At 47.0% G+C, this 143,115-nt stretch overlaps 4 protein-coding genes across 6 annotated transcripts; all 4 read right to left on the bottom strand.

The window, feature by feature from the left end:
• Positions 1-25,205: 25,205 nt before the first annotated feature.
• On the bottom strand, positions 25,206-45,187 carry LOC119820893 (WT1 interacting protein). The gene is made up of 8 exons (XM_038339599.1): positions 44,620-45,187; positions 40,260-40,361; positions 34,511-34,578; positions 34,308-34,370; positions 34,045-34,175; positions 33,196-33,247; positions 32,481-32,549; positions 25,206-26,535 (listed from the first exon to the last, which is right to left on the bottom strand). The coding sequence occupies exons 1-8, from the start codon at positions 45,185-45,187 to the stop codon at positions 26,395-26,397; spliced, it is 1,194 nt and encodes a 397-aa protein (XP_038195527.1). The 3' UTR covers positions 25,206-26,394.
• Positions 45,188-54,077: 8,890 nt separating this feature from the next.
• Uba2 (ubiquitin like modifier activating enzyme 2) lies at positions 54,078-82,400 on the bottom strand. 2 transcript variants are annotated; one of them, XM_038339813.1, is made up of 17 exons: positions 82,204-82,400; positions 79,233-79,316; positions 77,960-78,030; positions 77,016-77,080; positions 75,747-75,847; positions 72,526-72,647; positions 68,957-69,024; positions 67,803-67,924; positions 66,740-66,839; positions 65,457-65,620; positions 62,053-62,146; positions 61,841-61,953; positions 60,305-60,460; positions 59,207-59,303; positions 57,363-57,468; positions 56,101-56,237; positions 54,078-54,882 (listed from the first exon to the last, which is right to left on the bottom strand). In XM_038339813.1, the coding sequence occupies exons 1-17, from the start codon at positions 82,339-82,341 to the stop codon at positions 54,701-54,703; spliced, it is 1,920 nt and encodes a 639-aa protein (XP_038195741.1). In that variant the 5' UTR covers positions 82,342-82,400; the 3' UTR covers positions 54,078-54,700. The 2 variants fall into 2 exon arrangements, with proteins under 2 accessions (XP_038195741.1, XP_038195742.1); XM_038339814.1 differs by lacking the exon at positions 54,078-54,882 and adding an exon at positions 54,890-55,256.
• A 5,788-nt stretch (positions 82,401-88,188) lies between these two features.
• On the bottom strand, positions 88,189-104,873 carry Pdcd2l (programmed cell death 2 like). Of its 2 annotated transcripts, XM_038340613.1 has the most exons (7): positions 104,741-104,873; positions 104,474-104,640; positions 104,306-104,366; positions 101,238-101,614; positions 99,848-99,958; positions 92,257-92,405; positions 88,189-88,365 (listed from the first exon to the last, which is right to left on the bottom strand). In XM_038340613.1, the coding sequence occupies exons 1-7, from the start codon at positions 104,846-104,848 to the stop codon at positions 88,235-88,237; spliced, it is 1,104 nt and encodes a 367-aa protein (XP_038196541.1). In that variant the 5' UTR covers positions 104,849-104,873; the 3' UTR covers positions 88,189-88,234. The 2 variants fall into 2 exon arrangements, with proteins under 2 accessions (XP_038196541.1, XP_038196542.1); XM_038340614.1 differs by lacking the exon at positions 99,848-99,958.
• A 4,118-nt stretch (positions 104,874-108,991) lies between these two features.
• On the bottom strand, positions 108,992-138,039 carry Gpi (glucose-6-phosphate isomerase). Its single transcript, XM_038338580.2, has 18 exons — positions 137,823-138,039; positions 136,913-137,003; positions 136,614-136,682; positions 135,024-135,143; positions 127,951-128,034; positions 127,723-127,869; positions 126,287-126,358; positions 125,238-125,282; positions 122,818-122,871; positions 114,741-114,801; positions 114,353-114,396; positions 114,088-114,240; positions 112,991-113,120; positions 112,759-112,835; positions 110,464-110,592; positions 109,662-109,737; positions 109,472-109,538; positions 108,992-109,386 (listed from the first exon to the last, which is right to left on the bottom strand). Exons 1-18 carry the CDS (start codon positions 137,942-137,944, stop codon positions 109,251-109,253), a joined length of 1,677 nt encoding a protein of 558 aa, XP_038194508.1. The 5' UTR covers positions 137,945-138,039; the 3' UTR covers positions 108,992-109,250.
• Positions 138,040-143,115: the final 5,076 nt, after the last annotated feature.

The following is a 143,115-nucleotide window of genomic DNA, read 5'->3' as shown; positions in this document are numbered from 1 at the left end:
CCTCTGTGAGCTTGTTATCAGCACATATCTTCAGATTTTCAGTAACTTCCAATGTGGCAGAGTCATTCCTGTACTGGCTCACGAAATCCACATAGTCAGGCACAGATGGGCCAATGAAAAGAGCAACTTCCTCAGTTATAGCTGGGCACATGCCACAATCTGGAACACAAAATACAGGTGATCCTCCCTTGAAAGCCTTGCATCAGAACACAGATGTCCTTCCTGGGGAGTGAGGGTGTGAGAGCCCTGGAGACCCTGCATCCCGGACACTCACACCCTGGCACCCACTTCCCCCCGAAGTCACCCACATCCTAGTACCCACTTCCCCCTGAGGTCAGGAGCAAGGCAGCCCCAAGCAACAGGAGTGCAGCACTGAGCTTCATGGTAATGGCAGCAAGTGCTCCTACCCAGCTTGGGCCCCTTTTGTAACTGCCCTGGGCTGCTCAGGGGGCAGGGAGGGGCTGGGTCTGAGCTCTCCAGGTCCCTCCCAGAACCCTGCTTGAACCTCCCTGGGGCTGTGTCAGGGGAGATGTGTGTTTTGGCAAGAGAGTAAGATCCTGGTCAACAAATGACCCAGGTTCAGCCCGGTACCCTTCTTAGTGCTCTGCTTAAGGTCACATGTCGTGTGAAGACCCAGGAAGTGATGAGCAGGGAGAAGACAAGGTCCCTCCATCCGGCCTCCAGAGTGAGCCTCTGTTACCCTGTCACACCAGGGAACTCAGCGTTTATTAAAAGCCTCCCTAGTAGTCAAGCCTCCCTAATAGTCAATGTCTAGGGTACGCCAGACTACCGACCACTTGGGGACCCTGCTCTGACTGTTTCCATCCCTGCTCCCATCTTTCACCTGTTGCACGGCTCCACTGAAACCGACTCTAACCCGAAGTCCTCCTGCTGTAGGAGTCATCTTCAACTGCATCTTTTCGTTGTTTGTTGTTTTGTTTTGATATAGGCTGTTTCTACAGAAGCCCAGTTGTCCTGGAATTCACTATGTAGACGAGGCTGGCCTCAAACTCACAGAGACTCACCTGCGTCTTGATGCCAGCACTGGCCATTCCGAATACTCCATAGATTTCTTAGGAAAACTAGGGGGGCAATCTCAGCTCGTTACCCAGCTTCTGGAGACGCAGCCTCGGTGCAGCTGTTCCAGAGTTGTCTAGCAGAGTTTTGCTGTCAAAGATTTCTAGATGGCCCTTCAGCCATTTCTACCTGAGCCAGAGGGGCAGCACCTTCCCTTCCCCCACCAAGTGGCCCAGCAGAAGGAGCTCCTAAGAGGCAGGCTGTGTTAGGCTCCAGTGCCCCTCTGTTCTACGGAGAGGGGTGCTCAGACCCATGCACTGGGCTGGGAGACATGCTCGCACTCTCTCCCCTGGGACTGACATCCTAGGCCTCATGAAACACTTCTGTCTTTTTCCTGCGGTACTTTCAGGAGTGTGGGCTGAACAGACAGTCACAGAGATGGAGAAAGAGGCAGTGGGCAGTGGAGCAAAGACTGAGGCAGGGGAATGTCAGTTGAGGAGTCAGCAGACAAGCAGCTTGATGTGTGCTAGCTGAAGCATTTGACAGGGACAGGCAGGAAAAGGAAGGGTCACAGCAAGAGAGGGTAGAGAGCAGAGTCTGAGGAAGAATCAAAGGGGACAGATCCAGAGGACAGAAACTTCAGGCCTTGTTTGACAAAGAGGTTCAGGGAACTGTGGCTTCTGTAGGCACAAGAGCCTCACCAGGGCCAAGAGCCACAGCACTGGTGAGTGCCAAGGGGATCTGACTTCCTGTCCATGCTGGAGTGAGGCCTGTTCACTAGAGGGTTCTTCCTGCTGCTGCTGCTGCTCCCACCTGCCAGCTGCTTCTGCTTCCTGTTGGGACACATGGAGGGCAATGAAATTAGCCCAAGCCAGCACCTGGAGAGTGTCTCCTCCCTCATCCCATATGTCTATCTTGTGAGCAAAGGGATCCCAGACAGCTAACTGTCTGGAAAGCACCATGTCTTCCCCTCATTTGTCTGGACTCTGCCAGTCCCCTGACCGCTCTGTGTGCCCTGAAACTGGCACTCATCGTTACCCTGGCCTGTTTGTCATCCGGAGCATCTCTGTACCAGGTACGGCACCACTTCCCCATAAGCATGACCCCAGGGAGAGCCCAGGCTCCAAATGCTCTGCCCTCATGTCTGATGTGCTCGCCCTTCCCCTGGCTAGGAGATTCAATGCTTTATTCCCCAGGCTGCATCCAAAACCACCAAATCAGAGGGACAGCCTGCTATGGTGTGCACCAAACCCCACCTTGCACCCTGGTCCCCAGTGTGGCAGGTGAGAGGCAGTGCATGGTGTGTGGCTGTAAAGCATGTGCAGCCTCTGCTCTCCTACTGTCTCCCGCCAGCCCCACCTGCCCACCCCTCATGCTGCCCTTCTGCTCTGCACCAGGAGCTCAGACAGGGCAAGGCACTGGGTGGATGTGGCTGCTCTGTCTTGACTTTCCAGACTCCAGACCATGAACCAAGTTGACTTCTTTCCCATATACGTATCCTGGGTGTTTTGTCGCAGCAATAGAACATGGCTCATACACCTCAGTGCACCTGGACTGTTCCTATCTAAAAGCTCACCAAGCCTCCACCAGAGCACTGGGCTCTAAACCCTGTTGTCATTTCCCTAAGTCCCCTTGCATTGTCTGATTCTGGTGTCCCTTAGCTGTCTAAGGGCTCAGGAGAGCAAGTCATGTGCTACTCTGTCCCAGGAACACCACATAGGAGGTCTCCACAGATGCTGGGTAGAAGGGCTGAAGGGCTAGTTCATGTCCCTAAAGTGTGTAAACAAGACCTTTCTTAAAAGTTTAAACAAACAGTATCTTCCCACATAGCCCAGGCTGACCTCCAACTGAGAATCCCCTGGCCCCACTTCCCTGTTCACATTATTAAGTGCCTATGAAATTTGGCTGGTATTAATTTTTGAAAGAGTCTAAGAGTCTCTTAAGTCAGAACTAAGTACTTTGTTGTCAAAGGCTCTTGGCTGTCACTTTGTCTCCATCAGAGGTGATAGATGAAGTTTACCAAAGACTCAGAAAGCCATGAGCCTTCTGACTTACTGGTTAGCTGAGCCAAACAGCATTTGCATCTGGTAACCATTTTGGAAAAGAGGTTGCTAGCACGAAGACCCACCCATGAGCTGTCCACTCTGTCCTGTGGTCCTTGCAGGTCCCGAGCACTGCTCAGGCCTGCACAATATGTCTCCCCAGCTGAGGCTTTCTCTTTCTTGGAAGTATTAGGAATGGAGACAAGGGCGTACTGTGGCTAAGATGTGTCTGCTGCTGGGTGACACCTGTAGCCCTCTGCTACCTGTCAGAGCTGGCATCAGGCTTTTTGTAGATCTCACAGAGGTTAAGACCCTTGACCCCACATGTCAGAGGACACATGACTTCTACACATTTCCCCACTGACTTGAACTGTTCACCACAACCATTAATATTCTCTTACCAGATATCTCTATTTTTTTCTCATCCCTTCATATTTTCCTATTTGTGTGCATGTGTTTTTGTGTGTGTGTGTGCACATGCACATATGTTCACTTGTGCGTGTGGTTACATGGTATGCTGCTAGTTTTATGTCAACTTGACACAACTTAAAGTTATCAGAAATGAGGTAACCTCAATTAAGAAGAGCTCCAAGGCCGGCCAAGGCCACATAGAGAAATCCTGTCTTGAAAAAATAAAAACAAAACAAAACAAAACAAAACGCTTTCATAAGTTTGGACTGCAGGCAAGCCTGTAAAGCATTTTCTCTTGTAACATGAAGGAAGCCAGGCCTGCTTGTTGGGGTTTCTGTCCCGTCCGGTACCCCACAACTGTTTAGCCCCAAAGAAAATCACACAAAGATCTTTGTAAGTTATAAAGCTGACTGGCCCATTAGCTCTAACCTCTCACTGGCTAACTCTCACATCTTGATTAACCCATTTTTTGATCTATGTTAGCCATGTAGCTCAGTACCTTTTTTCAGTGGGGCAGATCACATCCTGCTGCTTTGGTGATCTGGGCAGTAGTGGGAGAAATCAACTTCCTCCTTCCCAGAATTCTCCTGTTCTCATTACATCAATTCTACTTCCTGTCTGGTTTTCCCACCTATACTTTCTGCCTGGCCAATCAGCGTTTTATTTAAAACATGATTGACAGATTACAGACAATTCTCCTGTACCATTCTCTCCCTGCCCCCTACCCAGACAGGGTTTCCCTGTGTAGTCCAGCTTGTCCTGAAACTCAGTCTGTATACCACACTGGCCTCAAGCTCAAAGATAGACCTTCCAAGGGCTGGGATTAAAGGTGGGCACCACTACCACCTGGCCAGGCATTTTCTTGATTACTGATTAATGGGGGATGGACAGGACACTGTGAGTGGAGCCATCAATGAGCTGGTGGCACTGGGTTCTATAAGAAAGCAGGCTGAGCAAACCATGGGAAACAAACCAGTAAGCAGCTCCCCTCCAGGGCCTCTGTACCAGCTTCTCCCTCCAGGCTCTTGCCTTGCTTGAGCTTCTGTGCTGATTTCCTCCAATGATGAAGAGCAATATAGAAGTATGAGCCAAAGAAATTGAGACACTTTCCTTCTTATTTTTCTTTTGGTCCTCATGTATTATAACATAATGTTAATTAATTATTAATTAAATTGCTATCATTAATTACATTATTATTAATTAATAGGAACTGTTTTGGTCATTGTGTTTTAGTACATAAATGGCATTTATTTATTTGTTTGTTTGTTTATTTAAATGTTTGTTTATTTTCAAGACAGGGTTTCTGGATATAGCCCTGATGGTCCTGGAACTTGATTTGTAGACCAGGCTGGCCAAAACTTGTGGGTGCTGGGATTTGAACCCACATCAGCAGGCTTAGCAGCAAGCACCTTTAATCACTGAGCTATCTCAACTGCCTCCCACCCTACTGTTCGAGACGAGGTCTGTTATTGAACCTGGAACTCCCATGGGATTGGTGAAGCCACCACACTCGGCTCTTTACAGCATCCTGGGGATCTGAACTCACATCCTTAGGCTTGCATAATGAGCACTCATCCACTGAGCCATCTCCTTAGTCACTCCATTATTGTGTGGAGCAGTGGATTAACCTCAGGGCTTTGCACATGCTAAGAAACACTGTACTACTCTGTTAGTGAGCTAGCGACAAACCCAGATAAGAAGCAGCTTACAGCTTACAGTTTGCAGGGATACAGTCCATGATGGCAGGGCAGGCATGGTGAGGCAGACATGGTACAGTAACTGGCCATGGTTGATCACATCTACAGTCAGGAAGTAAAGAAGCCTGAATGCCCAGCTTGCTTTTTCATTTCCACTCCGTCTATGACCCTAGACCATGCTGCCCACATAATGTCAGACATCAATTATCCCAGCCTCAATACTCCCACAGAGACAGCTTTGTTTCCATGGTAATTCTAAATCCAGTCATGATGACCATCAGGATTAGTCATCACACACAGTAAGCCTCCTACCTCCAGGAATGATTAACACGATGCCCAACTGACAATGTCATTTGTGCAGCAAACATCATTCTGAAGGTAGTAGATTGAATTGAACTTGAGAGAGACCACACACACAGCACTGCCTGGGGACAGTGGAGCACTCCAGTTTATACGCAGCCAGTCCACAGTGACCTGTGGGGATGTGGACAACGGAGACTTCATGGTATAGGGATGACTTCCTCCCTCTACTGCGAGCTACTGTAACCGCATTGACTCTACTGTTCAGACTTCTTTGAGGCCTGCTTACTGGTGGACAAGAGACATACATGAGCAGGAAGACAGGGATGAACTCCCATGGCGGGGAGGGGAATTTGCAGCATGATGCAGTTGGTAGAACAAAATCATCACTGGCCCCTGTGGATCCACACATGACCAAACACACTGGGACAACGCAGGCTGGGAATAACTAGAAGACCCAGATGGTGCCCCCACGTCCTCAGAAGTCTAGACCAAAGTTTGTAGCAGCTAAGATGTCAAAGTGTGACCAGTGTGTCCCCTCAGATACACACACTTCTGCTCAGATCTTGAACTCAGGCAGATGCAGTATTCTGGGTTGTTGGCTGCCTACAGCGACAGAAACCATCCGTGACCCCTGTGGTTTCCACCTCCAAGCTTGAGCAGGACATGCTTGGAGCCAGGAGAGGAAGCCCAGGTGACAGCTGAGCCAGGACAACAGAGCATTTGGCTCAGCACGTGGCTGCTTGGAAAGGTCAGCTCTAACCATCTTCTGGCAAAGGTACAGACACTTCTGTACAGAAAGCAAGCACACAGGTTCTTCAGAGTGGGAGGGGCTCCTAAGCTCACTCCCCCATGCAAGTGGGAAGGGGATCCATAGGTGCCAGGTTCTTGCCCAAAGGCATTTGGAACTCCTCAGAGGCATGTTAGTGGTAGGGGTGGGATGGGGTAAAGCAGGACTGGGCTCAGGGAGACAGCAGTTTATAAGGCAGCAGGATCTGCTCTAGGAAGAGCATTTAGCACTCACTCTACACCATGAAGGGGATGCTGCTTCTGCTGGCCTTGCTGGTGACCGGGGAGCTGGGCTTCCAGACAAGTGAGAAGGGGAACAGATGGCCTTTCTGACCCTTGCTCACTCCTTCTCCCTTACTTATGGATTTGTTTGGAGATCTAGGGGTCCTCGGGAGTTCACTAGCCAGGAGTCCTACAGAAGACCCTTGAAGCTTTCTCTTCAGGATTGTGACAGTTGGGATGGGCAGGATGGGGATATGAGGGTGTGGTGGTGATGATCGGCCCTTAGTGGCATGTACAGCTGACACTGGGTCATGTGTGGGATTTATGTGAATGTCTGATGTGCAGGCAGGTACGCTCATACATCCCCCTTCTGCTGGGAGTGTGTCCATGGAAACTGTGTGCTGTATCTGGGAGACAGCAGCCATTGGGAGGGCAGGACTGTGTAGAAGATCAGTTAAGACATTTGTAGAAACGGCAAGAACCCCTGAGCCTCCACTTCTGCCAGCTTGGGTCTCCTTTAATGATGTTCTTCTCTCTGTGTCTGCAGCGGAAGCATGCATTCCATTCTTTAAATTCTATGCTGCGGTCGCCATTGGAAACAAGAAAAAACTGAATGCGGTCCTTAACAAGTTTGACCCTACTGACGGGGAAAGGAAGGCTATTGAAAAAATCGTGGATTGCTTCAATGATGCAGGAGTGGAAGGCAAAATCCTGAAAAACAAATTTATGGTAACTTCCTCCCCACCATGATTCCCCCTGCACCATATGGTAGAATGCTGTGTACAATGATGCAGTCCGCTAGTCACGTGTGTCAGGGGATGGACACCAGAGCACAGACACCTTGCCCACCCTAGCACGTGTCCATGCAGCATGCTGGTCCACATCCAGTCTGTCTATGCGAGTTCCTGCAGAGCGCTCCCCAACCATGGGTGACCACTGGGTTCTCACCACAGCAAGGCAGGCAGGGACACAGGAGAGTCCTTGGTGTGGATCTGCACAAGGAAAACACCCTCAGCTCTCCTCTAAGGTGCCTGAAGCTTCTGTCTACTGGCCAGGGTCACCTTCTCTGGAGCCTCCCTTAACTCCGCTCTCCTGTCTCAGATGGAGCCCTCCTTCCACTGGCTTCCTCAGAGCCACAACCAGAACCTCCCTCCATGGCTTAGATGCCACCACTACCACCAGAGATTGCCTGTGGCTACTCACCCAAGATGCTCCTGGTCTCCCTTAGTCTCTTATTTAAGCACAGCTGGATTACAGAGACGCATATTTTCAATATTGCATCTCTCAGTCTGTTTCCAAAGTACTTTTAGTTTGGGTGTCAGGTCCTGCAAAACCACAGCACTCTCCAAGAAGGAATTTCTTCCAGCACATCCATGCAGGGACGTATTTCTAACATGGCCATACAGACAGCCAATGTGCTGACAGATTTCCTCAGTTATGAGACATCATCAAAGCTAGAACTCAGCCATCTTGTCCCCTCTCCAGACCTAGCCCCCATCATGCTTTAGGGAACTTCTCCCTTCATCCCTGCCCAGCTAGGGCAGTTTTTCATACTCCTCCTGACAGCTGTGGAGGAGCTGCAGCTCCCTGGGCAGAGTCTGTTGCTGGAGCCCTGAATCACTGCAGGGGATTTTCTTTCCTGTGCTGAAGGAGCAGCCTCATCATCTGCTGGGGTTTTGCACCTTGCCTGTAACCACTTCTGCCCCTTTCTTTCTTTAGGTTTCCCAGGAAGCCATGGTCTTCAGTCCAGAATGTAGAGAATATTATTCCGAAGACACCATAGACAAATTGAAGGGAATCCTTTCCAAAGTTTACTTGCTTGGAAAATCATGACTCATCTGAGAGACACCTTGCTGCCTAGTCCACTTTGCATCCTGAAGCTGACATCCAGACACCTGTCCCCTCCTTGCTCAGGCTGTTAAGCTGGTTCAATAAACACCTGCAGCTCTGCTCTGGGTCCCATGTCTGTTTGTTGTACATGCGTCATGTGCTGTCCTCAGATCTAGGAGACAGAGAAGTTTTGGGTAGACACTCAGAGCAGGGTGACTGCCACTGCGTGATTAGGTATCAGGGAGAGCCACTGCCGCCTTTTTTGTTGCTATGTAGACCAGGCTGGCCTCAAACTCACAGAGGTCCACCCATCTCTGCCTCCTAAGTGCTGGGATTAAAAGCATTGGCTCTCACCAAGCAAAGCTCAGTGCAGCTTTGTGAGCCTGTAAGACAGAAGTTGTCTGAGGGCAAAGAGCAAGGAAGCAGCCACAGACTTCCCCAGGCTGTCAGGCTAGAAATGAGGTGCACAGCTTATTTATTTATTTATTTATTCATTCATTCATTCATTCATTCATTCATTCATTTATTATCATTTCTTTTTTAACAATTAAAATTTTTAAATAATTTTTTAATTAATTTATTTATTAAAAATTTCCACCTCTTCCCATTTCCCTCCCAGTCCTCCCTTCTCCCTCCCTCTCCAGTCCTAAGAGAAGTAAGGGTGCCCTGCCCTGTGGGAAGTCCTAGGCCCTCCCCCCTCCATTCGGGCCTAGGAAGGTGTGCATCGGAACTGACTAGGATCCCAAAAAGCCAGCACATGCAGTAGAATCAAATCCCAGTGCCATTATCATTGGCTTCTCAGTCAGCCCCATTGTCAGCCACATTAGATAGTCCAGTTTGATCACATGCTCATTCAGTCCCAGTCCAGCTGGCCTTGGTGAGCTCCCATTAGATGAGTCCCACAGTCTCCGTGGGTGGATGAACCCCTCACGGTCCTGACTTCCTTGCTCATCTTCTCCCTCTTTCTGCTCTTCAACCTGGACCTTGGGAGCGTAGTCCAGTGCTCCGATAAGGGTCTCTGTCTCTATCTCCATCCATCGCCAGACGAAGGTTCTATGGTGATATTCAAGATATTCTTCAGTATGGCTATGGGACAAGGCCAGTTCAGGCACCCTTTCCTCTACTGCCCAAGGACCTAACTGGAACATCCCGTTGGACACCTGGGAACCCCTCTAGAGCCAAGTCTCTTGCCAACCCTAAAATGGCTCCCTTAATTAAGATATCTTCTTCCCTGCTCCAATATCTGCCTTTCCTCCATCTCAACCATCCCACTCCCCAAGATCTCCTGAATCCTCCCCTTCTCTCTTCTCTCTCTCCCTCTCCCCCTCCCCCAACCTCACCTCCACCCTCATGCTCCCAACTTTTGCCTGGCAATCTTGTCTGCTTCCAATATCCAGGAGGATCTATATATGTTTTTTGGGGGGTTCACCTTATTACTTAGCTTCTCTAGGATCACGAACTATAGGCTCAACGTTCTTTGTTTGTGGTTAGAATCCACTAATGAATGAGTACATACCATTTTCATCTTTTTGGGTCTGGGTTATCTCACTCAGTAAAGTGTTTTCTATTTCCATCCATTTGCATGCAAAATTCAAAATGTCATTGTTTTTTACCACTGAGTAGAACTCTAATGTGTATATGTGCCACACCTTCTTTATCCATTCTTCCATTGAGGGGCATCTAGGTTGTTTCCAGGTTCTGGCTATTACAAATAGTGCTGCTATGAACATAATTAAACAAAAGAGATGATTAAGCATCTCTTGGGTATATTCCCAAGGGTGGAATTGCTGGATCCTGAGGTAGGTTGACTCCAGTTTCCTGAGAAACCGCCACACTGATTTCCAAAGTGGTTGCACAAGTTTGCATTCCCACCAGCAATGGATAAGTGTTCCCCTTACTCCACATCCTCTCCAGCATAGGTTATCATTGGTGTTTTTGATTTTAACCATTCTGACAGGTGTAAGATGGTATCTCAAAGTTGTTTTGATTTGCATTTCCCTGATTACTAAGGAAGTTGAACAAGCCCTTAAGTATCTTTTGGCCATTTGAAATTCTTCTGTTAAGAATTCTCTGTTCAGTTCAGTACCCCATTTTTTAATTGGGTTATTCAGAATTTTAATCTCTAGTTTCTTGAGCTCTTTATATATTTTGGAGATCAGACCTTTGTCTGATGCAAGGTTGGTGAATATCTTCTCCCATTCAGTAGGTTGCTTTTTTGTCTTAATGACAGTGTCCTTTGCTTTACAGAAGCTTCTCAGTTTTAGGAGGTCCCATTTATTCATTGTTGCTCTTATTGTCTGTGCTACTGGGGTTATACGTAGGAAGTGGTCTTCTGTGCCCATGTGTTGCAGGCTACTTCCCACTTTCTCTTCTATCAGGTTCAGTGTGGACAGATTTATATTGAGGTCCTAATCCATTTGGATTTGAGTTTTATGCATGGTAATAGATATGGATCTATTTTCATTCTTCTACAGGTTGACATCCAGTTATGCCAGCAGCATTTGTTAAAGATGATTTCTTTCTCCCATTGTATAATTTTAGCTCCTTTGTCAAAAATCAGATGTTCGTAGGTTTGTGGATTAATATCCGGGTCTTCAATTCGATTCCATTGGCCATTGTGTCTGTTTTTTATGCCAATACCAAGCTGTTTTCATTACTGTAGCTCTGTAATAGAGTTTGAAGTCAGGGATGGCAATGCCTCCGGAAGTACTTTTATTGTATAGGATTGGTTTTTTTTCCATATAAAATTGATTATTGTTCTCTCAAGGTCTGTGAAGAATTTTGTTGGGATTTGATGGGGATTGCATTGAATCTATAGATTGCCTTTGGTAGAATTGCCATTTTTACTATGTTGATCCTCCCAATCCAAGAGCAAGGGAGATCCTTCCATTTTCTGGTATCCTCTTCAATTTCTTTCTTCAAAGACTTAAAGTTCTTGTCAAATAGATCTTTTACTTCCTTGGTTAGTGTTACCCCCAAGATACTTTATGCTATTTGTGGCTATCATGAAAGGTAATGTTTCTCAGATTTCCCTCTCTTCTTCTTTATTATTTGTGTATAGGAGGGCTACTGATTTTTTTGAGTTGATCTTGCATCCTGCCACATTAATGAAGGTGTTTACCAGCTGTAGGAGTTCTTTGGTGGAGTTATTGGGGTCACTTATGTACACTATAATATAATCTGCAAACAACAAAAGTTTGACTTCTTCCTTTCCAATTTGAATCCCCTTGATCTCCTTATGTTGTCTTATTGCTATTGCTAGAACTTCAAGCACTATATTGAAGAAGTGTGGAGAGAGTGGACAGCCTTGTCTTGTTCCTGATTTTAGTGGAATGGCTTTAAGTTTCTCTCCATTTAATTTGATTTTAGCTTTCAGCTTGCTATATATTGCTTTTAATATATTTAGGTATGAACCTTGTATCCCTAATCTCTCCAAGACCTTTATCATAGACGGGTGTTGAATTTTGTCAAATGCTTTTTCAGCATCTAATGAAATGATCATATGATTTTTTTTCTTTCAGTTTATTTATATGATGGATTACATTGATAGATTTTCATATGTTGAACCAGCCCTGCATCTCTGGGATGAAGCTTACTTGATCATAATGAATAATTTTTGATGTGTTTTTGGATTTGGTTTGCCAGTATTTTATTAAGAATTTTGTGTAATGTTCATGAGTGAGATTGGCCTGTAATTCTCTTTCTTGGTTGAGTCTTTGTGTGGTTTTGGTATCAGGATAACTGCAGCTTCATAAAAAGAGTTTGGCAATGACTCTTCTGTTTCTATTATGCGAAACACACTAAGGAGTATAGCTATCATCTCTCCTTGGAAGTTCTGGTAGAATTCTGCATTAAAACCATCTGGACCTGGGCTCTTTTTGGTAGGGAGGTTTTTGATGACAGCTTCTAATTCCTTGCAACTTATAGGTCTATTCAATTTGTTCACCTGTTCGTGATTTAATATTGGTATATGGTACTTATCTCAAAAAAATGTCCATTTTTTTTACATTTTCCAATTTTGTGGCATGCAGGCTTTTGTAGTAAGACCTAATGATTCTCTGAATTTCCTCTGTGTCTGTGGTTATGTCCCCCTTTTCATTTCTGATCTTATTAATTTGCGTGTTCTCTCTCTGCTGTTTGATCAGTTTGGATAGGGGTTTGTCAATCTTGTTGATTTTTTCAAAGAACCAGCTCTTTGTTTCATTGATTCTTTGGATTGTTTTCTGTGTTTCTATTTTGTTGATTTCAGCCCTCAGTTTGATTATTTCCAGCCTCTACTCCTCCTGGGTGAGTCTGCTTCTTTTTTTTTTCCTAGAGCTTACAGGTATGCTGTTAAGTCTCTAATGTGAGCTTTCTCCATTTTCTTTATGTGTGCTCTTAGTGCTATGAACTTTCCTCTTAGCACCACTGTCATGGTGTCCCATAGGTTTGGGCATGTTGTGCCTTTATTTTCATTGAATTCAAGGAAGACTTTAATTTCTTTATTTTTTCCTTGACCCAGGGGTGGTTCAGTGGTTGACTGTTCAGTTTCCATGAGTTTGTAGGCTTTCTGGGGGTAGAATTGTTGTTGAATTCTAACTTTATTCCATGGTGATCCAATAGTACACAGGTGGTTACTACAATTTTTTTGTATCTGTGGATGTTTGCTTTGTGACTGAGTATGTGATCAATTTTCGAGAAGGTTCCATGAGATGCTGAGAAGAAGCTATATTCTTTTCTGTTTGGGTGGAATGTTCTATAGATGTCTGTTAAGTCCATTTGATTCATTACATCTGTTAGTTCTCTTGTTTCTTGTTAAGTTTCTGTCTGGTTGACCTGTCCATTGGTGAGAGAAGAGTGTGGGATTTGATGTGTGCTTTGAGTTCTAGTAATGTTTCTTTTATATATGTGGGTGCTTTTATATTATGGGCATAGATATTCAGGATTGAGACTTCAACCTCATGAATTGTTCCTGTTAGGAGTATAAAGTGTCCTTCTCCATCTCTTCTGATTGATTTTAGTTTGAAATCAATTTTGTTAGATATTAGTATAGCCACACCCGCTTGTTTCTTAGGTCCATTTGATTGAAAAACCTTTTCCCAACCCTAGTGTCTGTCTTTGAGGTTGAGGTGTGTTTCTTGTAAACAGTGGAATGTTGGATTCTGTTTTCGTATCCATTCTCTTAACCTGTGCCTTTTTATTGGGAATTGAGTCCATTGATATTAAGTGATATTAATGACCAGTGGTTGTTAACTCTGGTCATTTTTTTGGTGGTAGTGTTTGTGTGTTTCCCTTCTTTAAGTTGTGCTGGTGGACGGTTGTCAGATGTCTGTGTTATTATTATGGGTGTTGTTGGCTTCCTTGGGTTTTGGTTTTCCTTCTAGTATTTTCTGTAAGACTGGGTTTGTGACTACGTATTATTTAAATCTGTTTTTGTCCTGGAATATCTTGTTTTCTCCATCGATGGTGAATGCAAGTTTTGTTGGGTATAGTAGTCTGGGCTTGCATCCATGGTCTCTTAGTGTCTGCAGCACATCTATCCAAGACCTTCTGGCTTTCATGGTTTCCATGGAGAAGCAGGTGTAATTCTGATGGGTTTACCTTTATATGTTACTTGACCTTTTTCCTTTGCAGCTCTTAATATCTGTTCTTTATTCTGTATGTTTTGTGTTTTGATTATTATATGGCAAGAGGATTTTTTTATCTAGTCTATTTGGTGTTCTGTAAGTTTCTTGTACCTTCATAGGAATATCCTTCTTTAGGTTGGGAAAGTTTTCTTCTATAATTTTGTTGAATATATTTTCTGGGCCTTTGAGCTGGAATTCTTCACCTTCTTCTACCCCTATTATTCTTAGGTTTGCTGCTTTCATGGTGTCCCAGATTTCCTGAATGTTTTGTGTTAAGAATTTGTTGGATTTGCTGTTTTCTTTGATCAATGAGTCTATTTCCTCTATTGTATCCTCAGCGCCTGAGATTCTTTCTTCTATCTCTTGTATTCTGTTGGATATACTTGTCTCTGTAGTTCCTGTTCATTTATCCAGATTTTCCATATCCAGCCGGCCCTCGGTTTGTGTTTTCTTTATTACCTCCATTTTGGTCTTAAAGTCTTGAACTGTTTCCTTTACCTGTTTGATTGCTTTTTCTTGGTTTTCTTGGATATCTTTGAGGGATTTATTAATTTCTTCTAACTTTGTGTTTGTCTTCTCTTCCATTTCTTTCAGGGAGTTTTTCACTTCCTCTTTAAGGGTCTCCATCATTTTCATAAGGTTACATTTAAAGTAGATTTCTTCTACTCTGGGTTAGAATGTTCAAGTCTTCTCATTGCGTGTTCACTGGATTCTGTGTTACCATGCTGCTATTCAGGATGTTGGAGGAATTCTTGCATTGGCACCTGCCCATCTCTTCCTTCAAATGAGGCCAGCAGAGTCTTGGCATCTTGGTCCAATCTTTGCTGTGGCTGACTGTGCACTTGGGAGTTTTTCTTGGTCTGCCCTCTCTTAGGTCCCCTCAGCACTGGAGCAGGCTCTCAGATCCCCTCCGCCCTGAAGCAGGCTGTGCTGGGGGATCAAAGGACCCTGCAGATGTAAAGGTATGCTTGGGGGCTGTGTGGAATGGGGTAAAAAAAATGTCAGCAGTTGGCAACACACACCATTGGACAGCCAGGGAATTGGAGAGGGCCTGGACTCAGTTCCCCGGGACTGTCTAGCCACAGGGCCACTCAATCACCTCTCTCTATCCCCTCAGCATGGGAGCAGGGCCTCTTGCAGGGCTCCAAGGACCTTCCAGACAAAAAGGAGGGCTTGGGAGGCAGGGTTGGATGGTACAAAGAAGCCCTAGGGGCAGGAACACTCCCCACTGGCTCCCCAGACCACTCAGCCTCGAAGCAGGCTGGGTTGAGGGATCCAAGAGTCTTGCAGATTAAAAGGAGTGATTGAGGCAGGGTGGAGTGTGGTAAAGAAAGCCAGCAGCTGGGAAGATACCCTGCTAGATGGCCAGAAAAGCTTAGGGAATTGGAGGGGGCCTGGAGTCAGGTCGCCAGGGCCATCCGGCTGAAGTTAGAAGGTACTGTAAAATTTTGGGGTCTAAACTGTCATTAGTCAGCCACTTTGAGTTGTTAACTGTGGGATATTTTGGTCATTTTTTAGTACAAACACGAATGAGTCTAGAAGTCTTTAAATAGGTCATTAAACATGGCGGTTTTAGGTTTCCTAACAGACATCAGGAGTGGATGGGCTTATATTTTTGGTCAGCTTATTTCCCATGAATGAGGCAGAAAAAAATCATGAGATCCAATGGCTTTTTATCAAGGGAGGATCAAGCGATGACAGCTCAAGTTGCCCAGTGACTGGTTAGTCAAAAGAACAGAAGAAGAGGAGCCATGTCCAAAGGAAGTTTGGATCTAAGAGACAAGAAAGCACAAGGCACCCAGTGAAGGTTGGTGCTGAGGGGCTATGCCCGAAGGACGCTTGAGTCCAAGAGATAATAAAGACCCCACTCGTGGGGAATGGCTGAAAGTGATTGTTGGCCAAAGGGGCAGCCATAGACCTGAAGGTGGTGGCTGAGGGTACCCTTGCTTCAAAGGACACCAGAGTATGCCAGATGATCCACAGTCACTTCCAGGGATCCAGGGAAGCGTTTATGCTGACCAGAGGAAGGGAAACTCACTGACTGAAGCTGTTGTTGTACCCAGCAGACAAGTAGTTGGAAAGTGAGCTATTGTTCAGGGTCCCGCATGCCTCACACAGCCAGCCCATAGGTGGGAGGGACCGCTAGGAGCACCTGCCAAGTAAGCTTGCAACATACAAAAATCCGCCAGTGTAATCCTTCACATAAACAAACTGAAAAAAAAACCCACATGATAATCTCATTAGATGCTGAAAAAGCCTTTGACAAAATCCATCACCCCTTCATGATAAAGGTCTTGGAGAGATTAGGGAATGCAAGGGACATTCCTAAACATAATAAAGGCAATGTACAGCAAGTCAACAGTCAACATCAGACTAAATGGAGAGAAACTCAAAGCAATTTCACTAAAATCAGGAAGAAGACAAGGATAACCACTCTCTCCATATCTGTTCAATATAGTACTCAAAGTCCTAGCTAGAGCAATAAGACAACAAAAGGAGATCAAGGGGATAAAAATTGGAAAGGAAGAAGCTAAACTTTCACTGTTTGCTGACGATATGATAGTATATATGATTGATCCCAAAAATTCTATCAGTAAACTCCTACGGCTGATAAATACTTTCAGTAATGTGACAGGATTCAAGATTAACTCAAAAAATCAATAGCCTTTCTAAATACAAATGATAAAGGGGCTGAGAACAAAATCAGAGAAACATCACAATTCACAATAGCCAAAAAAAAACATAAAATACCTTGGAGTAACTCTAACCAAACAAGTGGAAGACCTGTGTGACAAGAACTTTAAGTCTTTTAAGAAAGAAATTAAAGAAGACACCAGGAAATGGAAAGTTCTCCCATGCTCAAGGATAGGTAGAATTAACATAGTAAAAAAAAAAATAAATGTCAATATTACCAAAAGCAATCTACAGATCCAGTGCAATACTCATCAAAATCCCAGCACAATTCTTCATAGACCTTGAAAGAACAATACTAAATTTCATGTGGAGAAACAAAAAACCCAATATAGCCAAAAACAACCCTGGACAATAGAGAAAAATCTATCTGGGGGCATCACCTTCTGTGACTTCAAATTCTATTATAGAGCTACAGTAGTGAAAACAGCCTAGCATTGGCAGAAAAACAGACAAGAGAACCAATGGAACCAAATTGAAGACCTGGGTATTAATCCACACCCAACTTTGAGCACCTGATTTTTGACAAAGAAGCTAAAAGTATAAAATAGAAAAAAGAAAACATCTTCAACAAATGATGCTGGCATACCTGGATATCGACACGTAGAAGAATGCAAAGAGATCCATGCACAAAACTCAAGTACAAATGGATTAAAGACCTCAATATAAATCCAACCACACTGAACCTGAAGGAAGAGAAAGTGGGAAGTATACTTGAAAGCATTAGCACAGGAGACCACTTCCTAAATATAAACCCAGTAGCACAGACACTGAGAGCAACAATTAATAAATGGGACCTCCTGAAATTGAGAAGTTTCTGTAAGGCAAAAGATATGGTAAATAAGACAAAATGGCTGCCTACAGAATACAAAAAGATCTTCACCAGCCCTACATCTGACAGAGGGTTGACCTCCAAATTATACAAAGAACTCAAGAAACTAGACATCAAACTACCAAAAAGATCCAATTAAAAAGTGGGGTACAGATCTAAACAGAGAATTCTCAACAGAAGAATCTCAAATGGCTGAAAGACACTTAAGGAAATGCTCAACATCTGTACTCATTAGGAAAATGTAAATCAAAACAGCTCTGAGATATATACTGATCAGAATGGCTAAAATTAAAAACTGATGACAGCTTATGCTGGAGAGGATGGAGTAAGGGGAACACTCCTCCATTGCTGGTGGGAGTGCAAACTTGTACAACCATGGGATAATAGATTGGTATGAGCTCACTCACACTAATAATAATAGTGAGTGATAGAGTGAATACTTGTGAGTTATTATTTATAGACAATTACATTGGTATAGATTCTTGTATATTGATACAAAGTTAAATTATATTGAATACTGTATGCATGCATGCTTCCACCTCTGTATAAAACATTTTATATAGATATATATTTACCATGTTGCAATGTACATTTCTACCTCTGATCAAAATACTTACACATTGTTTACATTTGGAGGTCATTATCCTTATTTATTGCAGTTTTTATTGTCTTAGTCTTTAAGTTATATAGGTATTAAGAATTATAGATCAATAGTCATCTGTGTTTGTCATGCTTATAGTTAGACTAATCAGGTTCTTTAGAAACAAAGAGATTATATTCTGCATAGATAGATAATCTTCAACCACTTCAAAGAGCTGTAGAAAATGGAATTTAAATAACTTAGAGTTCTGTTGAAGTGAGACACGATTGCTCCTGGCAGCAACGATCTATTCCTGAGAAAATGTTGAACACTGAAGACACTCCAATTGGAGCTTGTTTTCTTCTTGGCAAAAACTAGCCTTTGGGCAAAGAAATGTTCATACCTCAACCACTGACAAGATATATAGTATCCGGAAATGGATAAAAAGGACTGTCAAATCTTGCCAAGACAGAGTATTACAGTTTTGAAAATGGTCTGTCAAATACTCTAGGCCTTAGCCAAAGTTGGTTGCTTCAATGTTACAAATGATTCTTGAGGTGATTGCCCAGGTAGCAGTTGTCTTTGTCATTTGTTGCACATTTTGGAAGTTGCTTGACTGCACTTTCTATTTACTCAAGTAATATTATTTCCCTTCTCCGATCTTCGATGGTGTTGAAGACTAGATAATTGTAGTTACTTTACTCTTATGACTTGGCCAAGTTATTTATCTTACAAGACTTAAATTAATTAGGATAGGATAACTATTGAATATATTTGTTTTTATTGTATATAGTTTTGGATTAGGCTTAGAACTCTCATTTAAAGAAAAGGAGGAGGTGCTGTTTTGTTTTGTTTTGTTTGTTTTTTGTTTTTTGAGACAGGGTTTCTCTGTAGCTTTGGAGCCTGTTCTAGAACTAGCTCTTGTAGACCAGGCTGGTCTCTGAAGGGGCGTGGTCGATCGGCAGTTAGAATTAACCAGACTACCTTTAATATAAAATATTCAGCTTTAATAAAGGGAAGAAGGGGAACTTACAAAACCAGGGTTCCAGTGATTCAGGAGCGCAGGAAACCAAAGAGCAAGGGGCAAGCACACCTGGATGTTTTATGTTTCCTTTGGCCCCAGGGGAACACACCCAAAACAGAATGTGATTGGCTGAAGTTCCCCATCTTCTAACTCACAGAGATTTGCCTACCTCTGCCTGCTGAGTGCTGGGATTAAAAGCTTCGGCCACCACTGCCCGGCTAATGGCCAGAATCTGGAAATAGCTAGATGCCTCTCAATCCGAAGAATGGAAAGAAAATGTGGTACATTTACATAGTGGAGTACTACACAGTGGTAAATAATAATAATAATAACAATAACAATAATAATAATAATAATAATGGCATTTTGAAATTTGCAGGCAAATGGATGGAACTAGAAAAAAACCATCCTGAGTGAGGTAACTCAGACCCAGAAAGGCAAATATAGTATGTACTCCCTCCTAAGTGGATATCAGACATGAAGCAAAGCACAGCCAGCCTACAGACTACAACCCCAGAGAAGCTACAGCCCTCATGAGAAACAGATGGAAGCAGGTGCAGAGATCAACTAGCCACTAGGTGGAGCTCCCGCAGTACAACCGAAGAGGGGGGAGCTGAGCGATAAGATGAACAAAAGGGTCAAGACTGTGATGGGGAAACCCACAGAAACAGATGACCAAAACAAGTGGGAGCTCACTGACTCTGGACTGACAGCTGGGGAACCTGCATAGGACCAAACTAGGCACCCTGAATGCAGGTGACAATGGTGTGACTTGGGCCGCACACGGGGCCACTGGCAGTGGGAGAAGCATCTAACCCTACTGCATGAACTATGGAGAGATACCTTGCTCAGCCTACACACAGGGGAGTGGAATTTAGTCCTACCTCAATGAGGTGGTGGAACAGACTCCGTTGACTTCCTAGGGGAGTCCTTACCTTTTCTGAAGAGCAGATGGGACGGGGAAAGGTGGGGCAGCAGGAGAAGAGGGAGGGGGAACTAGGATTGGTATGTAAAATTAAAAAAATCACTATAAGATCTCTATACAACTATTGTTTCCATTTTAATTTTGATTTTTTTATATTTATTTATTTATTATATACATAATGTTCTGTCTGTGTGTATGCCCACAGGCCAGAAGAGGGCACTAGACCCCATTACAGATGGTTGTGAGCCACCATGTGGTTGCTGGGAATTGAACTCAGGACCTTTGGAGGAGCAGGCAATGCTCTTAACCTCTGAGCCATCTCTCCAGCCCTTAATTTTGATTTTTAAATATATTTTATGTGTTTTGTCTGCATGTATGTCTTTGTGAAGGTGTCAGATCCTTTGGAACTGGAGATACAGACAGCTGTGAGTTGCCATGTGAGTGCTGGAAATTGAACCCAGGTCCTCTGGAAGAACAGTCAATATTTCTTTTACGTTTTTATTTTTTGGGGGGTTTTATTGTTTGTTTGGTTTTGGGGGGGTTCTTAGAGACAGGGTTTCACTGTGTAGCCCTAACTGTCCTCGAACTCACTGAGATCTACCTGCCTCTGCCTCCCCAGTGCTGGGATTAAAGGTGGGTGCCATCACTTCCTAGTACAACCTTCTTTTTTTTATTCTGATTTTTATTGAGCTCTACTTTTTTTTCTCTGCTCCCCTCCCTATCTCTCCCCTCCCCCAACAACCAATATTCTTAACTACTGAATCATGGCTTGACTTTTCGAGACAGGGTTCCTCTGTGTAGTCCTGGCTGCCCTGGAGCTCACATTCACATACCAATTAGAAATACAGCAGAGGCAGGTGAATTTTTGCATTCAGAGCCAACCTGGTCTACATATTGAGTTCCAGAACAGCCAGGTGAAGCACGATTAATAGAAACTCAAGAGAGAGAAATTGGGGTTCAACCTGAAGGTCGCTTCTACCTCAGTCTGAAATGGCGATCCTGCCTCCAGGAATCTCGGAATGAGACTGAGACTGAGAGCTGTCTCCTCCTGTCTTATATTCCTCTCTAGGGCTGGGATTAAAGGCATGCACTGCCTGGTTTCTATGGCAACTAGTGTGGTTAACTGGGATTAAAGGTGTGTGTTACCACTACCTGGTCTGTAAGGCTGGCCAGTGGAGCTATTTTACTTTTCTGATTCCCAGGCAAGCTTTATTTATTAAAATACTAATGAAATGCCCCTACAGCCAGGGCTCTATAGAGAAACCCTGTCTGAAGAAACAAAACAAAAAAGCAAATAAGAAAGAAGGAAGGAGAGAGAGGAAGGTCCACGCCCACGCTCGTCTCACTTCCTCCCAGAGTGCCTCCTGTTAAGAGACAAGATGGCTGGGTGGTCCTTTCCCTGAGTTCCATCCCAGGACCCCATCTAGTACAACTGACATCTGCGAGCTGTCCTCTGACCTCCACAGCCAGGCCATGGCTCATGCACTGTGGCAGGTGACTCAACACACATAAATAAATACGTTTTAAAAAGTTTATTTCATTTTTATTATGAGTATGTGTGCCCATAATATAATGGGTGTGTACACAAGAGTGCAGATGCCCGCTGAGGCCACAAGAGGGCATTTGATCCCTGAAGCTGAGGACGCTATGGGGCTCTGAGCTGGCAGGATCCACACTCACATCTCAGCTTCAATGCCAACAAGCTCTGACTGAGACCCACATGACTTGGGATATGTGGCCGTTCTTCAGGCCCATGTCCAAACTCTGGTAGAAAGACCAGTTAGGTCAGGTGAGAGGAAGCATGGCTGGGGATGCCTAGGAATCCAGGACCCTTTCCCTCAGCACAGCTCAGCAATCAAGCTTTAAGTTCCATAAACTTATAAACTGAAGTAAAATAGAAGTGGGTAACTGTCCCAAGTGTGTCCTCAGTCACCACCACCATAATCAGCACCCCCACGCCTGAAGGAACTCTCTATCATAAGAGAGTATCTGCTCCAGTGGGGTCATGCAGGGGTCATTGCCTGTGTGGCAGGCAGCGTCAGTTGGGGGCGGGAGACTGTGTGGCAGCCCTATGGGCAGCAGTTAGTGTAAGGGGAATGTGACAGGTGTCTGTGATGCCAGTGCGTACACAGCAGACAGGTGAGGGGACACTGGGTGTGGCTGAGGATAGTGGCAGTTGGACACAGACGGGCATTTGACATTTGAACAGCTATCACTGCCGTCATTACCCTTCAGCTAGGGGAGATACCCCCCGTGGTTTGGGGACCAGAGAAGGAAGACCGGACAGAGGAATGGCCACCTGCTCCCAGGGGGTTGTTTGTGCACCCGAATCGACTTCATAGCCCATACCTCAGATTGTTTTTCAGATGTATTTATTTTGGGTTCACGTGTATGTCTGTGAACCATGTGTTTCCACTTCCAGCAGAGGCCAGAAGAGGGCATCAGATCCCCTGGGACAGGTGTTAAAGCCAGCAGGATGTGGGCACTGGGAATTGAACCTGGATCCTCATAGAGGAGCAGCTGGCGCTTTTAACTACTGAGCTGCGTCTCCAGACCCAGGTCCTACATCTCTGAGCTGCAGTTCCCAGCCCTGCCCAGGTCTCTGAGCCCAGAGTAAACCCCACCCAGTGGGTCTCCTCCGACTTAGGTCTGTCTCTGCTTTAGGTGACTTCTCTGAAGCACTGCCAGATCACTGAAGGTCAGGACGAGTCCCTGCCCTAGTGTCTCCTCCCTACACTTAGGCCCATGTCATCTAGGGCTCCCCTGAACCTCACTTTCTCAGGAAGAAACCTTCGTGTGGCAAGCTTTACCCACTAAGCCCTCTCCCCAGCCCCTTGTTTATATTTTTGATAGAGGCTCTCGCTACACAGCCCAAGCTAGACTCGGTCTGCCAGCAATCAATCCCCATCTGGGTCTCTTGAGTGCCAGGATTCAAAGTGTATGCCACAGTGACAGCTTGTCTCTCTCTCTTCGTGTCATTCTCAGACCCTCAACCTCGCCAGCCTCCCTGCCCCCTTTCTGCACAAATACACACACACACACACAGCACACACATCAGCAATAAGCCAAGCACTCATGGGTCTGTGTCCCTGGGCATGAACCCGGCTCCACTACACACATGTAATTTGGCATACATGAACAAGTTTGATGTTTGTACATATGAAACCATTTCTAGGCCTTTGCACCCCACCTGTGGCTCCTCTGTTTGACTCAGTCTGAACTTGGATGTGTTAACCAATGGGAGACCAAGTGTTTGCTCTGAACCCTTTAGACACTGCAAAGGAAAGAATGGTCAGCCACGACTAACCCTGGCCTGGCGACCTCACTACCTATGGGGTAGACAGTGTCAAAGGGTAAGTGATTCAGATACATGGAAGTCCAACACTGACCAAAGGCACAGCTGGAGTTGCCAGGTGCCCACGTCAGAGGAGGGCAGCTGCGTTTGGCAGAGCGGGATGCTCCTGCCAACTTCCAGGCTGGGAGTATGGCTCTCACACTGCCTCCTCAGCCCTAATCGCCACCAGGTCATGGCAGCTCAGGAGGCATTAGAGACGCGGCGGCTGGAAAGGGAGCCTGGAGAGCATGACGGAAACGGGGGTATTCAGGGAGCTCTGACAGGCCAAGCTCTGAAGGCTTTGATGAGGAATGAAAACACAGGACTAGAAGCAGCTGCAGGCATTGAGAAACGCGTGTGAAAGGAGCCTGCGGTAAGACAGCGGCTGCAGAGAAAGGACAGCACCGCTAAATTAAAGCCACGGTTCCACACGCTTTGACAAGGCATGGCGGTTCCATGGTCTGAGGACTCGGTCCAGGCAGTATAGGGAAGCCTGGTGACCAAGATGAGGCAGATGTGGACCGCTCCTGTGGCTGAAACCGTAGGGCCCATCTCCGTTTTGGACTCAGAGAAACAAGTGGGAGGCGGGCCACATGGAGGAACCACGCTCCAAATGAGAGGTAGAGGGGATGCAAACTTAACAGTCAGATATCTTCGCAACTAGCTAGAGAAGGCTAAGCTGGGGCCGGGGACCTGACCCAGTGAGGGCTGGGAGTGTGACTCTGGTAGAGTGCTTAGCTCAAATTCAACAGGTCTAGAGACTCGGAGTGTGGCTTAGTGAAGCCTTTGCGCAACAAAAATTTACCACAAAGTAGAAGTGTAGCTCAGTGGTAGAGCCCTGCCCGGGATCCCCCAGTGAGGGGCTGGGGCGTGCCTCCGGGGTAGAGCATTTGTCTAGCAGCATGTGGAAATCCAGGGGCTCCATATTCAGCACTTGGGTGAAAAAGTGAACAAAAATAAGTAAACGAGTTAGTTCAGCCAGAAGGTGAGCATCCTATCCCTGAAGTTTATCCTTTGGGTCCCACTGGGATCACTTCCTCTAGTAAGCAGCCACTCTGGTTGCTGTATAAGTCCCCATCTTTAGGCACACTTCCCATGGTACCAAAAACCAGTTTTAAGCATCTAGGTACTTGTTTGCTTCCTCACACCACCAGGGGGCGCTCTATTCCCAGCCCTCAGCACTGCTGGACCAAAGGTTCCAGTTTCTCTACTGTTCAGTCCTATGCGGCCTGGTCTCTAGTTTGACAGAACAGAAACTGGAGAAAGCTACATGAAGATTAAAATGAATGTAGTCAGTTTTCAGAGAAAGACTGGGAAACTTTTCCCCTGGCATCATCTACACACAGTGCATGAGCAGCGACCATACACTATAAAAAGCCTGTACACCAAGAGGCGGGAGGCTGTAGGGCTTTCCTCAGCTCACGAGCTTACTGCCATTCCTAAGGAGCCATTTCTGTTCCCACACCTAACTTCCCTTTTCTTCATCTCTCCTGGTGGCTGCTCGGATTCTCCGCTGACCTGTACTACCTACCTTAAACTCTAATTAAATTGTCCTTGGGCTTCCTTCTGAGTCCATTTCTCTTTTTTAAAAATTTATTTATTATGTATACAGTATTCTGCCTATGTGTATGCCTGTAGACCAGAAGAGGGCACCAGATCTAATTTCAGATGGTTGTGAGACACCGTGTAGCTGCTGGTAATTGAACTCAGGACCCTGAGTCCTTTTCTAAACTTTTTTTCTGTTGGTTTTTCAAGACAGGGTTTCACTGTGTAGCTTTGGAACCTGTCCTGGAACGAGCTCTGTAGACCAGACTGGCCTCAAACTCACAGGGATCCACCTGCCACTGCCTCCCAACAGCTGGGATCAAAGGCACGCGCATTACCATTACCTGGCCCATTACTAAACTTTTAAATTGAGATGAAGAACCCTAAAAGGGAAGTCTCAGTTTCCCTGGCAACAGTAGTGCTCAGTTCTGCCAAAGCTTTCACAAACATTGGTCCAGAGGTTCATGAAGGAGGCTCGGAGATTCAAGGCCAGCCTGGGTTACCACAAAGGGAGACCCTGACTCGAAATAAACAATTAACAAAACCAAAGCCACGCCACACCCAGCACTGGCAACAAAGGATTCTGGCCAGGGTCGCACAAGCATAGGTTCAATGTCTTCATTAACCAGCCTCAAAATCTTGCCAGTACTTCAGAGTACCCAGGAAGTACTCTCTCTCCAAAGAAAATCTAATTTACATCTGCCCTGCCTGAAGCTCACGAGGTCCCTTTCCCTAAGATGCTGACACTCCACGCCACACTGAAATCTGAAGCAGATGTGGCGACATTCTAGAACTCATGGAAAAATAGTTAAAACTACAAATGTCCTTAACACCGCCACTCTAGCTACGTGGTACAGGCCGTGTCCTTACCGCCGTGGTACAGGCCGTGTCCTTAACATCGCAACTCTAGCTACGTGGTACAGGCCATGTGCGATCATGAATCTGCTGTGACTAAGATAACACCCAACTTGGTCCAAGTTTTTAGAAGAAAACTATATTCTTTTAAAGAAAATGAAAACATCCTCTGGAGAGGAACTTAATTTAAGTCAAATCACATGGTTTTGTGGTAGAGCCGGATACAGTGTGCACAGATGCTCCCCGGAGTCGCAGGGAGCTCTGGTGGGCTCGCTCTCTGTGCCTGGGATTCGTTCAGGGTCTTCTGAGGTTGAGGATGCTAGAAAGGCACCACCCCTGCCGGGATCCAGAGAGGCAGAGACCTGTGGCTGAAAATACCCATCAAGGCCAAACCTGGTGTTTCCCAGGTGTCACTGCCCTGGCTGTGATCGCACACAAATAAGGCACCCTTCCCCCATGGCACCAAGGCCCTGCCTCTGGGAGCTGAGGCCAGGAGGAGGAAGGTGGCCTATCCCAAGGCTGCAGGGTGCAGGTGTCCCGGAACCCAGCAGGGGAAGTGGCTTGAGGCACGGAAGGTGAATAAATAGAAGTCGCTTATTTGTCGCGGGGGTCCGGCCCCTGCGGAAGGGACAGCAGCTCGGTGGAAGGGAGAAGACAGGAGCGTGGGTCACCCTTCTCTCCGGATGGCTGCTTCTCAGAGCTCAGTCACATGCACAGCCGGCGAGGGGAGCGGGCCCTGTCCAAGGCGCCTCAGGTGGCACCGGCGGCAGAGCAGATGCCCCTCCAGGGGGTAGCAGCGGCGTCCTTCCTCCCCGCTCAGCTGGAGCCCGCAATCCTGCAGAAGAAAAAACACAACCCTGAACCCCAGTAAGCAGGAGACAACATCCTCACCAAAGAAACATCGGGGTTGGGGTAGATAGCTGGCCCGGTGGGCAGAGGACCTTAAAGAAACACCCAAGGACTTGGAATTAATGCCAGTCTCAGAAAAAGGACAGGGATGGGTAGTAAATGTAGGCTCAGCCTAATAGGCTATACTGGCTTTTTGTTCTTGTTTTTTTTTGTTGTTGTTGTTGTTTTTGGAGACAGGGTTTCTCTGTAGCTTTGGAGCCAGTTCTGGAACAACTCACAGAGATCTGCCTGGCTCTGCCTCCCAAGTGCTAGGATAAAAGGCATGTGTCACCACTGCCCAGCTGTTTCTATTTTTTAGTTGCTTGAGACAGGGTCTCTCTATACCCCCTTGCTGTCCTGGAACTTGCTTTGTAGACCAGGCTGGCTTCAACCTCACAGAGACACACCTGCCTCTGCCTCCCGAGCGCTGGGATTAACAGTGTGCGCCGCCACCGCCTGGTTTCACAAGCTACTGGTTCTTAAGAACAAGGCAGGGCTGGAGAGAAGGCTCAGTGCTAAGAGCTTGCTGCTCGACCATGGAGACCACAGTTCAGACCCCTGCACCCACAGAACAAGCCAGACTCCCACAGACTCCTCTTAACTCCATTTCCAACTCTGCACTCCACACAGAGATATGGATACCCCCACACGTACAAATATAACTTTAAACTCAATAACAACAACAACAACAAAGTAACAGCCAACAGCCAGGTGCAGGAGCCATATCTATAATCGCAGGATTCCAGAGGCAGAGGCAGAAAGTCAAGGTCTAGGCCAGCCTGATCTACATAGCAAGACTGTCTCAAAGAAACAAGAGAACAAAATTCTGAACACATCTAGCAGACTAAACCCAGTAGGAGACTGGGCTTGAGTACAGCCTTGGCTATGAAAATAATTCCAAAGACTGCAGATCTAGCTCAGCAAGAGTTCTAACAGCGTGCACAGGACCCGTGTGTCCCAGTGCAGACACACAGCAAATTCTAGGACAGCCAGAGCTGCTGTGGATAATCTTTTTGTACACTGTGAAGATGTGTCTTTGCCAAGGAGTCTTCTGATTGGTTTAATAAGGAAACGAATGACCAATAGCTAGGCAGGAGAGGATAGGCAGGATTTCTGGGGAGAGAAGATGAGTACTGGCCATGCACAGACACCAGAGAGAGGCCTCTGGCATAGCGTGTTGGACATACAGATGGAACAAAGGTAAAAGCCACATGGCAGAACATAGATTAATAGAAGCAGGTTCATCTAAGTTATAAGAGCTATTTGGGGAAAAGGCTAAGCTAAGGCAAGCTCTCATAATTAGTAAGAAGTCTCTGTGTCATTATTTGGGGGCTAGAGGTCCAAGAAAGTCCGATGAGAAACCTTACTACACTTTGCACTGGTGGGGGGTCGTCAGCTGATCCTTTCCCCTGTCACTCTGTGCATCTATCAGGTTTATACCCTAATATCTGACTCCTGAGCTTTATTTATTAGTTAATAAAACAATAAAAGAAGCGGTTATATTTGGCATGCAACATGTGTCATGACCACATGAACAGAAGTCATGTCAGCCAACTGTCACCTCAACCGTGGCCACCTGGGACTCCCCGCAGCACATACAGCAATTGGCTGTCACTTGTATGAACTCTGGAGAGTGGTCAGCAACTTCCCAGAGCTACTGCAGTAAACGTGGCTCCCACTGCTACCTGCCAGTGTGAGGCTGGGCTCTCAGTAAACAGAGGAGGGCTCTGCCACCTAGCAGTTCAAGCTTTGGTCCCCCGGTCAGAGAACACTGCAAATGCTTAGGAAAGCCAGGTTTAGGCCGAAAAAAACCTCTAAATAGGTACAAAATACTTTGAGATGTGTTTAAATGCTAAAGAAAGAGAAAAAAATGGGAATAGACATAGAAAATAGTTTAAAAATAATAGTCTTTAAAGAGAGTAATATATATGCACAAGCGCGCGCACGCGTGTTTGTGTTTGTGTGTGTGTGTGTGTGTGTGTGTGTGTGTGTAGCCACATAAGGATGTAAATAGACAGGGCACGTGGAACCTGTATGTTGCTTTGTTGACTTTGAACACTGATAAGCTAAAATCAACACTGCTGATAGACACTGGGTTATAGCAAAAAACTGCTAAATGAAACCAACCTATATATTTTAAGAATGTCTTGACTTCAAAATGAAAATCAGGAAATATGTTGCATTGGGGTTATATCTTTGTTCATGGTCAGGGAAAAACTAAACAAAGCAGGTTAGATTCAAGGATCTCTTTCTGAAAATAAAAGAGCAGGATATAGGAATTGATAAAATAAAACGGCAAATTAATTGAATCTACTTTTAAACTAAAAAAAAGCAACTACTAGTCTTAAATATTTTACGTTGGTATAGATCTTTGTATACTTATACAAAGTTAAAGTTATTTTTGTTAGAACATACTGTAAATATTTTCTACTGTTGTTTTAGGTATTGTACTGCAGTTCATTTTAAAATGTAAAGTTCTAACCCTTAAAGACTATTATTACAAACTGTTTAGGATAATTTTAAAAATGTAGATTACTAGTTAGTCATTTATAACAATAAAACTTATAGTCATGTAGATATGTTTTCAAGAGATAATTTTTTTGTTGTTGTTGTTTTTCTTTTTTCTTTCTTTTTTTTTCTTCAAGACAGGGTTTCAGGGCTGGAGAGATGGCTCAGAGGTTAAGAGCATTGCCTGCTCTTCCAAAGGTCCTGAGTTCAACTCCCAGCAACCACATGGTGGCTCACAACCATCTTTAATGGGGTCTGGTGCCCTCTTCTGGCCTACAGAAATATACACAGACAGAATATTGTATACATAATAAATAAATAAATATAAAAAAAAGACAGGGTTTCTCTGTGTCACTGTTGCCTGCCCTGGAACTAGCTCTTGCAGACCAGGCTGGACTCGAACTCACAGAGATCCTCCTGCCTTTGCCTCCTGAGAGCTGGGATTAAAGGTGGGCGCCCCCACTGCCCAACTGTTATTGTTTTTCAAGACAGGGTTTCTCTGTGCAGCTTTGGAACCAGTCCTGAAACTTGCTCTGTAGACTAGGCTGGTCTCAAACTCACAGAGATCCGCCTGCCTCTGTTTCCCGATTAAAAGCATGCGCCACCACGGCCCAGCTCCAGAAATATTTCAGATACATAGATGGTTGTCAAACACTTCAGAGGCCAGAATATGACATTTAAGATGTTTTAATAACATAAGCCTTTTTATGACAGTGAGACACATCTGCTCCTGGCAGCATTAATCTACTTCATAGAAGACAATGGGCATTGAGGAAACTCCATTGTTTGTGTGTGTGTGGCAAAGTTAGCCACTGGACAAGAAACTGCCCTTGCCTCGACTGATGACAGTATGCTGACCAAATTGGACAAACAGGACACAAAAGATAATGAATGCCAAACTTTGCCAAGACAAGGTAGGACAGTCCTTAAAAATCCCTGCTCCACAGAAAAGTCTTGTCAGATATGGATGCCCCAACATCGCAGAGGAGCCCTGGGTGACTGTCCAGGCAGAAAGCCAGCTGTTTCTGTAATTTCTATAGTTTTGAAAGTTGTTTGCTCTACATTTCCTGATTACTCAGGTAATATTTTATCCTTCTTGGGTCTCTGATGGGAGACTAGTTATATTGTCTTTGTTACCACATTTAAAAAAAAAAAAAAAAACTTGCAAAAGAGATGTAAAGTTTATAAAGGTTGAGAGACATAAAAGTTTAAGTTGCTCATCTAAGAAAATGTTTTAAGGTCTAAAACGATTTTTAGGTTGGTAATATGTTATGATAAAAAGTGGTTTAGGTATAAAACTTTGAACTCATCAAGACAGATAATATTTTTTCTGAATATGCCAAATAAAAATGGACTGAACATTATCTAAGAATAGTTCTTGTTTGTTTGTTTCAAGACAATGTTTCTCTGTAGCTTTGGTGCCTGTCCTGGAACTAGCTCTTTTTTTTAATATTTATTTATTTACTTATTATGTATACAGTGTTCTGTCTACGTGTATGCCTACAGGCCAGAAGAGTGCACCAGACCTCATTACAGATGGTTGTGAGCCACCATGTGGTCGCCGGGAATTGAACTCAGGACCTTTGGAAGAGCAGGCAATGCTCTTAACCGCTGAGCCATCTCCCCAGCCCCGCTGGAACTAGCTCTTGTAGACCAGGCTGGCCTCAAACTCACAGAGATCCTCCTGCCTCTGCCTTCCGAGTGCTGGGATTAAAGGTGTGCATAACCACCACCTGGCCTGATAATTGTTCTTACTATATATAGTTTTACTGTGTTAGACAGAGTACAACTTTATTTTAGACAAAAATGGGGAAATGTTGTGGATAATCTTTTTGTACACTGTGAAGATGTATCTTTCCCAAGGTACTTTCTTTTTCATTATTTTTGATTTATTTTATGTGCTTTGGTGTTTTGCCTACATGTATGTCTGTTTGAAGGTGTTAGATCCCCTGGAACTGGAGGTACAGATAGTTGTGAGCTGTCATATGGGTACTGGGAATTGAACCCAGGTCCTCTGGAGCAGTGCTCTTAAACACTGAGCCATCTCTCCAGCCCACCAAGGTGTCTTCTTATTGGTTTAATAGATAACTGAATAACCAACAGCTAGGCAGGAGAGGACAGGCAGGATTTCTGGGGAGTCAGGGGAAGATGAATCTAGGTGCAGAGAGACACTAATGAGAGGCAGAGCAAGCCAGATACACAGAATGGAAGAGAGGTAAAAGCTACATGGCAGAATGTAGATTAATAAAAGCAGCTTAATCTGAATTATGAGAGCTAATTGGGAAAAGCCTAAGCCAAAGGCCAAGCTTTCATAATTAAGAAGTCTGTGTCTCTATTTGCAGCCTGGTGGTCCAAGACAGTCCAATGAGAAAGCTTACTACACAGGGCTATACAGTAAGACCTATTTCAAAAAAACACACAAACAAAGAAAGTGGGGGGAGGTGAAGCTTGGTCCCTTGTCCATGGAGGGGTGGTTGAACTGCCAAAGAGGCTTTGGTTCTTTGGTCAAGGGGACTTCAGAACATTGACCTCTTTTTTTATACATTTATTATTGTTGTTGTTGTTGTTGTTTTGGTTTTAAGACAGGGTTTCTCTGTGTAGCCCTGGCTGTTCTAGCCCTCACTCTGCAGACCAGGCTGGCCTGAACTCAGAGATCTGCATGCCTCCCGAATGCTGGGATTAAAGGTGTGCCACCATCACCTGGCTGCATGTATTATTTGTATGTGAAGTGGTGCTGCCATGCATGCCTGTGGAGGTGAGGACAACTTGCAGACTCAGCTGTCTCTTCCACCACGTGGGTCCTAAGACTCAGTAGCAGGTATCCTTACACAGTGGGCCATCTCAAAGTTCTCTCCAAACCTTCTTTCTTGTTCTTTTACCAGTTATGAGGTGAGCAGCTCTGCCATACCACAGGCCCACAGCAATGGCGTCAACCAACCATCATGGGATTAAACCTCTACAACCAAACTGAAATAAACCTTTTCTATGTAAATTGGTGACTTTCGATATTTGCTACAGGAAGTGACAGCATACTCATCCTTTGCTAGAATTCTGACGGACACATCCTATCTCTTATCACCCTTCAAAGCTCAGGCTGGGTGCCGCCTCCCCCAGGAAACCTCCCACAGTTTTTCAAAGTTCTGACAACTCCCTTCAACAGCAACACACTACTTTATGTGGACGCCGCCAAGTCTAAATTCCCGTCCATTCTACTAAATCCAATACCCACTTAGTGAAAATGGGACTATCTGAAAGAAAACTGGGCATGGGTGGAAAGAAAGGAAAAGGCTTTCTAGGAGAATATGGAGCAGAAGCTACAGAGAGAGGGTTCAGGGTGGAGGGTGACAGTGTCTGCAGGGGAGGGTGCGTGAGGCCAGGGCTCACCTCACAGTGGTAACACTCCACGTGGTAGTCTCTGTCCATGGACACCACACGAATGGTTGTCTCACAGCCCTGAAAAAAGAGGCAGATTCACACGAGTGCTCCCTGGACCTGAAGCACCATGACCTGTCCATTAAAGCACCTCTCTCTACAATGTGCCACCTTGTCCTCGGACAAGGACACGGCACTTCAGCACGTGCCCAAGAGGAGATGTGTATGTGCCCTGGGCATCTTCCCCAACTGGAGTCATACATATGCATGTGACAGTAAGAAAGTCACATGGGTATTGGCTCATGCAGGAACTCCCACTAGCAACCACGCTTCCTCAGGAAGCTGACTTAAACAGATATTGTTCATGCAGAAAGACCCAGACAGCTACACAGGCCAAGGCCTCCCTATCTGCTCTTCTAGCCCTAGGCTACCCAACATCCACTGCAGAACTGAATGAGCCAGGTGAGCAGCCCCTCCTGTTACAAGTAATGGAGCAGAGTGCCACAGTGGGTCATGAGAATCAGGGTCACCTCTTCCCTGAAATGCATCCAGGGTACACCTGCCCCACCCCCTGCATGAACGTCCTCTATACTCTCAGCCCTGCGGAATGCAGAGCATGGCCACCTTTGACCACTCCTAATATGGCCCAGGATCTGAGGCAAAGCAGGCAGGATCGGGCAAAGCCTCAGGATCACGCACCCTCTGCTTCTGGGTAAAGTATTCCTACCTGGGCAGGGAGGATAGGGCGGGCACAGGAAGCACATTTTGGAGCAAACACCCTGCAAGGATAAAGGAAGTGGGCGCGAGAAGGTGAGAACGTAGAGGCGAGGTGACATGGGTGGAGCTACTGCGACAGCTCTAAGATAGCCTGCCTCCTGAGCGGACAGGCAAGTGTGCAGCCTCTGCCTTCTTGGTAGTAATGGTAGACAAGGTTCCTATCCGTCCCCTCCCTCCCTCCTCCTGCAGGACAGCCTCAGGCTCCCTCCAGCCGTCTCCTATGCATTCTCTAGTCCCTGACGCCCAGACTGAATCCATCCCTAGGGGAGACCTCTGCTCCACCCTGAGTACCAAGGACAAATGCTGGCACCAATCTCAAAAGTCAGCAGCAGCAGAGACCCAAGGCTCTGAGGCCTAAGCCTGGAGCCACCATAACAGACTGGCTGCCCACGTGGCACCAGGGCTTTCTCCTTGGGAGGAAAAGGCCCAATGGCAGGGAACAGTCAGAAGAGAGACCAGGAATCACAGATGTCCCTGCCCTGCCCTTATGGCGTCACTGGGAACCGTCCTCAGGCTCAAGAATTGGAACACTTGCTCCCGAGCATATGGAAACATATTCTGGAAACATAATGGTTACTGATACCATCTCCAGGTTCTTTCCTGATGTATCCCACCAAAAAATAAGGAGTCCCATCTTTCTGCTCCTGTCACCAAAATCAGAGCTGTCCCTACCCCAACTGCAGAGAAAACACGAGGGCAGAAAAAGAAAAAAAGGCCAGGACCAAAAAGGCAGAGGTAGGCAGGAAAGAGCTGGAGAGGCCATGCTGCGGCCCACACTGCTTCAGCAAGAGAGACTCACGTGTGGTAGTCTCTAACGCAGTAGATGTTGTTCTCCACGTCCACGGTGAAGGGAACACCATCCAGACACTCGTTACACACTGAGCAGCGGAAGCAACCCGGGTGGTAGGACTTGCCAAGGGCCTGTAGGATCTGGGGGAGGCGCCGAAAGGTCAGCATGGGCAGGAGACACAGCACTGCCCCCCAGAGGCCATGGCTTAGGGCCCTGCCAGCGGTCTGCAGCAGCAGAGGGTGGGGAACTCCAGGTCATGGGGAGGTTCTCACCATCTCCATGATAAGATGTCCACACACGCTGCACTTGTCAGCAGTTTGCTGGAACCCGGAGTACTGAGAGGGGACACAGGATCCAGGACGTCACGTGACAAAGGGGCACTCACTGTCGCTGGCCTCAGGTCTGCATGTGAGTCCGAAGGAGGGTCCCGCCCCTGCTCCCACCCAGCTCGGCCAGCAACACAGTGCAGACTCACCAGGAAGTCCTCCTGGCAGTACACTTTCTCACCCACGTTATAGAAGGCCTTCCCGCGGAGTCGTCTCCCTGGAGGGGAAGGGGTGGGGGAGGATGGAAGCTGACACCGGGAACAGAGCCTGGCTGAGTGTCAGCACTCACCGCCCACCAATGAGAAAATGAACTACGGACATCTCCAAACACCCTTCATCTGTTTGTGTGTGCTCCTTTATGTCAGAAGAGGGCACCGGATCTCATCACAGATGGTTGTGAGCCACCATGTGGTTACTGGGAATTGAACTCAGGACCTCTGTAAGTACAACATACAAGCTCGTAGCTGCTGAGCCATCTCTCCAGCCCCCTCTAAACATCCCTTTAATGCTATGCTGCTGTTAAAAACATGTCAAGCCAGAACGGTGTCTCACACCTATAACCCAGCATCCCATAGGTGAAGGCAGGGCCCCAAAGGCTGAGGACAGCCTAGGCTATAAAGTAAATCCTGCCTCGAAATACCAAACAATAAAGTTAGGTGTGGTAGCACATGCCTGTAATTCCACTTGGGCTGTGGACGCAGGAGGAACCTCAAGTTCAAGGTCATTCTTGGCTACAAAGCCTAGCTGGAGGCCAACCTGGTCTCTCTTAAGCAAAAACAATATTCCAGAAAAAAAACTGTAAAAGTAAAAACTATAATCAAAGCAAATACAGGAAGGTCTCTTTCCCCATGCCTCTCCCTTTACCTCAACTGCCTCTACCTCTACTGCTCACCTGGCACTGCCATCCAGCAGGAGGCGCTAGCAGTAAGAAGGAACTTCAGCCTGCTGAGAGTGCTTGTGAAAAACACTCAGCGGCATCAAGCACCTAGGTGAGATATTAAGTAGTTTTCCTCTTAACAGTTTGGTGGCAGAGTATGGTGGCCCACACCTGTAATTTCAGAGGCAGTAGGAGTTCAAGGCAAGCTTGAGATATATAGGAACACCTTGTCTAAAAAACCTCAGGGCTGGAAGTGTGGCTCAGTGGTAGAGCCCCTGCCTAGAATCCCCAGTGAGGGGTTGGGGTGTGGGTCTGGAATAAATTTCCAGTACCACAAAACAAGATGACTCCATCTTGTGTTAGAAGTTCTAGGCAGTGTACAATAATGAGATATGTAGAATTAGAGTTAATGTAGACTAAAATGAAGTAACACTATCTATAGTCATAGATGACATGATTGTGTTGTAGAGAAAACCATTAGTAACCCACTAACCCTAAGTTTACTGTAATTGCAGGATAGGATAGATGGCCAGCATACGAAAACCAAATGTCAAATGCATTTTTATTCTGGCAACAAATATTGGGAATACAAAGCTACAAGTTTTTTGGGTTTTTTTTTGTTTTTATTTTTAAGACAGGGTTCCTCTGTGTAGCCCTGGGTGTCCTGAAACTTGCTTTGTAGACCAGGCTGACCTAAAACTCAGAGATGCACCTGCCTCTGTCTCCCAAGTGCCAGGATTAAAGACATGTGCCACCACCACCAGGCGAAGTCACCATTTTAAAACTGCATTTATGAGGCTGGGGAAGAGGATGGCTCATGGTTAAGATTGCACACTGCTCTTGCCAAAGACCCAAGTTAGGTTCCCAAGACTCACATTAGGTGGCCCATACTAGCTGTAATTCCAACTCCAAGAGATCTTGGAACACACCTTCCTGACCTCTGTTGACATTAAAAACACACATGCATACATGTGCACATGTATGTGCGCATGCACACACACACCAGATGGATGGATGAATACATACATACCACACGTACCATACATAAATACATACATACATACATACAAAAATGAAAACTATACTGGTAACAGCATGGAGTTGGAAAGCTACACTACAGGATAAACTTAGGGAATTATGTGTATGGCCCTGCATCCTGTAAAACCAGGCTTGGCCCAGAGAAATCCGAGAAGACAGAGGTAAAGGAAGAGTGCTGGGAAGCCAACTCCCAAGTCATCCCACATATCTTGCAAGTAGAGGCTGGCAGCTCTCAGTCTAGATTCTTTTTCAAGTTTACTCACAGAGTGAACTCAGAAGACAGACAGCATCTATCTCCCATGGGGGAGTGGTGAGTTTGTTTGCTGTCCAGCATTACAGACAAGATGCGCCTCTGGGACAAGGGTTGGGGGGTTCTCCTGTTGGGGCTCCTGGAGGTCCAGCTGCCCCAGAGACTGAGGCAGGAGAACTGCTTCAACTGTGAAGTCTGAGGTCATACTGAGCATCACAAAGATTCCGGCTCTAAAACAATTTTTTAATTAATTTATTTATTATGTATACAGCATTCTGTCTGCACGTATGCTTACACACCAGAAGAGGGCACCAGATTTCATCATAGATGGTTGCCAGCCACCATGTGGTTGCTGGGAATTGAACTTAGGACCTCTGGAAGAGCAGCCAGTGCTCTTAACCTCTGAGCCATCTCTCCAGCCCCTCTAAAACAATTTTTTAAAAAATTATAATTCCGGGCTGAAGAGATCTAGTGCCCTCTTCTGGCCTACAGGCACACATTCACACAGAATACTGAGAATACTGTATACATAATAAATAAATAAAATCTTTAAAAAATTATAATTCCCAATTCTATTGAGGTTTCTAAGGGTTGCCACATAGTGAGAGTACGCAGAATCTCCCAGAATCACCTGCCATTCCCATGATAGTCAAGGATCAAGCAGAATGGGAAGTGAGTGAGCTTGAAGACTCTGACCTGGAAGTACATGCTTTCTGTCATCACCACAAAAAGTGGCATGCTTGGGGGGCTGGAGAGATGGCTCAGAGGTTTAGAGCACTGGCTGTTCTCCAAAGGTTCCGAGTTCAATTCCTGGCAACTACAAAACAACCCTCTATGAGATCCGATGCTCTCTTCTGACCTGCAGGCAGAACACTGTATACATAATAAATAAATCTTTAAGAAAAAAAAAAAGAGGGTCCAAATCCTTTTCAGCTCACACCAGCTGTGTCCACTGCTAAAGTTGCCCAATCTCAGCATTTTTTTTTTTTTTTTTTAGAAATCAATATGAAAGTGATAAGGCAGGCTGGGGAGGTGGCTGTCAGCGAAGCTCTCTCTCTCTCTGTCTCTCTCTGTCTGTCTCTGTCTCTGTCTCTGTCTCTCTCTCTCTCTCACACACACACACACACACACACACACACACACACACACACACACACACACGGACCTGAGTTCAGTCCCCAGCATTCACATAAGAAGCCGAGTATGGTGGCACACCCTTACAGTTCCCGGGTTGTGGAGGTAGAGATGGGGTATTTGCAGCTTGCTAGCCAGCTACACTCACCTAATTGGTAAGCATCAGGTCCCAGTGAAAGCTCCTAGAACAAAAGCTTCCCAGGAAACACCACCTGGGGCTGACCTGCAGCCTCTGCACACACATAACTCTACTATGAAACTGTTATCAACCTAAACACAAACACAACCTCAACTGAGTGTGGTTGCTCAATCCTTCAATCCTGTCACACAAAAACTGGTGAATTGGGCTTAGTCAAAATTGAACATTTTTTTTAATATTTATTTATTATGTATACAATAGTCTGTCTACATGTATGCCTGCAGGCCAGAAGAGGGCAGCAGACCCCATTACAGATGGTTGTGAGCCACCATGTGGTTGCTGGGAATTGAACTCAGGACCTTTGGAAGAGCAGGCAATGCTCTTAACCTCTGAGCCATCTCTCCAGCCCCAAAATTGAACATTTCTTAACAAAAGCATCACTAAAATAGTTTTTAAAAATCACACAAAGAGGGGGGCTGGAGAGATGGCTCAGCGGTTAAGAGCATGTACTGTTATTGCAGAGAACCTGGGTTCAGTTTCAAGCACCCACAAGAGATGGCTCACAGTCACCTAACTCTAGCTCCAGAATAGGACACCGTGGGCTCCTTGGGCACATGTTTTCATATACACATAGTCTCCACTGAGTAAGACACACACAAACACACACACAATAATTAAAAACTACCTCCCCCAGAAAAATCCTGACCAGGCTGTGGTGGTGCATGCTTTTAGTTCCAGCACTCAGGAAGCAGAGGCAGGAGAATTTTTTTTGAGTTGAAGGTCAGCCTGGTCTACAGAGTGAGTTCTAGGACAGTCAGGACTACAGAGAAACCCTGTGTGGGGGCGGAAGGGAGAGAAACTCCCAATTTTATAACAAGCAAAAGCTTTGAACAGATTTCTCAAAAAAAAAAAAAAAAATACGTATTAAGCTGGCAAGATGTCTCAGCAACAAAGATGCTTGCTGCACACCTGACAGCGTGAGTCTGATCCCTGGAACCACGTGGGGGAAGAGAGAACTGACTCCTGCAAGTTTTGTTCCACCTCCTGACATACATGCAAGCACATGTGCATGCATGCTTGCACACACATTCAAACATACATAATAAAAATGTATTTTTAAAGAAAAGAAGAAATATTAATGGCCAAAAAGCCAACAGTAAGATGCTCACTGGGAAAGATGCATTATTAAACTCACGATGAGATGAACTCAGCAGAACAGCTACTCGGAAAGACAACACCACCAATGACTGGCAAACGTGCAGAGCACTGCGGCTCTTAGGTTTCTAGGGGACTGTCAATGCTACAGCTCCTCGGGAAGACAATGTGGCAGTCTCTTATGAAGTTACACACACACATACCCTATGACCCCCAAATCCCACTCCCTGCAATACACCCAGGAGAAGTGAAAACCTGAGCATGGATGAACTCTACGGCCTAGGTGTCTAGTGTCTAGGAGCGATTACATGGAGAAACAAGCTGTGGTCTGATCACACAACAGACTACCGTGTGGCAGGCAGGAGAAATACACTACTCACACATGCAGCATGGGTTAAAAGAAAAATCACCCTTGTGAGAGCAGCCGCCCTCAAGATAAAGCCAAATCCAGGGGCTAAAAGGGGCTGCTGACAGCTGGAGCCACTGTCAGTCCAGTCTGAGAACAGACCTGCCTCAGTCCCCAGGAGCTCCCCAGTTATCTGTGGCTAAAAACCTCCAGGGAGTAGTGACTCCAGCCCAGAGACTGTGCACCGCAAGGCAAACTTAGCCAGAGGGATGGGGAATGTGAGGAATGGCAGCACAGCCTTAGACACAGAGCAGTTTGGTTGTTTCTTTTTGAGGAAGGGTCTCTGCATTACTGTGGCTGGCTCTGAACTCTACTTCTGCCTCAGCCTCCTGAGTGCCAGTAAAAATAGCATTTCTTTGCCTTGATCCTATGTATGTCATTGTGATAAAATAAACTATGGAAATATTCCATGTGGGGTGTGGTTAAGAGCACTGGCTGCTCTTACAGAGGACCCAGCTTCAATTTCCAGCACCCACATGGTGACTCAGTCATCCATCCACAGAACCAGTACCCAGGGATCCAACAGGCACACACATGGTGCACACATATACATGCAGGCAAAACATTCACACACATAAAGTCAAAGAAATATAGCTAAAATACGTTTACAAATATTAGCCTCATGTCCAGATGGTACAAGCCCTCTCATCCATGCCCCTATCCCTCCCAGGCAGACCAGAGAGGAGCCCTTCTGATAGCCGACAAAAGGCCCCTCAGCTGTTCCATGGCTCCTTCCTCAGACCTACGCCTCTCAGATCAAGCCCAGAAAGGTGTCACGAGCCGTGTGCATAGGGAGAATGTGACAGCCTCCTTCCATCCCAGAGCAGAGTGTCTCCTTGCCTGAGACTCGAGTGCGAGGGAGTACCGGGGCAGGGGCTGGGGTAGGGACTGTTACCTACCACAGGAGTCACAGATGAAGCAGTCGGTGTGATACAGGCTCCCCATGGCCTGGCACGCCTGCCTCGCTCCGTAGATGCCAAGCCCACACTTGATACAAATGCCTGTGAGGAAGGAGCAGGAAAGCAGCAGCTAGTACTATGTCCTGGAGTTGGGTGGCCAGCCAGGCCCCAACGACAGTACCACCAAATCCCTGGTCTAACATTCAGCTACAAGGACCCTACTGGAAGCTGAATGTTCTGTGTTTTAAGCACCTGGCTGGTGGACAGAGGCCACTAGAGGCAGGTCTGGAAGGTTGTAGCTCAACTCTGCTCTTGTGCAAATGTTCTGATTCCCAATTCCGCTGAGATGGGAGGCGCTGCCCGCCATGCTCCTGCCATGATGGACAGTAGGAGTAATCCTTCCTCCTTTAAGTCGCTTCAGTCAGGGAGCTGGTCCCCGTGACGAGAAAGGCAGTGAACACGGGCAGCACGTAGGGGCAGCTACCGCTGCCTGGGCATTCAAAGAGCTTCACGGAGCACCAGTGCAGGAGAGCCCTGATGAAGTCAGCTATGAGCTATGACCATGAGCATCAGACCAAGAAAAGGCACTCCACGCCCCTCCGCCTCATACTGAGTAAGACAACCTTCCTACTGCCTCGGAACCAAATCCTACTCTTCAAAAATAAATATGTCCCTTCTGACCTCACAAAGGTACACTCAAGGGCATCACTGTCCTAGGCAGGTACCCATCCTTGGCTGTACAAGGTTCGAATATTCTCTACACATTCCACAAACATGGCCTGCTGCCTGCTCACACACTTCTCTTTTCTGTTCTTTCTTTTTTTTTTTTTTTTTTTTTTGGTAGGGGGAGGAGTTTCGAGACAGGGTTTCTCTGTGTAGTCCTGGCTGTCCTGAACTCACTCTGTAAACCAGACTGGCCTCGAACTCGGAGATTCACCTGCCTCTGCCTCCTGAGTGCTGGGATTAAAGGCGTGCGCCACTTCTTAAATGTAGAGAAAATGTAGTGCAGAGAAATCCCCAGCCCCAAGGGCCATGTGCTTGCTCCAGAGAAGAGACACACGGCAGAAGTCACAAGATGTCAGATGAGTGGGGTACACGTCGGATGATGCACGCCTGTGACCCCAGAACTCAGGAGACCAAGACAAGAGAATAGATAGCTCAGAGGTCCAGGTCAGCCTGGGTTACATAGCAAGCTTTAGGTTAGCCAGGGGTCTATATGGAGATCCTGCCTCAAACAACAACAAAAATCGTAACAATAATGATGACAACGATGATAACGTCAGATGGAAACAAGCACAAGGGAGAGAAGTAAGGCTTGCTAAGAACAGATCAAGGGCGGCTGGAGAGATGGCTCAGCAGCTGAGAGCACACTCTCTGCTCTTTCAGAGGACCCAGGTTCAATTTTCAGCATCCACATGGAAGCTCACAACTATCCATAACTCCAGTTCCAGGGGATTTGATACCCACACACATACATACAGGCAAAACAGTAAGGAACATAAAATAAAAATAAGTAAGACATTAAAAGAAGAACGGACAGTGCTTTCTACGCAGGGATCCTGGAATACAGGATGGAACTGGGACCACCCCAGCAGGTCAGATGGGGGGAAAATAGGACTGACCGGCAGTGTTAGGAGGATGCCTGGCTCCAAGTCTTGTACACTTTTTAGCCCAGCCCTCCAGGAGACACAAAGGCTGCTTGCTTCAGATACTCAGCATCTCTGTGTGGTTTGCATGAGATGGTCCCCACAAACTCATGTTTGAATACTTGGTCCCTATTGGTGGAACTGCTTGGGAAGCAGTAAGAGGTGTGGCCTTGTTGGAGAAGGTGTGGTGACCGGGCCTTTAATCCCAGCACTCTGGAGGCAGGCAAGTTCCTGGGTAGCCAGGGCTGGTAAAAGACCCTGCCTCACAAAAAACCAAAGATGGGAGCTCTTACGTGTCCTTGGACCCGTGCCTTTGGTCCACCACCATGGACTCTCCCCTCTGCGGGTCCTGGGGAACTGAACTCAGGCTGTCAGGCTTAGCAGAACGTCTTAGCACTGACTCATCTCATGCGGTCTTCTTTGTGTTGCCGCTAACTTGGGCTCAAGCTCTCTCAACCTGTGTCTCAGTTAGCAGGTATAATGGCTCTACGCTACCACACCTGGCTTGTTCCCTAATTTTCCTCCAGTCCTGATTCAGCGTGTAACTGGCATGCTATGCAGGCCCCAACAACCCACCCAGACACACTGCCAGACTTCTCTTCCTTCCGTCTTCTTACTCCTCCACCAGCCAAGAGAATCAGACCTCACCATTTACTTGACTGAATCACAGTAGTCAACACTGGAAGGTGGGGGTGGGGAGGCCGAGGCTGGCAGATCCTTGTGATTTTGAGGCCAGCCTGGTCTACACTGTAAGTTCCAGACCAGCCAAGGCTACAATAACAAAACGCAGTCTCAAAAACTAAAAAAAAAAGGGTCTGGAGAGATGGCTCAGTGGTTAAGAACACTGGCTGACTAGCTGATCACTCTTGAAGAAGACGGCTGGGACTCAATTCCCAGGACTCATGGGAATGCTCACAACTATGCGTAACTCCAGTGCCAGATATCTGACACCTCTTCTGGCCTCTGTGGGCACCAAGAACACATGTGGTGCATATACATACATGCAGGCAAAATATTCATACATATAAAATTAACAAATCTTTAAAAAGAAATTTTAAAAAAGTAAAAAAGGGACAAAAAGGTATACAGAAAGGGAAGGCCCTATGGTGCATTAAATTAGACGTATATCGTCTGTATGTACCCAGATTGCTTTAATAAAAACATACTTTAGAATGACCAAGTGTGGTCATTCTATGCATTTCTATGCAGGGATGCAGGAATACAGGATGGAACTGGAACCACCCCAGCAGGTTCCCATCTTCCTACAATCTCAGTGATCAGAAAGCTCAGCAGAGTTCTAGGCCAGCCTGAATCAGAGAACAAGATTCTGCCTCAGGAAAAAAAAAAAAAAAAAGTGACCCCAGGGCACAGGACAACTCAGAAATGAGAGAGAGGGAGGGAATGAGCAAACCTGAGATGGGAGGAAGGCAAGATGAAAGGGCAGAGGGACTCTATGGTCATAAGGGTTTGGAAGTTAATTTGTGCTTTTTAAGAAATATTTACCTGCATACATGTACACACACGAGTATATGTGCATGCTACGGTACATGTGAGGTCAGAGGACAGCTTGCAGGAGTCAGTCAGTTCTCTCCTTCTACCATGTGGATTCCGGGAATCAAACTCAGGAAGTTAGGCTTGGAAGCAAGTTGCATCTTTAGCCACTGAGCCATCTCACCAGCCCTGTCCCTGTGTGCATGTGTACGTATTGTCTGAGAGTGTATGTATGCACGTGTGTAACCCTTCTACAGATTTATAACTGAAAGAAAGGTGCCAAAGGAAAGAGAGAGGCTGTGGGTGGAGGAAGAGGCTACAGAGAAGACTGTTACCCTCTCAGATGGCAGGAGAGTGAGGCTGGCCGTGGACGGAAAGCATGGAGGGAGGAACAGGAACCTCAGTGCTCCGAGTGGGGTAGGAAGCAGGATGGGCGGCAGGAGACCAGAAGGATGCTGAGAGAATAGAAAAGCAAACTGACTGAGGCTAAGGGGAACAAGCAGAGTCCTGAAAACCACTGAGGTTAAAGAACAAAAATTAATCCATGACGTACCTGGCTTAGTCCTGTAGCCTCACACGGTCCTATCTGCAGCCACCACGAGCACTGAAGCCTGTGTCCCTAGGGCGTCCCATCTCTCTCTCCCTAACCATGGCTCACACAATTGAAAGGGGAGGGAGACTTCCCTTCATCAAGCATTAGTAGGGTGAGCAGGAGCGATGCTAAGGATGAAGAAGAACGCCCAGCAAAAGGGGCTGAAGGATGGGGTTAGCAATTAAGAGCGCTAAGCCTCGAATTCCATTCCCAGCACAATCGACTGTGACTCCAGTTTCAAAGGACCTGACACCTTTTTCTGGCCTCCTAGGGTACCCTCACGTACACATAACTAAATCTTTGCCAATCCATGTCTCTAATCCCAGCACTGGAAAGGCAGTGGCTGAAAGAGCTCTGTGAGTTCCAAGCCAGCCAGAGCTATACACAGTGAGACCTTGTCTTTTAAGTAAATCTTTTTTTTTTTTTTTTAAAGTGTCCAGAAAATAGTTTAGTTTGCCAATCAACCTGATTTTGTTTGGATCCCCCGCTTCTCCCGCCTCAAGTCAGGAAGCGCGCGCGGAACAACACCTCCGCGTCTGTGGCTGGAGAACAGACCCCACCCGCGACTAGGGCATCCCGGACCCCGGACCCCCGGACCCCCGGACTCCCTGACCCCGGCCCGCGCGCTCACCGAAGTAGTCTCGCGCCGTGCGCGCCTCAAGCGCGCGCTCCAGCTCCCGCGTGAGCGCCTCCAGCCGCCGCTCGGCCGCGCTCGGGCCACCGTCCCGGCCCGGGGGTAGCGGCAGCGACGGCAACGGGAACGGGGCGGGCTCCGGAGAGCGGGCGGGCGCGGGGCCGACGCCGGGCAGCAGCAGGTCGGCATAGGCGCCCGCTGAGCCGCGGGAGCCCAGGCTGGATACGCTGGAGCGCGCGCTGCCCCCCGACGGCGGCCCGGGACCGAGGCCGTGGCGCTGGTCGTAGCCCAGGCTGATGCCGCTGGAGCGCGCGCTGCCGCCGTCCGAACCCGCCAGGCTGGCGCGCGGGCCTCGCTCGGGGCGGCTGGGGACGTCGGGCGCGGCCTCGAGGCCGCCGCCGCCGCCGCCCTTGACTCTGCGGCCCGCCGCGGGCGCCGCCTCGTCGGCGGCCCGAGGCCCGCGCCGCACGCGCCCCGGGGAGTCGGCGGTCGGCTCCGGCTCGCGCAGGCCCAGCCCGGCCAGGAGCAGAGCCGCGTCGTCCGCGGCCGTCCGCGAGCGCTGCATGGCCGTCGGCCCGCCGCCACCGCCGCGGCGCGTCACCTACGCCTCTGCCGCCCGCCGCTGCCGCTCCGACAGCGCCGCTGCATCGTCCGCCGCTCCGCAGACCACAGCCCGCCCCGGGACCCCTGGGCACGGGGCGGGGCGGGGCCGGGGTCGCGGTCGCTCGGCGTGGGCCGCGCGCTCGCGCGGGGCCGTGGAGGGGAGGGAGGAAGGGAGGGGGGCGCGCGCGGCGGAGGAATGCGCGCGCAGCTCGGGGCCGCGCCCCCTCCGCTCTCCAAGGCCCGGCTCGGGAGGGGTGGTGGGGGTGGTGGCGGAGGGACTCCTTTGCCCCGTCAGGAATGCGAGTAAGGAGACTGCGCAGCGGCCTGTGGAATGTGGGGGGCGGCGACGGGCGGGCTGAGGGGCGCGAGGGCTGCGCGGGGACGTGGGCGGGCCAACGGTGGCCTAGGTTCTACGCCCCGGGGACCTCTGGGCGCATTCCAGACACCCCCACCCCCAGCTGAGCCCATAACCTCCCCATATTCCCTCCAGGCGTTCTGCTTAGGGAGCGCAGCCTGATAGTGCGTTACACATGGATGTGACACCAATGTGGGAATTCTGGGAGTTTCCAAACGGGACACCAGTGTGGAGTCTGACAGTTTCTGACACGGGGCGCCAGAGTGGGCATTCTAGCAACTCCTAGGTATATCTCTCCCAATTACACACTCTGGGACTTAGAAAAGAATCACAGGGTGAGTTCCAGGTCCCATTGTCAATCTGACTTCCACCAAAATTGAGGCTAGAGCCATGACTCAGAGGTTAAGAGCACTTGTTGCTTCTTGCAGAGGACCCAAGTTCAGTTCCCAGCTCACACACACGAAGGTTCACAACCATCCTTAACTGCAGTTCTAGGGGGTATATGCACCAACGAACACCCATACACATAAAATCTAAAAAATAAACCTGTTGAACACCTGACATCCATAAAGTCCCTACTTTAACCAGAGAGTCACAATGCATTATTTTTGTTTCGGATGGGGGATTTCTCAGAATTATTGTCAATTTAGAACCACTATCTACTAGGCCTTGGGAAGTCCAATTGTTTCCTTTTCTCGGAGGTACAATTGCAGTGTTAGAAGAGCTTGGTCCCTCTGGATAAAGGATGCGTGAAAGGCTAACAGACTCCTCTGTATTGCAACATGCCTCTTACTCGAGGGGACCTGCCGTTCCTTTCAAAGGGTTCTGGGTTTGTAAGCTGACTCAAGTCTGGAAATTGGTTGCCAGGCCAGGGTTCTCTATTGCTACCATCAAGTATTGCTTTTCTTTGACTTGTTCTAGAATTTTCTGCATATGTAGATCCAGCCAAAGAGGGGCTCGCTCGTACTGCATAGTCTGCTCACTCAAAGGTGTTGGACGGGGCTCAGCAACCTGCACCAGTGGCAATTGCTAGCCTCTGGCACTCCTAATATCAGACCAGGCTTAGACTTCAGGGCCTTAGCTGTGACAATGGTAAGAGTCTCCTTGAAATGCAAGGGCTCCTCTCTTACAGTGCCAGGCCCTGGGATTTAGGGCATGCCAACAGGATGCTTCTGAGCACCAGTGCAGTCACATGAAGTATGGAGCCAGCGAGGCCACATGGCTGGAGACTGGGTCCCCAGAGCCACAAACTAAAAATCTGTTCTCTGCTGGAAGAGCAATCATAGTAAAGAAAAGCAATCCTGGGGCTGGAGAGATGGCTCAGAGGTTAAGAGCACCGCCTGCTCTTCCAAAGGTCCTGAGTTCAATTCCCAGCAACCACATGGTGGCTCACAACCATCTGTAATGAGGTCTGGTGCCCTCTTCTGACCTGCAGGCATACACACAGAAAGAATATTGTATACATAATAAATAAATAAATAAATTTAAAAAAAAAAAAAAGAAAAGAAAGAAAAGCAATCCTTATGTGTAGAGCTCCAATGACCCAGGAAGCCAGTTCTGAGCGACAGGACTCCTTTCTTCCAGGCCCCCTTTGCAGTAGCCTGGCCTCCTGGTTGCAAGATGGAAGTGAAACAAATCCCCACTTCCTCCTCCCCGCTCCCCACCTCCCACCCTGGCCACACACACCTATCTCCTAGGACTTGAGGGAATTCCAGCCCTGCCTGGCCCAGACACAAGGTCTGGAAGCAAGCATTTGGGGAGCACATGTCAAGGGGAACTACCTCATTATCTACCTGTCTGATGAGAAAGGAAAGTCAATTTGACCGATGATCACATTTCATTGATCAAATGTAAAGTGGAAGTGTTGGGGGCCAGTGAGAAGGCGCATGAAAGCAAAACACCGCTTGCCTCACACCTTGCTCAGTGCCATCCCCAGAGCCCACAGTGGAAGGAGAGCCCCAATCCCCAAAAGTTGTCCTCGGATAGCCATGTGCATTGCATATACATGCACACAAACAAAACGGGGCTGGAGAGATGGTCAGCTGGTAAGGGGCTTGTTGCCACGCCTGACCACATGCAGTAAACTCCCTGGATCCATATGCCAGAAGACTAGATAAGTTGTTCTCAGACTTCCACATACCCGCTATGGCATGAACACGTGCACACACACGTGTGAGCGCACACACAAATTTATGTTATGAGCAACAACAATTAAAATACTTTTAAAGGATCCTAGGTTATGATGGTGCATGACTGTCTGTAATCAGCAAGCTGAGGCAGGAGGATCACTTTTGAGGCCAGCATGGGCTGCATAACAAGATTCCCCCAGAAAGTTATTAAATAAATGTCTCAGGGCTGGAGAGATGGCTCAGAGGTTAAGAGCACTGACTGTGCTTCCAGAGGTTCAATTCCCAGGAACCACATGGTGGCTCACAGCCATCTATAATGAGATCTGGTGCCTTCTTCTGTCCTGCAGGCATACATGTAGACAGAACACACACTGTATACATAATAAATAAATAAATCTTTAAAAAAAATGTCTCAGCCCAACTTTCCCAGTTTGAGCCTTCAAAATTTAAATAGCATTATTAGTGTCCAGGGTCAGTTAAAAATCCATTGCTTTAGCAATAAGTAGCAAAACCTAAAACTGTGGAATAGCAGAATAAAGCACTTCTATGAAGCCGGGCGGTGGTGGTGCACGCCTTTAATCCCAGCACTCGGGAGGCAGAGGCAGGCGGATCTCTGTGAGTTCGAGACCAGCCTGGTCTACAAGAGCTAGTTCCAGGACAGGCTCCAAAGCCACAGAGAAACCCTGTCTCGAAAAACCAAAAAAAAAAAAAAAAAAAAAAAAAAAAAGCACTTCTATGAGATCAAATCCCTTGTGTGCAGTTAAGTCTGCAGGCCGTTCATCCCAGCACTGGAGTGATGGAGGCCAGCTGGGAGACTGAAGCAAAAGGATCACAAATTCAAGGTTTGCCTGAGCTATAGATCAAAGTCAGTCTGACCAATGGAGTGAGACTATCTCAAAATAAAATAAAATAATAATAATAATAATAATAGCTGGGGGACAGGGAGATGGACACTTGCCATCAAGCCCTATGATGACTTTAATCCCTGGGACACACAAAGTGGAAGGAGAGAACCCCTCCTTCATTGCCATCTCTCATCACACTAAGTAAAAGAGAAAGAGATCTGAAAGCCTAGTTGGAACCCTCAGTCACAAATGAACATGTGTGTGTGTATGTATGTCTGTACATTATTTACAGGTGGGAGACACCAAGTGAGTCATGGTTGCGCACGCCTTTCATCACAGCACTCAGGAGACAGAGGCAGGTGGATCTCCAAGTTTGAGGCCAGCCTGCCTGGTCTACAGAGCGAGTTCCAGAACAGCCAGGGCTACATAGTCCCTGTCTCAAACAAACAGAAGACCTGGAGAAACCATGACAAAGTGTATAGAAACTAGTATTCAAACTTTTGCATACATTGTATTTTTTGTTGATCAGGGCCTTTGTAACTCTCTCTGTCCTAGAACTCACTATATAGCCCAGGTTGGCCTCAAACTCAAGAGATCTGCTTGCCTCTGCCTCCTGAGCACTGGGACTAAAGGCAATCACCATGTGTACATTCGAACAAAAGTTTTTCTCAAAACCTTTCCAAGGTTGCTAGGTTTAAGCCTTCACAAAAAAAGTCCTTATTTTTTAAATTTACTTATTTTATGTGTATGGGTGTTTTACCTGAGTGTATATCCATACACCAAGTGCATGCCTGGAACACACAGACGCCAGAAAATGACTTTGGATCTCCTAGAACTGGAGCCACCATGTGGGAGATGAGAAGTCAACCAGGTCCCCCTGAAAAAGCAGCCAGTGCTCTAAACTGCTGAGCCATCACTCCAGCTCCTTTAAGCATTTTTTTTTCCAGGCTGACATGAGTCAAAGATATTTACTATGTTTTTTTTTTAACTGAGTTATGAAAGTTTGTTACATATTTTGAATACCAGTGTACTGTGTGCTTTACAAATCCTTTCTACCAGTTTATGACTTCTTGTTTTTGTGTCTTATTAAGAAGTTATTTTGGGGCCGGGTGATGGTGGCGCACGCCTTTAATCCCAGCACTCGGGAGGCAGAGGCAGGCGGATCTCTGAGTTCGAGGCCAGCCTGGTCTACAAGAGCTAGATCTAGGACAGGCTCTAAAGCTGCAGAGAAACCCTGTCTCGAAAAACCAAAAAAAAAAAAAAAAGTTATTTTGGGGGGTTGGAGAAATGGCTCAGCCGTTAAAAGCATTTGCTGCTCTTGCAAAGGACCCAGATTGGGTGCCACCCCCACACTGCAGCTCACAACTGTGACTCCAGGTCCAGGAAAATGAACAGCCTCTCCTGGTCTGGGTGGGCACTAGGTACACACAGTGCACTGTCATCACAAGGCCAGTCGGACACATAAAATGACAAGGCTGGCCTTGAACTCAGGGATCTGCCTGCCTCTGCCTCCTAAGTGCTGGGGTTAAAGGCGTGTACTGTAGCTCAGCTTTTTAAATTACTTTTGGTAAAGTCCACGGTTACTCTTCTCATTGCCGTGATAAAGTATTTGGAAAAGCAGCTTATGGAAGAAAGGCTTATCTTGGCTTTAGGATGGAACACAATCCCCAGGGTGGAGAAGCCCAGTGGCAAACATCTAGTCTGGATGCAGAGAGAGATGAATGCACACAGCGGGTGGAGGTCTGGATGCAGAGAGAGATGAACCACGCAGCACTCCAGCTCATTTTCTCCTCCCCACCCCCCCCCTTCATCCAGTCCAGGGCGGCCCCAGCCCAGCAACACTTCTCAAAGTGGTACTTTATCAGGCAATAATTTTCCTCAAATATAATCAACCAGACAAAGCACTTAGACCCTACAGTTCAACTTGGTTTTCTTCCTTCTTTCTTTCCTTCCTTCCTTCCTTCCTTCCTTCCTTCCTTCCTTCCTTCCTTCCTTCCTTCCTTTCCTTCCTTCCTTTTCTCCCTCTCTTCCTCCCTTCCTCCTCCTTTCCATCCCAGGCTGGCCTCAAACTTGCTATGCAGCCAAGGACTCTGAGCTACTGATCCACCTGCCTTCACCTCTAAGGTGCTGGGATTAGACATGTGCTACCACGCTCAGTTCATCCTTGTTTTCTTTAGCGAGAACAGTTAAATGTCTCAAATTTTTGGCTGCAATTTGCTGTGTTGAATTGAATGCAGGAGGAAAATGTCCCTTCTATGTGTAGAATTCAAGTAGCAGGTCCCCAGTATAAAAGTATCTATAAAAATACTCCTCTAAACTGGGTGCACGCCTTTAATCCCAGCATTTGAGAGGCAGAGGCAGGAGGCTCTCTGTGAGTTCAAGGCCAGCCTGGTCTACAAGAGCTAGTTCCAGGACAGGTTCAAAGCTACAGAGAAATGCTGTCTCAAAAAACAAAAAACAAACAAAAAGACTCCTCTAAATATATCCACTCTAAAAACAGCCAAATGGAGAATTCTGGACCTCAGGAATAAGGCTTTGAAATGCAAATCGCTTATCCTCTCATTTCCACACAAGTGCAGAGGCATGTATACACATGTACACACATGTAGACACACACACTTCAGAGCATACATACACGTATTCTATTTTTTTAAAAGTTTTTCTTGCCAGGCGGTGGTGGCGCACGCCTTTTATTCCAGCATTCAGGAGGCAGAGGCAGGCGGATCTCTGTGAGTTCGAGACCAGCCTGGTCTACAAGAGCTAGCTCCAGGACAGGCTCTAAAGCTGCAGAGAAACCCTGTCTCGAAAAAACAAAAATAAATAAATAAATAAATAAATAAAATAAAGTTTTTCTTTTATGGAGTTCCTTTGTATGTTCGTATGTATACCTCATGTGCGCCTGGGGACAGTGAAGGTCAGGTGTCAGATCTCCTGTGACTGGAGTTACAGTTGGTTGTGAGCCACCATATGGGTGCCAGGAAGCAAACACAGGTCCTCTACAGAGGCAGCCAGTGTTCCTAACTTATCCAGTACTCTTAAACCCTAAGCCATCTCTACATCCACACACAAAAATATTTTCTTAAATGATATAATTTTCAACTGGGCAGTGGTGCCTCCCAGCACTCCACTCAGGAGGTAGAGGCAGAAGATTTCTTTTTTTTTTTTTCTTTTTTTTTTTTCGAGACAGGGTTTCCCTGTAGTTTCTAGAGCCTGTCCTGGATCTAGTTCTTGTAGACCAGGTTGGCCTCGAACTCAGAGATCCGCCTGCCTCTGAGGATTTCTGAGAGTAGAGAAACGTTCACAGAGAAACCCTGTCTCAAAGGAAGAAAAGAAAGTAATATAATTTTCTTTGAGGCTGGAGAGATGTTGGCTAGAGAGTACATACTCACTTCTCTTGTAGAAGGCAGCGAATAGGTCTATAGCACCCACGTCAGGGGACTGACAATTGCCTGGAACTCAAGTGCTAGTGAATTCAATGCCTCAGGCTTTCTCAGGCACCTTAGCTTACATACAGAAACCCCACACACAGACATGCCCTTAATTTACATGTAGAACCTCCCCCCACACACACAGACACGCACTTCACTAAAAATAAATCTTGTTTTCCTTTGACTTTTCAAGATAAAAATAAATCTTTATGGCTCAGAGGTTAAGAGCACAGGCTGATCTTCCAGAGGTCCTTAGTTCAATACCCAGCACCCACATGGTTGGCTCACAATGATCTGTAATGAGATAGGATACCCGCTCTGGCATGCAGATGTACATGCAGACAAAACACTATTTACACAATAAATACATCTTTAAAAAAAATCACTTTCTGGGGGGGTGTTTCGAGACAGGGTTTCTCTGTAGCTTTGGAGCCTGTCCTGGAGCCTGTCCTGATCTTGTAGATCAGGCTGGCCTTGAACTCAGAAATCCGCCTGCCTCTGTCTCCCGAATGCTGGGATTAAAGGCGTGTACCACCACCGCCTGGCAAAAAGAAAAAAAAAAAGGAAAAGAAAAACCCATATTTTTAAAGAGAAAAAACCTCATTCATCTGTGTTTGGTTGTGCACATGCCATGGTATGCACGCATGTGTATGAAGAAGAGAAAACTGTCAGTTCTCATTCTCCACTTGTATGAGACAGAACCTCTGTTTTTTTGGGACAGGGTTTCTCCATATAATAGCCATGGCTGTCCTGGAATCACTCTGTAGACCAGGCTGGCCTCAAACTAATATCTGCCTGTCTCATATGTACAGAGATCCATCCCAAGTGCTGGGATTAAAAGCATGGCCACCATTCCCAGACTCTCAAAAATTAAAAATATATTTTATTAACTTTTCTCATTCATTTTACATACTTAAACCTATTTTGTTTTCTTTTGGAAGATAGGGTCTCTTTATATACCCCTGGTTGACTTGTAACTCTGCCTCCCTCGTGCTAGGATCAAAGGTGTGTCACCACGAGCAGCTGAGACAGATTATGGATGTTACTGTGTCCAGATTCATGTGGGTTCTGGAGACCCAGATCCTGATGTTTTCATGACAAATGCTTTACCCTGGAACTGTCTCCCTAGTTTACTAGCAAGTTTAACACTGGCCTGGACAACAAAGTGAAACCCTGGGGCTGGAGACAGTTCAATTCCCAGCATCTACACAGCAGATCACAACTGTCTGTAACCCCAGTTCCAGAGGGTCTATTTTAAAACCAATTCACATTAAAAAAAATAAAATAATAAAGTGAAACCTTTTTTTTTGTTTGTTTGTTTCTCTGTGTAGCTTTGGTAACTGTCCTGGAACTCACCCTGTAGACAAGGCTGTCCTCAAACTCAGAGATCTGCCTACCTCTGCCTTCTAAATGCTGGGATTAAAGGCATGTGCCACCACTGTTCGGCTTAATTTTTAAAATGTATTATGTGGGTATGCACATGGCTTTGGAGGTGGCAAGAGGGGTCAGCCGTCATGGAGCTGAAGTCACAGGTGGCTGTGCGGACACCAGGTCACCTGCAAGAACAACTGCTCTTAACCTGAGCCATCCGACTCTCCTGCCTTCTGCCTCGAGATCCTAGGTGTGCTTAGAGCCATACTCAAGGGGTCAGACAGTTGTCACCTGTGTGTGTCCGTGGAGGCTAGAGGTCAACTCTGGGCGGTACTTCTCAGAGACAGGGTCACTTTACTGGCTTAGAGCCTGCAAACTGGCTCAGCCAGGCAATGAGCCTCAGCGGTTCCTTGTCTGCCTTTCTAGTGCTGGGACTATGAGGTGTGCCAACACGACATGCCCAGTCTTTATCGTTTGTTTTTTCCAAGACAGGGTTTCACTGTGTAACAGCCTTGGCCGCCCTGGAACTAGCACTGTAAACCAGGCTGGCCTCAAACTCACTGAGATCCACCTGCCTCAGGTGTGGGCCATCATGCCCGGCTCAAGCCCAGCTTTTTTACCTAGGTGCTGCTAGGCAAGCAGTTGTCCCAGCCTGGAGGCAGCCCTTAGACGTGTAGAATTCATGCCTGTGACAGATACAAACCAGCTAAAGCAGCCAAAGAGGTAACAAGTACACAGACACCATTTATTTGGTCCATAAGTACAGTATATTTGTTGTTTGGGTTTACAAAACATCAAATATAAATAACCTGAAACTGTAACAAATACACAAAAATTGGCTTCTTACACAGACATACCAGGCAGTACAAACTGAAAATTTGAGTAAATTAACATTGTTTTACATTAATATACACAGTGCCAGGTAACATTTAAAAAACAAGTTTCAATGCATAGCACTTGACACTTCTGTGAATCTTTCAGGTAAGAGTATGAAAATGGTCAGATCTAGGCTAAAAATAACTCTTCTCTAGCCAAAAATAAAGGCATAGTATTTATAACCAGGTCTCAGCGTTCCTACCCCACAGTATTTTCCACTAGGAAATGATAGCTAAGGCTATTTACAGGGAAGGCAACATGCACGCGTTCTCTCAGCTCATCGCTGGTCCACCCAGCTTTGCGCAAAGGGTCTCCAACACTACTACTTCAGTACAGTAACACAGTCCCTAACAGTCTCAGCAATGAACGCCTTCATAAGGGCGGAACCAAAGTCACCACAGCCCTCTGCTTCCCCTCTGTAACAAAGGACAAAACCTTCGGTTCCAACCAGATCAAGGGCCAGGAGTCTGCTCAGTCTAACTCTATGATGTCATCAAGATCTTCTGTCTGCTCCAAGCGGGACCTCTTGGCACCAGCACCCTCAGTTTCTTCCAGTTTCCGCTTGCGCGCCTTCTCGTCCTTGCTGCAGTCAGCGCTATCTGAAGGGCCTTCTTCGTCTGAGTCAACTATGAGCACGTCATCTTGCTCTTGGGCTTATTTCAGAAAACAATGCAAAGAGTGGTGAAGTGTGGGAGATGTCAGCAGCTCACCAAGGCCTCACAGACAGCTCACTGAACCCAGGCCACCCTCACCGCCACCCCAGGGAATGTGTTTGGTATAACAAGCATGTCTACTTTTAGGAAAAGGGTGTTACTGGGAGGGGAACCAACCCTGGGCAAAGTCCTATTTTTTTCCAAGCAAAACAAAAAATTGTGACTAGCACGTTTCAAATGCATCACCATGCCTGCTGAGTCTCCACTGAGAAGGGGCGGGGGCACCCTAATAGAAGAAAGAGCAGCAACAGCAACAAGCCACTTACACCTGCCAGCGACTGCTCTGAGCTGTGCACAAACTCATCTAATCAGCCCTATAAAGAAGACAGCATTATTATCCCACGTCCAGAAAGGAAACCAAGGGACAGAGAGGGACTCCCTGTGCTCACAAAATGTGGCCAGGCTTCAAACTCCGCGACGCCCAAACTCATATTCTTTAGCTCTATCCCCAAAGACAGGATGTCTCCCATGTGCCAAAGCTAAAAACAGAACCACATCTTCCCTACATTTCATTCAAAACCCGGCACAGCAGAGGGTCAGATTTTACAATGCTTTGGTTGAGTGGGGGTGGGGAGTGGGTCAGCCAAGGTGGCCATGTTCTACAGCCTCCAAGTTCACCCCTTAATCCTCAGAGGACACTACAGCCCAAAACAAACATTCTAAGGAACATCAAAAGATGAGGGGTCAAATAAATGGAAACAGAGGTAAAAAACTGTTAACCTTCAGTTTCCTGCACAAAAAGAAAGGAGGGGAGGTTAACGGTCTAATCAAGAGAGCAGCACAGGGTTGGGTATCTGAAAAGGTACCAGGTGTTTGCAGCAGAACCCCTGGGATATTCTGAGGTGGCCTGGGCTTAGGGACTCTGCCTCCTGGAAGCCATACCCAACCAGATAAATGATTGGAGACTTCCATATCAGACAGTTGGCAGCTTAGAACAGACCTTGAGCAGGATTCCCATAGCTTGCTGGGAGTCCAACAGGGGAGTCAGAAAACCACCTCTGCTCCTCTAAGACTATCCCCAGCCTTAAAGGGCTTCATGGTCCATAAAACTCAAAGCTCCACTATACAGTCAATTCCAGACCAATTTAGCGTTAGTATTTTACAAAGTCCACCAAAGTCCCAGCTTGTTTTAAGTCCTCTGGCTTGGAGGTGACTCACCTGTGGAGGTGGACGGCTGGGCACCATCGTCACTGCCGTTGGTGATGCTTTTGGCAGCATCTTCAGCTTGTTTGGGCCCCACTTTTTCTGGGGCATCACCAACAACTTCAAATTCAACATCCTTTCCTAGATCCTCACTGTAAGAGAACACAGGCTGTAAACCAGGGACCAGGCCATGCACATGGTAAAGGAGCAGACTCCTCCACCCTCAGAGTGCACCGCACTCCCATTAGGCTCTAACTTTCAGTGCTCTCGAAAAAAAGATCACAGAGCAAAGCTTTTCTGGTTCAAATGGTAAAGGCTGGCTTTATTTTGTGTCACTAACACAGAAAACTGAACAAGAGATCCTGCAGCCCTGTAACTGAGACGTCCCTTTCCCCAGATGCTACACCCAAAGAGCCTTCACTCCAATCGTGAGCTGATCTTGGTGTTCTGGGGGCAGGGATGTGTGGTTTCTGGGTCTCCCCTACCTTTATAGACAACCCCCCAATTTCATAAATGAGTTTCAAACTGTCCATGAGAATTTATGTGTCAAGGTGAGCAGAGGACGCACATTTTCACAGGCGGTTCTGTTTTGAGACTTGAACACAAGTAAGAAAGACAGGCACACGCCTTCACCCTGACTGTGCTACTCCTTCAGACACTTCAGGTGCCCGTCCTTTCCTGCTGTTTTCTTTTACAAGTAAACCTAAGTCTGCCACCGCCACCCAGCTGGTGTCCCAACGAAGCCAGGGACAGCACAACACTGGACAGGAAGCACATTCAGCTTCAAGTCCATTTGACTCAAAAAACAACAATAACAACTTTAAAAATCTTAAGTTATTCAGTGAATATTCCTCATGGCACACATGTGGAGGTCAGCAGACTTGTGAGACATGAACCCTTAACCTGAGCCACATTGCAGGTACCATATCTACCTTTAAGTTGTCAAAAATCTGAGGATCAGCCATCCTATAAGCCCTCCAGTTTTGTTTTGTTTTGTTTTAGTTTTTTGAGACAGGGTTTCTCTGTAGCTTTGGAGCCTGTCCTGGAACCAGGCTGGCCTGGAACTCAGAGATCCACCTGCCTCTGCCTCTGCCTCCCGAGTGCTGGGATTAAAAGTGTGCCCCACCACCGCCTGGCCCCTCCAGTTTTTCATCCCAAAATGGTTTTGTTGTTTATCTCTCTTTCTGAGTCCTAATGTTTTCCTGTAGGTACAGCCCTGTGCAGCTCTACTGAGCCTTCCTCTCGAGCTTCATAATCTCCAGCATAACAGTTCCTACCTATGAAGAATGTTGATCAGTAAAGTGTAGTCCTGAAGGAAGTCATCTGCTTGAAGCCGGCTGCCATTTCTAATTCCAAAATCAGACAACTTCTTGGGGTTATTAGCTGGATGTGAACAGAACGCAGATGCTTTAGTTATGACTGCACAGTGCAGGCAGGTAAGTTCTTAAAAAGCAAAATCCATTATGGTGGGACTGTGTCCCCGCAAAACTGGCACTCTCAAATCCTGACCCACAGTACCCAAGAAAGTAATCGCATTTGAAGAGACAGCTTTGTACTAGTGGCAACAGATTAAAAACAGTTTTTCACATGCATGTAATCCTAGCACTTAGAAGGTGGAGACAGGGGATCAAAAGGCCAAGGTTCAAATAACCTTGCCACACAATAGTCTTACTCTAAATTAAATAGTAAGTAAGTAGGTGTCTATAGAAGCCTGGCCACCCATAGATCTGGGACGTACATCCCTGCAAGACAGACCACGTGAAGACAGGACAAGAAGGAGAGGAGAGGAGTGAGGGCAAAGTGTTTGATGGTTAAGAAAGTGTTCCAGGCTATGGTTCTTAGTCACAGCAAACTAACTGTGCTATTAGGCACTTAGGAATTCAGCCCCAACAACAAAAGCACTTCAAGAGGGGCAAACATGAAAGACCCACAGAAACCTTGCATTCAAAGCAAACCGATTTCCAACCTGGTCTACAAGAGCTGGTTCCAAGGCAGGCTCCAAAGCTACAGAGAAACACTATCTCAAAAAACCAAAACCAAACAAACAAACAACAAAAAAAAAACACCAAAAACAAAGCAAATCGATTTAAACTGGACTCCCCAAATGGCCAGCCAACATATGACCTGTGATTATACATGACCTAATAACTCAATCTCTCAACAAGCAAAACTACTACCAACAGGAATCCTGATACTTCTTTTAATAATAATTTATTTACTTTTATTTTATGTGTGTTGGTGTTTTGTCTGCATGAGGTATCAGATCATGGAGTTACAGACAGTTGTGAGCTGTCATGTGAATGCTGGGAATTGAAACAGGGCCCTCTGAGCTATCTCTCTAGTGTCCTCCCGCCAACCCCTCATACACACACACACACACACACACACACACACACACACACACACACACAGAGAGAGAGAGTCTCACTCTATAGACCAGACTGGTACCAAACTCACAGAGATCCTACTGCCTCTACCTGAGTGCCACGATTAAAGTGTGCGCATCCACGCCTGGTTTGCATTAGGTTTACCAAATAGCTAAGACTGGCCTTGAACTTCTGATCCTCCTGCTTCCTCCCCCTACTTTGAGGACTGAGACAGGTGTGTGCCACCACACTCGGTTCATGCATGCTAAGAGGCGCTCTGTCAACTGACAATATTCCTGCTCCTGATAGGAAATCTCAACAAAGTTTATAGCTAGAGAATAGTTTAGTGGAGGGGCTGTAGCAGGTGCAGCACTTTGTGTCTGATTCTGAAAGCTGAGGGTGGGGTAGGAAAGACCAAGCTACCAAGACCTTAGCACTCTCCAGTGTGACCAACAGCCTGAAGCTCATGCTCACCACCAACCTAGCCGTAGGGCCCGCGATATAAACTGAGCGTCCTTGTAAATGAACAGTGGTATTACAACGGGTAATTAGCCATTATCTGTGCACTGGAAGACCAATAATCCCCAAGGCACATCAACGCCAGAAACCCTCCAAATCTAGAGCTGTGGAAGACAAAGAGCACCCTGAGAAACTCCCACAAGTTTCACAGCTGTGAGTGCAATAGCAAACACCACATGAGCCAGCTTGTCCCTCCTTCAGGCAGATGCCCAGGTGAGGAAGAGCAAGATTGGTACCTTCTGTCTCTCCCTCTTCCGAGGATATCAGGATTGTTCCTTTCCCATCTTCAATTTGGACATCCGGTGCCACCATAGCAAACTTCTCTTTCACTATCTGAAGGGGGGAAATTAAATATGAATTAATGCAGCTCATTAGTTAGGTTAAAAACCTAATGAAACCCTATATTGCTTTTCTATACAGGTTTACCTCTTCACTGAAGAGGGTTCAAGTTATTCTTCAAAGCTTATTACGTAAGTCTACGTGTGTGTGATACATATACGCAAGAGTGTACACACGAGTGCCACAGCACTCAGACCATACAGAAGCTTTGGGATTGGGTCTCTTTCCACCAAGGGACTTGGGGATGGCACTAGGATCATCAGGTTTGTCTGATTCACTGAGTCTCTTGGGCCACAGTTATCCTTTAATATAGCCTCTCTGCTCCTGATAGCAGGAAACCAAGGAGTTGCCCACATCGCACATCTGCCCATGTGATGCTCTCCTCTCTCTCCCCGCATACTGGGCTCAGGCAAAGCTTCTGACACATTTCCCCTCATTCTCCAAGTCAACCCTGTCATGGAAGGTGTTAGACAGGAAAATGTCTAATCGGATCCTCAGATAACCTTTCCTGTTCCAAACAGCGTCTCCCCTAAACTTCTAAGATCAACTCAAGTGACAACACTGTTAAATCCTGCCTACTCTCCAAACCCAGGAGTCCTTTCAGCTGCACAGCGCACAACACTGTCATAGGAAAGAGCACCTTATACACATCCTTCAAGGCCAAGTGAGAAAGACAGCACACCAGTCTCAGCCAGGCACTGTGATGCAATTTGTTCACCAACAAAACCAGGACAATTGAAGGATATTGCTGTTACAAATACCAACTTAGTCCACTGTCTGCCTCTGCCCAGCCAGGACCTATCCTCCAGTCCAGCACACCCACACCTTTCTAAGACGAGACACATATCCTGGAGCCACTGGCACAAGAGGCCAGAGGGAATCTGGATTGCAAAGCCATCAGGAATGATGCTACTCGCTCTGCAGCCAGGGCTTCCAAGGGAGGGGGAATTCCATCCTCGACTCAAAAAGAAGACAGAACGAGTCCTTGCACTTGCCTTATCCTGTAAGGTGAGGACAGTCACTGTGTGGACATTCAGCCGCACGGTCACCTCTGGCTTGCTGGCACAAACATAACAGCTGCTGTTGGGAGGGTCCAGGGCGCAGGGCACCAGGAGCTTCTTCCTTGGGTTTGGCTGTTTATTCAAAAAAATCTTCAGAGAAAAAACACAAGCAAGAATCAGAAACACTGAGTTGACATTTTACAGATGAATCTGGAATTGCCCCCATCCCCTACTGTGTAGCCCTGGCTGTCCTGGAACACACTCTGTAGACCAGGCTGGCCTCGAATTAAAGAGATACACCTGCCTTTGTCTCTCAGGTGCTGAGACTAAAGGCATTTTTTCAATTCTTATTATTTTATGTATATGGGCATTCTGCCTACATATGCCTGTGCCCAATGTGCACTCAGTACCCACAGAAGCCAGGTGGACGTCAGATCCTCTGGCAATGAAGTTAGTTTTAAGATGTGATGTGGGTTCTGGGAATGGAACCTGGGTCCTCTGAAAGAGCAGCCAGTGCTCTTAATTGATGGGCCACCTCTCCCCTCTCCAGCCCATTTTCACTTTATGACTATAGCTAGCACAGTGTTATTATGTAGTACAGCCTCTGTCTGCAGCTTTCCCCCCACAATGAACACTAGGCCTTTGTGAGAAGAGAGGGAGAAGAGACTTACAGCCCTGGGGCCACACCAGGGGAGAAACTGGTGCAAGGCAATCAGTAGCAGTAACAAACAACCGAAGCTACGGCTGTAGTGCACAGCAGAGCACATGCTGACTGTGCACAAAACCCAGCTTGAAGGCCAGCATCCAGCAAAAGAAAGCCAGAATGACCTTTAACACTCAGGATAAACATTATGGATCCACTTTGATATTTAAAAACTGAGCACAAACTATTGAAACAGTGATATTAAATATGAGTAAGCTTAATAACATTCGTAACTCAAGCTCAAAGCTACATGAAACATTCAGCTTTCTGTGAAAATTGTATCAAAAAAATTTAGAAGTTAAAAACATAAAGGTTAAAACAAAACAACAAAAAACTGACCAGGTATGGTAGTGCACACCTTTAATTCCAGTACTCAGGAGGTGGAGGCAGGTGGATCTCTACGAGTTTGAGATCAGCCTGGTCTACAGAGTGAGTTCCAAAACAGCCAGAACTACACACAGACATCCTGTCTTGAAAACCCAAAAACAAACAAAAAAAATCACCACCAACAACAAAAAAACTGAATAAAGCTGGGAGTGGGGTGGGGTGCACTTGTTCTTAGGGGCCCATTCAAGCCATCCTCAACTACATATGAACTCAAGGTCAGCCTGGTCTACATGAGACAATCCCCAGCAAATTTAACGTGTTTCTTATAAAATTACTCTTAAAAGGAAATTAAATAGCTCTTTAAATCTACAACTCAGGAGGCAGCAAGTGGATCCCAGTGAGTTCAAGGCCGGCCTGGCTCATACAGCAAGTTCCTGATCAGTTAGGGCAGCATAGTGAGGCAATATCTCAAAAAAACAGAACTAAACTAAATTACTTACAGTTCTACACTGGTCTATTTTTCCAGATAAAATCTTCAATCCTTCTAACACTATCAAGCCGGCAATCACCGCATTAGTAGTAGCGATTGCAGGAATGATGTTTCCCGCCATTGCTAGAGGACAGAAAGACACGGACAAACACGTTTAGCTGTCAAAACAGAAAAACTCTGCATGGGTTCGTTGATGATACAACTGAAGCACAAACAACTTACATTTTATATCAAATCTGCTCTTCATATTCATGCTGAAAATGTGCATTCTGAGGTTTGCAGCGGAAGTGACAAAATCCATTGCCGAGGGGTCATCCTGCCAGCAACACAAATGACAAGGCTCGGTCACTATCACTATTTCACTATCACTCATTACCTTCAAAACATTCGGCCACACAGCAGGAACAAAGGGTGACAGAGCCAGAGGCTGGACAGGGGAGGCCGCCCAGTAAGTAGCATGGAGGCTGACAGGGTAGGCGAAAGAGGTTCATCTGGTTCTCAGGTCCAGGAAGACAGTCTGCTAAGAACACTAAGAACCACCATGCTTGCTAGAAAAGCGCTCCTGCTTAAAACAAACGCACTAAACTGGAAGGATGGTCCAGTGGTTGGTTAAGAGAACCTGCAGCCCTTACAGAGGACCAGAGTTCAGTTCCCAGCATCCATGTGGTGGTCACAACATCTGTAACTAGTTCCAGGAGATTCAATACTGTCTTCTGACAACCGCAGGCATCTCACACACACAGTGCACAGACTCATGTGCAAGCAAGCACAACAATTATAAGCATGAAATGAGAAATAAATACACCTTTAAAAAAACAAAACCAGGCTAAAGAGATGACTCAGCAGTTAAAATCACTGGTTGCTCTTCCAGAACACCTGGGATTTCTCATTACCCATATGGTAGCTCATAACTGTAACTTCAGTTCCAAGGGATGACACCCTCATAGAGTATATATATAGGCAGAACACCAGGGCACATCAAATAAACAAACAAACAAAACCAAATGAGACTCTGTGTACAGCTAAAGACTAATTTCCTTTTTCACCAAAGGAAGCCCTTTCTGAACCATTAGTAGTGAGGCAGAGAATCCACACAAGGACAACCTGCTCAGCCTTGATGAGTCTCCAGGACGTCCTACCAGCAAGGGCTTTCGCAGATGTGGCTGTTGAACTCTTTAACGTGTAAAGCTAGAACTGAAGATAACCTATGTGCAGTTTTTGAGGACAGGGTTTCTCTGTGTAGTCCTCTCCAGGAACTCACTTAGTAGACCTGGAGAACTTTGCCTGACTATACCTCATGAGTGCTGGGATTAAAGGCATGCAACAACATGCCCACCTTAGAGCCTTAGGGCCATTTTCCCTCCAGTAAAAATGAAAGGCTCAGGGGTGACTGCTGCCATGTTCAACACACGCTCTCAAATGAAGCAAAGGCTGAAATGCTTGGGCTCAGCTCATCCATGTACCCAGTTCAACCCCAAATGCAAAATGCTACTCCTGGACCTGAGGGTCTCTACCTTATTTTTATTTTGAGACAGGGTCTCACTACATATCCCTGTACCCGTTTGTTATGAAATTTACTACATAGACCAGCCTGGCCTCAAACTCAGAGATTCACCTACCTCTGCCTCCCAAGCACTGGGACTAAAGGAATGAGCCATCATGTCTAGCTGTCTACTTCTACTTTTGTTAAGTTCTTGTGTAAGACGTAGCTGTCTTGCTCTGTAAAATGCCTGGATTCTTTCTTTTCTGTTATTTTCAAAACAGGGTTTGTTAGCCTGGGCTGTCCTGGAACGTGCTGCTTCACCCCATCTATACTGGAATTAAAGGCGTGCACCACCATGCCCAGTTAGATGCCTTTATAACAAATGGTATGTGGGGCTAGAGAGATGCTCAGTGGTTTGGGGCACTGGCTGGTTTCTGGAGGACCTGAGTTCAGTTCCAAGCCAGCATCTACACACTGGCTAACAGCTACTGTAATTCCAGTTCCAGGGGGTCCACTCAACTCTTCAGGCCTATGTGGGCACCAGGCACACATGTCTTACACATGCACACATGCAGGCAAAACAATCTCTCAGGCTGGTGAGACAGCTCAGTAGTTTAGAACATTGACTGCTCTTTCAGAGGTCCTGAGTTCAATTCCCAGCACCCACACAGTGGCTCACAACTGACTATAATGTGATCTGGTGCCCTCTTCTGGTGTGCACGAAGACAGAGCACTCATATACACAAAGTACATCAATTAAAAACCCCAAACCACCCAGTCTCTCAGGGACTGGCTCTGACACCATGAGGGCAGCAGTGCTTATGCTCAGGGCCATGAGCTCCTTATTTGGCCCCAACAAAAAAACAGAAACTTTCCAAATCACTAGAATAACAGCAAAGAAAATATTTCAAAACCTACCATTTATATCACACAAACCAAGAGACTAATGTTTGTAAGAATTTCAAAAACTTAAACCCACTAGCTTTGTTTTAGATATCTGATTCAACTAAACTTTCAAAGTTTATGCACACAAAGTTATCTGAGGATTCTAAAATTGGCCAATCATTTCTCTTTACTTTGAGACCCATAGCAAATCTTTCTTTTCCTTCCCATGCTGGGGATGAAACCCAGGGCCCCATACATGCCAGGCAAGTGAGCACCCCAGTAAAGAGCCAGAGACACATCTCAGTTCTCCCATTAAAACTGTCAGTACTGAAATAAACTTTGTCACGCAATCAATTTTACGTGCAATTCAAATGCCAATTAAACACAGTGAACTTATTTCAACTTTAAGAACAACTGCATCTTCCTGGGAATGCAGCTTGGTCTGTTGAGCAGCCCCCTCTAGCATCACATAACTAGGTAAAGTGGTCCTGCATCCGTGAGGGGAGGCAGCAAGGTCAGGAGGTCAAGGTCACCCCCAACAACAGAGGGCGTTTGAGGCTAGCTTGCACTACAGACCCTGTCTCAAATACAACAGAACCAGGCTCATTCTACAGCCTAGGATGGCCTCAAACATGGTGATCTAGCTCAGCCTCCCAAGTGCTGGGACTGTAAGTGTGGGCCTCACCTGGCTTTTCTCTCCCTGACTTCTGAAACTCTGTGCACTTCAACAGAAAGACAACCTCAGAGCTGAGAGAGGTAGCACATGCTTTCAACTGTTAAGGCCTGAGCCACCCAGTACACTTATCGAGCATGGACAAGGGCCTAGGCTTAGTCCCTGGGGGAAAGTGTATAGGCAACTTTTACTATTTTTAAGGTCAAATCAAGCAGATGAGCTGCTGCCTCCAAAAGCAGAGGCCTTCAGCCCTGCTTTCTAACTCTAACACCTTACCGAGACAAATCACTTTCTACTCAATATAATACAGGCCACAAGTGTTACCAAAACAAATTTTGTGATACTTGACCTTATCCATATGCATAGAAAATTCATATTCTAACGTAACAACTGGAGATGAAAATATTCAAACAAAGTAATACCCCAAGTTGTTAGCCTTTCTTACAACACAGGAACAGCGCAAGTGAAGTACATGTGACAGACACATTTCCAAACAAATCTGATCCTGATTCTACATGAGCTCAGCCCCGTCCCCCTTATCTGCTAAGTGGACTCTCAGGGTCTCAACGCTCTTTGAAAACAGACCTTATCCCACATGAGCTCAGCTCCGTCCCCCTTCTCTGCCAAGTGCATTCTCAGGGTCTCAACGCTCTTTGAAAACAGGCTTGCATAGCTCTTTACATCCAGAACCTGCTGGTCTTTCAAACCCAACTGGGGTTCGTTTTGTTGATCAGATGCATTGGCTTCTCCTAAAAATGAGTAAGAATATTTATTAAACACCTACTTCTACCTTGGTCTATTCAACAGATTCAACTGTTGGCCATTAAGATGTCACAAATAAATAAATGAATGAATGAATAAGTAGATAGATAAATAAACAATTCCATTTGATAGGTATCACTACAAGTATGTGTGCAAGACAACTGATGAAGCTGTGGGCTGCTTAAGACCATGTCAGGCTCTCACGGAATTTTTGGAACATTCAAGAATATAATGGCATGGGGCTGGAGAGATGGCTCAGAGGTTAAGAGCATTGACTGCTCTTCCAGAGGTCCTGAGTTCAATTCCCAGCAACCACATGGTGGCTCACAACCATCTGTAATGAGATCTGGTGCCCTCTTCTGGTGTGCAAGCATACAGGGGAGGAATGTTGTATACATAATAAATAAATAAATCTTTAAAAAAAAAAAAATGGCAGGGCTAGGAAAAACTGGTTGCTCTTCCAGAGGACCCAACACCCTCTCTGGCCTTGGTGGGAACCTACACTCATATGCACATACCCACACAGTTAAAAAGCAATATAAAAGAAAAAGGTGAGTATCATATTGTGCCCAACACAGTCCATACTGTCAGGCAAGCTGGCAGTCCTGCTTCCTTCCCCTCGCCCAACGTTACACAACGCCACTGCTGCTATGTGTCACTCCAGGGACTTTTTAAGTTCAATCATGCTGTACGCTGCAGCATAGTTCAGAGAAGGAAACAGAGTATGCCACTGAGAAGGAAGAAGTTAGTACAACTGTTTTATTTCCTTGACTATAAATTTTAATAATGTATTTTTATATTAAATCTTAAAGAAATAACTCAAGAGTACAAAGACAATTTTTACATACATTCACCACACTTTCAGGAATAATGAACCCACAACTTCCTAATCATTAACCTTTTAAAAAAAGAGAGAGGAAAAAAATAACTAGCTCCTGCTCTTGGAGTAGTGTGTCTAATGATTTCTCTTTATAATCAGCCCTGGCTGTCCTGGAACTCGCTCTGTAGACCAGGCTGGCCTCGAACTCAGTGCTCTGCCTGCCTCTGCCTCCCAAGTGCTGGGATAAAAGGCTGCACCACCACCAGTGACTGGCTGCATTGTTTACCTTGACTCTGCACTTCAGCCCAGTCCAGGGGAACTGGAGGTTTTCTCTTGCGCCAAAGTTTGTCCATTGTCAGCAGATATCTAATATCATCTTTAAAAAGCTGAAACAAACAAATCCCATGAATCATACAGAGCCCAATTTCATTAAACACAGATCAAATTTTGCTGATTTACTTATTATAATTATACCATAAAAGCAAGTTTAAAGGCATGGCACATGTAGGCAGAGGAACAATTTTCAGCACCACAGTTCAAATATTTGGAGACTTCAGGGCAATGGTGCTGTCAGCTCTACGGATGGCCCAGACCGTCCTACCCACCTCCCCAGCAGTCCCACACAATTAGTCTGACACACGACACAAACACGCCAGCTCTGCTCCCATGCAATCCAGCTAAATACTGTTTTTAAAATAATACACTTAGAGGTTTTGTGCTCCATCTCTGCCCCTTTCATTTTGGGGGTTGGGGTTAGTAAACACCTTAAAGTTATAGAGTTAAGAAATTCTGGGGTGGTTAAGAGCTGCCAGGTGGTGGTGGTACACACCTTTAATTCCAGCACTCTGGAGACAGAGGCAGTCTGAGGTCAGCCTTGTCTACAGAGTGAGTTCCAGGACAGCCAGAGCCACACAGATAAAACCCTGTCTAGAACCTTCATCTTCTATGCTCCACTAAAAAACCAAAACCAAATCAAAAACTCACTGTTTCACAAAAGTTGAGCTTTGGTGCTATCGATACTCTAATTTGGTCAGTTTCCTATCTGTGGCAAACTGATGTTTGTTTGTGTCTCTCCCGGAAGAGTATCACACAACCCCACAGGTAGAAGGACAAAACTCCACAAGGTTGCCCTCTGACCTCCACATGAGCACCATGGCATATGTGTGCCCTTCTAAATTAAAATGAAAATTATTATTATTAATAACAATATTGAGGCAGCACCAGCATACACATGGTACATATACACACATGCAGGCAAACCATTCATACACATAAAATAAGTTTTAAAAGAGAGGAAGCAGGAAGCCCAATCAGACCAGAAGAATGAGGAAGAAAAGAGCGAGACTGACCTTGGTAAAAAGTTTAACTGGATCATACCCAGTTGACTTAGCCCATTCCTTAGTGGAAACACGCTTAATGTCTCCATCTTCATTGGAAGCCCTGGCTCTGGCTTCAGCCTCTGTCGGCTCCCCTACAAAACAAGCATCGTATCTCAATGTACAGTTACGTTCTCACCTAAGAGAACCACTCAATGGAAGGCAGCTGTATGGAACATATTCAGAGTTCCAGGACAGTAACGTGAGTACTAGTGTATTTTTGTGCCTCAGTGGCATTTTTGCTGTTATTTTCTTTAAAGGCATTCACCACCACTGGCCTGCTTTCTGAGTTGTTTTTTTTTTTTTTTAAGATTGTATTTTTTAAGCACAGGTAGTTTGACCTATATGTCTGTAAACCAAGTAGCTGACTTGTGCCCTTGGAAGTCAGAAGATATGAGATCCCTTGGAACAGGAGTTTCAGAGAATGTAAACCAACACACGGATGCCAGGTCCTCTGGAAGAGCAGTCAGTACTCTGGTCCCGAGCCACCTCTCCAGCCCTACGCCTGTTTCCAATGGGCACAGGTGTAACAGTTAAAACACGACCCTGTAAATAGAATGGGCACTGCTCCTAGTCCTAATGATTAGACCTGTGAAATGTCTCATCTCGGTTTCTTTCTTTCTGGATTCTTTGAGACAGGGTTTCTCTGTACAGCCCTGACTATGCTGGAACTTGCTTTGTAGACCAGGTTATCCTCAAACTCAGAGATCCACCTGCCTCTGCCTCCAGAGTGCTGGGATTAAAGGCGCAAGCCATCTTGATCACTTTTTTTTACCAGTGAAATGAAACTACTCCTTTGTTCTTAAACCTTTCAATCTTTGTTCTGAAAGCTTTAAAACATCATACACCTTAGTTCCAGAACTCTGGGAAAGTGAAGCAGGTGGATCTCTGTGCTTTGCATATAACTAGGGGCACACAGAAAGACCCAGTCTCAAAAACAAAAAAAAAAACCTATCATCAAAGAACAAACCAACCACCTCCCTAAAATTGGATGATGGGACTGGACATACATGCAGGCAAAACAGCCATACGCATAAAATAATAATTTTTCCCCCGAAATGCAATGGCACATTAAGCAACCTTAAGGCACCACCATTAAATCAACAGCAAAAGCAACAGCCACTCACAAGCAGCTTCAGGGTCGGCTCTGTCAGGAGACACTTCTTGATCTGCATCCTCCTCTCCAAACAGCTGGCTGCAATTCCAGGAGAGTGAACAATCAGGGAAAGGCATTTGAAACAGATGTGACTATTTCCCCAGAAATATCTATTTACAATAGTCCAAATGCTTAGCATGATGATTCACAGCGCATACATAATCCTAAGAGTATCCTGTTTGCTCGTGGCACCAAGGCTAGAGATGGGTGACAGTATCAGCTAGGTTTCAAACATTTCAATATTCAAACGTGCCAGCAAAAACAGGCAAGCTTCGTTCTTGAAGAATATTTTCACACTAGAAGACACTCACCAGACACCTGCAGCTGGCTATTCCATAATTACCCATCTGCTACACATTCCCAAACTCTTATTCTAGGTGGCAAAATTCAGCAGAGAATAAGGCACTTCTTATCCTTACAGAAAAGAAAATAATACTAAACTGTTAAGCTAAGATTCTTCACCAGCGAAGTCACCCTAAACCTGGTTTGATTCTTCAGACACAGAGGCACCCAGCCTTTCCTCAGGGAGATGACTCAGTGAGATCTCAGTGGAACCCTTGCATATGCTTCCCCCACAAAGAAGCAAACACCTAAAACTGTAAAGCTCTTGGAAACACTTCCCAAGAAACGACCTTCTGGTCATACTATTTAACTCCCAACAAGGCTGTCAATGTTTCACATCCCTCTATAGGGCCCGATTGGGTCTTCCATTGAGTGTGACATATCCATGCTAGGTGGTTAAGTTAGTGTGTTCTGTGGCCAAGGATCAAAACTGGGGTATCCATTATTTGGGCAAATACTCCCATCAACTGAGCTGCATAATCCACACACCATACCACACTTTGTGGAGGTTTAGCTGTTGGCTACAACAGGGTCTTACTGTATAGTGGAACTCATTAGGTAGATGGCCTGGCTTAGAATCCAGAGAGCTACTTGCTTCTACTCTTGAGTGCTGTTATAGCCGTGTACCATCTTGTCTGATTTTTATCAACCATACTTCTATTGATTTTAGAAACACATTTTACTGCAGTCGTGACCCAGCCACAGAAAAAGCAAGATGTGACTGCCTCACTGAAAAAGGTACCACGCCACGTGGCTAACATAGACAAGAAATATGGGCTAATATAAGAATTAGTTAATAAGAGCCTGAGACACTGGGCCAATCAGTTTATGATTATGAAATACATTTTAGAACACAAATTTCAGCCAGCTGTAAATCCTTTATGTCTCTCCACATAACAGCCTGTCTCTTGATGACAGCCACCCAACACTTTCTCTGATCAACTCTTCCTTCACTTTCAGTGCCTTTGCTGTCTTTTAAAAAATAATAATGTATTTACTTTTATTTCATTTGCACTGATATTTTGCCTGATGTATGCCTGAGTGAGGGTGTCAGATCTTAGAGTTAGAGCCGGTTGTGAGCTGCCACGTGGATGTTGGGAATGGACTCTGGATCCTCTGGAAGAGCTCACACTTGCCCCTCAGCCCCTACATGGGGGAATCTGGCCCTTGGTGAATGGAGGGTGTCAGGTGTGCACATGGTGCACATACATAAAGGAAAACATTTTTATGTACTTATAATAAAATAAATCTCAATATAAGAAAAATGTTCCCTAATTCCAATAAAGATTTTCACCACAATTAAAATTTTGTTTTGTTTTGCAAAACAAGGTTCCTCTGAGCATAGTCCTGGCTGTTCCGAAATTCATTTTGCAGATCAGGCTGGCCTCAAATGCACAGATCTGCTGTAAATAAAATAATCTAAATGAATGAATAAATAAATGTATTTATTTTGTTTGACAAATAAGTAAGTAAACGGATCTTTGGCCTGAATGTGTGCTCAGTGCACCACATGTATGCCTGTGGAGGCTAGAAGGACACTGGATCCCTGGTAATAGTTACGGACAGTTGCAACCCCAGCATGTGGGAAGTGGAACATCATCTCCAACTATGTGGCATGTGCATGTCCAGGTCAGTCTGGGCTACAAGAGACCTTGTCTCAAGGGGGAAAAGAACAGGAAGCAGGGAGCAAGGAGAACAAACATCTCAGGAAAAAGTCCAAAGAGTGAGTTACTTAGCGAGAAATGCAAGCACAATGACTTCTTGGGATGCACTGGCCTCAAAGAACACACCTCCACTGCTAGGAGTGGGCGGCCCGGGACTCCCTGCTACACTGCTCAGTGGGAAGGGGGAAAAGCAAGGTTACCAAAGCCAGCGCAGCAGCGATGATGCTGACAGCGGGACAAACAGCATCTTCCCCTGCTGCTGTCTTCCTCTCAATACCCAGTCTCACGAGGAAAACACTAGACAAATGCCAATGGTGGTCACTGTGCTGACCTGCTACTCAGAACCACAAGGGTTGCCCAACACAAAGAATATCTAAGAAAGGAATGGCCAAGAGCTAAAGACGTGAAAACTCATGTGGCATCCAAGATGGGATCCTAGAAATGACAAAGGATATTATCTAAGAGCCACAAAACATCAAGAAACTTTTTTTTTTGTTGTTTTTTGAGATAGGGTTTCTCTGTGTAGATAGTCCTGGCTGTCCTCGAACTCACAGAGATCCATCTGCCTCTGCTTCCTGAGTGCTGAGTAAAGATGTACACCATCACTGCCTAACAAGAAGCGTTCTAATTATTAATGCTATCAGAATTGATTTCTCTGTCTTCAGGCATATATCAAACTAATGTAAAACGTTAAAGGGGGAAACTGGGTGGTGCACACCTTTAATCCCAGCCTTTAGGAGGCAGAGGCAGGTAGATATGTGAATTTGAGGCCAGCCTGGTCTAGAGAGTGAGTTCGAAGGCAGCCAGGGCTGCACAGAGAAACCCTGTCTCTGGGGGGTGGGGAGGTGTTAAGGAGATGTGTTCCTGGGAACCCCACTACTGTCTGGAAATTGTGTGCTGACACTGCATTCTCAGTTGTTTACTCAGGCTCTCCCAGCTGGGAATCAAATTTGCCAATTATTTGGGGAGGGGTGTCCAACTATACTCCACTCTTTACAGTTTTTTCATATATTCTGGAGTACAACCCCTCATTTAGGCCATCAACACTCAGCATTTCTTCATTTTGTGACCAGTAGCCTTCCTTCTCACTACCATAGTCAGGCATTCAACAAGTGTTTTTTTTTTTTTACCATTGTTAGAGTTGGTTGTGGATGGTTACTAAACAGGGTAGGGATCCTAACCATGGCCTCAGGCATACCAGGCAAGTACCACACAAATGAGTCCTACCCCAGACCCACTAACTCCACTGTGAATTCTTCTTTAACGGATTATTTATAAGTATGTTTTCATAATTCCAAATATATACATTTGTACAAACTTTGTTGCATGCCTGTGTCCAATACCAGACTAAACATCCAAAATTTCATCCACAGCATGCAAAGAATGCTGCCTGAGCTAAACCCAAGAAAATCACTAGTGTCTCTTTGCCATATTTAACCACTATAAATATAACCTTTTTAAGACTATTTAAGTAAAAATGACCTTGTGTTCCATAATCTGCTCTGAAAACACGCCAGGGACACATAACTCTTACTTGAACAAATACTTTGCCCAAACGATGCAGTGAATAGGTTCCGAAGGTGTGTTTCGAATCGTACAGCCAGGGAACGTTCTCTGTGTTGGCTTAGGATGACACTCGTAGCACTCAGTCACACCCTATAAAGTCAGGGCGTAAGAGAGCAGTTACTCCACAACAGTTAGAAGGTAGTACAGCTACAGACACTTCACCCCCTCACTTACATTCCAGCCCACATCTATGCCGCCAAGAAAAATTTAAACTATAAGTGACTGCAAAACCCTTACTGTATATATAAAGGATCCAAAGTCAAAATGCAAAGGCTAAATGGCATGACCAAGTTGTGGCTGAGGCGGAACCACTCCTCCCAACTCCCACGCAAGTGGAAGGCAAATTCAGAAAGAAGAAAGCACTGCGGTACAACATCAAATCAGAGAATTACATTTTTTGTTTCACCAAATAACAAAACTACAGGGAGCCCGGGGTGGTAATGCACACCTTTAAAATCCTAGCACTCATGCTGAGGCAGGGCAATCTCTGAATTCAAGGCCAGCAAGGTCTACAGAGAGTTCCAGGACAGCCAGGGTTATGTAGAGAAATCTTGTTTCCAAAGAGAGAAGAAAAAAAAGAAAGTAGGGGCAAGGTATCCCTAACGTAGGACCATCAGATGAATCCCTCTTTATCTCAGCATGTCTCAACCTAAGCCTTCACACAGGAGAATAAAAAACAACATAACAGTTAACAGTTAAAGAATCAAAACCCTTGCTGGGTGGTGGTGGCATACACCTTTATTTATTTTTTTTAAATATTTATTTATTTATTATGTATACAATATTCTGTCTGTGCGTGTGCCTGCAGGCCAGAAGAGCGCACCAGACCCCATTACAGATGGCTGTGAGCCACCATGTGGTTGCTGGGAATTGAACTCAGGACCTTTGGAAAAGCAGGCAGCGCTCTTAACCACTGAGCCATCTCTCCAGCCCCTGGCATACACCTTTAATCCCAGCACTTGAGAGGCAGAGGCAGGTAGATCTCTGAGTTTAAGGCCAGCCTGGTCTACAAAGTAAGTTCCAGGACAGCCAGGGCTGTTTACACAGAGAAAGCCCATCTTGAAAAACAAACAAAAAGAATCAATATATGTTTTAATATAAATTAAATGGCAGATCCAGGATCTCCTGCTAATGCTACTGTGGCCCTCTGACTTCCAATAAATACCTCGGATGAAGCCACCGACAAGCACCACATTGTGTATGATGCAGATGACACCAAACACCCGCACCTCATTCTATACTGACACATTATATTCTACAAAGTACTGACACACACACAACCTCTGGAGAATGGCACAGAATACACTTCCAAGACTAACAGTTAAAACAAAAGAAAGCCATGCTTTTTTAACATAGGTACCCAGTCAAAAAAATACCAATGGGCTGGAGAGATGGCTCAGTGGTTAAGACTGCTCTTTCAGAGCACCTGGGTTCAATTCCCAGCACCCACATGGCAGCTCACAACCGTCTGAAAATCCAGTTCCAGGGGATCTGACATCTTCACACCAATGCACATAAAGTTAATCACAAATATTATTTTTAAAAAATGAGAGAAGCCAGGCCATTTTAAGTATTTTCAAAAAGTACTTTCTAACCTTTGAAGGAATTCTTCAAATGCAGCTTTTAATGTTTATTTCCCAAAGGAGCTAAGAACATATCTGAAGACCTAACTAATCAGTCCCGGGCTTTTATAAACCTAGGCTAGAGATGCACACCACCCATTTGTTCGTTAGCTTCACTGACATGCTTCAGATAGTTCATCAACACTCTTCAAATTTATCTGCACACTAGACTCCTTTAGGTAAAAATGAACATTAGAGATCTGGAGTTAGGATTGGTCACTACCTCATTTCTACACATGAACTAGACTCCAAACCCAAAAGTCAACTGTTGATTTCTGTACTCATTTAGTGTGTGTGCATACACAGGAGCACCAAAGTACACATGTGGCAATCGGCGGAGAAGTAGTGTGGGAGTTGATTTCTCCTTCCAACACGTGGGTACAAGGGATGAAACCTAAGTTGTCAAGCTCAGCAGCACGCGCCAGCTGAACCATCTCACTGGCCCCAAAGTCACTTCTGACTTGTTTTGAGACAAAGTCTCCAATATGTACTTCTGACTTGTTTTGAGACAAAGTCTCACTATGCAGCCCTGGCTGGCTGGAATTCACTATGTAGACCAAGCTGGCCTTGAAGCCAAACAGATCCTGCTATGGGATTAAAGAGGGTGTGTGCCACCATGCCTGGCACACTGCAACTTTTGGAAGTCTGACTTACTGCTTACCATCTACAACATTACACAAAGCCCTATGACTACTAAGCATTTTTGTAGCTTGTTCTGTCAGTCTAAGGATTTCTGTTTGTTTGATTTTGGTTTTTCAAGACAGTTTTTTCTCTGTGTAGCCCTGGCTGTCCTGGAACTTGCTCTGTAGACCAAAGATCCACTTGCCTCTGCCTCCTGAATGTTGGGACTAAAAGAAGGCACTACCATGCCCTGCTCAGGCTAAGAATTTTAATAGATACCTTAAAGGAAACAAAGTGGCAGAGTAAAAGCTCTCTTACTCTTGCCTCTAAAGCAGGCAGGCTTTATCTGAAGGTGGAAAGTCTTCTGGGAACTTAATGAACCCAGGGACCCAAGCATTATCAGGGTTTTGTTTGTTTGTTTTAGTTTTTCAAGACAGGGTTTCTCAGCTTTGGAGCCTGTCCTGGAACTTGGTCTGTAGACCAGGCTGGCCTCAAACTCAGAGATCAGCTTGTCTCTGCCTCCCAAGTGCTGGGATTAAAGGCATGTGCTACTACTGCCTGGCACCACCCTGTCTTATACAGCATGAAATCTCTATACCTTGGATGCTGGCCTGCTTATACTATATACACCCAAAGTTTTTTCCTTCCTAAGTCTCAAGTAAGGGCTGGAGAGATGGCTCAGAGGTTAAGAGCACTGATTGCTCTTCCAGAGGTCCTGAGTTCAATTCCCAGCAACCACATGGTGGCTCACAACCATCTGTAATGGGGTCTGGTGCCCTCTTCTGGCCTGAAAGTATACATGCAAGCAGAACACTGTATATGTAATAAATAAATATTTAAAAAAAAAAAAAGTCTCAAGTAAATAGGTGAAAAATAAGAACAAAGTGTTAAAAAAATAAAAAAAAATTTAAAAAAAAAAAAAAAAAAAAAAGAACAAAGTGTTTACCTTCTTGATAGTGGTCACTTGTCCAAGATAACCAGCAGTCCCACTTTCAATGAGAGGCACATCAGCTGCCAGACACATTCTATTTACATGGTTTCGGGCAGCTTAAAGAAAAACACGAGTTACCAAGAGTTTCTGATGACAAAAACAAGTTCAGGATGACAATTATGGAAACATTTTCTTGCTTTCAATAAAGCATACGTTCACTGTGACTAAAGCAAAGATAATAACTCAACTACTTTTGTCTGCAACACTTTGGCTACAACCTTAGCCAATGACATGTCATTACAGGACAACACAGCAAAACCAAACAATAAGAAATTTGCTTCACAAATTTACTCTAGACAAAGACTCTTTTTTTCTTTATTTTATTTTTGGTTTTTCAAGATAGGGTTTCTCTGTGTAGCTTTGGAGCCTGTCCTGGGTCTTGCTCTGTAGACCAGGCTGGCCTCAAACTCAGAGATTCACCTGCCTCTGCCTCCTAAATGCTGGGATTAAAGACACGCCCACCATGCTTAGCTTTCCAGAAAAAAATTTGTTACACCTACAAGGACCTGGTCTAGGATCCTGTGTTACAGGTACAGCTATAAGAATTCTAGAGCCATAGTCTTTAAATGGAGCAGCCTAAACTAAACCTGGTGTACCAGTCCTTGGGAGGCAGAAGCACAATGGGTCAGAAGAGTTCAAGATCATCCCCAGCTACTAAGACCCATCTCAAGAATAGAGCAGAACACTAGCATCTTACTGTGGCCTCACTCTAAGGCACTTTACAATCACCGGATGCCCTGGCCCACTTGTATTATAATAGTCCTGGTGGACACCCCTCAGATGCACATTACCTAGGTCTATGCACAATCAAGACATATTGCAACCACCTGAAACAAATTCACAGGCACGCCAGGCAGTCATGCTATGCAAAGTCTTCCAATGCCCTTCTATCTATACCTTCTGGTAGAATAGCAAAGTGTATGAAGGCCAACTGTGTGTCCTAGAGAAACAGCCATCAACTAGCCCTGCTTATACCTAAAATCCTAGAACACCAGAGACTGAGGCAGGAGGATTATCACCAGTTTAAGGTCAGCCTGGGGGAACATGGTGAGTTCCAGACTGGCTTGGGCTGAGCAACAGAGACTGCCACACATCCCAAAAGTCCCACCTATTCTTATTTCCTTTTGTGTTTAAGTTCTAATTCATAGTTGGACACTAAATCTCTAACCAGCTTTGACACGGGGAAGAGGAAATAACGAAATGTGAAACATTAAAACACCTTACCTCTGTTATCTAACGCGTTCATAACCAATATAAACTTTCGAAAAAATTCCACATTATACTCTGGGCTGAAAAGCAAAACAAAAAGGTCACCAAAACTGGTCTTTCGTATGACTTTTCTCAGCATAATAAATAGAGTCCCGAAATGGACAAATAACTGTAAAAATAATCGTTGGTGGGAAGTATATGCCATAGTCACAGGAAGGCTGGAATTTTCCTAACACAAGCATATTTTAAAGGAACTATTCTCAAGTTTCTCTCCTTCCTGACCAGCAATCTAAGACACCAAGACAAATTCTTAAACTGGCAGAAAGCTGGCATAACCTCACTAGTAACCCCCTAAGGGTAGCAAGTGCCTGGGAACATACAAGGGACACATTCCCAGGATCTGCATGGCCAGCGGTTTCACCTCACATGGTCACAATCAGGCAGGGTTCAGGCCCCTCGGGGCTCCACTTTTAGCAGCACTGGGAAAGTGCAAGGGGTAAGAGGCAATAGGCAGATCTACAAAGCATTAGAAATAGCCGGAGAGACAAGTGCCTTGAGAAAGCTGAAGGCTCCCTCTAATTCCCAGTCACATGTGTATGTGGCAGGGGACTTATACTCATGAATCTTTGCTCTCTACCTCCATAAGGACAGACTTACCCACCATTACTGAGGTACGTGCAGTCAGACCCTACCACTATATACAGCATCAGCGGAGCCTTAGGCATGAAAGCACAGTTATTTCTAAGTCTCTGAGTAACTTCCTTACTGATATTAAAACATCTCTCATCTACATGAACTGGTGGGCGATGCCACTGATGGCACAGACTTAGCATGCTTAAGTATTCTAGAAGTTACCCGAAAACTGCAGAATGACTCAGGCTCACATAGATGCCTGATAAAAATACCTTATACTTTAAAGGCTTAACTAAAAATTCATAGCAACAGAATGGCGTGCATACTTCATGATGCTGTCATGGTGAGCCTCAATGTTAGCTTGGGGGTGGAACTGTAGCACACTTTCTTTGGCAACCTGGAAAACCAAAAGTAAATTACTCATTTTTACTCATTTTTGTTGACATTTGAAATCTGACATATACATGGTTACTTCACTTACTTAGGTAAACACACACACACACACACACAAATGTGGTAAGATTTCATTAAGTGTATACATATACACTTAATATATACATATTAATATATACATATATATAATGTATACATATATATACATATAAAATTAGTTTTCCCCTACATGTGACCACTTTTATGTGAATGGCAAACTTCAGAGAAAATAGAAACCATGGGGCTGGGGTAGAGCACTTGTCTACCTCCAGTAGCACAAACCTAAACTGAACTAAAATGCAATAATGTCAGTCATTCACTTAAAAGCCTAAGAAAAGCCGTAAATAATCACCCAGGTTAGCTTGACTACAAAATGTAATGCAAGTTTAGAAACACTCCTATCAGAGGATGAAGGAACTTAAGTCTAAAAACTGACAAAGCAAAATACCTGTGGGGAAGGGAGCTGCAATATAAGAAAGTAAAAAACAAGCACAATGGGATGGGAGGGAAGGGGCTGGCAGAAAACAGAAGAACAAGACCTCTGGCCCCACCAACCGAGGAAGAATATTCAAAGCAGCAGTATCTTCCCTGGAGACACAGGAGAAACTGGCCTCTGGGATGCAAAGGAGCAAACTTAAATATGAAGAGGATACAAAAGGCACCTCAAATACAGCTCTCCGGATTTCAATTCCTTCCAGACCAAAAAAAAAAAAAAAAAAAAAAGGGGGGGGGGGGAGAATACGGGCTACTCCTCAGCCCTTCCCCTCTTATCACCTGAGCTCAGCCTCCAGGACCCAGTTGTCCCGACTTCTATTCTCATGCAGTGGCACTCACAAGTGCCCCATACAAACTAAAATAAGCAAACGAATAATGTTAATCATAGACAAAAGAAGAGAGAAGCAGGGCTGTGGTGGTGCCAGCATTTGGGAGGTAGAAACAGGCAGGCAAACAGGTGTGGTTCAAGGTCAGCCTGGTCTACAGAGTGAGTTCAGGACAGCCATGCTAAACAGGGAAACCCCTGTCTTGAAAAACCAGGAAGAAAGAGAAAGACAGAGGAGGGGGGATGCTAGCTTCACCTACTTTCCCTCTCTCTAGGGAGTCATCATCTGGCCTGTTGAGTGAGAACTTCATTGTCAGAGTTCTAAACACAACATGGGAAACAGTTACCTGAGCCTTTGATCTTCCAACATGTTTCTTTTGAAACAAGAACTGCCTGTTGAGGTTGCTGACATCAATAGTATCCAGATCAATCTACAAAGGCAGAAACCCAGATGAATCACACTATTAGAGCAACATCGCTACCTTCGGCATTCATAGCTCAGAACTTACCAGGGGAGAAAGTGCTCTTCTGGACAAGTCATACCCAAATTGTTAAAGGCTACATTTAAAGAATATGGGAAGGGCAGTGTCCATGTCAAAGGTAACCATCAAGGCCCGGTGGTGGCGCACACCTTTAATCCCAGCCCTTGGGAAACAGAGACAGGCGAATCTCTGTGAGTTTGAGGCCAGCCTGGTCTACAAAGTGAGTTCTAGGACAGCCAGGACTACTATACAGATACCCTGTCTTGAAAACAAACAAACAAACAAACAAAAACAGAATGCACTGAGGATGGCTAATTTTTTGATTTAATCCTATTTCAGGGAATTCCTTAGAAAGCATAAAAGCTTTGGTTTATAAAAATATAAAAATTTTAAAAGCAAACAAATAAATAAAAATATAAAAGGTGGTGTACTCAGATATCTGTGAGTTAGAGGTCAGCTTGGTCTCCATAATGAGGTCCAGACCAGTCAGGGTTACATATTGAGACCCTGTCTCAAAATGTAGATAGATAAATAATTAAAATAAAGACAAAAGAGATAAAAGGCATTAAAGTGGTTGTCCTGTCAGCTACAAAGACATGGGTTCAATCCCCCAGCACCCACATTAAAACAAGAGGAGATCCTGGGACTCACTAGCTGGTCAGTCTAGTAAATTTGGAGAGTTCCAGAACAAGAAAGCCTGTCTCAAAAAGAAAAAAAAAAAGGTAGAAAGTGCCCCCAGAAGACACCCTAAGCTGTCATATAGGTTCCACTCCCCCCCAAATAAATCAATACCCATCTGTCTGATTATTTCAAATGTGGTATAATTTACTGTGCCTGTTGTTTTCCATTAAGTGATGTGGCAATCGGAGTTGGAAATGTTTGTTGCTTTACTCTGTATATATATAGTCACTCAGGACTGCTTGAGGGGTAGTAAAGTTAAAAAAAAAATTCATGTTTAAAATCTAACCCAGGAGCTGGAGAGAGGGCTCAACAGTTAAGAGTGCTGGCTGCTCTTGCATTGGACCTGGGGCCCAATTCTCAGCACCTACATTGGTAACACCAGTTCCAGGGGATTCAAAGCCCCTTCTGGCCTCCAAGGGCACCAGGAACAGACACATAAACTAAGGGAAATTTTTTTAAATAAAAATAAAATTTAGGGGCTGGAGAGATGGTTCAGAGGTTAAGCACTGACTGCTCTTCCAGAGAACCTGAGTTCAATTCCCAGCAACCACATGATGGTTCACATCCATCTGTAATGAGATCTGGTGCCCACAACACTGTATACATAATAAATAAATATTTTTTAAAAAGTAAAATAAAGTTTAATTGCTACTTAAAAGAAAATAAGTTCAGCTAACATCATTTGCCTTCTAGTTCAATAAGCTTACATAAACAAACAAAACGTTCTCATCAAGAAACAGCCTAACAGTTTGAGGTTGTTCATGAACAATTAAAAACATCTAAGTACTGAAATATCTATTTGTACTTCAAAGCTCCCAGCGTCCACAGAGTAGAGGAACCCAGCGGCTTTCTTATTGGGAGTGTTCTCCAATAAACATCTGTCATCCTTACGAGATGAGATCTCGTGAACCTCCTCCTTATTTACGCTACAGTTCACTACAAACATTAAACCAAAGAAAAACAATTAAAACAAAGATCATCACGCCTTTAATCCCAGCACTCGGGAGGCAGAGGCAGGCGGATCTCTGTGAGTTCGAGGCCAGCCTGGTCTATAAGAGCTAGTTCCAGGACAGGCTCTAAAAAAGCTGCAGAGAAACCCTGTCTCGAAAAACCAAAAAAAGAAAAAAAAAAAAAAAAAAAGATAAGATCATTTACTTTTCAATTCACTCGTCTACTGCAAAAACTATTTTTTTTTTTTTTAAACATAGCCTCCAGAGTTACCAGCAGACTGGATTCTCTGTGGCCTGGAACTGGGTGTGAAGTCTAATCAATGCATAGAAAAATAGACTCCAATTCTGCCTCGCCTTACACCCTGACACCTGTAAATTCGTTCCATGTTTCTGCTAATCCTTAAGGCATTTTCAACTCACATCCCAGTTCCAGATAGTATCTCCAACACGTTAACAAACGTGATTGCACACTAAAGCAAAGCTTAGATTACGGACAATCAAAAACATTTTTTTTAAATTTCTTGAGGAAAAGTCTTGCTACGTAGCCCAAGCGAACCTCATCTCCCGAACCTACTGTCTCCCGACTGTAGGGATTACACGTGGTCACCCAATCGCGCAAACCCAAGGGAACATCTTTAATGACATAAACGGCAGTGTCCCATCTGCACTGAGCCCAGCCCAGAGGCGCGCGAGCCGTAAAGGAGTTCATCCAGCCACTAGCTGGATGAACTTACCCCTCAGGGTAAGTTACTCAACCTCATAGCGCCTTACTTCCCTCATCTGTTAAAAATAAAACGGGATGCGGACAACACTTGCAACCTAGAGGCCGGCGGCATACTAGAGTGAATGCATGTGAGCACGCCCGGGGTGCTGCTGCTGATGGCTGCAGCCGCTCCGTCGTTACTTTCAAGTTAGGGGCACGTTCGAATTAAAGTCACAGCATCCACATGGGGTCTCGATCACTTCCTGCATCCCAGAGTAACTGGGGAAACTGTTCGGCTCGGGAGGCGGCGCGCGCAGGCCCGGGAAGCGGAGGCCTACAGACAGGAGGCCGGGAAGCCGGGGCCCAGCGTCCCCGCCAATCTGCTCCCGGGGCGGCGACCCTGATCCCCCCGCCCGAGGGCCGCGCCGCCCTGACTCCCGCCCAGAATTCGGGCCCCGCGTCCCGCAGACAGCCCGCCATTCAGCCGGAGGCCGGGCCTCACCAGGTCGATGTGAGAGAAGCCGGTGAGCACCAGGTTCTTGAGCAGCTCACAGCCGATGCCACCCGCGCCCACCACCAGCACCCGGCCGCCGGACACCGCCTCGGCCAGCTCCCGGGGAAGCCCCCGCGACAGTGCCATGGCGGGACGTCCACGAGCCGCGGCGCAGTCGGAGGCGGGAGAACGCGAGCGGCAGCCGGAAGCCAGTGGGGGAAGGGCGGCGCAGCTTCCGCTCCTGCGCACTACGGAACGCTAGACCGCGCCAGGACGGGTCCAGGAGACACCCTGAGAACAGGGATATCTTCCTGCGCAGTTCTAGACCCGCACAGACCTGCACTCGGCCTGAGAAGCATAGGGTCACCTTTTAACGACCTTGGTTTTAACTCCCAACGAAATCTCGTTACGTAAATGTTTAAAAACAAACTATGACTCTATATGTAAGCAGCATTTGCAAATTAAGAAAATTGTTTTCTTTTTCTTTTTCTTTTTTTTTTGTTTTTGTTTTTCAAGACAGTGTTTCTCTGTAGCTTTGGAGCCTGTCTTGGAACTAGCTCTTGTACACCAGACTGGCCTCCAACTCAGAGACCCGCCTGCCTCTGCCTCCCAAGTGCTGAAATTAAAGGCATTTGCCAAGCCATTGCGCTTGATGAGACTGAAATCTAAGACTTTGAACATGGTAAACACACCCAACATCCTCAGCCCGGGTTATCCTTTGTGAGCATAGGGACCTATTCTTTGCCGATATATACTGCTTGGATACACACGCACACACAAGAAGGGTGAAGATGTCCCATTTGCTGTTGAAGATGCAGGAACAGGTTCAATCAACTCAACTGTACATTTAGAAAAATAAAACTATTAAATTTCTAAAAATTGTAAGGTATACAGCAGCCATCTATGATCAGCTCAGTGGTTGGGCAGGTAAACGCCAACGCCTTCCTGAAAGTCAAACTTGAACCAAAAAGATCATGGTTGCTGTTTGGTAGTCTGCTGCCAATCTAATTCACTTTGGCTTTCTGAGTATCTGGGAAGCAGGTACATCTAAGAAGTACACTCAGCCAGGTGGCGGTGGCACGCACACACTATTAATCCCAGCACTCAGGAAACAGAGGCAGGCAGATGTCTGTGAGTTTGAGGCCAGCCTGGACTACAAAGTCAGTTCCAGGACAGCCAGGGCTACACAGTGAAACCTAGTCAAAAAAAAAAAAAAAGTACACTAACCAGGCAGACTTTAGAATTCAGGAGCTAGTTCCAGGACAGGCTTCAGAGAAACCCTGTCTCAGACCAAAAAAAAGGAAGAAAATTCAGTCTCCTCATGAGGCACCCACTTATCAAGCTTTTTCACCTTTCCAATTTGCTTCAAATGACAAATGACCATTGATTGAATGGTCCGTGTTGAATTCTCTGAAAACTCCCCCTGCAGCTGTCAACTTCTGAAATCAGCCTTTACACTCATCATCGTCAGAGCTCGATTCTCTGCCTCTGCAGAACTCCAGAGCCACCAAGTGGAAGTCAGCCAGCAGTTCTGGAACCACTGCTCCTCAGCCAACCAAATTTCTGTTGATGTCCAGAGTCGTCTCTGCTGCTTTGCCACCTATTCTGAACTCAAACCACAAAATTATTCCAATCTGTTTGCCTCTGCCTCTCAAATGCCGGAACTAAAGGCATGTGCAACCACAGCCCAGCTTTGAATCTCAAGTTTGTCTAACATAATTTCCATAATATAAAATAAACCACAAGCAAGTCATTAGGAAAAAAAAGTAGGAAATGCATAGTAAAATGGTATACAGCACAGCCACATTTATCAACATAGTCCATGGGCTGGAGAGAAGGCTCAGAGGTTAAAAGCACATAGTGCCACTGCAGAGGACATGAGTTCAGTTCCCAGCACTCATGTTAAGGCAGTTTACCCCTGCCTGTAACTCCACCTCCTGGGCATCTAAAACCCTCTTCTGGCTTCTGCAGGAAAGCACACACACACACACACACACACACACACACACACACACACACTTATACACATAAAAAATAAACTGGGATATTAAGCTGATGGAGGAAGGTCATCTGTCTAGTGTTACTTTCATTGGTTAATAAACTGCCTTGACCCTTTAATAGGATAGAAAATTAGGTAGGCAGAGTAGACAGAACAGAATTGTGGGAGAAAGAAAGCAGAGTCAGGCAGACGCCTCAGGCAGTCGCCATAGCTCTCCTCTCCAAGATGGACGCAGGCTAAGATCCTTCCCAGAAAAACACCACCTCGTGGTGCTACACAGATTACTAAATATGGGTTAAAGCAAAATATGAGATTTAGCCAATAAGAGGCTGGAACTAATGGGACTAATGGGCCAGGCAGTGTTTAAATGAATACAGTTTCCATGTAATTATTTCGGATGTAAAGCTAGCCGGGTGGCGGGAAGCAGCCAGCAGCTCCTTCTACATTAAGCAAAAACTTCCAGCGATGCAAAAACTGCAATTACTTTTGCACCCGCCTATCTGATACACACTGTGGCTTTTGTCAGTCATTCCTGGCTGATAACGCTCTCAAGGCAGGCCAGAGACAGATAGACTGCCTCTGATGGAATCAGCTCACAGAAGCTCTCATCAGGCCCCTACTTTTCTGTCTTGGAACTAACTGGCCACAAAGAAGTCCCCTGATTTACAGATGCCAGTACAGTCAGCATTCATCAGGATGCACTGGTCCCTGTGTGTGTCTGTGGGTGCATGCGCCACCTGTGGAGGCTGGCGGAGAACTCAGGTATCGCACTCTCTCTCTCTCCACCTCATTTCTATTTTTACTGAGTTCCTGTGCATCGGGTGCATACAGAGCCTGTAGAGTTCCATCCAGATACCTGGGATCTACCTTGTGGGTGCTGGGAAACAAACCCTGGTCCTCTGTAAGAGCAGTCAGTGCTCTTAACCACTGAGCCCACCCTGGTTGATATTTTTGTCTGTGGTTGTTTCTCAGTTCATGCTCATCACAGAAAACAGTAATTCTAAAGACAGAAAGCAGAAACTTGGCTGTTGGAGCTGTTGTTGTCTTTCTCTGCAGGTGACTGGCTCACAATCACACACACATTGGCCTAGAGGAATTTTTATGCACTACCTGGATACATTAAGTATAGGAAAGAAAAGATGACTTCAACAGGGTGGAGGCACTCCTGTATATGGGCTGAGTTCTCCCCAATACAGGCCCAATGCTCACAAGTACCACCCTGAAGCTAATCTAACAGATGCCCTTCCCAGGAGGCTTTATATCTGCCCCGCATAACAAGTTCTAATAGGAACTTACGCTGATAAGTGCAGGAAGAGCTGCAAGCGCCTCTCCTCTCCCATGCAACAACCTTGCCTACCGTACCTCTCTATTCCCGTGTCCTTAACAGAGTACTAAGTGTGCAACTTCCTTTCTTGACATTGCTACTTCTGCAACCCATGACCTCATGCACAGTGCTGCATCTAAATGGTTTAGTGCAGGCTTGTTTTCTTCACATGTCAGTGTATTCTTTTTTTTTTGTTTTTTTGGTTTTTTTGTTTTTTCGAGACAGGGTTTCTTCTGTAGCTTTTTGGAGCCTGTCCTGGAACTAGCTCTTGTAGCCCAGGTTGGCCTCGAACTCACAGAGATCCGCCTGCCTCTGCCTCCTGAGTGCTGGGATTAAAGGCATGTGCCACCACCGCCCAGCTATCACAGTGTATTCTTATAGGACTGTAGGAAAGCCTCTGTCCACCTGTATGCTTTAAGTAGGTAACACCCACCACAAGGGCATATAACCAAACTCAAAGATGCTAGAGCAGGGCTGGAGAAATGGTTTGGTGTGTAAGAGCACTTGCTATAAAGCACAGGGTCCCGATTCAGATCCCAGCATCTACATAACAAGTGGGGTGTGATCTTTGAAGGCCTGTACTTCTATAATATAGCAGTGATGGGGACAGACACAGAAAGGTCACTGGAGCTCATTGGCCGCCAGACTAGCAGGAAGACATCAGCTCCAGGTTCAGGGAGCTCATGCATTAAATAAGATGGAGACGCACAGAAGAGGCCATCACAGCCCTCTTCTGACTTCTGTGTACACCTACAAACGCACACATGCAGGTTTGGTCAGCAGCCTACCTTCCCCTGAAAGTAGTACACGGAGAGGCAGAGGGAGAATAGGTTAGTATGAGGCCAACCTGGGATTGTGACTCAAAAAACTAAAAAACGGTCTGAGTTAAGTTGGCAGAGTGCTTGCCTAGCATGCACAAGGCCTGGCTTTGAACCCCAGTACCCCAAAATCCAAGCATGGTGGTACGTTCCTGTAACTTTGGATGTGCAAGTAAGATCATCATTAGCTACACAGCAAACTGGAGACCCTGTCTAAAAGACCCTAACAATTTGTAAAGGTATGAATGCTTTTTTTTTCTTTCTTTTCTAACCAGAGCCTTGCCAAACTCTACCACCAAGCAACCTCCCAACCCAGCTAACCCCATGTACCATCCCCACTAGCACCTGACTCAAAAAGACACAGCAAGCCGTTACTCTTCTTCTTGTCAAGATGCCCCCTGACCAGAGCAGGATGGCACTGACCATCTGAATAAACTCACAGTGCCACAGCTGTGATGTAATCAGTCACTTTCTGCTCCAGTTGGAGTAACTGGTCTAGCCAGCTGAGGTAGTTGCTGTCTACAGCCACAGGCATGATAGAGAAGCTGGTGGAGACTTCTGGGCATGGCAGAAAAGAGGAGTGGACAGCTCTCTGCAGAGCTAACGATGCTCAGGCAAGCTCTGCAGGAACCTCACTGACCAGAGCCTTTTGTCTGTACACACAGTCACTTTCCTTCAGAGAAAATTCTCACTAGGTACACTGTGCACATGACCACACCCCACACTCATCAGGGCCAATTCTCTTCTCCCCACTGCACAGAGCCAAGAGCATGCTGGAACATGATCAGCGGGAGTGTTCCCATACTGCTGTCAAGGGAGAGGAAATGGAGGTTGGTGACAGAGAAACTGAATACAGGAAGGGGAAACAGGGCACGTGGAAGTTGGATGGAGGCCATGGCACGGAGATCCTTCTCAGGATGCTGCAAGAGCAGAATGCTGACGGGGAAGCACAGGACAGGTCTAGGTAGCTAGGGTCTAAGGGCAGGATTTCTGCAGGTCTGGGAAAGGGTGCAGCGGGGTACACTGGAGGGGGATGGGAAGATGCTGACTGCTAAACCAGCGACAGAATGTCCGCCAGGGTGTCTGTGGATGAGGTCACTGGCCTCTAGGCCAGGAGGGAATACTTCATAATTGCTACCATACAGACAGTGCATTGATCCATACAGTCAGGAGGTAATGCTTCAAGCTCCATAGTCTCCAAAAGAAAGAAAAAGGCAAAATAACTGTTAAACCTGGTGGTGATTCACACCTTTACTCCCAGCACTCGGGAGGCAGAGGCAGGCATATCTCTGATTTGAGGACAGCCTGGTCTACAGAGTGAGTGAGTTCCAGGACAGCCAGGGCTACACAGAGAAACCCTCTATCCAAAAACAAAAACAAAGAAACAGAAAACAAAAACAAAAGTTAATACCCAGGCAGTGGTGACCCTTACCTTTAATCCTAGCATTTGGGAGGCAAGGGCAAGAGGATCTGTGTGAATTCAAGGCCAGCCTGATTTACAGAGAGACTTTCAGGACAGCCAGAGCTACCACAGAGAAACCTCGTCTTGAAAATAAACAAACAATAAATGAACAGACAAATAAATAAATAAAGCTGGGTATGGTGGTCCTCACCTGTAATCCTAGCACTTGGGAGGCTGAAGCAGAAGGATTGTTGAGTTTAAGACTAGCCTAGGCTACACTGAGAGACCATGTCTCTAACAAGACAAAATAAAAGAAAAATAGCAATAAATCAAACAAAAAAACATTAGTTAAAAATTTATATGCTAGTCTGAGGCAGGAAGATTGCCACAAGTTCAAGGCTACCCTGTCTTAAGGGAAGAGAGAAGCTAAAATAAGGTAAACATACATGTATTTGAATATGAAAATATTTTAATTTGTATAAATAAGACAAAGTGTTCTACTTAAATAAAAATTCATCTGGGTCTTCTTGTATAATACAGAATTCTTCCATGGGAGTCTTCTGATTCGCAGGCCAGCAACTCTGCTCACATGTGTAAACGAGAATTGTTCCAAACTCCACAGCAAGACCTGAAAAATACCACATGCTCTAGATTTCTACAAGGAGAAAGTTAAAAGGTACATTCATGACGAGGTGAACACAGGTCATCATCCTTGGCTAAACAGTTAGATCAAGCCATCCAGGGCAACACCTTACCCCTGCCTCAAAAAATAAAAACAAAAGGCAGTTTTACAGTTAACTGCTCATAAATGAACTTTACTTTGGCAAACACCTTTGATCCCAGCACTTGGGAGGCAGGTGGATCTCTGTGAGTTTGAGGCCAGCCTGGTCTACAAACTGAGCTCTAGGGCAGCCATTGCTACACAGAGAAACCCTGTCTCGAAAGACCCCCCCCCACCACCACCACAAAAAAAGCCATACAAGGCAAGGTCTGTGTTCCCAGCACTCTTGGAGAACTGAGCTGGAGGTGGAGAAGCAAAGTCTCCAGGCCAGCCAGTCTGAGTACACAGCCAGCAGCAAATGAGAAAGAGCCTGCCTCACACAAGGTCAAAGGTGAGGAGCAATATCTGGGCTTGTCCTCTGACCTTTACATATGTGCCATGGTACTTGAGCACATTCACACAAGAACACATGTATGCACACATACAAATACATTTTAAGAAAAAGGAGGTTTCAAGGGGTGGTGGTGGTATACGCCTTTAATCCAACACCCAGGAAGCAGAGGCAGGTGGATCTCTATGATTAGAGGTCAGCCTGAGATGGTCCAGTGATTAAGAACCCTTGTTGCTCTTGGAGAGGAGCTCAGTTGGACTCCCAGCAACTGTGGGACGGCTCACAACTATGTGTAACTTTACTTTCAAGGGATATGACACCCTCTTCTTACCTCTGAGGACACAGGCATGTATATGGTATACATACACACATGCAGATGAAATAAAAAATAAATCTTTTTTCCCCCACAAGACAGCGTGGGAACGCTCACGCACACAGACACACGCAACACACACGGGACACAGAACCGCTCAGTGACAGAATCTCACGGACCCGGGCTTCGAACTCGGGACCTCGCTTGCGCCAACGCCATGCGCCGAACAGGCTGAGCTATCGCCCAGCTCTAAAAAATAAATCTTAAGAAAAAGAGAGAGGACTCAAATGGCTACATTAAAAATGAGAAGTGGTGACGCTGTTATGAAATTTATGGAAATAAAATGATTCTGAACCAGGTAGTGGTGGCTCACGCCTTTAATCCCAGCATTTGGGAGGCAGAGGCAGGCAGATCTTTGTAAGTTCGAGGCCAGCTTGGTCTACAAAGCAAGTTCCAGGACAGCTAGAACTGTTAACACAGAGAAACCTTGTCTCAGAGGAAAAAAAAAGTCCAGAGACTTGGACAGGATCTTATTATTAGCCTGGTTAGCCTGAACCTACTACACAGAGCAGGCTATGCTAACATACCTGGCCATTCAGAGCCTCAGAGAGTCACTCTTAATAATAAGAAACTGATTAATATATTACTTTATTATAAAACTACATTTTTATTTTACGTGTATGTACATGCAACACATGAATGCAGAAGCCCAGTGAAGTCAGAGAGAGCATCAGATCCCTTGGAACCGGAGTGAAAAGTCTGGGAACTGAACTAGGGTCCTCTGCAAAAGCCACAAATACTCTTAACCACTGAGTCATCTTTCCAGATCCAAACTTGTTGTGTGGAGTGGCAGGCTGCATTCCTGCCACCCAGTTCCCGGCCTCCTGGCTAGCTTATGCCCCGAAATAATTACACAGAAACTGTATTCTTTTAAACTCTGCTTGGCCCATTAGCTCTAGCTTCTTACTGGCTAACTCACATCTTGATTAAACCATATTTAGTAATGTGTGTAGCACCACAAGGTGGTGGCTTACCGGGAAGATTCTAGCCTGCATCCATCTTGGAGAGGAGAGGCATGGCGACTGCCTGAGGCATCTGCCTCACTGCCTTCTTCCCAGCATTCCATTCTGTCTACTCCACCCACCTATGTTCTGACCTATCAGGCCAAGCAGTTTCATTATTAATTAACCAATGAAACAACAGATAGATAGAAGACCCACCTACATCACAAACTATACATTTTCCTTTTTTTTTTTGGTTTTTCAAGACAGGGTTTCTCTGCAGCTTTAGAGCCTGTCCTGGAGCTAACTCTTGTAGAACAGGCTGGTCTCGAACTCACAGAGATCCGCCTGCCTCTGCCTCCCGAGTGCTGGGATTAAAGGCATGCGCCACCACCGCCCAGCTTACATTTTCCTTTTAAAAATTAAAAAAAGGAATATAAAATGACAGAATAATTACATTTAGAAAGAACTCATTACTTCTATTATTATTACTATTAATTTGGTTTTTCAAGACAGGGTTTCTCTAAGTAACAGCCTTGACTGTCTTGGAACTAGCTATGTAAACCAGGTTGGCCTTGGAACTAGCTATGTAAACCAGGTTGGCCTTGGAACTAGCTATGTAAACCAGGTTGGCCTCAAACTCACAGAGAACTGCCTGTCTCTGCTTTCTTAGTGCTGAATGAATGTATGGTATATGATTACATGCCAAGCTTTTAATTTGGTTTTAGTTTTAAGCTTATTTTATCATTTCATGTATGAATGATCTGCCTTATGGTATACATTTGTGCAGTGACCTCAGAGGCTGGAAGACACATCAGATCCCCTGGAACTGGAGTCACAGGCAGTTGTGAGTCACCCCCTGTGTGCTGGGAATTGAGTTTGGGTCCTCTGGAAGAGCAAACAGCGCTCTTAATCACTGAGCCATCTCTCCAGTCCCAACCCAACCCAAATTCATTTTCTTTCTGCAACAGTCAGTGTGCTGTCCAGGCTGTCCTCAAGCACGGTCCTGACTCAGCTTCCCAAGTAAGGAGACTATAAGAATGTGGCTAGCTCCAGCTAAGCAGTCTGTGTAATGAGTCTGTGGTTACTGTGTGGCTGTTCCTGTGTCTGTGTCCGGGTAGCGCACAGGCGGAGGTCGGGGACCACTCTGCAGAGGCGTTTCTCTCCATCCACTCTTTTTTATGGGTTGGGGGAGCCAACTCAGGGCATCAGGCTTGCACTGCACGTGATCTGCTAAGTCACCGTGATGACCCTGTTTTATTTTTACTTATTATTTATGTGTCGCGCGCGCAGAGGGGGGGGGGCGGTGCTTGCATGCCACATACTCCATGTAAAAGCCAGAGAACAACTTTTGGGAATTAGTTCTCTCCTTCCACTGTGGGATTCAGGGACCAAACTCAGGCTGTCGGGTATTTGGAACAAACTCCTTTAACCACTGAGACATCAACTTTACCTTGAGCCATCTTGCTGGCCTCTAAGCAACTTTGTTAAATGACAGTAAGTCTCATTATATAAAATTGGGTATTCTGGCACATACCTGCAACCCCAGCACTCTGAGGTAGACGCAGGAGAACAGAAGTTTATGGTTATTCTCAGCTATCTGTCAAGTTCAAAGCCAAGGTGGGACACATGAGACTCTGTCTCAGAACAAACCACAAAAATGCCACTAAAACCTGACTATAAAATACTGTGACAAAAATATTAAGAGCAGCAGAGATGGCACAGCAGAGAAGAGCAGTGGCTGCCCCTTCCGAGGACGCAGCTCCAACCGCAGCACCCACCGGGCGGCTCACAACTTCTCCAACTCCAGGAAAACCGGGGCTCTCTTCTGGCATCCTTAGGAACCAGGAACACATGTGATGCACAGACATACTGGCAGGCAACACACCCACACACATAAATAATAAACATTTTTTTAAGTAAAAATTAGCATGTTCAGTCTGAAATTACCAAAATGGTTATTGTTAGTGATGGTATTAGAATTTTGCTGGATTACAAATTTCTCACCTTTTCTATAGATTCTACATTTAATAATTAAAGAAAGCCTTTCATTTAAGCATCATAGACACTAAAGTCAGCAAAGGGCTTCTTACCTAGGTTGGGACTGCTAAGCATGCTGACCAGTGCCGGCATAAGCTGAAACTCAAAGGTCCTCTGGCCTCCACAGCCACTGCAGGCTGGGACCTCAGAGACTTCCAATGTGGGACAGGCCAAAAAGAGAGGCTCTCCACTCCACGAATACCTATGGCAAGGAAGGGAAAAGTCACGCATCAGAGGCACACGTGCCTGCGACCAGCAGCTGGGACCACTGCACAGGATCAGAACTAACAGCAAGGACAGCCACACGGCAGGGCACCCCAGCAACTGTGTGAAGCAATCAAGGGAACTGAAGTCTTGTTAACACTTGGCACAATGCCACTGCAGGCCCCAAAGAGAGATGAGGTAGGGGTCACTGGACCCCTTTATAAGTAAGTTACTCTTCCCAATGTGTTAAGTCTCCTTTTTCTGCTTTCCATACATAATATTTTATTTTAGTTGAGATGGGGTCTCATTATGTAGACACTGGCCTGAGCTCACTCTGTAGACCAGACTGGATGGAACAGACCCACCAGCCTAATTATTACGTAGCTAAGCAACATGCATCTTGCTCCTGCAAGGAGGTCTGGAAAAAAGTCCTCCTTGCTTAGGGGACTGAGTGGCTCTCAGAAGATCACTTCAGCCCCGTGACATAGCCTCATCATGGATATCCACTCTAATCTGGGAGGGCCATCTGTCCTCAAAGACTGCTCATCCAGGAGTCCAGACTGCAGGTTTAGGACAATAACTTATCTTCAGCCTTGCGGGGTATGAGACCGGTTGGACAAGACACTTACAGGCTAGCCTTTGAGCCCTGCCCTAATTACCCCATATTCTATCAGTGAGATTCTGGCTGAGCCATGCCCTGGTTCCATGTTGAGTACAAACTCAGAGGCAGAGTAGCTCTGCCTCACCTGGAGGACAGACGACACATTTCTCAAGGAAGAAAGGCTGCACTTGGAGCTCACTGAAGTAGATAGGGGAGCCACACATGGACACACTCTAACTACATCAGCAAAACCAGGCCTGTGAAGTAATCCAACACACCTACCTAACCTCGGAGGGACCTGAAATCCTCACCTGGACCCATACAGAGGACACCTGGGTGACCATGGCCTGTTCCATGACTTCTTGGTGTGTACTGCCAACTGCTCAGGGGCTTGGCTCAGCTCAGTCCCAGCTGCAGATAATGACCTACCGGAACTGCTCTCTCTCCCTCTTGCAGACCCAGTCCTGTTCCTCAGCTCTATGGCCTTCACAGTCCTATCCCTTGTCTCTGCAGTTTGGTTCAAGCCTATGACTACACAGCTTGGCGAGCTGTCTCCAGAAGCTCACCAACTGGATCAGTTAGCATCATATCTATTTTCTTTTTATGTGCATTGGTGTTTTGCCATGGGTGTCAGGTCCCTGAAACTAGAGCAACAGACAAGTTGTCAAGTGGGTGCTGAGAATTGAACCCAGGTCCTCTGGAAGAACAGTTAGTGCTCTTAACCACTGAATCATCTCTCCAGCCCTGTTAGCATCATATCTAAACACATCAGTGACTTCACTGCTTCTCCATTGAAGGGGAAGCCCAGCCAATCATCTTGTCTGTGGGGTGTGTCATTTGGAGATCATTGTCCTCATTTATTACACAGCTGTTTATTCTCTTAGTCTTCAAGTTAGATAGGTATCGAGAATTATAAATCAACAGTCATATATGTTTGTCATATTTGTATTTAGGATATTCAGGTTTTTTAGATACATAGAAAATATATTTAGTATAGATAGTATAATCTTCGACCTCTTTGAGGAGCTGTAGAAAATGGCCTTTAATCTAACCTAGAGTTTTGTACTTATGAGACACAATCACTCCTGGCAACACCACTCTACTCCCGAGAGAACATTGAGCACCAAAGACACTCCACTGGGAGCTTGTCTTCTTGGCAGAACTGGCCTTTGGGCAAAGAAAAGCCCATACCTCAACTACTGACAAAGATACAGAGTATCCATAAGTGGATAAAACAGGATTGTCTTATCTTGCCAAGACAGGGTAGGATAGTTCTAAAAAAAGTTCCTTGCCTTTGATAATGGTATGTCAGTTATGATAGGCCTTAGCCAAAGCTGGTTGACTCAAAAATGCAAACGAGACTCTGGGTGATTGCCCAGGTAGTCAGTTGTCTCTGTCATTTGTTGCACATTTTGGAAGTTTCTTGTTTGTACTTCCTGGTTGCTTAAGTAATATTATTTCCCTTCTCAGATCTTTGATGGGGTTGAAGATTAAATAATTGTAGTTACCCTCTACATTTTAGACTCCTTGAAATAGAATGTTTAGTAAAACTTTTGTTATATGTTTCTTGCTTAATATTATTTGTTGTTTGTAATTTTATATTTATTATTTGTTCCTATTGTATATAGTTGTTATTTGGTTTGGTTCTGTCTTATTTAGACAAAAGGGGGAGATGAAGGGGAAGCCCAGCCAATCACCTTGTCTGTGGGGTGTGTCCCACCCCCCCCCCCCCCCCCCCCGGGGCCACACATAGTCTATAAAGCATCTGTGTGTGTTTGTTTTTTTCCCTCTTTGGTTTCCTGCACTCCTGGCATTCGCGGGATCTTTGGTCGTGTAAGTTTTCCCTCAATTATTAAAATCTTTTGAATAGAGCTGGTCTGGTTACTTATTAATCAACCTCGCTCCCTACACTCCATCAGCTCTCTACCTCTGCGTCCAGTAAGACCCTTCTATAGCCATTGCATGACCCACACACATATAGTTCTGTATATGAGCATACACACACACACATACATATACATACACGCACATGTAGGTACTGTGTGATATGGACCCTGAGCATTCATCTCATGATTAAGGCAGAATCATGTTTGCCTACAGCCAGCTATCAAGGGAAATTGGTATTGCTTGGCTGAATAAAGTCAGTATAATCCCCTCTTAAACATATTAAAAAAAAATAGGCATGGGGTCACATACACAAAATCCCAACATTTGGAAGGCTGTGGGAGAAGAATCAGAAGTTCGAGGTCAGGGCCATCAGGATAGCTAAGTAACTTGCCACCATCCTAAAAACCTGAGTTTGATATCCCATTTAACAGCAAACAGAATTAAAGGAAAGACCCAACTAGATACATAGTTTAAGCCCTTTAACCCTAGGGTTGGAGACAGCTCAGTGGTTAAGGGTGCTCTTCCAGAGGACCAGTGTTCAGTTCCCAGCACCCACATCAGATGCCTTTAACTCTAGCTCCAGGGTATCCGACACCCTCTTCTGGCCTCTGAGAACAATTGTACACACACACACACACACACACACACACACACACACACACACACTGAATCTTAAAAAAAGAACAACATTCAAAGCAGATTAAAAGTAAAAGCGTGAACAGAGGATAGGGTAGCACCCTTGCTTGACATTTCTGAGGTCTTGGGTTTGTTTTCCCAATACACACAAAGTAGAATCAGGGAGAACAGATAAAATTCAACTACACACAGATTCAACGCACTGCCCATCAAAATCCCAGCAAAATTCTTCAAAGACCTCGAAACTTAACTTCATATGGAAAAGCAAAATCCAGGATAGCCAAAACAATCCTGGCACTCGGGAGTCAGAGGCAGGCGGATCTCTGAGTTCGAGGCCAACCTGGTCTACAAGAGCTAGTTCCAGGACAGGCTCTAGAAACTACAGGGAAACCCTGTCTCGAAAAACAAAAAACAAAAAACAAAAACAAAACAAAACAAAACAAAATCCTGAACAATAAAAGAACTTCTGGAGGCATCACAATCCCTGACTTCAAACTCTACTACAGAGCTACAGTACTGAAAACAGACTGGTATTGGCATGAGAACAGACAGGAAAACCAATGGAACCGAATAGAAGACCCAGATACCAATCCATACACCTTCGAACACCTGATTATTGACAAGGAAGCAAAAAATATCAAATGGAAAAAAAAGAAAGCATATTTAACAAGTGGTGCTGGCATAACTGGATATCAACATGTAGAAGAATGTAAACAGGGGCTGGAGAGATGGCTCAGGGGCTGGAGAGATGGCTCAGAGGTTGGGAGCATTGCCTGCTCTTCCAAAGGTCCTGAATTCAATTCCCAGCAACCACATGGTGGCTCACAACCATCTGTAGTGGGGTCTGGTGCCCTCTTCTGGCCTGCAGGCATACACACAGACAGAATATTATATACACAATAAATAAAATTTATTTTTTTCATAAATAAAATTTAAAAAAAAAGAATGAAAACAGACCCATATCTATCACCACGCACAAAACTCAAGTCCAAATGGATCAAAGACCTCAACATAAAGCCAGCCACACTGAACCTTATAGAAGAGAAAGTGGGAATTTTACTTGAACGCATTGGCACAGGGAACAACTTCCTAAATATAACCCAAGTAGTACAGACACTGAGAGAAACAATTAATAAGTGGGACCTCCTGAAACTGAAAAGCTTCTATAAAGCAAAGGACATGGTCAACAAGACAAAACGACAGCCTACAGAATGGGAAAAGCCCACATCAGACAGAGGTCTGATCTCCAAAATATACAAAGAACTCAAGAAATTGAACACCAAAAGAACACATAATCCAATTTAAAAAAAAATGGAGTACAGACCTAAACAGAGAACTCTCAACAGAGGAATCTAAAATGGCTGAAAGACACTTAAGGAAATGTTCAACATCCTTAGTCATCAGAGAAATGCAAATCAAAATAACTCTGAGATTACATCTTACACCTGTAAGAATGGCCAAGATCAAAAATATTGATGACAACTTATGCTAAAGAGGTTGTGGGGAAAAGGGAACACTTCTGCATTGCTGGTGGGAATGCAAAATGGTTCAACCCCTTTGGATGTCAGTGTGGTGATTTCTCAGAAAATTAGGAAATAACCTTTCTCAAGACTCAGTAATACTACTTTTGGGTATATATCCAAAGGATGCTCAATCGTGCCACAAGGGCATGTGCTCAACTATGTTCACAGCAGCATTGTTTGTCATAGACAGAACCTGGAAACAACCTAAATGCCCCTTGACCAAAGAATGGATAAGGAAAATGTGGTACATTTACACAATGGAGTACTACACAGCAGAAAAAAATATCATCTTGAATTTTGCAGGAAAATGGATGGAGCTAGGAAACATTATTTTGAGTGAGGTAACCCAGACACAGAAAGACAATTATCACATGTACTCACTCATAGGTGGTTTTTAAACATAAAGCAAAGAAAACCAGCGTACAAACCACAATCCCAGAGAACTTAGACAACAATGAGGACACCAAGAGAGACTCACATAGATCTAATCTACATGGGAAGTAGAAAGTAGAAAAGGACAAGATCTCCTGAGTAAATTGGGAGCATGGGGACCTTGGGGGAGGATTGAAGGGGGGAGAGGAGATGGCTCAGCAGGCTCAATGGTTAAGAGCACTGACAGCTCTTCCAGAGGACCTGGGTTCAATTCCCAGCACCCACATGGCAGCCTACAACTGTCTGTAACTCCAAGTTCTGACACCTTCACACAAACTAACCAACATACATGCAGGCAATAAAAAAAAATCAATTATACATGAACTGTTTACCTAGCACGTGTGCTGCTTGGGGCTAAAGCCGGCACGGTGTAAATGGGACATGGTAATGCATGCCTATACACCTCAGTGCTCTAGTGGTGGAGGCACGGTGATCAGATTGATTTTTCAAAATATTTAATATGGATGTATATTTTGCCTGCAAGTGAAATATGTGTACTATGTGTGCACCTGGACCTTAGTGACAAGAAGGTGTCAGACGCCCTGGGACCAGAGAGTCACAGACAGCTGTGATCCACCATATGGGTGCTGGAGACAAGCCCAGGTCCTCTGCAAGAACAGCCAGTTCTCTTACCACTGAACCATCTCTCCAGCCCAGGATCATATTTGAGGTCATTACTGGATACATAGCAAGTTTGAGACCAGCCTATGCTATATAAAAACCTGTCTGAAAGGAAGAAAACAGAAGCAAACTTGAAGATCAATTACACAAAGACCCTGAAAGCCTGTACAGTTACGTGGGTCAGGTGGCATCAGAATCATAGCAGCCTACCAGTCACAGCAGCCTTGACTCATCAGACAAGCAGTGCACATCCGTAGACAGTATCCCAATGCATGGGGCAACACCTGACAGAACAGCACTGAGCGAATCCCCGCATTGAGAATATGGAGGCCCAGGGAAGTCACAAATTCTTAAGTTCGCCTGGTCTAGAGAGCCAGCTGCAAGCCAGCCTGAGCTGCACTGTAAGATCCTATGTTGGAAACTACAGGCTGGGCAGGTAAAGGTCTTGCTACTGAGCCTGACCACTTGAGTGTGATCGCCTGCACCCACACAGTGGAAAGGGAGGAACAACTCCCACAAGGTGTCCCTGGAGCTCCATACATGCACCATGAAAAGGAAACCAAAAAGTTGAAGTCTGGGGATACAGTTCAGCGGTAGAGTGCTTAACCTTTACAACCTGAATTTGATCCCTAGCCTTAGAAGAAAAAAAAAGGTGTAAGAGGTAGAAAACAAATACTTGAAAATGTGGTCAGTGTCTTTCAGTTACGGGAAGTGAGCATCACAGTCACAACTGAAATGCCACCATACACCTTCTGCAACATCAAAAATTAAAACTGGGAGGCTGGAGAGATGGCTCAGAGGTTAAGAGCATTGCCTGCTCTTCCAAAGGTCCTGAGTTCAATTCCCAGCAACCACATGGTGGCTCACAACCATCTGTAATGGGGTCTGGTGTCCTCTTCTGGCCTGCAGGCATACACACAGACAGAATGTTGTATACATAATAAATAAATAAATATTAAAAAAAATTAAAACTGGATATACATGAGAGGTGTGAATAAGGCATCCTACGCCAATTTAATTCTGTGTCTGCCTCAACACTTCTCAGCCTTTCACCCCCTGCCACCTAATAGCCACATGTGCCTTGGCAATGATTTCAGGACCACGGTCCAGATGTATTAACCAAAATAATTGATGCTTGTGCAAGCTTAAACATAAAACTAAAATAACTAAGAGGAAGTGTAAACCAAAAAACAATCGTCATATAGAGTCTGGAAAATACTTCTGAGTTTGCAAGAAAATAGATGCCACTAGACCACCCCAAACCCCTCACTGATGTAACCCCAGAATTCTGGGAAGAGGAAAGCTTGGTCTGCAGTTCTGACCCAGCCACAGAAGAAGCAAGATGTGACTGCCTCGCTGAATAAGGTACCAAGCCATGTGACTAACACAGAATAATGGGCTAATGTAAGTTCTAAGTTAATAAGAGGTCTGAGCTAATGGGCCAATCAGTTTATAGTTTAAAAAAAAAAAAAAAGAACAGAAAATTCAAATTTGGTTCCCAGCACCTACATGGAGCAGCTCACGATTACCTATCTCTTCTGTATTCTATGGAACCTAAAGTCACAGAAACACATACACAAAATTAAAAATAATAAAAATACATTTTAAAGATGAGTGTCTCACTGTTGCGGAGGTTGGCCAGGCGACCTTTACCCGGAGGAAGCCCTGAGATTCCTGTGGGTGCGCGCTCGCCAGCAGGCTACCTCTACAGTAAAACAGAATAAAACATGTCATCTTTACCTCAGAATCTGTTCCTGGCAGGCTGCAATTCTCTTCATGAACTTGTAAAACGTTTGATCTCCATTTTTAATATTGGTCTTCTCATATTTTTCATCCCCATCCCCAGAAGAACTAAAGAGAAAAGCAGAGACCACGTGAGACTATGAACGTCTGGAGAGCCAGAGCATTCGCACAGGAAGCAAGGTGGTTTTCTCTATTTTGTTAATTACCTGGGGGGGGGGGGGGCGCAAGTGCACATGGGCCACAGCACCTGCTGAGGTCAGAGGCCAACTTTCAAGAGTCTGTTCTTCCTCTTTAGTGCTCTGGTTCATGGCTTTTCTACATCTACTGTCTGGGGACCCACCAAAACACGTGATGAAAGAACAGAAACTCCGCCACCCTTCCCAGCTCATAAATGAGAATCTGAATAGTCTCAGAGTCTGAGGGAGCTCTGGAGTCAGAGCGGAGCCATGAAACAAGGAACACTGCTCCTAGCTCATCTGCTGTTCTAGAAAGACACAAGAAGGCTGGGTGGTGGCACACGCCCTTTAATCCTAGCACTCAGGAGGCAGAGGCAGGCGGATCTCTGTGCCTGCTCATAAACAAACAGGCACACACAAACTCCTTGTCAGGAATTTTAACAAAGGAAATCAAGAAAGAGGGTTGTGGATGTATCTCAGCTGGTAGAGCACTGCCTACCACCAGAGAAGCCTATGTTCGGTCCCCAACACTGCATAAAACCTCTACACTCAGAAAGTGGATGCAGAAGGATCAGGAGTTCAAGGTCATCCCTGACTACACCAAGAGCTTTGAGGCCAACTTAATCTACATGAAACTCTACCTCAAAATCAAGACAACAACAAGAAAATCGAAGCAGGGTGCAAGAGATGTCTCAGTGGGTTAAGATGCTGTTCCCTTTCCCAGATCCCACATGGTGGAAGAAGAGCAGGTTCTCCTCCCATGTCCCCAACCTCTACGTGTGCACGCCTTGTGTGCACGCACACAAAGAAATGGGCCCAGGACACAGCTCAGTGGTAAGCAACTCATTTAACATGCTGCAGGCCCGAAGTTCAGTCCCTAGCACCCCCAAACAAAACACAAAACACACAAAAGAACAGAAAAGGAAGCTAGAGAAATGGGGAGTGGTCGTTCGTAAGCACCCCTACTGCAAACCCATTTGCTCATTTGTGTTCAGGTCATGGGGGCACTTAGCTGCATGTCTGCAAGTTAATGCGGGTTGGCTGCCACAGTCAACCCTGGAGGACTGGACTTGCTTTCCTCATCCAAAGAGAACAGAACAGGAGCCCAATCACATCCTTCTCTCTAGAACTCATCACAGGGAGCAAGACAGAAGGGAACCAACCGTGCAGCTTCCTGCCTGAAGAGCTCAACCGTGGTAGCCAGTTCTCACCAGAGGGAAAGCAGGTGCTCCAGGTCCACACCTTCCCTCCGCTGGTAGTCCTGCAGAAGACTGTGGGCATGGTCAAGACCCACAGAGTTGCCGTAGTCGTCCTCTTCGGCCACACAGATATAGTAGGGCTGGAACTGTGGCACGTCAGTATGGACGGGCGGCCCTTCCCCGACAGGGGAAGGGTGAGTGACAGCTGGGGCAGTGTCCTGCAGGTGGAGAGCTTGGAGCTGCGCAGCAGTCCAGTCTGCAACTCTGACTCCACTCGAGTCAGTTCCCAAATCTGCAGTGGGTGCTGGTGGAGGTGTCTCCTCGCTGTCGCTTCCCCAGTCCTGCGAGCCTTCACACCAGTGCTCAGCTGCCAGGCCGTTACCCTGCGTCTAGAAGAATATCCAATGCAAACAGGCAACCACACTTAGAGGGCTTCATCTACACCTTCAGCCTCAGCACCATCCCGTCTCGGCACCAGTGAGCCTGCAGATCAGCCCTCATCTCACTACAACTCGATGTCCTGGATCCTGGTCACTCAAAAGCATCTTAAGACTGGGTATGGGTGGCATCCATTTACTCGAAGCATTCTTGAGGCAGAAGCTAATGGAGCTCTGTGAGTTCCAGGTCAGCCTGAAGCCTAGAGTGAGACCCTGTCTCAAAACAAACACACAAAAGCCAAACTGTGGCAGAAGAGATGGCTTAATGGCTAAGAGCATTTGCTGCTTTTCCAGAGGACCCAGGTTTGGGTGGCTTGCAAGTATCTCTAACTCCGGTTCCAGGGGATAAAATGTCACCTTCTGACCTCCAAAGGCACCAGCTGTGCATGGGGTGCACACAGATTCATGCAGACAAACATTGATACACATAAAATTAAATAAACAAACTTAAAAACAAGCAAAAACAGAGGTGACTTAAAAACTGTCTTTTCTGGGCAATGTGGCACAATGATCAAGGTTTCTTCAATCTTTCTGTTCCACAATATAGCTTTTCATGTATTCTAGGTACTAAAACAGGAAAAAGCCTATGTTTCAGGGATTTTGTCTATGTTGTAATTTGATGTTCATTGGAATAGTGTGTTGGTTAAAGAGGTGGGGTTCACATTCAACTGGTTGTAATAGATCATAGAACTTATTGAAGAGGCCCCTGGGAAGAGGAGGTGGGGCCAGAAGCCACTACTGGTGGGGTGTTTTTGTGGTCATTTATGCCTATCTCAGGTTTTTGTCCTTAATATTTGTCCCGGAGTTTTATTTTATAATAAATGGCAAAAGAGATCACTTTAAATAACATTTCCCAGACTCCTTAGCAGCTAAGATTTTGAATTAGATGTATGTGAGGGTTAGCTAGTTGGGTCCACTTAAGAGAGAGCCATAAACTTGAAGAGAGCAATGCCGTGACATGGTTTCATGGCTGGACATGGTGACTCATAGCAGCACGGGGCAGGCTGAGGCAGGATGACGGCTGTGGGTGACACAGATTTCCAGGTTAGCCTGAGCTATGAATCCAGACCCTGTCTCCAAACACTAGAGAAAGACAGAAACGGAGAGATATGAGAGAGAGAGAGAGAGAATATAAAGGAAGCCAAAGTGAGCTGCTCTGAGAACAAGGACAGCATACCAGGCTCTGTGACAGGGCAGCCACCATTCACCCACGTGTCCTGATTGCCAGAGGCAGCGTAGCAGCTGGGCCCATTCTGAGATGTACTTTCTGTGCTTTGGGAAGTCATTGTGGGACTTCTCCCCAGGCTATCAATTTGGCTAGTAAAGACTTCCAAATGTCTTGTTTTGATAGAATCAAACTACTTTTCTACGTTACACACAACCATGAATGTGTACACTCCCCTATATTCGTTCAAATGAGAAAAATTAGTAAACTACAATCTCAAGTGCAAACTAAAAAAAGTCACAAGGACTGGAGAGAGAGAAGGCTTGGCAGTTAAGAGCACTGGCTGCTCTGCCAGAGGGCCTGGGTTCGATTCCCAGCGCCCACATGAGGCAGCACAGGAGATAACTGTCTCCACAGACATCAGCACTGGCATGCACATAGCCGCACACATATATGTGTGACTGAAAATAAAGTCTTTCTTTAAAAAAGCCACAAAAAGCCGGGCGGTGGTGGCACACACCTTTAATCTCAGCACTCAAGAGGCAGAGGCAGGAGGATCTCTGTGAGTTCGAGGCCAACCTGGTCTCAAGAGCTAGTTCCAGGCTCCAAAGCTACAGAGAAACCCTGTCTTGAAAAACAAACAAAAAAAAAAAAAAAAAAAAAAAACAAAAAAAGCCACAAAACTATAAGAAAATAGGATTTGACGCTTCTGAAAGCCTTAAAATTCATTCAGTTGCACTTTAAAAAACAGGTTTAAAAGTTTTGTCTTAGGGGCCTGGAGAGACCACTCAGCACATCCCTACATTACGTAGCTCTCAGACGCCTGTGACTCCAGCTCAGTGGATCTTACACCTCTTCTGAACTTCACAGGTAGACACACACACACACACACACACGCACAAACGCACGCACGCACGCACGCCTGGCCTCAAACGTGAGAGATTCTCCTGCTTCTGCCTCCTAAGTGGTGATATTAAATGCATGCATCACCACCACTTCATTAAACAGAAAATGTACTTTTATTTTATGTGTATGCGTGTTTTCCCTTCGTGTGATTGTGCCCCTGGTGCGTGCGTGTGCGTGCGTGTCTCCTTGGTGCCACTGAGGCTAGGAGACGACATTCGAATCCCTGAAACTGGAGTTAGAGATGATTTCAAGCGGCCGTGTGAGTGCTGAAAAGCGATTCTGGGTCCTCTGGAAGAGCAACGAGACATCTGGGCTGCTCAACCATCTCTCCAGCCTCCAAAATAAACCTTCCTAAAAAACTGTCTTAAATAGTGGTGGTGATGCATTAACGATAACCACAGAACTAGGGAGGGATTTAGGCCAACCGGTTTCTGGCAATTAAAACGCCAGCATGGGCTACAGAGGAGGAGACTGTGTCTCAAAACCAGACCAACAAAGGTTGTCCTAAACGAGATGCCGGAAAAGATCTTCAAATTATAGAAAAGCACAAGGTGCCGATCGAGACGCTTTACCTGGGCGGTCCGAGTCTCTTTCTCTGGCACTTGCAGGCACTGGGAGCGGAACACCTTCCAGCTTAGGGGCAAGACAGAGGCCGTGAGGGCTCCACCCTCCAGTCCGGCCCCACCTAGGCTCGCCCGGCCCGGCCCGCCCCTCCTGGGTTCCAGGACCTCCCCGCCTACCTACGTGTCCCGCCGTCGCCGCAGCCGGGGCGGGCACAGGCGAACACGTGCAGCAGCCGGTGGAACGGCGAGCCTTCCAGCGGGCAGTACACCTGCACGACGAGCGCGAGCGGCTGCGCGCAGCGGCCACACTGCGGCCCCGGAGCCGTAACGGCCGGTAGGGCGTCCTGAGGACGGAGCAGATGCTCAGACCCTGGGACTCACTCCGCTCCCCTCCCGCGGGATACCTCCCCTCGCGCCCCACCGAGGCCTCGCGGCCATGCTCACCGGGACGCCGCCCAGCTTGCTAGCCGTCCAGGCGGCAGGCCCCTTGGGGCAGCCCTGGACAGCCGTGTCTCGAAGTCCCAGCAGCACCGGCTTCCGGGCAGCCGCCATGACAACCGGGCTCCCACGTGACAGTACGAGCGACGGTGGCGAAAAGGGCGCGCTCTCTGCGCACGCGCGCCGCCTGGCCCGCCAAGACGGCCCCGCCCCGACTCGAATAGGGCCGGCCGATTGGCCAAAGAGCGGATTCCATTGCTTGACAGACTGGTGCATGAATCCTAGGCTTGCAGTCCTAGAGACAGCAGATTTTACTTCTGATATCCTCAGATAGGACCTATGAAAAAGTTTACCTGAAAATTAAACACTGGAGGCCGGATAATGGTATCGGCAGTCAACAAGAAACAGAACAAAAAGTCCTTAATTTTGAAAGACACTTAAAACTGTATGGAAGACTGAGTTTAAGATTTCGAACATGTACACATGTGGATCACAACTGCTCACAACTCCAGCTCTTCCGGCCTCTGTGGGTACCAGGAACACACATGGTGTACGTGAAAAAAAAATTCCAATGATAAGTTTTATTATAGTTAAATGACACATCAATAAACACACTTCAAAAACATGCTTTGCCAGGTAAGGGTGGCTCATGCCTGCAATCCCAGCACTCTTGGACTTCATAGTGAAACTCAGGCCAGCCTTGGTGATGTTTTGAGACTACCAGGAAAAACAAACAACAAAAAACTCCCCGAGAGCCGGTGGTGTATTTTAAGACTTCTACAATGCTAGGGAAGTGTTATTCTAAGATCCTGCACCTGAGTGGAGGACACACCGCCAGCCTCACAAGGATTGGCCTCAGCCGGTCCAGAGACTGGAGATGAAACCAGCTCACTCCTTTGGTCAGTCTTGGCTTAGCACTCTACTAGCATGGCAGACTTAAAGGCTCTGTGAAGTCTGACTGACCGTGATGCTCACTTCGGGTTGAATCAGCAAATTTGGATGGCTTGGTCGGTGTTTTATCTCACCTAGCATTTCCCAAGGTGTAGTGTGTGTGTGTGTGGGGGGGGGGGCCTGATTTTAGAGATATATACATTTTTATATATAAAATTTTAAAATATAAAATATGTAATTATATAAATTTTTAATTTGTGTGAATGTGAGTAGAAATGCCTGAAGGCCTTAGATCCCCTGTGGTGGCTGGAAGAGAAACTGGGTTCTCCGCAAGATCAGTATGTGGTCTAAACCACTGAGCCATCTCTCAGATCTCAAGGGGTGTAATATTAAGTTGGGGGCATCACTCCAGCCCTCTAACACCCCTGTGTCCAGGAAGTCTGGGATGGGGCTGGAGAGATGGCTCAGTGGTTAAGAGCATTGCCTGCTCTTCCAAAGGTCCTGAGTTCAATTCCCAGCAACTACATGGTGGCTCCCAACCATCTGTAATGAGGTCTGGTGCCCTCTTCTGGCCTGCAGACATACACACAGACAGAATATTGTATACATAATAAATAAATAAATATTTAAAAAAAGAAGTCTGGGATGATTGGCCCTGACCTGGGAATTGCCCAGGTCCGGACTCCAACTCCCAGTCTGCCAAGTGTTGACCTCCTTCCCCCGGGAGGGTCAGAACCACTCCCATGAGCTATTTAGGCTGGAGAAAGGAATGCATGGTTTGGGGGGCTTGTGTGGGTCCTCTCCTCTGTCTCTCTCCCTTGCCATGCTCCCTGCCACCAGAGAGTGCAGCATTTATTAAACACGGCATTTTAATTTGGTCTAATCTGGTCTAATTGGAGTTGCATCTGTGGAGCGGCTTTTCTTAAACCAAACTAGGGGTATTTAATAAGGGGTATTTTTGAAATCCATATAATAGACAGACAAAATTCTGGTTTTTGCCAGCCCAATATTTGTTTTTTATTACTGTGAAAAACAACTTAATGAAGTTGAATTTTATTTGGCTTGTGCATTTCAGGCTGTAGTATGCTTGTCAGCGTTGTTAATTTAGCATAGTGTAGAGCCACCTAAGGGAAGCCTCAGTCTAGGAATTGCATACATCAGGGTGGTTGGTGCTACCTGTGATTGCCTTGGTTAATAACTGATGCAGGGGACCCCAGCCCCTTGTGGGATGGAGTAGGCCAGCAAGCAATTCCTCTATGGTTTCTACTAGGATTTCTCTCAATGGATCGCGACCCGAAAGGATAAACTGAATAGCACATCTGGGTTCCACTGCTTTGAGAACCCCATGGCAGTGTGAGACCATCAAAGGTGGCAGCCAGAATGCAAAGAAGTCAGCAGCAAAATCTCAAGTCACTGTTAGGGTCCGAGAAGAAAAAAACCAAAGACGACCAACAACCACGCATGCAATAACAAGAGTGTTTTACTGATTTTAATGTTGGGGTGGCAATAGAGCAACCCCAAAGAACGTCACAAGCTCCTTTTAAGTGGAGTCAGGGGAATTCCAGAGAGGAGGGATTAATGTGGGGCTGATTGGTGGAGGAAAGATTAGTATGGGGCTGATTGGTGGAAGGTCCTAGTGGTTAGGGACCTTCCAACGGCAGGGTAGGGAAAGCTATCTTTAGTTATCAAGAGACTGGGGGCGGGGGCGTGTCTGCTGAGCCAGCAAAGGGACTTGGGGGGGGGGGTGCTTGCAGATGGTCACCTGTAAGTTGTGGTTTTCATGAGACCTGCTTGATCAGCTCTGTCCCCTTCTAGTGAAATAAAACTAAGGTCTGGTCTCTATCAGGGCTCTGCTCAGCTGCCACCCTCCCCCACTCCACTCCAGCCTTTTCAATCTCCTGTCCCCCTGGGAGGCAGTTTTCTCCAAGTCCCACCTTCTACTTTCCAATAGCGCCACCTGCTGGACAGGAAACCCTTACTCCCCCAACCTTGGGAAAATTGAAACCCAAACCACACAAGCCATCCTCCAGCAGTGACTGGCCTCCCCTGAACGCCCAGTACCCGTTTACCTCATCACAAGTCATATCTGTGTGTGCACATGACAGACTGGAACCAAGTCACCGAGCTACATCTGAGATCCTCCTAACTATCACCCTGTTTATTGAGACAGGTTTGCACTGTGTAGCCAGTTAAACCCGGAACTTGTTCCCCAGCAAAGGCAAGCCTCAAATAAGTTGCCGTACCATTTAATAATCTCATTACTGGGTGTGTGTTGGGTTGGGGCTAGAGGTGCATGCCAGCACATGTAGAGGTCAGAGGTCAATTTCGGGGTCAGTTCACTACTTCCACATTTATATGGGTTTCGGGAGGATTGCATTCGGCTGACCAAACATGTGCCAAGTGTTTTTAGTCTCTGACTCACAATTAACATGAAATTTTAATTGACTGTTAGTCAATCCCACACCAAAGACTCGCCTGACAGCCAGGATGTGGCAGTAATGATGCCCAGCTAAAACTGTCTTGAGGGCTTTAAGCGATGGCTCCGCAGTCAAGAGCACTTGCTGCTCTTGCAGAGGCCCGAGTTCTGTTCTCAGCACTCCATCTGGGCGGCTCACAACGAATCAGTGCATCTCCAGGGGGATCTGATGCTCTGTCCTGGTCTCCATCAGCACCAGCACTCACGTGTACTCACACAGACACAGACACACACGTTTTTAGAAGTTGGGTCTGGTGAGGTGGCTCAGTGACTAAAGGAACTTGGTATCAAGCCTGATGACCCGAGTTCGATCCCCAGAACCGACAAGGTGAAAGTTGATAACTTCTAGAAGCTGTCATCTGACCTCCACACATGCGCATACACTCACACACTAAATAAATGTATCATTTAAAGAGAGTCTATCTCAGGGGCTAGACAGATGGCTCAGAGGTTAAGAGCACTGACTGCTCTTCCAGAGGACCTGAGTTCAATTCCCAGCAACCACATGGTGGCTCACAAGCACCTGTAATGAGATCTGGTGCCCTCTTCTAGGCTACAGGCACACATTCAGACAGAACACTGCATACATAATAAACCAATCTTAGAAAAATCCCACCCATCCCTAGGTTCTGACACCAAAACAATAAGCAAACAAAAACCTAGTCAGTGGGCAGAAAGGTTTCCAGGCCTCCAATCCAAGGTGAGGAGCGGAAGGTGGAGATGAGACTGGAGGCCAAGTTGCCCTCCGACTGCACTGCAGATCCCTGTCCCCGCTTAAAGAACGACCCTCCACTGTGGATCTGTTCTTCACTGAGTCAAGAGCCAACCAGGGCACGAGCTGGGTCACCCATAGCCCACAGCCGACAGACAAAGCACCAACCTCAGGAAACTTAAGAGGCTGAAAGCACGCCTCCTCTATAGCATCTTTATTCTAGATGGGATGTGAACATGGGTGAGAACGATCAGATGCATCAAAGCACTTCAGCCTGCTTCAACAGGGTGGGTGGATGACAACTCCACGGCAAGTCTCCCCAAAGCCTTGAAATCCAAGCCCACGACTGGAGGTGTGCTCTGGGCAGGGAGGGGCAGGACCATGCAGTGCATATAATGAAGAGGGACAAGGACTCGTCAACAGGGCTGTGGCTGACTTTATTCTATTTTGATGTCCCGCTGCTGCTTGATGAAGTTGATCAGTCCATTCGTGGAGGAATCGTGGGAGGTCACAGCAGAGCTGCCCTCCAGCTCAGGCTCGATTTTCTTGGCCAGCTGCTTCCCCAGCTCCACCCTGCCAGGGAGGGGCAGAAGAGGAGAATGAGCCAAGTTCCAGAGCACAACCCAAGGGCACAACAGACCCTTCCTCAGCAACTCACCCCCACTGGTCGAAGCTGTTGATATCCCAGATGATGCCCTGAACGAAGATCTTGTGTTCATACATGGCTGCAGAGGAGGGAGAGGAGGGTGTCCATGAGGGTCTTTTTCCCTCCCTCCCTCCCTCCTTCCCTCCGTCCCTCCCTATCCAACTGATGCCAAGCCTGCCAGTCCCATCCTCTCCCCACTCACCAATCAAGGCTCCCAGCATGAATGGTGTGAGCTTGGTGAACACAATCGAATTGGTTGGGCGATTTCCTTCAAACACCTAAAGGAAGTAAGACACGTGCAAAGTGAGAGACTTCTGGAGCACTCAGGCCTGAGTGGGATGTCTGTGCACATCCCTTCAAAGGCTCAGAGAGCTCCACCAAGAGGGGCTGACTCTGAGAGCCAACAGTGCCTTCCAGAAACAACAGAGCTGATGCACTTAGAAACTCACGGGGACTGTGACAAGATGCACAAGTCCAAACCTAGTGACAATCCCACAACAGAGAAGTAGACACAAAGTCACACTTCTAACCAAGAAGCTATTTGCAAATGCTATTGGCTAGGAAGGGAAAATCAGTTTTGGTCAACAGAGTGGCACTGGGTTTATCAACCACATTCCAGGGCAGGATGAAGACCAAGGAACTACTGGTCAATACAAAGCAGGCTCCAAGTCTTTTTGTTCATTTGCTTCTTATGCTTTGCTGCTGGCTTTTTAATTTTTTTTTCTTCTTTTAAGAGAAAGAATATGAAGTTGTGTGGGTAGGTGGGTCTAGGAGGAGTTGGGGGAAAGAACATTGCTAACATATATTGTGTCTGGGGGAAAAAAGGCTTTGAGAGGAAAGTCACACTGTCCCAAAGGTTGGAACATTTAAATCTGGGGGAACAGACCCTCCCACTATATGGAACAACCAAATCATACCATGAGCTCCCTACCCTGGCCCCCTCAATGCTACCCCTCGAGCTCCCGCATGTCACCTGAAAGCGGAAGTTCACAAGCAAGGCTGACCTTGTGTGGCAAGAGCTTCTCCAGGTCCTCTGGGCTCTTTCCTGCAGCCTGGAGCTCCTTCCTAGCCTCTTCGGGTAACTTCCCCTTCATCAGGGCCTCAGTCTGGGCCAAGAAGTTGGCCAGGAGGATCTGCAGAGAGACATACAGTTACAGTAGCCAGCACGGCCAGAGTCCACTTCTCACTCAGAGCGCAGTTGGGGTGCGGAAGGAGGGCACATCTGATAACAAGAGGGCAGGGAACAATGCTAACTAGCCCTTTTCCTTTTAAGGGAGGTATTAATTGGGGACGGAACCCAAGTGCCAATCCTTTCTTGATATCTGAGACAGGTTTTTGCTCAGTTACCCAGGCTGCCCTGAACTGGAAGATCCTCCTGTGGCCTCTTGGCCTCCTGAATAGCTGTGATCACGGGTGTGTGCCACCTCGCAAGCTTCCAAACACAATATTCAGTACCTGCCAAGGTGTCATGCTAATGATTGTCTTTTAAGACTTTAAGAGAGAGAGGTGCCAGGTGGAGGTGGCACATGCCTTTAATAGGGAGGCAGAGGAGGCAAGTTCTGTGAGCCAGCCTGGTCTACACAGTAAATTCCAGGACAGCCAGAGCCACACAGAGAAATGCTGCCTCAAAACAAACAAACACGAAAACCAAAAAAAAAAGGAGAGGCACTGACACCGCCCTTCTTTCTGTTTCTTTGTTTTGTTTTTGTTTTCTCGAGACAGGGTTTCTGTGTCACTTTGGAGACTGTCCTGGAACTGGCTCTGTAGACCAGGCTGGCCTTGAACTCACAGAGATCCACCTGCCTCTGCCACCCAAGTGCTGGGATTAAAGGAATGCGCCGCCACCACCCGGTGACACCCCCTTTTCTGGTTGAATCAAGTCAACAGTCTGCAACACAGAAGTGTAACCTGGGATGTGCTGGCACACGCCTGGAATACCCACACTCAGGAGTCAGGAGACTGAGATTCAAGGCCAGTCTGGGATGTATTGTGTGACCCTGTTGCAAAATAATAAACAAAAAGACACTTAGCTGCCAGTAAGGAACCAGATGTTGGTCCTCCGTAGGGCGGTAGATTCTGCCAGCAGACTGAATGAACAAGTATTCCCTCAGGAGTCTGGCTATATCCTAACTGTTAACTCGACATAACCTAAAGTCATCCAAGATAGGAGCTTCAACTGAGATACTGCCCAGTCCAGACTGGCCTGGGGGGGGGGGATTGTCATGACTCTGAAAGGATGGAGGAAGGCCCAGCCTACTGTGGGTAGGACTGTCCCTAGGTAGCTGGCTCTAGACCGAATGAGAAAACTAACTAGGCATGAACCTGAGAGCAAGTCATCAAACAGCACCCATCTGTGGTTTCTTGTTGTGGAATATTATTTTAACTGGGCAAAGATGTGTTACATTTGTTATGCTGTAGAATATTACTGTCCCGGTGTAAAGGTTTGTTACATGTTTCTGCTGCATTTGTTTAACATGTAAGGATGTGTTACACTTGTTTCTGCTGCATCTGTTTAATTATGAAAAGATGGGTTACATTTGTTTCACCTTGCCTGCCTAAGGCACCTGATTGGTCTAATAAAGAGCTGAACGGCCAGTAGCTATGCAGGAGAAGGGATAGGCGGGGCTGACAGGCAGAGAGAATAAAGAGGAAGAGAAAGCTAGAGGGAGGAAGGAAACAAGAGAAGAGAAGGAGGGGGGGGGACACGACACAGCAGCTGCCAGGCAGACACAGAAGCAGTGAAAGTAGCAGTGAAAGTAAGACATACAGAAGAAAGAAAGGTAAAAGCCCCGAGGCAAAAGGTAGATAAAGAGAAACTGCTTAATTTAAGTTAAAAGAGCCAGCCGGAAACAAGCCCAAGGTAGGCCCAGCATTCAAAACTAAGTCTCCATGTCAGGACTTGGGAGCTGGTTGGTAGCTTAAAAGAAAAAGCCTGCAACATGTAGTGGTTTCAGCTTCAAGCTCTTGCCCTGGCTTCCAGTCGTGGACTGCAGCCTGTAAGCTGAAACAACCCTTCCATCCCCCAGCGATGCTCTTGTCTAAAGTCCCCTTCACAGTAGCAGAGACGGAAGGAACTAATACAGGTTAACACCCTTTAGGAGGTAGGAACCCAACCCTGACTGCTGCTGGGCTTCTGATTCTGGGAACTGAAATAACAGACTGTGTTTCAAGAGAGTAAATTTGTGGTCATCTTCTATGGCAGTGAGAGAAACAAAGCTAACTGCTGAGCAGGGTAAAGCTGCAGGAGGGCGGTCTCAGGAGCCTGAGAAGGATGGGGAGGGCCCAGACAGGTTTCTTACCTTGTGATGCAGACCTTTCCGTATGGGGTGCTGGGTCTGGACGGGGATGAGGAAATCACAGGGTATCATCTTGGTGCCTGTTAAGGGCACAGTGGTTATCCATACAACTCCAGCCCATGGGAGCTACCCAAGCAGCCTATAAGAAGGTACTGCCCGAAGAGGGAGGTCCCTGCTGCCCCAGCCTCATCCAGCCAGGAACCACACCCACTTGTCCAGGACAAATGGGCCCTACCTTGGTGGATAAGCTGGTAGAATGCATGTTGGCCGTTGGTTCCTGGCTCCCCCCACACAATGGGGCCTGTCTGGTGGTCTACCCGGACACCGGACTTGGTGATATACTTCCCATTGGACTCCATGTCGCCCTGGAACGAGGACAGAAACTCAACCCTCTACCTGCAAGATTCCCCTTTTATAAACTGTGCCTAGATCCTTCCTGGGGTGCCTCAGTTTCATATGGTGAGCCTATAAATGTGGGTCCTCAGGCTCCTGAGCTTTCTGGCTTAGACTACCAGAAGATAGATCAGGAGAAGGATGACTCTCTTTAAAAACAACATTTGTTATTCCTCTAGGTAGCCTGAGGTAACCCGGGAAAATGGCTCACTGTTCTCTTGATCCAGAAAAATCTTTCAAAATCATGCAATTTGACAGGTTCAAACTTTGTTCACCTTAGGAATAATGATGAAGGACTTGGGAAATGGCTTAGTAGTCAAAGAGCATTTCCTGCTCTTCCAAAGGACCCAATTTCAGTTCCCAACCCCCACATCAGCAGTTCACAACCACATGTAACTCTAGCTGCAAGGGATCCCATCAACTTCTGGCCTCCATGGGCACCTTGCACACGTGTCATAAAGATACATACAAACACACATTAAAAGAAAAGGAGAGAGCGGAGACTGTGAGCAGGTGGGTGTGCCCAGACCAAACAATAGTGCTGGACACAGCATCAGAGGCCCATAAGAGTGCTGATTTTTGTTGCATGTGCAGAGAAGTTGGGTGTAATCTCTGGTCATTGACTATATTCAGGTGAACAAAGCACCCAAGATGGGCCACAGTATAGGTCATGGGGGGTCCCAACTCACACCATCACCCAGAACAGCAACATGTGAGAGCCTAAGAGGAAGACACATGCCTACAACCAATCCAGGATGAGTCTGGCCAGGGCACCTCTCACAGTGGTGCGTTTCAGCTGATGACATGGGCAAAATAGATTTATAAGCAAGATGTGCTGTGAACCCAGGAGTGGAGATGTGCCACGGACACACACAAGGGCAAGGGGAGACCCTGGAACCTGCCACTAGACCTTTCCAAGGATGGCCTAGCAGCTGGTACCTGCTGGAAGTAGGCAGCAAAACGGTGCATGTACTGGTCATATGGCAGCATGGCATGGGTCTCACACCCAAAGCAGTTGATATACCAGATGCCCAGAAGAGCCAGCAGGACGGGAGCATTCTTCTCCAGGGGTGCCGTGCGGAAGTGCTGGTCCTGAAAGAACAATAAGGTGGGTGGAGGCTGAGCAGCTGTCAGGAAGAGGAGGGAAATGGGGAGAGGAAGGAGGGAGCACGACCCATAATGTCTCAGGCCATTCTGCACTCACCATCCAGTGAGCCCCGGAGAGCAGCTGCTCAAAGTGGTCAAAACCTGTGACACAAAAGTAGCATCAACAGAAGTGACCACCCTGTGTCTTCCTGGCAGTTGGTCACAGTGTTTGGTTTTGTTTTTTTTTCTGGAACTAGGAAATGTTGAATGTGGATTCAGAAGGCAGCCTGGGAGAAAGAGGGGCCCGCGGAGAGCCTTGCTCTTCAGAGCTGGCACAGAGCACAAAACCAACCCTTGCTTTTTTTTTTTTCCCCAGAACTAAAAGAATAAATGTTTCTATGTAGGAGCAGAGAGGCTGGAAGCCTATGGGGTAAGCAAGGCATTCAGGGATGCCACCTCAACCTCAGACTACGATACTGCCTCCTGAAGGTGACTCAGATACATACCCACGTGCAGAGCGATGGAAAGTCCAATGGCTGACCACAGCGAGTAGCGGCCACCTACCCACTAGGAGAGAAGGAAACGGCATTGAAGGAGGGCGGGCACACCCTACCCCCTCCCTCCTGCCACACCTGTCCCTGGAAAGTCACTCTTCCCACAGGTACAGCTTAGAGGGCTTGACCCAACTCAACTCTGCCCAGTCAGACAGCAAACCAGGCTTTAGGGACTGTCCACGCTGGCCAGTGACGCAGACTATACGAGGGATATGGGATGTTACCGTGGCTGACCTCTTCTTCTCAGCAGACCCAAGGCCTCAAACCTCTGTCAGCTCCTGTCTCCTCGGCACTGACAGGCAGCCTCATACCTGTGTCAGTCTTTGCCTTCTGAGTGTTCGCAGAACCAGGACCTCATACCTGTGCCAGTCCCTACTTCTCAGTGCTGACAGAAAGGGCTCCCAGTCTGTGCTAAACCTGCTTCCTCAGATGTTGACACACAAACCTGGTCCCTGCCCAATCTCCTCAGACACTGGCAGACCAAGCCCTCCTATCTGTGCACACCTGCCTCAGACATAACTTAAGAGCCTCATACCTGGGCCTACCTTAGTGCCTCAGGTACTGATGGACTTTGTGACTCATACCTGGGTCATCCTCATCTCCTCGGATACTGGCAGACCAAACACTCATCCCTGTGCTGAACTTACCTGATCGGACACTGATGGACCCAAAACCTCACACATGTGCCCACCTTGTCTCCTCAGAAACTGGTAGACCAGAGCCCCATACCTGTGCCTACCCTGTCTCCTCAGAAATTGGTAGACCAGAACCCCATACCTGTGCTTACCCTGTCTCCTCAGAAATAGGTAGACCAGAGCCCACTTACCCTTTCTCCTCAGAAAAAGGTAGACCAGATCCCCATACCTGCGCTTACCCTGCCTCCTCAGAAACTGGCAGACCAGAGCCCCATACCTGTGCTTACCCTGTCTCCTCAGAAACTGGTAGACCAGAGCCCCATACCTGCGCTTACGCTGTCTCCTCAGAAATTGGTAGACCAGAACCCCATACCCGCGCTTACCCTGTCTCCTCAGAAATTGGTAGACCAGAGCCCCATACCTGCGCTTACCCTGTCTCCTCAGAAATTGGTAGACCAGAGCCTACTTACCCTTTCTCCTCAGAAACTGGGAGACCAGAGCCCCATACCCGCGCTTACGCTGTCTCCTCAGAAATTGGTAGACCAGAGCCCCATACCTGCGCTTACCCTGTCTCCTCAGAAATTGGTAGACCAGAGCCCACTTACCCTTTCTCCTCAGAAACTGGGAGACCAGAGCCCCATACCCGCGCTTACCCTGTCTCCTCAGAAATTGGTAGACCAGAACCCCATACCTGCGCTTACCCTGTCTCCTCAGAAATTGGTAGACCAGAGCCCACTTACCCTTTCTCCTCAGAAATTGGGAGACCAGAGCCCCATACCCGCGCTTACCCTGTCTCCTCAGAAATTGGTAGACCAGAACCCCATACCTGGCTTACCCTGCCTCCTCAGAAACTGGGAGACCAGAACCCCATACCTGCGCTTACCCTGCCTCCTCAGAAACTGGGAGACCAGAACCCCATACCTGTGCTTACCCTGCCTCCTCAGAAATTGGTAGACCAGAGCCCCATACCTGCGCTTACCCTGCCTCCTCAGAAACTGGGAGGCCAGAACCCCCATACCTGTACTTACCCTGCCTCCTCAGAAATTGGTAGACCAGAGCCCCATACCTGCACTTACCCTGACTCCTCAGGCACTGACAGACCCAGAACCTCATACCTGTACATACCCTGCCCCTTCAGAAATCGGCAGACCAGAACCTCATACCTGTGCCTACCCTTTCTCCTCAGCCACTGACAGACCCGGAACCTCATACCTGTGCCTACCCTGCCCCACTAATTCACCGCTAACTATTGTCTCTTAGGTTATTGACAGATCCACCTCATTTTCTCTTTGGTCACCAACAGACCCCAAACCTCAGACACTCACAGCAGAGCTCATACCTCTACCTACCCTGTTGTCACATACGCTGACAGATCCAGAATCTCGGGCCCTTACCTACCATATCTTCTTGGTCACCGATACACTCAGAGCCTTTGTCCAGACAGGACAGTGACTAAACCCCCACCTACCATGTCTCCTTACACACTCGGAGTCTCAGACCTGCACCCATTCCATCCCCTCAGGCACCAAAGGATCCATAGCTTTGTAACTAAGTTTACCCTGCCTCCTCAGACACAGAAAAGCAGAGCTGCCTACCCATGTCAACCCTGCCTCTTCACACACGGAAAGACTGAGTCTGGTAATGAGAAAATTTTATAAAGAGTCTGGAGCTGAAGTATAACCATGTGGCATCCAGAGAAGCATTCCAGAGTGGCACACACCAGAGTCCTGTGTCAGGAACAGCCTTTTACATGAGAATTACATTTACTCACAGGAAACCATAGGAGCAACTTCCTTTCTTAAGTCTCTCAGGCTGACACAGGACTAGAACCCCATGAGCTGAACAAGAGAGGTGCTGGACCATACATGCATTAGCTGTCTTGTGGAGGCCTGAGGAGACAGGCTGGGAGGAAGCACAGCAGTGTGCAGGTGAAGGGGGGCAAGAATGACAAAGCTGAGTGGTGGGCGGGGCAGCAGACTGAGAGGCGCACGTGAAGACAGGAAACCCCAAGGGGCCTGAGGTTATCCTGATGATGACACCCCCGGAGGGGCTGATGGAGGAAGTTCACACAGGAGGAACGGAAAGACTTAAGAATCCAGGTTTAGGCAGAGCCTTGCAACAGCAACCATCTCGCGGGCCCCATTAGGCGAGACACAGACTCTGAGATCGTACCTAGTGGTCAGCAGCCCTCGCACCGACGAGTTTGGCTTCTGATCTCGGCTCAGAGGAACAAGGTCAGATTTCACTTCTCAGGGAGCCTCGCAATGCCAAGCAGGGTCTGACCCAAACCTCTGAACCCTCATAATCGTCACATTTGTATCCCTAGGGCAACTCAGACCACACAACAATGACAAAGCTAAAATCACATGCTTGGGCCTGGCTACAGATCCCCAGACTGTGGATAGGCAGCACCCCACCTCCAGGCCGAATCCCCCCCCATTACTATAACTGGCTGTTTTCTTCCCTTCCTGTCTTTCCTCAGTGTAGGCCCCAGGCATATCTATCTCTGGTTTCAAAGTCCTTGCTGAGAGGACCGTATCTACTTACACTTAAATCAGGGTTTGCAGATGCCCTGCAAGGCCTACAGCACTTTGTATCCTTTACGGGCCAGCTCAGTACCCACATGAGCTGGGCTGTGGCTCTGCAGGCCTGGTATACGTACCTTTAACGGAATCTTCTAAGAACAATTCAACCCTATCTACCCAGGTTCAACCTGAACTCCCAACACAGGCATGCTGGGCCAACCTGCCCACCTGTGCTCAAGGAGGCTCCTTCTTAGTGGGACAAAGTTCCCATTTAAGTTCCATTAAATCTTTAACTTAAAGATTTAATTAATTATGACTGCATGTATACCTGCAGGCCAGGAGGGCATCAAATCTCATTACAGATGGTTGTGAGCCACCATGTGGGTGCTGGGAACTGAACTCAGGTCCTCTGGAAGAGCAGCCAAGTGCTCTTAACCGCTGAGCCATCTCTCCAACCCCAAATTTCCTTCCTTGTAGTCTGACATTGGCTCTCCTGATCTCACTTCCTGGCCAGGTCTACCCACCTGTGCTGGACTCTTCGGTCGTCAGACCACACCCAGCCAGCTCCACCTGACAGTATCTGAGCCCACCTCCCCAGAGCATATCTGACAGATCATCTCTACCAGAGTCTGGCCCTGGCTTCTCAACCTGGATGGCCTCCACTCCGGGCCTTGACTATGCTTCTCTGGCTTCTCCACAAAGGCTCCAACCTTTGACTGAATCCAGCTCTAGAAAAGGCCAGCTCTACCTACCCATGTCCAACTCAGGTCTCAGTCTCCACCTGGCAGACCTCTGACCCTGGCCCTCCAGAACAGAAATGATAAGCTAAGGTCGCTTACCTGCGTTCAGCTTGAATTCTCACACTTCTAACCTGTATCTGTCAGAACAGGCACCTCGGCGCAGGCCTTTAATCCCAGCACTCGGGAGGCAAAGGCAGGCGGAGCTCTGTGAGTTTGAGGTCAGCCTGGTCTACAGAGTGAGTTCCAGGAGACCAGCTCTGCCCATCAGTACAGTATGCATCCTGGCTTCTCTGAATGTCCTTGGCGGGTCACGGCATCTATCAGGATGCTGACCATGGCTCACCAGACCATACATGGAAAGTCAACAAAACATACCTCTGCGCGTTGGAGCACACAGCAGATGGGCCAACTCCACTTACCTATATGAGATTCTAGGTTTTTCAGACCATGCCCGACTGGCCAGTTCTGATCCTGAATCCTTGCCCCACATCTCTGTCTACCTGATTCTGAATCCTCCTCATACAATGCCTAATGAATGAAGTCCGCTTACCTGACCCTGATCCTCACACTCCATCCATATCTGACGGACCAGCTCTACCCATCCGACCAAAAGCATTTTCTTCCCCAGTCTCAGTGACACAGCCAGTTCTGCGACCCTGGGGCTCCACAGACTCTCACTGAAGAACCCTGTCCGCTCACATATTAATGTTACTCTCATCAGACTGGTAGACCCAAAGATTCAAGGTAAACACTCCATATGGGCCTTACCCAAGAAACCGACCTCCACATCGCTGTGCCTGGCCACATTCAACCTTACCGAGAGAAGCTTCACATATTGAGCGTGATCACACCCGGGAAACACAGAGACACCCCCTCACGTCACACCCCCCTATACCACCCACTCATGTCACACCTCCTCCGTTCTCCACTTAGACACCCGTACCCCCACCTTACCTTACTACGTTTCCCCAGCATCCCAAACATCCAATTCTTTGCCTCTGAGGCCTCACCTGACAGACGGCCTCTGCCTATTGTGCTCGACTTGCCCGACCCAAGGAAGGATTTAAAGACTAACCACATCAACCTACCTCTGCCAGCTCCGCAGACTACGTCACACAAAAACTCCCACTGTGCTTGGCCAAGGCCAGCAGACTTGGGATACCAGCCTAGGCCTGACCTCAGCTGCCTCTTCTGTACCTTACCTGGGAGATCAGGGCATACAAACCCATCTCTTAGCAACCTCCCCTGCCGGTCTTACTGTACACACCAGCAAGGGTCTGGCTTCAGCGCCTTCTGGATGGACGGCCTAGCCCACCTACCTGTGTCCTACAAGAACTGTTTGAACGTCACCTAATTACAATCAGGCCTGGTTTCAATCGCAGCACTACGGTGCCTGTTTGGGGGACTCGGCTCCATCTGCTCCCGTCTTCCTCCCTTTTCCTGTGATCCTGGGGGCTGAACCAAGGGCCTGGACTCTCTGTTTCCCTCCCCTGCACCTTTAGCTTCAATGTCCATACTAGACCAAGTCAGTCCTACCTCCATGTGTCTAGCCTGGCGGTCACACACTTCTGTCCAGTTGCGACTCCTGAGACCTCAGCCATGAGACCACATCTAATAGACTCGACCACACACAGATGCTACCTGCCAATCTCAGAGTTTCCTGCTGCCAGCGTTCGACTCGGGCTTTAGCTAGCACATTCTCTGTGAAGAACCGGGTCCCCCGACCTTTGTGTTTCATGAGTCTCTCAAGGTGCACCCTAGAGACACAGGTCGTCAGTGTCCCTGCCTGTGTTTGACCTGGCCAGCCGCCCCAGGCCTCACTTTTACCATCTCTCCACTCTTGCTCTTCTCACCCCCCACCCGACACACCCAATGACCGGAAGGGCTGGCCAGGATGCTGAGAACCTGGGTTCACCTCACCTGAGCACTCAGTTAACTACTCTCCAGCCCTCATTTTTCAGAAGCTACCAGAAATGTCTGGGACAATCAAGCCCTCTTCCTACACAGCTCGGCCAAGGCCACATGACCTTGACTTCAGATCTCAATTGTTAGAAATATGTGTGTTTAAAACAAAGTCTCACTACATAGCTCAGGCTGGCCCAGAACTCACTATGTAGCCCAGGCTGAACTTGTGATCCTTCCGTCTCAGCCTCCTGGGATTACAGAGATGTGCCACCACACCTAGCTGATGTCATAGCTACACTTACACTTTTCTTTGTCCCACATGTCCTCTAACCGCACCTGTACCTGTCCTCACCCCCATTCAGACCTTCGCAGTGACAGCGTACACACCTTACGGTCTCCATCATACATACCTGAGGAGAGAGAGCTTGCAAACGTCAAGCCTCAGATGGCAAAAGCTGGGACCCCAAGACTTTACAGCTCACCAGCTTACCTCTGCTGGGTCCAGATGTTAGACACGCTAGGCAATGTCAAGTCAGACCCCAGCGGACTGAGCCTCATCATTCACACATACCTGTACTGCACCCGACTTGAGGCCTGGCCTTGCAGGAAGTGCTGCCCTCCACTGCCTGACCTGCTGTCTATCTCTCCCGAGAGACTAACTCCAGATTCTTCACACAGCCCTCCTCAGGGGCTCCTCAGACATCATCTCCATTCAGCAGTATCTACTGACATCCCTTCTCACTCTGTGGGGGTATTGGCTATGTGTGGCCTGATCCACGAGGTTCCCACCCCCGTCACTGCTAGCCCTGGACTCCTGCTCCCTGCACCTAACTGCCACTCCTTGACCTTGCCTGCAAGAGTCAACTTTCTCTGTCACATTCCATCAACTTTCTGCATGTTGCTGTTTCTGGGCAGTTACAATGAGCGCCCCAGTGTGTTGGGCTCTATGGCAAATAGGGGACACGCACTCCTCCCTTGCCACCATTTACCCAGGTGCCAAAGCCTAAGGAGGTAAGGGAAAGGCCCCTCCTCTTTTGTCAGGCACGCAACATTCGTGCAACATTCGTTAGAAGCCGCAGTTTCCCAACAGGGGTTCCTCATCTGAACCACAGGATGTGTATCTAGGTGCACAGCTGGTCCCATCTAGACAGGCGCTAACCCGTGCACAGTAGATGGCTGGGACATGGAGCTTCATCCTCCCCTAGAGATGGGTAGGCAAAAGCTCTTCGGCCAACTGTGGCTGCACATGCCTATATCTAAGCACTTGGGAGGCCAAGGCCAAGAGGATCACAAATTCAAGGCTAGCCTGAACTACATGGTGAGTTACAGGTTAGCACTGGCTACATAGAGACCCTGACTCTCAAAAATCGTTTGAATGGGGAGGAGCAGCAGCTCAGTGGTAGCAGCTGGTTTAGTATGTGCAGATCCTAGGCGCTAGACACCAACTTTTATTTATTCAAAGAAAAGGGTGTTTTAGAACTTTCAAAACAAAGAAACCCACTGGCCAATGATGCCACCAAGAAAAAGGTGGGGAGATGTCCCAAAGGGCAACACCAGGACACGTGTTAGACAGAGAGTGCACCTCTGCCCGACCACACCCTCAGAGCACCCTCCGCATCCACAGGAGCCCTGAACTCAGGTTTTCACAGCCTTCTCCACAGCCCTGCTGTGCTCGGGCAAGCTGCCAAGCCAGTTCCTGGTCAAGTCTGCCTCATGGTGAGTCCTACTGCGTGACCTGCATGCGGCTCTACTGTTTGAAGTGGGGGTTTGCTGAGCAAGCTGCCCTGGCCTGGCGTGCCTAGATTCCAGTTCTAATGCCTCCTCCCTGCCACCCACCCGCGCTGCTCCTGCAGTCTCCTGTGAATCTCTCCCCACACTACCAGGTCCCAGGACCTGCCTCACCCTGCCCTTTGGCCTTTACAGACTGCCGCTGCAGCCGGGAGAAAGGTCATGCCTGAGAATAACTCACCTCGGCTAACCAAGAGGGCAGAGGTAGCTCTGGTTACCTCACAGTGGGTGCTGCTGGAAGGCGCCCAGGAGAGTATCGCTTCTCCCTCTAGGCTGGGAGCCTCCCGAGGGCCTTTCTGCCTTTCCCAAAGTGAGAAGACATGCAGCAAGTGCTCAAGAAATGCTGACCTGACCTCACAGGCCCTCCGGTCGGCTCAACGGCCAGGACTCGGCTAAGGACACGCCAAGCACACAGCACAGGAAGGGCCTTACTTACATCCCAGAACTCGAACATGTTTTGAGGGTCAATTCCGAACTCCTTCACTTTGGTCTGGAAAGCACAAAGGGAGAGAGGTCAGGAAGAATTTGCTAGAGAGACAAGAGCAGGAGGTGCAGGAGATGAGACACGGTGCCTGTCAGGTGCCACCTTCTTCCCAGCCTCGCGAGGGAGCAGACACCAAGCCAGCTAACCTCCAGCACGCCAGGGGCCTTGAGCTAGACCACCGCCTCTTGGGGTCTAAGAACCAGGGACATCAGAGAACCATCCCCCACACCCTGCCCTCAACATCAAGAACTCAAACCCAGAGGCCATCCCCCAGGCTAGGCAATGAAGCCTGGACCACTACCTAGCCTTCCCCCTTTGAAGCTGATGCCACCTGAGGGTTCCCTAAGGAGACCAGTCCTGTTCTCAGGTGTCGAGGCTCTCAGGCAGCCAAAGCCGGCTGCCCACATATCTCCTTAGAGGAAATGCCCACTGACAGTGTGGGCCCTGCAGGCTCAAGTCAGACAAGGTGCTGGTCAGCAGCCTTCAGACATCTGCCTGGTCCCCTGCCCTCTTGGCAGTAGTGGAGGCTGAAGTGGGTAGGAGGGGTGGCAAAGGACGGTCAGAAGGACCTAGGTGAGGGTTCCCGGTTCCCAGCTACTGCAATGCCACACGGCAGGGCTCAAGTTGGTAGGTGCCGCACCACCTAGAGCCATGCTGAGTGTCCCCTACCTCATACAAGCTCAAGGCCAGGTCAACTGTGAGCCGGCAGACGTGAGCTGGGCTCTAATCCCATTAGCACCACCTCACATAATCCTTAGCCAGAACAAAAGGCCACACCCAGGGACGCCCAAGAGATGTGTGGCAGCAGTCAGGAGCACCATTGCTCTAGCATTAGACCCGAGCTTGGCTCTTAACACAGGCATCACACAGCTCACAACTGTAACTCCTATTTCAAAGCCTCTTTGAGGACATCCTTACCTCATGCACGCACATATCCATGCCCCCCAACACACAATACACACATACACATAATCAACCATAAAATGAATCATATATATAAAAAAAAACTCATGCCAGGCAATGCAGCAAATGATATATTAATCCCAGCTCTCAGGAAGCAGAGGTAGGTGGAGCTCTGTGAGTGTGAGGCCATCCAGTCAAACCCTGTCAAAAAAAGCTCATCTCAGGCTGGGGAGATGGCTCAGAGGTTAAGAGCACTGCCTGCTCTTCCAAAGGTCCTGAGTTCAATTCCCAGCAACCACATGGTGGCTCACAACCATCTGTAATGGGGTCTGGTGCCCTCTTCTGGCCTTCAGGCATACACACAGACAGAATATTGTATACATAATAAATAAATATTTTTTTTTAAAAAAAGCTCATCTCCAAGGTTAGCAAGATGGCTCACTGTATAAGCCTGGAGATCTGAGTCTGATCCCAAGAACCCACATAGAAAAGGTAGGATACTCCACATGTTATCCTCTGACCTCCACTGTAACGTGTGTGGCCACACATACATACCATGTACAGACACACACACACACACTCAAAACAATAAAAAATTAATTAAAAAAATTATGCAGACAGGCGATGGTGGTGCATGCCTTTAATCCCAGCACCGAAGAGGCAGAGGCAGGCGGATCTCAGTGAGTTCAAAGCCAGCCTCGTCTACAGAGCTTTTTCCAGGACAGCTAGGGCTGTTACCTCGAAACACCTTGTCTTGAAAAACCAAAACATTGGGCAGTGGGAGCTCACGCCTTTAATTCTAGCAGTCAAGAGGCAGAGGCAGGAAGATCTCTGAGAGTTCGAGGCCAGCCTGGTCTACATAGTAAGTTCCAGGACAGCAAGACTATTTAACAGAGAAACCCTGTCTCAGGAAAAAAATAAAATTACACCTGGAGCTGGCAAGATGGTTTAGTGCTAAAACCACTTGTTCTTATAGAGGACCCAGGTTCAATTCCCAGTAGGGTGGGTCACAACCATCCCTAACTATAGTTCCAAAAACCTAATGCCTTTTTTTCTGACCTCTGTGGCACCTGGCATGCATGTAGTACATAGACATACACGCAAAACACTCATACACATAAAATCAAATAAGTTAAAAAAAAAAAAAAAAAAAAAGCACATCCATTTACCGGGCCTAACAGCTTTAGTGAGAAGTAAGCTCTACCCTGCACATCCCATATGGGGAGAGACACGTTTGAAGGTGCCGAGGGACAGGGTGGTCATGTGTATCAGTCTAGCCTGAGAGATGGGTGGGGACCTCATGATCCCACTGACTCCATGTATTCCTCAGGATCACACTGAATGGAGACGGCAGGAAAGGCCGCTGGCTCTCAGTGAGCCATCTATGCAGCAACCCAGCCATGATTTGGCCCTGAATCAGGAACTGGGCTTCCCCACCAGGGCACGCAAGACGCCACAGGGACACTTACTGTGTTCGTAGACAGGGCCACAAAGTGCTTTGCAACTGCGGATGGCTACAAGAGACAAAGGCACATTATAGCAAACCCATGCCAGAGAGGCCACCCAAGGGTGGAGAAAGCCTGATCCTACCGGGATTGACTGTTCTCTCACTTAGGCCCTGAGGATGTTAGAGGAACCCACAAAAGGTCAAGAGGACAGGAAGACGGTGGAACGTGACCATAATCCTAATGCTCAGGAGTTCAAGAGCTGTCTGGACTACATAGCAAGCTCCTGCACAAACCAACAAACAACAAAAAAGTTGTTTAAGGTCCACAGACCAGCCTGCCCAGCCACACTCAAAGGTACACACGGCCAAGGAGTAAATGATTCCCCCGATGTACAATGGGTGTGGTCCCTGGGAACAGAGATGATCCAAAGGGCCAAGGGACTTAAAGAAAGGATCCCCGGCTGGGCAGTGGTGTGGCACACACCTTTAATCCCAGGACTTGGGAGGCAGAAGCAGGAAGATCTCTGAGCTGGATGGAGGTCAGCCTGGTCTACAGAGCAAGTTCCAGGACACGCTCCAAAGTTACAGAGAAACCGACTCAAACCCCTTCCCAGAAAGGAAGGAAGGAAGGAAGGAAGAAAGAAAGAGAAAGAAAGAAAGAAAGAAAGAAAGAAAGAAAGAAAGAAAGAAAGAGAGAGAAAGAGAGAGAGAGAGAGAGAGAGAGAGAGAGAGAGAGAGAGAGAGAGAGAAAGAAAGAAAAAGACCTTCAGTCACAGTTTGGAAACTATTGAAAACGAATAAAATGAATGAAAAAAAAGGGCTCTTGGCCGGTTAGAGTAGGTTCTACTTGTGCCTGGGGCAGAAAAACAAAGCTATAAATAAAGGAGTCAAAAAGGCTGACTCCTCCTTCCACCTTTAGGAGAGAGGGCTATTGAGGAAGGGAGGGGAACACAGGAAGAGGAGGAACGTAGGACAGGCACTGCATCCCTCCCACCAACCTCATCTGGGGAGAATTCTAAATACACACCACACCCCCCCACCAGCAAGACACCCACCCCACTGCCCACTCACATCCTTGGCTGACATGAGAAACCACTCCTTTGCTGTCTCTGCATTAGTGATGGTCTCCTGGGTGGTGAAGGTCTGCAAGAGATCGTGAGCAGTCAGCCCAGGTCAGGGTCGGCAGCGAGGCCACACATCAGCAAGACTACAGGCAAACACACCGTCAGTGCACTGACTACAGGCATCCGCAAACACACTGTCACAGAGCTGACTATAGACATTGACGAACACACGGTCACAGTGCTGACTACAGGCATCCGCAAACACACCGTCAGAGTGCTACATGAAGCAGCAGTTCACATCCAAGGAAGGAAGGACCCCACCCAAACCCTACCCAGAACCCAAATCCTGAACCCAAATCCTGAAGGTCAGGCATCTCCCAGGGGAGGGGCTGAGCATATTGAGCTCTCCCCAGTTCAGCCTACCCTGGATCTCACAGTTCAGATGGAATTCTACTTTTCAGTTTTATCTAGTGTCCGTATGTGTTTGTGTGTAGGCACGAGAGTGCCGGGCACATGTGGTGGAGCTGAGAGGACAACTTTTGCGAGTAATTCTCTCCACCATACAGGACCCAGGATCAAACTCAGGTGTTCAGGCTTGGCGGCAAGCCCCTTTACCTGCCGAACAACCATCTTGCTGACTCTCCGATGAACTCTTTATTATTTTGTGTGTATTATGTGAGGCATAAAGAATAATAAACTGTTACATTCTCGGGCCCGGGCTCTGAAATCAGAAAGGCACAACATGAAGGTGTGGTGGCCCACACCTGCATTCCCAGTGCATAAAAACCCTATCTCAAGACCCTGAAAGGGGAGGGTGAGAAAGGAAAGTGTGTTGATGGGGGCGGACAGAAAGAAGGTAAAAGATGGATCTACTAAGAAAGTAATATCACCCAGCACTCAGGAGGCCTAGACAGATCTCCAAATTCGAGGTCAGCCTGGTCTAGAGAGCAAGTTCCAGGACAGCCAGGGAGGATACACCGAGAAATCCTGTGTCAACCACCAATCCCAACCAAAAAAAAAAAAAAAAAAGAAAAAGAATAAAGAAAGACATATCAGAGACATGTTATATTAGGACAAGGACCTGTCTATACACTATTTGAGCAGCTGAGACAGAAGAATCTAAAGTTCAAGGTGTGGGCTACAGAGTGAAGACTAGCTGGGTATGTAGTTCAGTAGTGGAGTAGCTGCTAGCATATATAAGACCCCGAGTTCAGTCAGCAGTGCGCGCATACACGCACGCACGCACACACACGCACAGAGACAGGGCAGAGAGCACATAAAGTAAGTGGCTATGGCCCATGACAAGGGTCCAAACTGAACAGGGTCAGGCTTTTATTAGGGAAACCGCTTTTGCTGCTAGACAAAGCACCATTCACACCGAACCGGTCCTGACACTCCACTGCCCAGGGCAATCACCTGTCCTCCCCACTCCCAGCGCCATACCTTGGAGGCAATTATAAACAGGGAAGACTCGGGGGTCAGGTAGGCCAATGTTTTGGCAATGTGGGTTCCATCGATGTTAGAGACAAACCAGATGCGGGGACCTCCTGAGGAGTAGGGCTTGAGGGCTTCCGTCACCATGAGAGGCCCCTGCAGGAAGCGAGGACAGGCTCTAAGGAGTGAGTCCTCCCTCCCTTCACCCTTTCCCAAGGTAAGCTGGGTGCTATTTACCAGGTCAGAGCCTCCGATGCCGATGTTGATGATATCTGTGATGGATTTGCCGGTGTACCCCTTCCATTCGCCACTCCGGACCCGCTGGCACAGAAACAGAAGATACGATTAGCCCGATGCACATGGAGAGGCCACAGCTCAGAAACACCACCCATTCTGGGTCATTCTGCCTCGATGACAGACATCTACTAGGCCCTCTCAGGAGCTTCTGGAGGCCACAGCAACAGACCCCTGTCATGTTCTAGGACACACGTTATCCTGGCACACTGTTACATGCTATTTACACAGACTCGGGACAAACAGGGCTTTCTTGTCTGCACAGGGCTAGAGAGACGGCTCCATGGTGAAGACCATGGGCTGCTCTTACAGAGGACTCAGGTTCAGTTTCCAGTACCCACATGGTGGCTCACAGCCATCTGTAACTCCAGTTCCAGGGATCTGATGCTCTCTTCTGACCTCCATGACACCAAGTACGCACATGGTACATGCATACACACACACACACACACACCACACACACACACACACACACACACACACACACACCCACACACACACACACACACACACACAGTAAAAACATAAAGCCTACAGAGAGCCGGAAATGTTCTGAAGTCTCTCACTCAGCCACACTAGCTGCCCCGCTTCAGCAGGGCTTCCCGTCATTGCTGCTGGATCCTGCACACGCCTGCTTGGATGATGTTGCTTTGCTTGCTCAACCAATCAGGTGACTCCAACTGTTCTTCAGGATGTTGTAAACACCCAATGTGACAATTTGTTATCTGCTCACTGTTTTTAAACTTTTGCTTGCTACACGCTTAGGCCTTGCACATACTAGGCAAAAACTCTACCACTGAGTTAAATCCCTAGCCCGTATGGTTTTGACACAGAATCTTACTATATACATATATAGCCCAGGCTGATCTTGTCTAGCAATCCCTCTGCTTCAGCCTCCTGATTGCTAGGCTCAAAGCTACGCTACCATGCCCAGCTGCTTTCAAACAATGCTTGACCCTGGTACATATCCTTGTAGAACGTCCACCTTTGCCTTAATAGTGCTGGCCTGTGACCCACAAGGATACAGTAAAAATGGTCCCGTGTAGATGGGAAGCTTGGGCCTAACAGCCTAAAATTTCAGCGCTGCTCTGACCCCCTCCCCAGATCTTATGTGCATGAGGTTTTGCCTGCATGTAGTCACATGCATACTGTGTCTGTGGAAGCCAGAAGAGGGCATCCAATCAATCCCCCAGAGCTGAAGTTACAGAGGGTTGTGAGCTGCCACGTGGATGCTGGGAATCAAACGGAGCTCCTCTGCAAGAGCAGGCAGTGCTCTAAACCATAGGAGCATCTCTTCAGCTCTCTTAATTTCTCTCTTTAAAGAGTCCAACTACCAGGCTGGAAAGATCACTCAGCAGTTAAGAACACTGACTGCTCTTCCAGAGGTCCTGAGTTCAATTCCCAGCAACCACATGGTGGCTCACAGCCATCTGTAGTGAGAACTGGTGCCCTCTTCAGGCCAACTTCAGGCATACATGCAGGCAGAATACTATATACATAATAAAGAAATCTTTAAAGAGCCCACCTACCATGTTGTCTGGACACCCAGCCCTGTGACTAAGGGAGAAGAACTGAGGATTCCTTCCAGCAAGCAGTACCAACCAATTTCACCGAGAGAATCTTCCAGAACTGACACCTTCAGAAAACAGCAGCCTGGGCCAATACTCTGATTAACAATTCAACAGAGCCCCCAAACCAAAACAATGCAGGTAAAACTACCCCCCCCCAACTTCTGATTCAGAGACACCAAGTGAAATAGCCACACCAACCCTCTGTGTGCCAAGTTCTGGTGTGATTACCAAACAATGACCTATCATTGAACTAATGCAAGTCACAGGATATAATTCTAGTCAAAACTTGAACAAAGGACTGGAGAGACGGCTCAGCAGTTGAGCACTGACTGCTCTTCCAGAGGACCCAGGTTCAGCTCCCAGTACCTACAAGGCAGCTTCACAACCAAATGTAATCCCAGTCCCAGGGAATCTAATGGTCTCTTCTAGTCTCTTAACACTGTATGCATGTATACACACACTACGCTGAAGTACACACAGGCAAAATACATAAAATAAAATATTTGAGATAACAAATAAACTGGATATGGTAGCTCATGCCAATAATTCCAGCACTCGGGAGGCTGAACTATCCTGAGTCCAAGATGACACCGTCTATAAAGGAACAAACCTAACACTTTGATAGAAAACTTTTTAAGAGTAAGTGAAACCCTAAAAAAGATTGGACTGCCTAGAAGCAGCTGCTGGTATAGGTTTAAAGAAAGGGCAGGAAAAATACTACTGAAAATTGTAGGGAAAATAATTTTTGTAGGTCAGACTTGGTGGTACACCCCTGAAATCTCAGCCCTATGGAGGCAGAGGCAGGTGGACCTCAGTAAGTTTGAGGCCAGCATGGTCTACAGAGAGAGTTCCAGGACAGTCAGTGCTACACAGAGAAACCCTGTCTTGAAGAAACCAAAAATAGGGGCTAGGGAGATGGCTCAGCAGTTAAAGGCACTGGCTGCTCTTCCAGTAGTCCTGAGTTCAATTCCCAGCAACCACATGGTGGCTAACAAACATCTATAATGAGACTGGTACCCTCTTCTGGCCTGCAGGCTTACACATACAGACAGAACACTGTATACATATCAAATAAATAAAATAAAATCTTTAAAGAAAAAAATTCCCAGTGTTCTTAGATTAAAAAAAAAATCATCATAGAAACACAATGCGGAGCTGTGTGGAAGATCAAATACAGGAAACTCCCAAAAGCACAGCAAAAAGATGAAGCTAAAAATACTATAAAACAGCTGGATGGTGGGGACACACGCCTTTAATCCCAGCACTCGGGAGGCAGAGGAAGGGGCAGGTGGATCTCTGTGAGTTTGAGGCCAGTCTGGACAGGATAGGTTCCAAAGCTACAGAAAAACCGTGTCTTGAAAAACTAAAAACTATAAAACTCTTTGTTGGGGCTGGAGGGATGGCTCTGCAGTGCAGAGTGTGCACTGCTCAGCCCGCAGGGATGGCACATGCCTATGATCCCAGAGCTTGGGAGGCAGAGGCCAGTCTAGTCTACAGAGCAGTTCCAGGACAGTCGAGGTTACACAGAGAGACCCTATCTCAAAAAAACAAAACAAAACAAAAAACCCATTCAGTGCCCTTGCAGAGGTCCCAAGTTCAGTTCCCAGCACCCACACTGGTGGGTCACAATGGCCTGTATTTCCAGAATATCACACCCTCTTCAGGACTCCATGGGCACCCGCACCTGAACTCCCATGCGCATACCCACAGAGACACACTAATATAGACACAATAAAAATAAAACAATCTATTCTTAAAGCCCCTTTGTTTTCAGGCTAGGTGGTACATAACCTTTAATCCTAGTACCCGGGAGGAAGAGGCAGGCAGATCTATTTTGTCTAACCTACAAAATGTGTTCCCAGAGAGCCAGGTCTATGTTTCTCTACAGAAAAACCCTATGTCAAAAATTAAACAAACAAAAAGCCCTTTGTTGGCCTGGGGATACAGCTCAGTTGACAGAGGGTTTGCCTAGCATGCACTAGGTCCTGGGAATAATCCCCAGCACGGTATAAACAGGGCAAGGTGTCTCACACCTGTTATTCCAGTACTCCAAAGGCAGGAAGATCAGAAGTTCGATGTCATCCTCAGCTACATATCAAGGATGGGCTACATGAGACCCTTTCTATGAACAAAGATCCTTTGTTAAAACTTCAGAGAGAGCTAAGGTAGATTACCCAAACACCTGGTCAAAGGCAAGGTCCCCAAGTGGCATCATGGTCCCATCTCGGTGCGCTCAGAAGCAAAGATATAAATTCATCTTAAGCCAGTGAGACAGCTCTACGGCCAGGAGCACCTGCAACCAAGCCTGACCCCTTGAGTTCATTCCCCAGGACCACAGGGTGCGTGAGAGAACTGAGTCCCATGAGATGTACTCTGACCTCCACATGTATGCGCGCATACAAATAAACACATGTAAGAATTAGAACTGATTTTTGTTTTGTTTTTCAAGACAGGGTTTCTCTGTATAATAGTCCTAGCTATCCTGGAACTCACTCTGTAGACCAGGCTGGTCTAGAACTCAGAGACCCACCAGCGTCTGCCTCTGAGTGCTGGGATTAAAGACGTGAACCACCACTGCCTGACAATATATATATATAGTTACATATATATATAAATAAAATGTAACTCACCTAGAAGAAATCTGGGCATACAGTTATTGTCAAACAGACTAACACACCCCACATAAGTCTCTTTAAGGAGTCTAAGATTCATTAAGAACTAATGTCTGGAGCCGGGCAGTGGTGGCACACGCCTTTAATCCCAGCACTTGAGACAGAGGCAGGTGGATCTCTGTGAGTTCGAGGCCAGCCTGGTCTACAAGAGCTAGTTCTAGGACAGGCTTCAAAGCTACAGAGAAACCCTGTCTCGAGAAACCGAAAAAAAGAAAAAAAAAAAAGAAAAAAGAACTAATGTCTGAAACTGTATCTACCTGAATAGTTAAATGAGGCAGATAAGAGACACTTAGGAAACTTTTAGCTTTTCTGCTGTCTTTTTTAAAAAAATAATTTATTTAACTTTATTTTATGTGCATTGTTGATTGGTGTGAGGGTATCAGATCCCCTGGAACTCAATTCACAGACAGTTGGGAGTTGTCATGTGGGTGCTGGGAATTGAACTCAGGTCCTCTGGAAGAACAGCCAGAGGGTGCTCTTAACCACTGAGCCATCTCTCCAGCCCCTGCTTCTCACTTCAATCAAGGTTTACTAAAACAATGGACTCCCCTCCACACAAACAAATTATGAGAAAGACACCCTTTTAATATAATCTTCATGTACGTGGGGCTTTAGAACACATGCCATTTCTTTTTGTTGTTGTATTGTTTTCTGCTCAGAAATAGCATCACCACTGAAACCCAGGCTGGCCTCAGAATCATCATCCTCCTGTATCAGCCTCAGAGTTCTAGGATGACAGGTGTGTGCCACCACACACCATTCCGTAACTTCCTTGTATATGATAAACAGTACCGCAGGACAGGGCAGCGACGGCTACTGACAATCCAGATAAATAATGGTAGTTTTTAATCATTTTTGACGTGTTCCTCTTTGGTTTTGAGACCAGGTTTCTCTGTAGCTTTGGAGCCTGTCCTAGAACTCACTCTGTAGACCAGGCTGGCCTCGAACTCACGGAGAACCGCCTGTCTCTGCCTCCCAAGTGCTGGGGTAAAAGGTGTGCGCCACCACTGCCCAGCTTATTGTAAATTTTCAACTGACAGATGACACACAGTGTTATGAGCACACAGTGATATTCTGATAACTGGGTCAGCCTAAATGCTATATTCAGTGCTTCCGACAGTTAGCGCTTCTCCCTTCAAGCGCTTGCCTGTCACATACCAGACTCTGAATTCAACTTCCAAAATCAAGACAGGCTGACAGACATTGATTGGTCTCCGAGCTTTTCTGTTGTTGGGTTGATCGGTTTGTGGGGCTCACTACTCAACCTAAGCTGGCACTGAGCTTGTGACTCTCCTGCCTCCCCACTGCTGGGATCGTGGACGTGAACCACTGTGCCTGACTATACTGTTTACTTTTGAGAGGAGCAGCCACGGAAGTAGAATTCCTCACTGGGATTGCCCTTGGTTAGCAGTGTTTGCTTGTTCATTGGGCTTTTTTGGAGAAAGGGTCTCCTCAAGTAGCCCAGGCTGGCCAGAGACTGACAATCCTCCCACTTCAGTCTCCTAGGTGTTAGGATTACAGGCATGATCCACCAGAACCAAGCGGCACATTTTGAACTAAAAATACCTGGTCATCCTGAGTCAGGCAATCTGACAGGAAGCTGTAAGGGAGTGTCGTTCTGCAAGAGCGCTGGAGATAACCCCACAGGGGCCACCCAGTGTGCCTGAGCATACACGGGATGGTCAGAGCACCTGGGTTTACTCTGCCACACACAGCAGACGGCTAGGAATGCCCTCTAGGGGACATTCTGAAATCCAGACTCCCACCAGGGATTCCTAGCCTTTCTCCTCCCAGGAAGCCTTGCACCCAGGTGACTGCCAGGCCTTTATGATGAATGCCCGTGTCATTTTCTAGTCTGAAAACGGCTCTTGGCCACGGCAAGCAGACTTTGGCCAGCCACACGTGGGAGCTGTTGTTTTCTGGCACAAACCCAGAACAATCACAGCTGACCAGATAGATGATCACGCTCATAGCATGCCCAACCCATACACACAGGCATACACCCATAGGATCACCCTTGTACCCCAGACTTGGTAACGTCTTCCATCCTGTGTAAGGCAACCCCAGGGATACACACTGAGGCCACAATGGAGGATGAGGTAAATTTAGCTGGTCTCTAAGGCAACCCATACAGCCTCCCCGACACCCATAAATACCAATAGAAGAGGAGGTCAGTTACGTATGGTGTGATATAGCCCCTAGAACTCGCTCTAAAGACCAGGCTGGCCTTGAACTCAAGAGACCCACCTGCCTTTGCCTCCCAAGAGCTGGGATTAAAGGCGTGCACCACCACTGTCCTTGTAACAAGTCTTTAATCCCAGAACTAGGAAGGCAGAGGTGAGCGGATCTCTATGAGTCCTAGGTCAGAATGGTCTACACAGGCCAGCCAGGGCTACGCAGTTAGACTCTGCTCTAGAAAGAAAGAAGAGAAAGAACACGAACAAAGGGGTTTGTGTACGATGCAGTTACATGCAGGATACTGACCCAGAGGTACCTTTACCTATTTTCTAGTGTAAATAAGCTGCAGGGGAGGGGTGGGATGTAGCTTAATTTGTAGAGTGCTTTCCTATTATGTAAAGCCTCAAGTTTGACCCGTCCCACCCCTGCAATCCCAGACCTCCAGCAGACGGAGGAGAGGGTGTGCTCACTCTGAAAAGAGCCAAGGGAAATTCAGGTCTCGGTCAGCAATCACACAAGTCACTGCTACCTGAGGCTGCAGCGGGAGGGCCAGATTCCCGTGGCTGAAGGCTCATCTAGGCTAGCATCGGCTTACCTGGCAGAAGGACTTCATCTTGTCCAGCACCTTGTTGACCTCTGGCATCACGTCTCTGCCATCCACCACAATGGGTGTGTTCGACCGGTTCCGGAGGGCCACATGCAGCACTGCCCGATCCTAGAGATGACAGTCGGAGAATGAGAAGCTACCACATACCCTAGAGTGAGAGAGGTCCCAGCTGGTGAAGGACAGTGTGGCTCAGCCCTCGATGCACAAGACAAGCAGGTCCCCAGGCACCCATTACCACCCACCACAGTCTTGTACAGAGATCCTGTGCCCACCTTGCACGCTGTGAATAGTCAGAAGTAGATATAGTGGGACCCGAACATGCCTAAAAGGCTTTCATGCCTGAAGGACCCCCTGGCTTCATGCATGACTGAACAGAACAGTGACCAAAGGCTTAGTGGTGACAACACAGGTCAGAGATAAGCGATAAGCCCCCTAACATAGCCTCAGCCCTCCTGATGAGAGGACTCAGGATGTGAAGTAGACAGGCAAGCGAACAGCCTCAGAGCCACAACTGCCACAAACCAAAACTTCACTTGTCACTGAAGTTGGTAACAAGTGCCAAGCAGCTCAGCTGGTCACAAGAGGAATATGGCCCACCCAGCTAAAGACACCAGCAGTCTTGGAAGGAAGCAGATATGAGGGTTCCAGAAAGCTGGGAAAACGACTGCAACCCAGGGAGAGCTCCCTGTGAGTGGGCAAGGCCGATGCCAGCCCACCTACCCATCTAACCCTATGACTTCCCATGTTCCCCAAGCAAATGCACCCCTGCAGAAAACCCTCCTTGACTGCGGCCTCCTTCACACAAGCCCAGCAGTGCAAGATTAACTGCTTCTAATTGTATCTCTGAGCTCTAAGCCTCAGAGTCCTGATATGTAAAAAGACCCGGGCTGGAGAGATGGCTCAGTAGTCAAGAGCACATACTCCTCTTCCAAAGGGCCAGAGTTTGATTTTCAGTACACATAATGGCGGCTCACAACCGCCTGCCTCTAACTCCAGTTCCAGGGAATCTGACACCTCTGTACGTATGTGCACATACCTACACACTCAAAGAAAAAAAAAAAAGACACAGAGAACAAGTGTGGAGTGTTTATTATGCCTGCAGGCTTTCACGCCACGTCAGGGGCAGGATTCCAACACTTATCTTACCCCCACTGCTCAATCACTCCTACTGCCAAAGAGACTAAGTAAGGGCTTTGGTGACATGATTCTTCTTGCCCCTAGTGTAACTTGCAGCACGGATCCAACCGAGTACCAAAGTTGAAAATCTCCAAGAAAATGTCCGAGCAAACCTTAAGCAAATCTCTCCCTTCAGGCTTGAGCTGCGCCCCTCCCTGGACAGACACCAGGCACTATTCCAATTTGCTCGCCAAGTCCAGGCTGCCAGTCCCAGTGAAGACACACCCCAAAGCTCGGCAGCCACCCCCACAGAAGAAAAGTCTTTTAGCACCTTCATGAGGCAAAAGCATTGCTTAAGCGGAAGGGTGAAGACACAGGGAGATGAGGACAGTCTGACGAGCAAAGGGGAAGGAAGAGGCCCGGGGTGGGTACGCAGAACCTGAGTCCACTAGAACCACTCACCTCGGTGGAGTTGATCTTCACACCACTAAACATGTTGTCCCGTGCAGCCTCCACGCCCCTGGATTTAGCCTAGAAGGAGAAGACACTGAGGCCTGGTGTCCCATCCCACTGGCCGTCAAAAGTCCAAATCCCCAGTGAGGCTCTTTTCCATTCCTATTGCCTTCCAAGAGTCTGCTCAAATGGCAGCCTCTGGAGATCCCTGGGATATCACTCCAAACCTGGATCTGGAGCCCAAAACACCCCCCCCCCACACACACACACCCAAACCAGAGATCCCAGTTCCCCAGTCAGAACATTACCAGGTCCACCAGCATCTGCATCACCTCCTTGTTCACAAGGTTCTTGGAGTAATCCACCAGAATATGCCCACGGGTGGTGTTGAGGTTCAAGCTGCAAGAAGATGCAGAAGCTATTGGCCACACCCAAGCCCACCCTCTCTGTGCCACACCCCAGTGGCAGTGTCTGTTGCCTGGCCACACGGGCTGACCTGCAGCAGTATCATGGAAGAAGCCGTGCCGCAAAACCAAGATGGAAACGGATCCTGAGCCAGGAGCATGGTTTAGACGGAGAAGGGTGCAGCGGCCCTGCAGAACGACCCCACCTCAGAGCTTTCCCCTCCAAGCTCCACGTCGCAAACTTACTACGGAACACCAATGCAGAAATATCGGGGACTTCTGAGTAAGGAGCCACAGGTGGTTTATCTCATGTCCCTAGCCTTCCAGCATCAGTGACAAGGAATACCCGGATGCATCACATGCAAGATTCCCTCCACCCTCCCTTCCATTTAGCAGTCGTTCACGGGTCTCTGTGGCCTCTGCTTCGTGCTTCCACGGCTCTATTTTTACACTGTGGCTCCCAGCAAATCTCAGCCTACCCACCCTTCCCGACCCAAGCCCAGGAGAAACAGGTGGGAGGGGGCAGCTCTCTCCTGTCCCTCTCGGCAGCAAGGGCTCCTGCTCCTCCTCAAGGGTGGTTAGAAATCCCTTCTCGAATGGCTGGGACTGGAAGGCGGGGGCGAAGGGACAGGAGGGTCCCGGTGGGAGGGGGAAGCTCCTCCTCATGACTAAGCAGCCCCGGCCCTCCGGTGAGCACGCGGGTACCAAGAACCCACTCCAAGGAGGAGTCAAGGACAAAATGCGGCCCCGGTCTTAGTCCTGCGGGGCGCCTGGGGGTCCCGGGGGCCCTTTGGCCCCGACCCTGAGAGCGCACCTGAAGTGTTTGAAGCGCTCCGGATCCTCTTCAAAAAGGCTCCTCAGGTTGAGTTCGGCGTGGTTCGCATGGTGCCATTCCTGCAGCTTCTGGAACTGCGGGTTCCGGGTGAGCGCGGCCATGGCGGGACCGGAGAGGGACACGGAGCTGGACGTGCACGGAAGAGGAAGGAAGAAACGGCGGCAGCGCGCAGCAAGCCCGGTGTCGGTGCGCGCAGCGGTCTTTATGGCGCAGGCGTCTGGCCCCGCCCCTCCCGGTCACGCCTCTGGTCGCCCCGGCCCCGCCCCGCCCGTGTCCTCCGCGCCCGCTACACGACCTTGCCTGCGGCTGCAGATCTGAGGGCCTCTGCTGGCCACTCGGTAATACAAGTATTGCCATTTGCGATGTCCCTTGGTTGACTTCTGCCCGGAAGTGACTTGAAGGGCAGAGGCGGAGCTTCCCATGCCCGGTCTGCTTGCTTCTTTCATTTATTTATTCAATTCAGCAAAACTCTATGGAACAAAACTCTAGAGAACTCTAGTACTGCAAATATTATGGATACATAAACCAAGTAAGTAAACAGAATTTATGGAATTTCAGAGCTGGCAAGTGCTCCTGAAAAGGAGCAAACTGGTTTTGGGCAGGAGACATGAGTCAGTGGTTAAGAGCATATATTGATTGTATTTGTCTCTTTGCAGAGGACCGGAATTGAGGTCCCAGCACCCACATAGGATGGCTTAACTGCCGGTTAACTCCTGCAATGTCCTGCACATACTTACCCCCCGCACATAATTAATAAAATTATATGCATACATTTAAAGGCATATTGGAACTAAGCAGTGCAATTTTAAATAAATGATTAAGAAAAAACTCGCCCTTTATTATACTTGAGTAAGAACATGAATGCGAAGAAATGATCCAGTTTGCTACCCGGGAGGAAACTGTTCTGTCAAAGGGAAGAGAAAATGCAGAATCTGAGAGAGGGGCACCCATAGATGTCCCGCTAACAGAAGGCATATGTGGCCCGAGTGGAGCAGAGGGGAAAGCCTACAGGATGACAGTAGGGAGAAGGGAGTTCTCCCAGTGCCTTGTAAATCCTTGAGGCTGTTGATTTTTGTTTAGACTTGAGATGGCACTGAAAGACTCTAAACAGTAGGGACTTCATCTGACACATTGTGTAAAGGGTCGGAGTGATACAGGAGGTCAGTGAGATACACCAGGTCCCGAGGGAGCAGCTTCAAGGCAGGAGGAGGTGGACATAGAGAACCGAATGAAGAATCCACAAATTCCTAGGGAGAAAGGCCAAGATACCCAGTCTGGGATCCAGCTTCCTGGAAAAGATGGGATTCTCACCCACAATTCTGATGAGGCACAAGGCAGACTTGTAATGGGGAAGGGTGGGTGAGGTGCATGGTTTTATCAGACACGCTAGATTTTCAAGACAACGCTGCACATCTACAACTGGGCTGCCAGTATCATCCCAACACTTGGGAAGGAAAGGCAGAAAAGTCAAGAGTGGAAAGCTTGCATCAGCAACTGGCAAGGCGTTGGAAGTCAGCGTGTCTAAAAAAAAAGGGCGGGGAGATGACAACTGAGGAGATAGTTTAGTAAAGCACCTGGAGATGAGGACACGTACTCTCCAGAGCCCACGGCAGAAGCTGCACATGGTGGCCTTTCGCGGGCAGTGGTGGCAAGTTCCCACAAAGGACAGGACTGCCAGAAAGAGGAACCTCCTGCTCATTACCTTCAGGTTTGTTTGTTTGGTTGGTTGGTTGGTGAGTTTAGGGATGGCACCAAGGGCTAAGCTTATGCTAGGGCTAGACAAATGCTCTATCACTAAGCTACACCTCAGTCCAACAAACAAGTTCATTTTTTAAAAAATTACATTTCGTGTGTGTGTGTGTGTGTGTGTGTGTGTGTGTGTGTGTAAAAGAGAGAGACATGCCACAGTGAGTGTAGGTTAAAGGGCAACTCTTCTTCTACCATGTGGTTGCCTGCTAAGTAATCTTAACTGCTGGTTGATGAAGACAAATCAAAATGACATCAAAGGACACTAAACCAGGTGTGGTAGCACATGCTGCTAATCCCAGAACTCAGGAGGGCAGAAGTAAGAAGATCTCGGTGAATTTGAGACCAGACTGGGCTTCATAGTGAGAGATTTAAAAAAAAAAAAAAAACTAAGATTAAAAAGAAAAAAACTAAGATGAAAAGATCAGTTCTCTAAAAATAAACCTTATTTTGTTCTATACACAGGGTCTTATGTAGCCCAGGATTGGCTTCAAACTCACTATATAATGCCAGTAGTGTTGGCACATGCCTTTAATCCATGCACTTGGGAGGCAGAGGCAGGTGGATGTCTGTGAGAGAGAGAGAGAGACAGAGAGAGAGAGACAGAGACAGAGAGAGAGAGACAGAGACAGACAGAGAGAACAGATTCTGGCCCAGCAGTGCCCAAAAACTCTCTTCTATAGGTGCTTTTGATGAGAGCTGCTGAGGCTTCCTCCTGCTCTTTCTCCTCCTGTTCCAAGGAATACTCAGAGATGAATGGACTCAGGACCAACTGACTACCCTGCTACCCTGCCATCTCCTATGCTCTTCCGTTTAAAGGGAAACAGAGAACGACCTCTAGAGACAGGGCTCCCCTTGGAGCAAGAGGAACTCCTCTTGGCCTGGTGGCAGTAGTGGCACATTTGCTTCTGATCCCAGCACTCCAGGGGCAGATGGCAGTCAGATCTCTGAGTTCAAGACCAGCCTAGTCCACAGAGGAGTTCCAGGACAGGGTGTAACCCTGTCTTGAAAAACCAAAAAAGAAAAAAGAAAAAAAGATGGAGCCTGAGCTTCCAAAACGCTGGAGTTGTGGGTGTGCACTATCATACGGGGGTACAACTACGAGCCTCTCCAAAGATTCTAGTGGTGTTTCACCTACCTCCCCGTCACTACGCTTAAGCATTTAAAGATCTGATAGGAACTGCACGTGGTGGTGCAGCCTTTAATCCCAGCACTCTTTAAGAGTTAAGTAATGCCTGGTCTACATTGGAAATTCCAGGACAGCCAGGGCTACATGAGGACCTGTTCCAAAAAAAATTAAACAAATATATTTTATTCTGGGGAATCCAAAAATACTTACCATATATATAATTTTCTTAAAAGGTTTTTTATTCCTACCGTAACACCCAGGGCACTTTATACCAAGCACTGCAAACCACAGAGTAAAGACCAGTCAGGAGCGACAGGGCCCTGGGCCAGAGAACATTCTTGGGATTATGCCTACACGACAGGGACAAAGCACAACCTGTAGAAAACCTGGCCGAGAAAGTGCACGAGAGCCTGCTCACACCGGTCTCATGGGCTTTCAACAAGATACCCTAGACTGTGCACCGGATCATAGGAGGACTTGACAGTAGACCCAGGTTTAGAAAGTCCAAGAAGGGTCGAAATTCTCGCCAACGCAGCCCTGGTAAAACCCTTGAGTTTTGTGAATTTGGCACTTCCCAGCCTTTGAGGGAAGCAAAGAGCCGCGTCCTAAATGGGGAAACTGAGGCAAGGGTATCTGGCCAGATCATGCCTTGATAAGAGCCTGCCAGACAAGGGTGACTGTGGAGGCTGAGAGTAGGGGGTAAGGGGCCAAGTGGAATGCGCCAGCGAGAGGCGGGAGACTGAAAGCCAGGTCGGCGTGCAGTTCGGAAAATGCTGCAGCCAAAGATGCTGAGTCACTCGGCTGGGGAGCAGGAGAGCGCGGCCCCGTCCCTAGGCTGGGTGGAGCTTCGGGCACGCGCACGCATTCCGTCGGAAGGATGAGGCCACGCGCAGGGAGGTCGCGAGCACACGCAGTACCTAGGCTCTCTGCGTGTAGGCTGGCACGTCCAGGGAGGGGGGCGGAGGTGAGCGCATGTGCGCATGTGCGGACGCAGAGTCGGACCTGCGTGGTGATTTAGAAAACGCCTGCATTTGCACGTCTGGGATGGTTGAAATACACTGGTGCGCATGCCCTGGGTGAGCACATGCGCTCTCCAGGAATAATGCGTGGGGCCGGAGGGCGTAGTGGGTTATGCCTGCGGTCTCGGCGCTAGGGAGGCTGAGGCAGGTGTGTTCGATGCCAGCCTGGGTTATATAGTGAGTATCTAGTCCAGCCTGGGCTACAGTGTGAGAACATAAACAGGGTACATAATTCTGACGCGATGCTCCCATATGACAATTCCTCCTCCAGTTCAGATAGAATTCTGGAGAACAAGTCTTCAACCCGGTAGAGATTATGTCAGGTCTGATTTTTCAATCTATGTTAGAATTGGCAAATCCTGGCCCCAGCAACCCCTTTCTTCTGCCATGTTGCCTGACAAGGGTCTGGGAATTGTGGCCCTAAGGGTATTCAGTCTTAGCTCTCCTGGGGCTTTCCACTGAGAGAACAATCCGAAACATCCAGGACAGCACTGAGTGCTGTAAGGGCAAGCAAAGGCAGAGAATTTAGAGACTTAAGCAGCCTTTAGAGCAGTAGTTCTCAACCTTCCCAATGCTGCGACCCTCTAATACAGCTCCTCATGTTGTGATGATTCCCACAGCCATAAAATTATTTGTGTTGCTACTTCGTAACTGTAATTTTGTTACTGGTATGAATTATAATGTAAATATGTTTTCTCATGGTTTAGGTGACCGTTTTGAAAAGGTCATTGGACCCAAAATAGGGGTCGCGACCCACAGTTTGAGAACCTGTGCTTTAGCACAACAGGGCAAGCAGTTGGAGGGAGCAGCAGGGTAAGGAAGTGTGGGCAGGTGGGAGGGGCGAATGCCTGGAAAAGCCTGATGCTCTACAGGGGAGAGGACCTAAGGGCAGAGACTTAAAGGGATATGGTGTGTCTGAGGAGTAAAAGGACCTTAAAAAGACCCAATGATTTTCTTAATGAAGTTTCTAAAAAGGTTGTTGGTACTCTCACCAAGGATGGGGAAAATGGGGTTGTCTCCCCTGTAAGGTAAGAACAAGAACAAGTCTTTGCATGCAGTTTGGCCTTCTAACAAGGGCCTGATCCCAAGGGAAATGAGCCCTTCCTGTCACCTAGGCCCACATTCCCAACAGGTAACCAACACAAGAACACACACACCCTCCCCCCGGAGCTGTGATTGAATTTTAAGTCCAGTTGTAAGGTCAAATCCAAGACCCAAGTCAGACAAGCTTATTCCCTGAACTCTCCGGTCATGCTGCCCACCCACATGGCCTCTTGACAATCATGAAGCTGAGCCACCAGGTTATTTTTCCTTTGTTCCAGACCAGGTGGGTGGCAAGGGTGCTCCTACATGGCACAGAGCAGGCTAAACCCATGGC

The sequence above is a fragment of the Arvicola amphibius genome, chromosome 8 (genome assembly GCF_903992535.2).
Source record: "Arvicola amphibius chromosome 8, mArvAmp1.2, whole genome shotgun sequence".
NCBI classification, from domain to species: domain Eukaryota; kingdom Metazoa; phylum Chordata; class Mammalia; order Rodentia; family Cricetidae; genus Arvicola; species Arvicola amphibius.
Note: the sequence above shows the minus strand (reverse complement) of the source record. Positions and strands in the feature narration are given on the sequence as shown.

Excerpts from the sequence above, each read along its gene's own strand:
- LOC119820893 (XM_038339599.1), bottom strand. The coding sequence starts at position 45,187 with ATGCAGCGCTCGCGGACGGCCGCGGACGACGCGGCTCTGCTCCTGGCC. Across the intron at positions 33,248-34,044 it reads TGCGTTAGAGACTACCACAC|GGTGTTTGCTCCAAAATGTG; the intron begins GTGAGTCTCTCT and ends TTATCCTTGCAG. Across the intron at positions 32,550-33,195 it reads GCCCTATCCTCCCTGCCCAG|GGCTGTGAGACAACCATTCG; the intron begins GTAGGAATACTT and ends CTCTTTTTTCAG.
- Uba2 (XM_038339813.1), bottom strand. The coding sequence starts at position 82,341 with ATGGCACTGTCGCGGGGGCTTCCCCGGGAGCTGGCCGAGGCGGTGTCC. Across the intron at positions 56,238-57,362 it reads CTGATCAACATTCTTCATAG|TGAGGATCTAGGAAAGGATG; the intron begins GTAGGAACTGTT and ends GTTCTCTTACAG. Across the intron at positions 54,883-56,100 it reads CCAGCCGTCCACCTCCACAG|CCCAAGAGCAAGATGACGTG; the intron begins GTGAGTCACCTC and ends TTCTGAAATAAG.
- Pdcd2l (XM_038340613.1), bottom strand. The coding sequence starts at position 104,848 with ATGGCGGCTGCCCGGAAGCCGGTGCTGCTGGGACTTCGAGACACGGCT. Across the intron at positions 104,641-104,740 it reads GCAAGCTGGGCGGCGTCCCG|GACGCCCTACCGGCCGTTAC; the intron begins GTGAGCATGGCC and ends CTCCGTCCTCAG. Across the intron at positions 92,406-99,847 it reads TGCCAGGAACAGATTCTGAG|GTATTCGTGGAGTGGAGAGC; the intron begins GTAAAGATGACA and ends TCCTTGCCATAG.
- Gpi (XM_038338580.2), bottom strand. The coding sequence starts at position 137,944 with ATGGCCGCGCTCACCCGGAACCCGCAGTTCCAGAAGCTGCAGGAATGG. Across the intron at positions 125,283-126,286 it reads TTCTCATGTCAGCCAAGGAT|CCATCCGCAGTTGCAAAGCA; the intron begins GTGAGTGGGCAG and ends TGTCTCTTGTAG. Across the intron at positions 113,121-114,087 it reads TTGCTGCCTACTTCCAGCAG|GGCGACATGGAGTCCAATGG; the intron begins GTACCAGCTGCT and ends TCCTCGTTCCAG.